Source organism: Enhydra lutris, unplaced genomic scaffold (assembly GCF_002288905.1).
Source record: "Enhydra lutris kenyoni isolate GAN:26980312 unplaced genomic scaffold, ASM228890v2 scaffoldscaffold18, whole genome shotgun sequence".
In the NCBI taxonomy this organism is placed as follows: domain Eukaryota; kingdom Metazoa; phylum Chordata; class Mammalia; order Carnivora; family Mustelidae; genus Enhydra; species Enhydra lutris.
Window position 1 is genome coordinate 1239948 of NW_019154102.1, and position 144179 is coordinate 1384126.

The 144179-nt window shown below is 41.2% G+C and overlaps 3 protein-coding genes across 6 annotated transcripts in view; all 3 read left to right on the top strand.

Moving 5' to 3' along the window:
* The first annotated feature begins 9613 nt into the window (after window positions 1-9613).
* On the top strand, window positions 9614-70764 carry LOC111148028 (protein phosphatase 1 regulatory subunit 21). Of its 3 annotated transcripts, XM_022504382.1 has the most exons (22): window positions 9614-9724; window positions 17474-17542; window positions 20246-20392; window positions 23704-23805; window positions 25358-25522; window positions 25699-25757; window positions 26713-26807; window positions 30663-30715; window positions 31207-31356; window positions 34636-34737; window positions 34825-34913; window positions 37971-38107; window positions 42648-42740; window positions 46207-46334; window positions 48975-49127; window positions 53894-53986; window positions 56944-57186; window positions 62959-62991; window positions 64219-64335; window positions 66704-66802; window positions 67841-67969; window positions 70484-70764. In XM_022504382.1, exons 1-22 carry the CDS (start codon window positions 9668-9670, stop codon window positions 70511-70513), a joined length of 2343 nt encoding a protein of 780 aa, XP_022360090.1. In that variant the 5' UTR covers window positions 9614-9667; the 3' UTR covers window positions 70514-70764. The 3 variants fall into 3 exon arrangements, with proteins under 3 accessions (XP_022360090.1, XP_022360091.1, XP_022360092.1); XM_022504383.1 differs by lacking the exon at window positions 62959-62991 and having other exon boundaries at window positions 9617-9724; XM_022504384.1 differs by lacking the exons at window positions 53894-53986; window positions 62959-62991 and having other exon boundaries at window positions 9625-9724.
* A 6341-nt stretch (window positions 70765-77105) lies between these two features.
* LOC111148082 (stonin-1) lies at window positions 77106-120779 on the top strand. Its single transcript, XM_022504475.1, has 4 exons — window positions 77106-77152; window positions 109183-111156; window positions 117233-117435; window positions 119613-120779. Exons 2-4 carry the CDS (start codon window positions 109230-109232, stop codon window positions 119685-119687), a joined length of 2205 nt encoding a protein of 734 aa, XP_022360183.1. The 5' UTR covers window positions 77106-77152; window positions 109183-109229; the 3' UTR covers window positions 119688-120779.
* Window positions 120780-139156: 18377 nt separating this feature from the next.
* LOC111148083 (general transcription factor IIA subunit 1 like) overlaps window positions 139157-144179 on the top strand; it is a 56361-nt gene continuing 51338 nt past the window's right edge. The window contains exons 1-3 of one of the 2 annotated variants that reach the window (XM_022504476.1): window positions 139157-139183; window positions 142163-142264; window positions 142441-142564. In XM_022504476.1, the coding sequence (XP_022360184.1) occupies window positions 139163-139183; window positions 142163-142264; window positions 142441-142564 (247 nt within the window). In that variant the 5' untranslated portion in view covers window positions 139157-139162. The remainder of the gene's footprint in view (window positions 139184-142162; window positions 142265-142440; window positions 142565-144179) is intronic. The other variant, XM_022504477.1, reaches the window with a different exon arrangement.

Sequence of the window (144179 nt, forward strand, 5' to 3'; positions counted from 1 at the left end):
CAAAGATGTGTGCTGAAGGATGATTTGCATTTTCTGAGATTGTAAGGCTTTACTTGTTAATAACCTCAGTTGTTACCAAGAAGGGTTAAGTTATACTGTGCTTTGTCGATTTCCTCTGCCCTTTGTGTTGTTTTACTACAATTCTTAATTTGTTCAATATTCTAGTATTTGTAGGAAGATGTTTTGTATTTTTTTTTTATGTTTTGTATTTTAATTTATCATGATAATAGTACCAGTTTGGCTTGTTGGTTTATAGGCTTAAGTACAAATAAATAAAATGCCCACTTAAAAGATAAAGAAAATAAATACCAATAGTGGTCCAGATTTTTAAAATGCTAACGGTCTTAAAAAAGATAGCTGAGGAAGAGGAAAAAGAGTTAGTGTTGTGAAGTATTTGTCCAGATGGTGGGGAGCAGGGAAGCCATTTAGAGTAAGAGAAGAGGTGCACACACATGGGAGAGTGTTGAGGAGGGTGATTGAAAATCAGAAGCAGTGAAGCAGAGTGTGGGAAAGGAGGGTGGAGCCCAAGGATTCAGGTGTTTTCCTATTTCCACCTAATCTATGAAGCTAGCAATCTGTGGCAACAGAGAGGGTCACCTAGAGTCAGGGAGGACACTTTGGAGGCCATTTTTAGGTAGACCAGTTGTCCTAACAGTCCTGCTGATTTGTAGAGCTACAGAGAAAGGCAGTCCAAACATGTCCCAAAACAGCCACTTATAGAGTCAGAGAAGCTTGTGCCCTTACTCTCTGTCCTTCTGTGTGACACGGGCAAGGAATAAGAGGGTGAAATTTGCTGTAGAGTATGCAAATAAACAATGGGCAAGGGTAAAGCGTCTTTAAAAATTAAGGATTCCGATAAGCACATGAAAGGATGTTCAACATCACCATCATTAGGAAAATGCAAATCGAAACCACATGACATATACTTCATACCCATTAGGGTGGCTATTATTTTAAAAATGTTTATTTATGCATGAATGGATAAGTAAGATGTGGTATATTATTCAGCCTTAAAATAGAATGAAATTCTGACACATGCTACCACATGGATGAAACATGAAGATCATATGCTAAGTAAAGTAAGCCAGACACAAAAGGACAAAGACTGTAGAATTACACTTACATGAGATACTAGAGTAGTCAAATTCATAGAAAAAGAAAATAGACTGATGGTTGCCAGGGGCTGGGGGGAGTGGGGAATGTGCAGTTAGGGTTTAACAATACAGAGTTTCAGTTTGGAAAGATGCTGAAGTTCTGGAGCTGCGTGGTGATGATGGTTGCAGAAAAATATAAGTGTACTTAACGCCACTGAATGTGCACCTGAAAAATGGTTAAAATGGTAAATTTTGCATCATGCATGTTCTACTACTACTACTACTACTACTACTACTACTACTACTACACACACACACACACACACACACACACACACACACAATGAAGATGCCCATACTGCACAATTCAGGAGTGGATTTTCAAAAATGTGAAAGTTAAATCTTTACTCTCCACCTCTTCTACCTCACCTCATCCCTTGCCCAAAAGGCCAAACTTAAAAGCTAGTACATGGGATGCCTGGCTGGCTCATTTGGTAGAGCATGTGACTTTTGATTTCAGGGTCAAGAGTTCAAGCCCCATGTTGGGCATAAACTTAAAAAACAAAACAAAACAAAACAACTCAGTGAATCGTGTCCTCCCATTTCTGGTCTTATCACCCACTGTCCCTCAATATACATCTTTTGTTTTATAGCCATTGTACGGGTGAACGCTCCAGAGAAAGAGCAAAATCAGAATATCAAGGCAGAAGAGTGGAGTAAGAAAAGGCTCCATGTTTAAGCAAATGCAACTCAACACCAAAGACTAATAGATTATCAACATCTAGTAGATTAACAAAATGATCAAGATTAACATGTTGCTCACATTGCCCTTGATGTGATATATGATATGTTAAGAATAGCACTTTACCTCTTTGGTCTGCTTTCCAAAAATCTAACCCCAGTCTAATCGTAAGAAAACATCAGACAAATCCCAATGGAGGCACACTCAACAAAACAATTGACCAATACTCCTCAAGACTATCTAGGTCATCAAGAATAAGGAAACTCGTGGCGCCTGGGTGGCTCAGTGGGTTAAAGCCTCTGCCTTCGGCTCAGGTCATGATCCCAGGGTTCTGGGATAGAGCCCCGCATCGGGCTCTCTGCTCCACGGGGAGCCTGCTTCCACCTCTCTCTCTGCCTGCCTCTCAGCCTACTCGTGATCTCTGTCTGTCAAATAAATAAATAAAATCTTAAAAAAAAAAAAAGAATAAGGAAACTCAGAGAAGCTGTTACAGTCAAGAGGACCAGAAAAAGGACATCAGGAGAGGGTAGCTACATTTGTGGAGAGCAGAGCATGATGGATAGACTTTCTGATCACAATGTCGTACACCTGAAACTAATGTAACATTGTGTCAGCTAGACTTCAATTTAAAAAAGATATGCATTTGAGGGGTGCCTGTGTGGCTCATAGGACTTCTGCCTTCAGCTCAGGTCATGATCCCAGAGTCTTGGGATCAAGCTCCACATTGGGCTCTCTGCTCAGCGGGGAGCCTGCTTCTCCCTCTCCAGGTCCTCTGTGCTTGTGTTCCCTCTTGCTATCTCTCTGTCAAATAAATAAATAAAATCTTAAAAAAAAATAAAAAAGGTATGTATTTGAATTTGAAAACTGTCTTGCTAAAAGAGTAAATAAAAAGTTATAATATGAGGCTCACTAGGGGGCTCAGTCTGTTAACTCTTTGCCTTCAGCTCAGGTCAAGATCTCTGGGTCCTGGAATTGAGGGATCCAGCCCCGTGTTGGGTTCCCTGCTTCCCCCTCTCCTTTCAATTTCAGCTCAGTTCCTATTTCAGGGTCTTGAGATAGAGCCCTGCTTTGGGCTCTGTGCTCAGCATGGAGTCTGCCTAAGAATGTCTCTCTCCCTCTGCCCCTCCTGCTTGTGCACTCTCTCTCTCTCTCAAGTAAATAAATATATCTTTAAAAAAATAATAATATAACATATGGGATTTGTTTCAAATTAATCAAGTGGGGTGGGAGAACATGGATGGGGTTGTAGGCCAGAGTGTATCATTGCCAAAACTAGGTTATGGGTACCTGGGGACTCATTATATTATTCCCTCTTCTTTTGTATGTGTTTTAAAAATTGTCCATAATAACAAACTACAAACTTAAAAAGTATGTACTAGGTTAATTTATAGAAATCTGGTGCTGTTCATGACTATTTCCTCCTATAAGATAGGGAGGCAGAGAAAACCAGTCTTAAGGGAAAAAAACAATAATGAAGTCAAGACACAGGGGAGCAGAGGTAAATTAAGGCATGAGCAGTAAAATATTTCTGTTCCTGCTTCCCCCTTGCACCTCCTTGACCCTAGACTTTGCCCTTGGATTATGTAAAAAACCCCTGAATTCTTAGCCCAGCCCCTGCCTCTTCCCTTTACACAACTCCAGTGGTATCTATTTCATGAAGTCACAAGTCCAAACAAATACCGAGTTGTATAAGGCACCCTTTGGCATCCTCACCCCTAATCTAGGACTCATTCACCTTCTGATTCTTTTTATTTTTTATTTTTTAATTAGTTTAAACATTTTTAATTTAAATTCAGTTGATTAATATATAATGTATTATTGGTTTCAGAGGTAGAGGTCAGTGATTCATCAGTCTTTCATAATTACAGTGGTCATTACATAACCTGTCCTCCTTAATGTCTATCACCCAGTTAATCCCATCCCCCTCACCCTCTTCCCCTCCAGCAGCCCTCAGTTTGTTTTCTAAGATTAAGAACTTCTTATGGTTTGTCTCCCTCTCTGGTTTTGTCTTGTTTTATTTTTTCCTCTCTTCCCCGATGATCCTCTGTTTAGTTTCTTAAATTCCACGTATGAGTGAGATAATATAATGGTCTTTCTCTGATTGACTTATTTTGCTTAGCATAATACCCTCTAATTCCATCCATGTTGTTGCAAATGGCAAGATTTCATTTTTTTTTGATTGCTGAGTAATATTCCATTGCATGTGTGTGCTTGTGTGTGTGTGTGTATCACATCTTCTTTCATTCATTTGCTAATGGACATTTGGGCTCTTTCCATAGGTTGGCTATTGTGGACATTGCTGCTATAAACATTGGGATGCAGGTGCCCTTTTGTTCACTGCATTTGTATCTTTGGGGTAAATACCAATATATATTTATTTATTATTTGGGATAAATACCAATACCAAGTGCAATTGCTGGGTTGTAGGGTAGTTCTATTTTCAACTTTCTGAGGAACCTCTGTGCTGTTTTCCACAGTGGCTGCACCAGCTTGCATTCCCACCAAGAGTGTAGGAGGGTTCCCCTTTCCACATCCTCACCAACATCTGTTGTTTCCTGACTTGTTAATTTTAGCCATTCTGACTGGTGTGAAGTGGTACTTATTGTTCACCCTTCTGATTCTTTAAGCTATAGCAAAGGGTTTCTTATATGCGGGCACTTAGCCTGATTTACAGAAAATACAGCCTACCGTAGAGACGAAGGACTTGGGTTCTAGTTAAGATTCTGCCAGTGTTTACCACGTGACTTCGGACTAGCTATGTCAGGGCTCTGTGTTTATTCTGTCATTCTTCTGTCTTGTTGTGACTGAGGGAGGCGAAGCATTAGACAGCCAAAGAAAGGAGTTGCAAAACTTCAAAGTCCAGAATTCCTATTTTTAGTAGAGCAAATCATCAGATTCTGCCTCACTGAGCACTCATTACAAAACCTGAACTTTGGAGCTAACTGCTCAAAAGAAAATCAAGTAGAGGAAAGTTCTTTTCTTTCTCTACCTTCCCCCACCCCTCCTTTAATTTTTCTGTAGAGTGAGATGCATTTTCCCACTAGATTAAAAATATAAATAACACTAGGACAAATATACCATTAACAAAAGACCCAAAGGTTGACTTCTTTAGTCCTTTCCTTATATCCACCCACACAAATGTTTGTTGTCCATTATCTCAGTAGTCAGGCATTCTTCTGACCAGCCATGGGTATTGTGAAACTAGACCAGAGAAAATTGTCACTTCGCTATCTTAAGGCCTGTGTGGGGAGATGCAGGTGGGGCTAGCTGGTCTTCCAATGCCACTGTAGGAGCTGCTACATGCAGCAGGTTATTATGAAGTAAAATGTATGATTTCAAAAGAAGTTCTTGATTTTCAGGTATACACTAAGATGGGAAACATATGACTCTATTGCACCCAGAAATAATGCGCACCCAGAGATTGACAATATCTTCTAAGCAACCCCATGTCATAATTGGTCACTGTATGACCAAGAGAAATTCCACATTGTTCTCACTCTATATACATTACATTTGATTCCCCTTATTTGGCAATAGTTATGTTCTCAAATTGCCATAAACAATGAATTAGCAATTAATGGAAATACAGGGTTAGGTTTCTGCAAACCTCTGGTCACAACATTTTCATCAATGAATCAATAACTTTATTTTAGGTGTGTTTCTTTAAAGACCACTGTTTTAATATATAAATTTTTATCGTCCACATTGAACTAAGGGCCAGCATCTCTGTTCTCCATTATTATCCTTTCATGATGTTTAAGGAAGTCCCAAGTCTTGTTTTAAGCCAGATCTTTTATTGTTCAGGATGGAGTTTGAATAGCACAAACCAAAACTTTTTCTTGCTTATGCTATGTGACCATTGACTCATGGTATGTTTAGAGGTGCAGAGAAAATGGAGCCTTTCCTTTCTCTATGGCAGATCTGGTCTTCTCACAATCTCTTCTCCACTGGAAGGGTAAAGACTATTTCATCAGTAATTTCCCAGGCTCTTCAGTCAAAACGGCTGTCTCGTTTTGTTTTATTTATTTATTTATTTATTTATTTAGGTTTACAATAATCCCTCCTTTCAGGAAATAATCATTTATTCTAAGTTTTGGCCCCTTTGTCTCACCTCCCAAGATGGCTTCTGGGTGTGCTCAGAGCACACTATGGCATTAAGGTTGGGGCAGGGGACCGTGGATCTGCATCAGGAGGTCCTCAGTGTTGCTTTCTGGCCTTTACTGGTCTCTGTAGTCCTGTGTCCCTTGCTTACCCTGGTGACATCTGCCATAGAAGTCTTCATGTGGGGAAAGAGTGATCTAGTCTCTAGGTTTGGTCAGGGCCTAGGGGGTTTCCCACCTGACCTGTCTGTTTAGGTCAGAACTTATGGACCCAAGGATGGGCATCTCACCCAAGCTGTCAGAGATCTTCCCTAGGATTTTTCAAACTGGAGCTAAGCAGCCTAGTTTCTCTTGGAAGGCAGATTTGTGAGATGGGAGCCTCAGGACCAGTGTGCTGCGTGGTTTTGCTACCTCACAGAAGTAAAGGAAGATAAGGGGAAGGAGCACATGCTGAGTGTGAGAGTTGCAAAAACAGATCCCTGGGGAAAAAAAAAAAAACCAACAACAGATCTGGCCTAAGTTATATTTAAGGGCCTGTGCTCCTCTTTTTCCTGTTGTTCTGTGAACTATTCACATACCTTTCTAGCAAATTCCCCCCTTGGGTCTAGGTTAGTTTGAGTTCAATTTGTCATACCTGCAACTGAAAAAAAAATCTTAAAACACTTACATTTTTAAATGATTTAATGATCATCATAACACTTGCATATTTATAGTAATTCGAAGCAACCTTCATTTACACTATTTCTCATAAGTATGTTATCTTTATAGGCTGGGAACTATTGCTGGTAAGCGTATGAGATAATTGAGTTAAAAAAGAAAAATTTGCTATTGTGAAATGGAACACTCATAGAAAAAGTCCACAAAACAAAAATGTACCTGGTAAGGAGTTAGTTATCACCAAGTTAACACAGAAACAACTCTGCCATCACCCCCAATCCCCATCTTATGTCTCCTTCCAATCAGGTTTCTCACTTTTGTAGTTATCACTTCCTTACTTTTCTTTCTAGTTACATTACCCCAGCACACATCCCGGAACCATATAATTGAATCTGCCATTTTTTGAACATTATGTAAATGAAGTAATACAATATAATTTTGGGGGGATCTGGCTTTCATTCTAGATTATATCTTGATGTTCATCCAGTAGTTAGCTATAGCTATAGTTCAGCTTTTTAAATTGCTGTTTAATATTCTATAATATGAATGTACAATCATTTATCTAGTCTGTTGACGGATTGTTTTGGCTCTTATGAATAATAGTGTATGAACATTCTTGGTGAATACATGTACACTGTCTTTTTTTTTTGAGTGTATACCTCAGAGTAGAATTGCTAGATCATGAATATGTACGTTTTCAGGTAAGTAAATAATACCAAAATCTTTTCCCAAGTGATTTTTCCAGTTTATATTCCTACCAGCATTTTATAAGTTTCTCCTGTTACATATCCTCACTAACACTTCACAGTCTTTTTAACTTTAGCTAGTTGTGTGGGTGTGCATGTTATCTCACTGTGGTTTTAATTTCACTTCCTTCTAATTGCTAATGAAACTGAACACCCTTTTTCATGTTTAATGGATGTTTGTATATCTTCTTTTGTGAAATGTCTGTTGAAGTCTCTTGCCTATTTTTCTTTTTGATTGCTTTTCTCTGTTGATTTGTAAGAGCTCTTTATATATTTGAATAAAAGACTAAGAGAACTTGTTGGATATAAATGTTGTAAGCATCTTCTTCCACTCAATGGTGTTGCCTTTTCACTCACTTAATGGTGCTGAGGGAGAGAATCTTTAATGTATTCAGACTTATCAACCGGAATTTGGAAACAGTGCATCTGACGGAGTAACTAGACCAGGCAGTGCAAAGTAAATTTCTCAATTCAGTAAAATGAACTCACACAGGCTCTCTAGCCAAAGTTGCACATTCTTTCTTTGTAATATTGTTTCTGAGGTGACATTTTATTTTTAAATGATTGAAAATTCCATTACGTTACAAACCCGAAAATGCACTTACAATATTTAATTCCGCCGCTTGGTGGTGTCATGGAAAACTAATAATAATAATTTAAAAGGATTGTTCTGAAAGTTGGCTGGACAGTAGGGCTTGGCTATTAGCAAATTAAAAAAAATAAACATTTTTTAAAGTTTATAATCTTATTATACATTACAATCGCTGAAAAACGCATACAGGTTCAGCTTTTCACTATAAAATAAAATCCAGGCTCACTCATAGCCAAACAAGAAACTAGGATGGCATGATTTTTTTAATCATGGAAAATTTCAAGTATCCTAAAATGCCAATATAACTAAGATCCCTGTACCTACTAGGTAAGTAATGTTAACATCCTGTCACATTTACTTTAAAAAATTAACTCGTTTATGGTCCTTTGTTTTGCCCTTTCTTTCCCTTTGTTTTTCGCACTAGAGGTGACCACTATCCAGAATTTTATGTTTATCTGTCCAGTTCTGGTTTTTCTGTTTTTCCTACATGTTCACGTGGCCATGAACAATGCAAATATTGTTTCCTATTTTTAAATGTATCTTTTCTTTCTATTGTGTGCTGCAATTTGCTAAGCAATTGCTCGTATGTATGTTGATACAGATATACACAGACATACAGATCTAGGTCATTTGTTTTAACTGCTGTGTTGTAATTCACGGTAAACATACACTCTAATTTATTCATTCCTCTATCAATGAACATTTTAATGTTGCAATACAGCAATAATACCTAGAACAATATCGAATATACAACAGAAACCCAACAAATATTTGTTGAATGGAGGCAAGCTTTTAATTCAAGAAAAGCGTATAAAATATCTCAGGCTGACTGTTTTCTGATTCAATTCTCTAGTTATTTGTTGTTATTATCCACCCTATCTGCATGCGTGGCAGGAGACATTTCCTGAAATTTTCTAACGGCTTTTTACTCAATCCACTGAAAAAAATCCAGCGTATGGGGGCTGGGGTGTGTGGATAGAGTGGGTAGAGAATGGACACAAAGAAACTTCAATGTCAAAAAATAACACAGTGGTTTGTATGGTTGAGTAGGGCAGGGTGGCAGTAGCAAGCATTATAAATCCGGGGCAGGTCTGAGACTTTACAATGCAGAGCATGTCCGGTGCTACCATATCCGAATAACGAGATAGAGGAATATAAAGGTCTTTCTTCCCGTGTACGTTCTGAAAGCTATAACCATCAAACGCCAGACGGTTGCCATGGGAACCAGCAGGGGGAGGGGGAGAGAAGATCCGCCTGAATTCTTGATGCGCTTAGAATGTTTCTTCTTCCGGTCCTCTGCTCTTCGCAACCACCGCCTCTCTCCTCGGTTCCCGCCCCCCGCCCCATTCTGTGGGCTCTCATCATTCTCTTCCTTTCTTGATTCTCTCCCTTCCCATTCTAGGTCGCCATCTTGAGCCATGCGTCAAGATGGCGCCCCTGGTCCCAAGGAAGAGCCCTGGAGCTCAACCGAGGCTGCGCACGCACGTGCTCAGGCGCGGGAGGGTAGGGCGGTGACGTCCAGACGCTGCCCCGCCCCCGGTAGTCGCCCCGCCCCTGGTCCCACTCCGCCGTCCTCCCACCAGGCGAACCCGGAAGTGGAGGTGGAGGCGCGGCGGCGGAGGTGGCCGAGTGGGCAGTCGCTGGCGGAGCCCAACCAGGGAGCGCGTCTGGGGTTGGGGGCGGGTGGCGGGGCTGAGCGCCCTGGGCAGCCAGGCCCGGACTGGGCGGGGGAGGCCATGGCCTCCGCAGAGTTGCAGGGGAAGTACCAGAAGCTGGCTCAGGAGTACTCGAAGGTACCCATCGTGGGCGGGGAGTAGGGGGTCCCCGGCCCTGCGGCCTCGGGTTGCCTCGGCAGCTACTCGTCGGGATGGAGGGGAACGGCGAAGGGGGCACGCGAGCGTGCCCCTCCTTTCTGCCTTCTCCGTCCACCATTACCATGCCTCCACCTGCAGCTCCCAGGAGATGGGGCCCGGCCGTGTCTGGGTCGCTGTGCGTGTCTGCGGGAAGGAGTAGGAGTTTGATTCCTCCTTCTCACTAAACTAGCGGGCTTGGTACCGGGGTGTCCGAATGCTGGCTTCTGCCTCTGGTGCTGGTCGGGAGGGGAAGGGAAGGGTAAGGACCAACCCCTCTACTGCTGCTTCCTCAATTTTCCTAGCCCAGTGATGGGAAAGATCAAGCTTTCTTCCTTCTCACAGGGACGAGATGAGGATGAAGAGATCTGTGTGTCCCCAGTCTGTCAGCTCGGGAGGGTAGAGAAAGCCATTCGTGTAAACTGTTTCACTGGGGATGGGTGGTTACGAATGTATTTAGTGCGTTGGCAAGATGTTGTCTGGAGATGATTTTGAAAGCTTGAGTGCTAGGGCTGTGTCCTCCAGGGTGCTGGGCAAGAACACCCAGGTGCTCAATACATGTTGAGTTAAGCAAATAGGGACCTGCCCCTTTGTCGTATTCATGGCATCGTCTTTTGGAACCCTTTTCTTGGAAAAGGGTGGTGCTGCTTCTAAAGTGTTGCTGCCTTAATATTCTAATGAAGTTATAGAAGAATCTCACAACCTGGTAAATTGATTCAACAGTCATTAAGCTTAGTTTTCAGTGATCTGGCATGGGAGTGCTGGGAAGACTTAGCCCCTTTTTGACAACTTGGAAAAACAATTCGGACACATTTTTTTTCCTTTAACACATATTCAGCAAGATAAAATGAACTGTTGTTTGAAAAATAAAACCTTTGCCTAAGCATATACACTTACGTCTTTTCACCATCAGTTGGGAGCCTTTTGAGATACTATACTTATTCCCACGCTGTGACCATTGGCAAAACTTCTGTTTACATTTGGAATTGTCTTAACAGCCTGTAGCACAATGTCCGTGATGGCAAGTTTTCAGCCTTTGAAGAAATATTTTCTTGTTTGAAAGGGTCAGAATTGTTCGGAACAAGTCCATATGATGAAGGAGAGTGGGTGGAGAATGGCAATACTCAAAGGTGGCTCCACTGTTTTGGGTGAAAATGTTTTATGAGTATAGAGTAAGGGGACTGATTTTCTTCTCCAGAGAACAAACAGTCTCAGAAGGCAATTCTAAATGGCAAAAGAAAGTTCTAAAAATGTTTTAAGCATGACTGCATTGCTGGAATAATTGTATAGCCTTCCAAAAGTATTAAAAACTTTGAAAGATTTTATTTATTTCTTTTTTGGGTATATGTGCTTTTTCGTTCAATAGACATTTATTATGTGCCTCCTGTGAATAGTCGGCCAGGGTCTGTTGAGTGAGGCAGAGTTCCAGGTTAAGGAGAATCCTTTCATAGAATGTTCAGATACTGTGCGTAAATATGATACAGTACGACAAGTGTTAGTTCAGTGGGAACATGGAAGAGATGGAGGTTAAGAGTAAAAGTTACTCAGGTTGGGAAATAGGGAAGAGAGAGGGTTGGTAGCATCCCAGGCAAAGGGAACAGGCCATGTTTCTAGTCATGAAAGCATAATAAGGTACATGGCAGAGAGAGGTGAAGTATGGTTGGAGAGTTCATTTTGACCTGATCATCATAAAGTGTTGTGGATGTCAAATAAGTTTGAACTTTATCTTTTGAATAATAGATGTCAGAGGTTCTTGTTTTTTTTTTTTTAAAGATTTTATTTATTTGACAGACCGAGATCACAAGTAGGCAGAGAGGCAGGCAGAGAGAGAGGGGAAAGCAGGCTTCTTGCTGAGCAGAGAGTCCAATGCGGGGCTCCATCCCAGGACCCTGAGATCATGACCTGAGCCGAAGGCAGAGGCTTAACTCACTGAGCCACCCAGGCGCCCCGATGTCAGAAGTTTTTAATCAGGATAATGACATTACTTGTAGGAGGGGAACTGCTAACAACTTGGAGGATGGATTGAAATAGGGAAAGATGGGTGAAAAGAAGACCAGACCATAGGCTGTTGGAATAGTTTTGGGGAGTGTAATACAGGACTAAATAAAATTAGTGACTGTTAAGATGGAGGGGGGGGCGCCTGGGTGGCTCAGTGGGTTAAAGCCTCTGCCTTCGGCTCAGGTCATGATCTCAGGGTCCTGGGATTGAGCCCCGCATCGCATCGGGCTCTCTGCTCATCAGGGAGCCTGCTTCCCTTCCTCTCTCTCTCTGCCTGCCTCTCTGCCTACTTGTGATCTCTGTCTATCAAGTAAATAAATAAAATCTTAACAACAACAACAAAAAGAACTATGGTCATAATATTCTTTCCTCCCAAGAAGGAAAAAAATGGCCTAAGGAGCTCCCATTTAAGAGACTGAAAGTTTAGTTAGATAAAAGATGGGTCATGGGAGTCCAGAGCAGATGAGAATTTCTGAGGCATACATACTGTAAAATGTAAAGCGTTATGGAAAAGCCAGTAAAAACAGAGATTAAGACCCTAGTAGTTTGGGCAATTTGGAGGTCATTGGAGGCTTTTGAAACTTCAGGTTTAATAAAGTTAATAAAGGTGTATGTAGTTGGTTTTCAGAGGTTTATGAAAGTAATTGGTAAGCTATGCAAGCTGCTGCTTTGCGATGTGAGGGCAAGCTAATCGAGACCTCAGTTACTACACCGTAGCTTAAGAATCAAAGATCGCTTCTTACATGCTGTCTCTTTCACGGACTGGTCTGCTTCTGATGCTCTCATATATTTCATAGGGTGGAGAGGCTAAGAGCTCGGAGTCCTGGCTGTATTTGATTTCAGCCTGCTTTCTTTGCAGTAGCTCCTGCACCCCTGCCTGGCATCATGTTATGTGATGTAAGCCTTTTTTGTAAGCAGATTTCAGGTTCTTTTTTCTTAGTGTTTGTGTTACTCTGGGCCAGTGGTTCTCAAAGTGTGGCCCCTGGATCAGCATCATCAGTATCTGGGAACTAGTTAGAAGTATACATTCTCAGGCCAACCTAGGAATCACTGAATCTGAAGCTGGTGGTCAAACCCAGCAATCTGTGTGTAACAAACCTCTGCAGTGATTTGGATGCACACCAGAGTTTGAGAACTGTTGCTGAAGGCATGGTATCAGTACATTAGCTTTTGTTCAGTTAATCTTTTCAAAGCTCTTTTAGAGGCAGTAAAAACAAGTGGGAAAGTCATACATCCAGTGTTTCTCTGAACAGTTTACTTTGCAATTGATTCTTCTTTTAGTGATGATGGAGATTGCCTTTGGGAGCTTTTTAGATCTACACTCTTAGGAAATAGCTATTCATATTGGTGAAGGGTTGGTTTTGACTGTTTGCTTTCTAGATAGTGGAGCTTGGTGGAACCTGGTTAATTGTCCCTTCCTGTAAGAGAAATTGACTAGGGAGCTGGATTAAAAAAGAGTATCATTTGGATTAAAATCTAGTATCAGCCTCCCCCCACCCCGTAATTTGTAGAGTTTAACTAGTAAAGTTTGATTGGAAAACAGTATTGTGTTCAGTGTTATTCAGTGGAACTTCCCATGAGAATGAAAATGTTCTGTATCTGTGCTGTCCAGTAGGACAAACCACTGGCTGTGCAGTACTATTGAGCATTTCCAATGTGGCTAGTGCAACTAGCAGACAGAATGTTAGATTTTATTTAAATTTAAATTTAAATAGGCACATGTGACTTTTGGCTGCCCGGTTAGAAAGTGCTAGCTTAGCCCCTAGATCAGTACATCACAGACACAAAGTGTCTCTGTGACTCGCCTGAAGACCTTGTTGAACGGCAGATTCTGGTTCAGTAGGTCTGGGGTGGGGCCTGAGAGTCTGCTCCCAGGTGATGCTGTTGCAGCTGTCTGCAGACCACACTTTGAATAGTCAGGCCTTAGAAAAGCTAGGGGTGTCTGTCCTACTCTTCTCTTAGGTCATCCAGTTACTGGTGAGGCACATAGACTGCAGGGGCTGGGGTGGGGTGTTGTCCTAATGAATTGCCCTGCATGGGAGCAGGGACAAGAGAAAGGGCTCCATTTGAGGGCAGGTCTGAGAGAAGAAGGTTTGCTTCCTGCCTCCCTGATGGAAAAACTCCAGCCACAACTGAGAGCCTACAGGCATTTCTCCAAATGATTGGAACCATGTGGTCCTACTGGACACCAAGAATCCTCAAAAAACCTGAGCCTAAATCGCTGAAGACCACTCTCTAGACTACTCTATATAAATCTGGTTCCAGAACAGTCAGGCTTATCACAAAGCTGTTGCTCTAGGGACAGAGAGTGGGGGCGAGTCACCTAGGATCTCTCCTGCTGCTTTGACAATCTGTGATGGGATAACAGGTCCAAGATTAGAGATTTATTACCTTCAGTCACAGACTGTTGGAAGAGTTTGTGGGGAAAAAGAGATGAATCACATACACATATTTTCTCATCTAATCCCCAACAGTCTTCTGTGTTAGAACCAGTCTTACATGACTGTTTCCTACAATGGATGTTTTGACATTTTACAGGTTTTACAACCCTATAAAACAAACTATTAAACATAGAAGCTTTTCTTCATTACAAAGTAATGTGTGCATTATACATCCCTAAGCCCATCCTAAACCTCACCCAAAGCCCAATTCGAAGCTTCAAAATAGTGAAATCATCTACAGATCTCTGTTTCAGAATCTCTGACATGAAACTCCTTCCGGTTCTACCATTTTCAGAATTCCGAAGTTCTGGGAATACTGCTTGGCCTTTCTACCTACTTGCTTGTACCTCCCCCTGGACAGGGGTAAACGACCTATAAGCTCTGCAGTACCAGGGAGTAGTGGCTGGAGTTACCCTGTCACTGATGCAGGAAACAAACTTTGGGGAAAGGTCAGAGAGGCACTGTTAGAGTAATGAAGCTTTATAGTTGTGTGATGCATTATCTTCACAAGCCTGTTATATACAGTATTTAATTTGATTAGTTAATGAAGCATTTATTGAGTGCCTTCTCTGTCTGTGGCTTTGATCTTTCACTGTGGGCAGGAAATACAGGGAAGTGGGCTGTAGTCCCTATCATGAGCTCCATTTTTATTGGTAGATGGGAGATGAGCACAGAAGTCAAACATAAGTTAGTAAATGTAAAATTTACTTTTTTTCTGAACCTGTAGAACAGAGGTGCTCCAACCTTTTCTGTAAAGAGACTTTAGTTCATACTTAAGGCTTAGCCATACATTTTCTGTTGCAATTCCTTATCTCTGTCATTGTAGCTTAAAAGCAGCCATAGACAATATGGAAATGAGTGTGGTTTTGTTCCAGTAAAACTTTAAATTAGGTAGGGGTGTCTGGATGGCACAGTCAGGCGACTGACTCTTGGTTTTTGCTCAGGTCAAGTCATGATCTCAGGGTTGTGAGATCAAGCCCTGCGTCAGGCTCCATGCCCAAGCCCAGAGTCTGCTTGAGACTCTGTCCCTCTCTCCCTGCCACCCCCTGCACGCTTCCTCTCAAATAAAGAAATCTTTAAAAAAATTTTTTTAAAATTAGGTAGCAGGCCAGCATGGGCCATGGGCCCGCAGGGAATTTAAATAGTAGTAAGTACTGCTAGTTATCTTGTCCCTTTTAAATTTAAGCTCTTGGCAAACCACTTCTTTCACTTCTTTCTCTCCTCCATATCCTTTAGTACAATGCCTTACCCCAGGCAAGTTATAATGTTTTCTGTTATCCCTTTGATTCTAGTCTAGTAATAAAAGTTGTTTCTATTCCTGGGGCACTTTAAGATTTAGAAAGTGCTTGGACATAGGTTTCTTATCTGGTTCTCACAACAACGTCAGAAGAAGGAAGATAGGTTAGATGTATTCATCCGTGTTATAGACCATATAACTGAGGCTCAGAATGGTTAGTGAATTTTTCAAGTTTAAATTGTCTACTAAATGGCAGAGCAAGATTTGGGTCTTCTTTCTCTTGTGGTAGTGAACTGTATCTTTAACTTCCTAAAAATAGAAGAAGCTCACTTTTTTAATCTGTCTTTCGCTCAAGCTGTTGAATATTCTGCAGTATTTCTCCTTTTCTTAGATTCTTAGCTAAATTTTCTGTTGAGTTACACATACTCAGTTTAAGGTTTAGTATTTAAGTATTCCTATTCTTTTGGCACAGAGGAGGGTCATTTCTGTTCTCAGGAGACAGATCTGAGTTAGAATTAGAAGCAGATTTTTTTTTTTAAGCTCACAGATAAAGTCATTCCCTTTGTTCTTTTTTTTTTTTAAGATTTTATTTATTTGTTTGACAGAAAGAAAGAGACATCACAAGTAGGCAGAGAGAGGCAGGCAGAGAGAGAGAGAGGGAGAGAGAGAGGGAGAAGCAGGCTTCCCGCTGAGCAGAGAGCCTGATGCGGGGCTCCCTCCCAGGACCTTGAGACCATGACCTGAGCTGAAGGCAGAGGCTTAACCCACTGAGCCACCCAGGCACTCCCCAGAACCTGGTCTTTCATGGTCTCTGTACTGAACCTTCAGAATATAAGTCTGTAGTATTGCTTTGGCTACGTAGGACTTATGTATTTCTACTTGCATGCTCAGTGTTATCCTTGCCGAGAACTTTCCTCTTCCTACAGAAATGGATTTTATCTTTGGAAATCCTGCAAGTGGTAGTTGGGTATGTATATACATACATACATTTCATTTAGCTGTAAAATTCTTGATTTGTATGCTTTATTTAAAATAAAGTTATACCTCAATTAAAAAAAAAAACCTACATCCTACCTCTTCAAAGACTTTCCAAACCTCTCCAGCCTATTTCTTTTCTCATTTATACATAGCTTTAGAAAATAGTAACCAATATTGTCTAATGGCGTTATGACTTTGGAGTCAAATCTGCTGGGGTCTGAATCTCAGCATTGCCACTTAACTTCTCTGTACCTCAGTTTGTTCTTCTGTAAAGTGGACACAATTACAGTACCTACTACCTAGCGTTGTGAAAATTAATGATGTAATACATGGAAAGCACTTAGGACAGTGTCTGGTATATGATGAGCTTTCAAATGTTAACTGCTATTACCAACTTCTGGATTGAGTCTTCTTAGTTGCTTTCATACACCGCCTTAGCTGATGCTTCATTACAAGTCTACCATTTCTGAGGCTATTGTGGGGGATGATACTTGCATGACTAATATTAGGTGCAGTGTCCTGCTGGGTATGTTTAATGCCCTACACTTTGATTCCGTATAGAGTTCTTATTTTATAATTAGTCTGATTGTATGTATTTTACAAATAAATGTGTGCCAGAGTTTCAAGGAAAATGGCACACATGGTACCGTATTATTTATTATATTAGTTTTATTAGTTTACTGTGTTAATACTCAGTATTAGTTTATTGTACTAGTTTTTATTTAAGGAGGAGACTTGGTTTTACAGAAAGAACCATGTTCTGGTTGGAAGTCAAGAGATACAAGAGATCTGTATTTCAGTATTGATTTGGCCACTGATTATTATTATGTCATTGGGCAGCTCAACCTCTGTGCTAATCTGGAAAATGGCAGAATGATGATATCTACTATCCTCTTCCATGCTAATATTTTTATTCTCATACATATGTGAGGACATAGTTACTCAGTGTAATCATTCCTGTGAAGTAACGATAAGTGATTTTCTTGCTACAGGTGATTGCTTTATATTAAAATTAACTATTGCTTCTTCTGTTTTCAGCTTCGGGCTCAGAATCAGGTCCTGAAAAAAGGTGTTGTGGATGAACAAGCGAATTCAGCTGCTTTAAAGGTATGAAGCAGGATATTTTTATTGTGAGGGTTAAGTTAGTGTTTGGTGATACTCAAAGCAAGGAAGTCAGCTAGTTTTGTGTTAAAAAGTCCCAACCATGACATGATTCACTAGGGTTAGGAGAAGGTAATAAAGTTTTTTGTGTTTAACTTTTTTACTTCCTTAGGTATGAATGTGATGCACTTTGATTTCCTTAGCTAAAAATCACAAAAAAGAATTATATGACTTTATCTCCTGTGTTTCCTCACAGCCTCTCTTTAGCTAAATTCATGGGGATTAATGGAGTTTCTTATCTGTCTTCATCACTAGATAGCACTCTGAGGGGGCCTATGTCATATTCATATTTATATGCTCAGCATTCAGCAGATGGTTGTCTCCTAATGAATGAATTTGAAAGTGGGAATCATTTAGTGCATTAATCTTGCTTTTGGATTGAGCTATTTAATAGTAATAACCTGTGTAAATCAGTTTACTCTGAGTGATACATTTTATCATCAACATTTACTAACTGAGAGGAGAAATACGATAGGAATTGAAGAAATTTGTTTCTACCTTATACTGGTAGGCATGTCATAAATACTGCTTGTGATATTTTTAAATTAACTCTGGGATATACATTTCGTCTTGGCCTGTTTCCATTAAATACACTATTTATGTCATTCTTCACCCTCTGCCTTGCTCCCTGTTGAGACAAAAGGGATTAGGATTCCCTTTAATCATATCTCTTTCTGGAATAGCCCCTAACCAGTGACCTATCTAGGGTGATTCCACTCAGGTAACCCAGAAATATGTCCTTTTACTTAGCCAGTTTTGCACCCCCACCCCCCAGAGAACTGTGTCTTGAAAGTGCCCCCCACTCAGGTGCTGTTGCACAGACTTGGGACTGAGGCAGCTCAGAACACCATGCCCATACTTCCAAAGCTCCTATTGCCCAAACCAAGATTATTAAAAATAAGCTTATTTAGAGTCAGGATTTGTTAGTTAAGTTATTATTTAGCCTAAATCATTGAAGAAATAACCATTATCTCTTAACGATGTTTAAAACCTATAACTGGGAAAGGTATTTCCTAGTGTGTCTTAGTAGCCCACTCTGGGCATGTTATAGCATCCCATTGCTGGTTGTGTTTCATTAACTCTGCGTTGGTGGCAATGGTGGTAACATTGGTGACGGCAGGTTCTATTTATTGAACTCCCACTCTGTCAGGTATTGTGCCAAGCACAATTATATCCACTCTTGTCAGTTGGTCTTCACACGAGTCTGTGAGGGCAGATAACATTATTATTGTCCCTACTGCAGAAACTAGGTTTTACAGAGAGGTTGAGATAGTTGTCTTCTGGAAACGGTGATTGGTTAACGGACTTGGAGCATAAGTCAGCTGGGATGAATTATAAGGATGTAAAGAAATTACTCTTTGTTTTATTATTCATTAAGTGGTCATTACAGTTTTAGTAAGAGTGGCAATTAGCTGGTTTGGTCAATGGGAAGGTTGGGATATCTTCTGTTACAACAGGCTTTTGATAGATTGGGTTTGTCTCTTCAGTGAGTTGTTGGACATAATAAGCATTCATTGATTTGGATTTCTTTAATTTGAAATACATGATGATTTGGATATAGACTGGGTCTATATTCACTGTTCAGCTCCAAGCAAAAATTAAGGGCTTACTAAAAAACAATAGAAAAGAAAACTGTTTCTCTACTTAATGGAAACATTTTTCTATCCTTCCTGCTGCTCTCAATGTGTGGATAATGTCAGTGGCTTGCTGACACCAGTCTTTGCCTTTTAGGTTGCTTTTCAATATACTTCTATCACTTTGTCATTAAAGCTTGACCTCATCTTAGCTTTGCAGTGGTTTTTCAGTGAAAGTAATATAACTACACTTCTTTAAATATACAGCAGTATTAGTCATCTGGTTTGATTATCAGTGAATACAAAGTTCTCACTATATCATAAGTAAAATATAGTAAGAATAATATATTTTTTTAAAATAGAGCAAAACTAAGTTTTGCTACTAATTTTCCACTTTTCTTACCTCATTATAGGTAAACGGTACAAAATGGGCAATAGAAGATACATTGTTTAGATTTTAGATCTTGTTTCTATTTTTACTTAAAACTTTTAGGTGAATTGATATACATCTAAAAATATTTGATAGGATAATACTGATTTTTGTCTTTGATAAATCAGAATAGTTTAAATTAAAATTAAGTGTGGTGCAAGGATTTCATTTGACTGACTTAAATTGAGGGAGGATTTATTGAAAAAAATGAATGCAAATAAATTGTTTCCCATTCTTACTGAAGGGCATCATCAATAAGTAGTAGTTTCTCTTTCATAATAGAAGTTTATAAAATTATCGCCTCAAGGATTGTGCCTCCTCATTGCCAGACATCTATATAACAACATTATGGAACAATGCAGAGTTGTAGATATTTTACTTTAAGTTGGTGACTCTCTGTTGCTTCAATGTATATGCTTTTTAAATTTTATTTTTAAATTTACTTGGTTTGGCCAAAAAAAAAAAATATGCTTTTGTCACAAAACAGAGCTAAAAACATGGGAACTGGTATGATAAACATACAATGTGAATTCCCTAAAGCAAGAGGTTTTATCCTATTTTAGTGAAACAAAAATAATTTCTTTCCATTTTTTTGAAACCTTAAGGCTAAATTATAAGGAGTGGTCTGTTTTCACTTTGATGTAGGAACAACTGAAAATGAAAGATCAATCATTGAGAAAACTGCAGCAGGAAATGGATAGTTTGACATTTCGAAATCTGCAGCTTGCCAAGAGGGTAGAACTACTTCAAGATGAATTGGCTCTAAGTGAACCCCGAGGCAAGAAAAACAAGGTAGGTCAAATAAAGGCAAGTTAGGGAGGCCTTGTCTGCTAGGAGCAGACATCTATAAGCCATCTGGGTTTTTTTTTTTTTTTAAGATTTTATTTATTTATTTGACAGACAGAGATCACAAGTAGGCAGAAAGGCAGGCAGAGAGAGAGGAGGAAGCAGGCTCCCCGCTGAGCAGAGAACCCGATGCGGGGCTCCATGCAGGGCTCGATGAGGGGCTCTATCCCAGGACCCTGGGATCATGACCTGAGCCGAAGGCAGAGGCTTTAACCCAACGAGCCACCCAAGCGCCCCAGCCATCTGGGTTTTAACAGAACACTTCCCCTGCACATTTCCTACTATTCCATAACTATGCCTGGATATTGGGTTAAGGAAGAAGACACTATTATCATATGTAGTAATATTAGGGCATTTTTATACATGAGTGACTTTTGAATAATTTGTTAGGAGCAAACATGCAAGTATTAGATTTAGTGTCTGAGAAAAGTGAAAGGACTATTTCATACTGGTCAAAATTACTGGTATCTTTCAGTTATACTGAGTTGCCCTTAACTCAAGGTAGGGCAAATAAAATGAGAAACAGTTTTGAAGTGTAACAGCTCATGTGAAATAAGCAATTGAAATATTCATTCCTTAGGCTTTGTAAGTTTTCTGCAAATATTTCTTAGTATTTATTTCTATGAGGCTGATTTAGTATTCTTATCAGGTCATGTAAAAATAACTTTTACCATTATGGTTGATATAGAGAGACATGATTCTCACTCAATAAGACGGATGGTTTGGTACTTTAGAACATTCTGTGATTAAGAAGTTGTGTTTTTTTTTTTAAGTGTGGGGGTAGTGATTGAATCTTTAAGTCTCATGTGTATATAGAACAGAACCCGGCAAATGTGTGGATTGAAGCAGTAAAAGTAGAAGGTAGGAGGGAAGAAGAAGGCACGTAGTAACTCTGAAGTAGCACGGTATGGAGGGAAGAGCACAGGCCTTGGGGTTAAGCCCAGGCTTGAATTCTTTGTCTGCCATTTTAGCCTTGCAACCTCAGTTTCTTCATCAGCAACATGGGGATGATACTCTCAGTTTGTTGAGTATTAAATGGGATCCTGTAAAGGTGGCTAGGACAATATTTGCCATATAATAGGCAATCAATGTTATTCTGTGTTAGTTAGCACCTTTTCATATACATGTCCCTTATATGAAAGAGTTCTTTCTAGAGTGGTAATTTTCAAAGAAGTGGGGAACAGAGAGGGCAAAAACAGGTATGTATTAGAATCAGTTGGGGAATTTTGTCAAAATACATGTGCTCTGGAAATTCTGAGAACCTGAGGAATGAATAGCCATACATACTTCAAACATGCTCCCCAGGTTAGTGAGATCCTCCCCCACTGCTGTTTTCACAGAGGCTTGGGTATATCACTTCTGAATTAATGGTAATTAAAGTTTTCCAAATTTGGAAGCTTTAATGACCCAAAATGCCCAGAATATGCTGTTCGGCTGTCTTCCTTGTGCAGCTCTCTTGTCCCAAAGTTTATGTTGGAGATTTAATGTTTTTATTTATTTATTTACTTATTTTAAATATTTTATTTATTTATTTGATAGAGAGATCACAAGTAGGCAGAGCAGCAGGTGGGGGGCGGGGAGCAGGCTCCCTGCTGAGCAGAGAGCCCGATGCGGGGCTCGTTCCCAGTACCCTGAGACCATGATCTGAGCCGAAGGCAGAGGCCCAACCCACTGAGTCACCCAGGTTCCCCTATTTTTTATTTTTTAAAGATTTATTTGAGAGAGAGAACACTCATACAACCCGGGGAAGGGGGAAGGGGCAAAGGGAGAGGGTGAGAGAGAATCTTAAGCAGACTCTGCTGAGCACAGTGCCCGATGTGGGCGTTGATCTCATGACCTGATATCATGGCCTGAACTGAAGTCAAGAGTCGGCTGCTTAACTGATTGAGCCACCCAGGCACCCCTGTTTTGTTTCATTTTTAATATAGCTACTCCATTTTCAGAGGGTTTTCTAATCATTGGTTCATACTGTATCAGTAAGTAACTTCATTTTAAGTGAGGAGTGAGGGCACAGGAAAGGCAGAGAAGGGTGGTAACTGATGTCTGAACACAGTTTCATTGTTAGTCCATCCTTGGAATAGTCTCAGCTCTTGTATTCTATGAAAACAAATGTTCATTATTGGCTCTCTTAAATAGTGCTATTCTTCTGTGTAGAAAAAATTAATATTGGTAAAAAAGTAAAAGGAGGGTTCTTTTTATTATTTTTGAGCTTTTTCCTTCTGTTTATTTATAGTATCTTTTTTTAATATGGTTACTTTTTTTAAAAATTAGAAATTTATGTCAACTTTTATATGAATTTATCATTGTGAATTCTAATTAATTTGTTACAATTTCTTAAAGGAGTTTAACAACTCAGACTCATGGAATTGCTAAAACTGATTTCCCAAACCAAAAGATCAACTTGAAACAATATATTTTTTTTATTTTTCTAAATTTAAATTCAATTGATTAACATATAATGTATTTTTATTTTTTTAAATTAAATTAAATTTTTTTTCATTGTTCCAAAATTCATTGTTTATGCACCACACCCAGTGTTCCATGCAATCCATGCCCTTCTTATTACCCACCACCAGGCTCACCCAACCCCCTACACCCCTCACCTCCAAAACCCTCAGTTTGTTTCTCAGAGTCCACAGTCTCTCATGGTTTGTCTCCCCCTCCGATTTCCCCCAACTCACTTCTCCTCTCCTTCTCCCAATGTAACATATAATGTATTATTAGTTTCAGTGGTAGAGGTCAGTGATTTATCAGTATTATGTAATACCCAGTGCTCATTATATCACATGTCCTTCTTAATTTCCATCTCCCAGTTATCCCATCCTCCAGCCCCCTCCTCTCCTGCAACCCTCAGTTTGTTCCCTATGATTAAGAGTGTCTTATGGTTTATCTCCCTCTCTGATTGAAATGATATTTTTTAGCATATTTTCATGGCTAGCTTTCTGGGCCTGCTGTGTCTTCCAATAGAACTACTCCTGACTTCATCTGCAAAGATTAATGAGGCTTATTGGTTTATTCTCTTTCTTTTTTAAGCTTTTCTGCCCATTCCAATATTTGCAGTTCTTACTTGTGTCAAATAGGAGAAGTTAAATGATGGATTGTATACCTTTTGCAGGATTGTTTGAGAATGTGCACACGTAGAAGAGACAAGCTATTAAGGTGATATTAAGCTATTAAGGTGATAGAGAATCTGTGTACCTTAAGATGTTTCTCTAAAGGATGAAAGTTATGTGGACATAACTTATTCTTTCCATCAGAAAAGTGGAGAATCTTCTTCTCAGTTGAGTCAAGAGCAGAAGAGTGTCTTTGATGAAGATCTGCAAAAGAAGATAGAAGAGAATGAGCGGTTGCATATACAAGTGAGAACATCTTTCTGTTTTCCCCATGAATTAAAAATGGGTCGTATGATCTAGAATGTGGAAAAACCAATGCAGGATAGAATGTTTTGTGTATGTGTTGCAGGGTCTCCTGCGGTTGTTAGGTATATATATCACTGTTGTTATTGATTCATTTCTTAAATCTCATTCATATCTGAATCTGGATGTGTATTTTGAAGTATGCATTTGTTTAGAGGACTACAGAATAACTCAGCTAACAGTACAGAAAAATAGTAGGCACTGTTCATTTTATCTAGAAAATGATTAGTTGGATCATTTAGATAGGGGCTTATCAATAAGTAGTGTTTGTTTTTAAAATTCTTACTGTTTAGTTGGTTTGTATTTGTTCACCTATGCGTTCGGGTGCACACTGTGTTGGTTTGTATGCCTTCCCCCAGGACAGGTTCTTACTCATGGCGGGAGCTCAAATATTTATGAAATGTTGAATAATCAGTGTTTGCCTCCCAACATCTAGCATATTTAAGAGTCATAGTGTAATATCTTGGACTGTGCCTCCTAAATTTTTTGTGAAATGGTGAGCATGGTCAAATGGTAGAATATAAATACACATTAATTCTCAGTTTAACACTTTACAAATGTTAAAAAAAATGAAAAAAAAAACCTTTTGAGCTGCATTTTCTGTTACGTATTCATAATTCTTTTTTTTTTTTTAAGATTTTATTTACTTATTTGACAGAGACAGAGATCACAAGTAGGCAGAGAGGCAGGCAGAGAGAGAGGGGGGAAACAGGCTCCCTGCTGAGCAGAGAGCCCAATGCGGGGTTTGATCCCAGGATCCTGGAATCATGACCTGAGCTGAAGGCAGAGGCTTAACCCACTGAGCCACCCAGGTGCCCCAAGCATTCATAATTCTTAATTAGCACTAGATTCTTATTTTTTTTTAAATTTTTAAAAAATAGTTTATTTATTTATTTGACAGACAGAGATCACAAGTAGGCAGAGAGGCAGGCAGAGAGAGAGGAATGGAAGCAGGTTCCCTGCTGAGCAGAGAGCCCGACGCGAGCCTGATCCCAGGACCCTGAAATCATGACCTGAGCTAAAGGCAGAGGCTTTAACCCACTGAGCCACCCAGCACTGGATTCTTATTAAGGAAAAGAGTTTTACCTGTTTTAGGGATAACATCTATTTGAATTTTGATTATTTAAGTTAGCATATCAGAAGAGTTATGCCCTGGTCAGTTGAATTCTCTGTGTGCCAGAAGTTGTTTGAAAGAAATCCTTGAGCCTGAGAGGAAGGAAGTGTAGGCTTCGGCATCGATCTCCTGTGTTCATATCTCATTTCTACAACGGGCAGGTTGAAGCTTTGGTTTCCCATGTGGAAAGGAGGATAACAATAACACCGCCTCTGACATACTGTGAGGATTCTGTGAGATCATGCCTGGGCAGTGGGTGTTGAGTAGTGAACATATGGAACCATGTCAGAATTGCTCAATGAGCGGTCACTGCTGTTGTTTTTCTCTCCATTTGTGTATATTTGGATATTGTGAGCAGAGGAGATGATATTTTCATTTCAGTTTTTTGAAGCCGACGAGCAGCACAAGCATGTGGAAGCAGAGCTGAGGAGTCGGCTGGCTACCCTGGAGATGGAGGCGGCCCAGCACCAAGCTGTGGTCGATGGCCTGACGCGGAAGTACATGGAAACTATCGAGAAACTGCAGAATGACAAGGCCAAACTAGAAGTAAGCCCCACTGTTGGAGAGAGCACGTTAGGAGATAGGGTTCTTGTGAATCTTCTGTGTACTTTATGGAATGCTCAGTCAGTCATTCAGGGGGAGGCTGTTGCCTGTGGTGTCTCCTAAGTGTGCCCTCATCTATCGCCTGAGCCATCTGCTTTTCTTTTTCTTCTAAAATTCAGGTAAAATCTCAGACTCTAGAAAAGGAGGCCAAGGAATGTCGGCTTCGAACAGAAGAATGGTATGTGGAAACATGAATTCCAAGGGGCCCCAAAGTAAGAATTGGAAGACCTGAGTTTTGGTCTAGTGGCTTCTCCCTCTGAATCTCACACTTGAAGTGAGCAAGGAGCATGTCATCTCCAGGGTCCTCCTCCGTTCTGTTATCTCTAAGGCCTGACACACTCTTGGTCAGATGGCTTGTGTGTGAGTCCTCAGCCTGCAGATGGTGTCCTGGAGCTCCCATACGGAGAACTGGTGCTTTCTGTTTCAGGCTACCCTGAAGAAAGCTTTCTGAGAGTTCCAGGCAGGAAAACTGACTCCTTTTCACTGTGCCAGACTTTTAGTGGTATATTTTGAATAAAATGGAGGCTATGGGATCTAATTTGGAGATACCTAAATCTTAAAATTCAAATATGATGAATTGATGGGTGGTAAAAGCATACTCCAGCATTTAGTTGATAAATGACATCATATGTTTGGTTTCAGTAGAATCAGTCACGTGAATTTCTTCAGTTTAGTAGAATTGGTAGAATTACATGGCATGGTTTAGATGTATACCCATGCTCATAATTGAATTAAAACAGAAAAATTACCAGATTTCATCTTATATAATACTTAAAAAAGAACTTTGCTATGATACTTGAGCAAACACTTATGTTGGGCACATAAGAAAGATAAAATTTGAAATGGCTTTAAGATTACTTTGTACTTGGGGAAATAAACTGACAGGATTGTATTAGATACTGGGACTGTGATAAATTCTAACAGTCTTAACCGAAGTCTCAGGGGCTTCAGAATTGAGGATTACTATTTTCCTTATCTTCATCTTTTAATAACTATCCACCACCAAGAGTATCCCGGTGTTAGGCAGGAGTCTCTGGAAGCTTAATACCAGGTGTTGTGGTAACAAGGAAGTGAGGATCCCCTGTCTGACTGGTGATCATGTGGTTTGTGTTTTGTGTTTTTTTTTCTTTCAGTCAATTACAGTTAAAGAATCTTCATGACGATTTGTCAGGTAGATTAGAGGAATCCTTATCAATCATCTCGGAAAAAGTACCTTTTAATGATACAAGTAGGTATTCCATTATTTGCAACTTTGAGCCTCTCTCTGTGGTAATGAACTAATTAAAAAAGTTTTTAATCTATTTGGCAAAAAACTTAATTGGTTCAACAGAAGGTTGCTTTCTTTCTTTTTTTTTTTTTTTTGATTGGCTATGGCCCTCATATTTCATAGGGAGGCTGAGTCCAAAGTCAGCCTTCTTAGAAAAAGCTCAAATCCACATTTTTTTTTAATTGCACATATTGAGCATATCCCTAGGTTAAAAACCAACCTGCACATATAGTGCCTGAAAATTTGTATAAGAAAAGCTGTTCATGGGCGCCTGGGTGGCTCAGTGGGTTAAGCCGCTGCCTTCGGCTCGGGTCATGATCTCAGGGTCCTGGGATCGAGTCCCGCGTCGGGCTCTCTGCTCAGCGGGGAGCCTGCTTCCCTCTCTCTCTCTCTCTCTCTGCCTGCCTCTCCGTCTACTTGTGATCTCTCTCTGTCAAAAAAAAAAAAAAAAAGAAAAGAAAAGCTGTTCATGGTGGGGAGAGTGGGAAAAGGGTGGTGGGAGATGGATCTTCTCAGCCTGGTATCTCCCTCATGGTTGGTGGTCCCCACTGATAGTTAGGGAGCTGACTTGGGTAAGTCCGGCTTCCTATTCATCCTGAGAATGGTCTGGTAATCTGTGTACCCAAGAGCAAGAAAAAGAACTTAAAAAAAAATCAACTTACATGTATAATAGATGCCAGTTTTGTAAATTTAGAGAAAAATAAATCTTGAACGTTGAAAACAAAGAATATGTTTTATTTTATTGGTTGGAATTTCGAAGCTTATATTCAGATAAGTACAGATTTCCTTTTTTACATTCAGATGATTAAAATTTTTTACTTCCTCTAAATTTTTCTTCCGGAAGACCTAAGAAAAGAGGAAAGAAAAGACACCAAAGAAAAACAGTTTGATCTAACACTGAAATCAGCATATGTCATTGTTATATTAAAGCTTAAGTTCCTCTGAAAATAACACCTAGATTAATGTAATTAAGTTTCTAGATTAATGTAAATAGAGCTAACATACTTTGATCCATTAGACTTGAAATCTTGGCATTTCGTTTTCCCTTTAATCCTTTTATCAATTAATCATCAGGTTCTAATAATTTCCTTCTGGATCTCTTTTGGATTTATCTTTCCTTTTCCAGTACTAGTTGTCACCCTGCCTTAGATTCTTATCACGTTAGCGTGGGTTACTTTTAGTTCTGCAAAATTTAGAGATCATGGGCTGAGTGCCTAGATGGATAGGGAGCACAAGGGATATAGAAATTTCTAAGACAAAAAGCTCTACCCTAAAGGAATTTCTAGTCCAGGAGTGGAGAGATAATGTATAGAAATGTCTAAAATGTAAGCTAACCCGTTCAATAAAGAGACTCTTGAAGTTTCAGAGGAAGGACAGTTTACTGCTGGAGGGGTTGTCTGGGGCAGTCTTTTGGAAGTGTGCTTTGAGCAGGGCCTGGATATGCGAGTAGGTTTTATTGGGCAGAGATTCAGGAAAACAAACCAGGGAATTAAGTGGAGTGTGGTACATGGGACACAAGGTACTGTTGTGGTCTGAAGAGCAGTAATTAGCTAAGTGTGACAGGAGGCTAGAATGGGTGGAGGTAGGCAAGTTCTCAAAGGGTGAGTGGGGCTAGACCCTAGAGTTGTGGGCCAAGGAGTTGGCTCACAGGATGGTGGAAGGATTGAAGCCTTTGATCCACGGAATGTCACGATGAGATCTGTGCACTCACAGAATTAGCCTGACAAGAGTGTAGACTGTGCTAGAATGGGGAAAGGGGACCAAGACTGTTGTGATGCTAGTCCTGGTGTGCTGTTACGAAAGCTGGAGACTGAGCTGTCAAGGAGATAGATGTAAGCAGGCAAGGGAGCGGAGGAGGCAGTGTTGGGGGGGGGAAGATGTGGTGCCATTGACAGAAATCAGAGAGGCAGATGAGGGGCAGGTTTATGGGAAAGATGATGAGGTTAACTTTGTTGTTTAATATTCTGACAGATACATCAGTGTACATCTGTCTTTCTATTGGGGTACACATTTCTAAGTAAAAGCCTAGACCGCGGAGGGAGATTGGAGTTGGCCCCACTGGGATGGATGGGCGTTGAGAGTGGTGGGAATGAGGTACAAATTGCAGAGAGGCCCGCACAGCGTCCTTGGGGAGTTCTCCCTCACAGGCGTCAGGAAGGAGAGGACTGAGGTGGAGGGGCTGGTGAGGAGCTGGGGAGATGAGGTGACGTGGAAGCTGGGGAAGGTAGTGTTCAGCCTGGGTGGGGCTGGGCAGTTCTAGCAGTGCTGTGGGGAGCTCAGAGAGGGTGAGGTGACAGTAAAGGCAGCTGCTTTGGTGACTCCATGCATGGTAGAGGTGGATGGCAGATGGCTAGCACGAGGGTTAGAGATGGATGGGTGCTGAGAAACAGGCAGAGACATGCTGGTCTTTGAGCATGTGGGAAAGGATGGGAGCTCAGCGGAGGATTCAGTGTGAAAAGGAGAAGAAGTTACTGTAGACATAGAATTTTAAAAGCTGTAACAAATGCTTTTTTTGAAGATAATTTTGAAGGTATAGGGAGAAGGAGCGGTGGTTGATGGATTAGGGCCTGAGAGACCAGAAGGGGCTATTGCTAGGGACCCAGGGGGAAGGTTAGCTGAGGACAGGATATGGGAAACCATGGACTCTGAGGTGGAGGGTAGGAAATTTAAGAAGCCCTTGTGCTTTGGCTCTGGTCTTCCTGGCATTGTAGGATGATGCCACCCTAACCGTGGGGCAGGGGAGGAGAGGAACAATGGTATTGGGGCTCAAAATGGAAAAGGTTTGGAGCTGATGCCTTCGGAAGGGACAGCAATGAAGTCATGGATTGTGGAGTAGCCTTGAAGCCTCCTTAAGTTTGGTAAATTAGGTTGTCATGGACCTTGCTCTCCTTTTATGTTAGCAAGAACATTCTTGGAAAAGATGGACCGGTCTGGGAACAATAACAAGTAAAGCCCAGAGAAGACTGATAGGCAAGTAGTAGACTGATTGTGAGTAGGAGACCAAGCCCTTGGTAGAAATGGGGCCATAAGAGAGAACTGGCTGAGAGCAGCATAGGGACTTTCAGAGTTGGATTTTGGCACCAGTTTCTTTCTGACTTAGGACCAGGCAGAGGAAGGGAGGTTTGAGTGGTTGAAGTGGTGTGTAGACATTGGTAGAGATGGAGGAGCAGACTGAAGTTTGAGGCCAGGTGTTGGGAATCTATCAGAGGTTGGGGACAGAGTCTGGGGTAGAGAGGAGGACTGTGATAAAACAAGGAAGCCAACCCCGAAGAGTTAGAATTGAGTCATTGTGATCAGCAGTAGCAGGCCGTGGTAGACTGTCAAATATGGTAGTGTCATGAAAACCGTGGTATTTTTGGACGATGGTTATGGCAGCTGTGTGCAGGGATATTTTAGAAGGGAGCATGACTGAACATTTTAAGAACGTCATGGGCCTTTCTAAGTAATCCTGATAGGCCTTAAGTTTTCGAAATGATTTCTTAGAAATAGAAACTCAGGGTTTGTTTGTTTATCCTAAAAATTTGGGGGCCCCTGGCTAGCTCAGTGTGTAGAGCATGTGATTTGCTCTCTGCGTCATGAGTTCAAGCCCCACACTGGGCATGGAGCCTACTGAAAAAAAAATTGTAAGTATTACTTTATCTGAGAAACAACTGGTTCTATATAAATTCCATTATTCTCTCACACTATGATTGTGGCTTTAATCATTTCAAATTCTTATGTAAAGCTGATTTTGCTTCAGGGCATTCATTATTTTTCAGTTATGCTATTTTCTTGTAAACGCAAATGACTTAATGTGGATCCATTTTTGTTTTGTAGAATATAGTCAGTATAACGCTCTGAATGTTCCACTCCACAATAGGAGACATCAGGTAATGATGATGTTTTTATTTTCAGCGATGTGTAGGTCAGATTTCTCAGATACAAGAATTTATTTTTTGGGCTTGTGTTTAATGCACTAAACCATTGTGTTTAACTTTGGCTTTACTTTCTCATACATTTTTTAAAAAAATTATGTAACTTGCTATTTATTGAATTCATAAGTAATACAGTTTTTTGCTTTCATCTGATACCATTAGAACTGAATTACGGGATGCACTTAACTTTGTGAGCCATATCTTTCTTATAGGTTGGTGGGCCTTGCACTGACATGGTCTAGGTTAAGTGGAAGAAGTCTGCTTGCCCAAACTGGTGGTTTTCTCATTTCCTTAGATGGGAATATTAAAATCCAAGTGGGAGCAAATGAATTTAAAGTCAGGATTAATTGTACTAGAATTTAAATGTTTTCTCTAAAACCAGACTTATGAAAGTTGCTTGAGAAGAGTAATTGGATAGTTGACTTGATATACTTTTCACTTAAAAGCTGAAGATGCGGGACATTGTTGGGCAGGCCCTGGCTTTTGTTCAAGATCTGGTGACGGCTCTTCTGAACTTTCACACCTATACAGAACAGAGGATTCAGATTTTTCCTATTGATTCTGCCATTGAGCCTATATCTCCTTTGAATCAGAAGGTAAATTTAACTCAGTATACCTATTATCTGCCCTGAACAAGTAGGAAGACATGTTCTTTCTTTTCAGACCACTGCTGTGCATCAGCCAAGTTTTGTGGGGGACATGGAAGAAAACCAGAATTCACGATTCTTTGACCTTAAGATAAAATGTGGCAAACATGGAGGTTTTTAAGAAATTAAATACTGGGGAAGTGTGGGTGGTAAGGCCAGTAGGGATATGAGGTTGTCAAGGAGGGGAGATTGCTGTTGGTGGTAGTGTCTGGGAAAGAGTCTTTGGGGATTTGAATGGGCTTTGACAAATGAGCAAGATTTGAAGAGGAGAGAAATAGCATAGGTGTTTTTTCCTTCAGAAGAGGGCAAGACATGAGTAAAGTCACAGAGTAGGAAGGTGTAACAAAGTGGGTTGGGGTGGGGAGGGAATGGGAAGCAAACTGTTTCGGCAAGAGTGTGAAGTCTTTGAAGTGGAGCAATGAGAGGTCATGTTGCAAAGGAAAAAACATGGCTCCAGACTCTGGAAGCCCCCTAAGGTCGGTCCAAGGCGCAGACTCGCTTTGTATGTAAGAGGGGGACTATTGCAGTTTTTTGACCAGGGTGTGACATAATGGGAAGTGCCATTTTATTGTTGGAAAAGCTAATTTGCTGGCATTTTCTCCCTCCCTGTTTGTACTCACTGTATAACTTTTGTCATTGGGTATGCTTAAAAGCAAAAAAAAAAAAAAAAAATTATGTGTGTGTGGGGTGGGGGGTATAATTGACCTTTCCTGCTGGGGTATGGAGTGGGAGTGAAACTGCTTCTCTGGTTGAGCTTTGGGGCATTTTCAGGGTGTGTGAAGTTTAAATAAGGAATAAGAAGAGGGTTGACTGTCATTCCCTTCAGTCCATGTGCTTTTTTGGGGCCTGGCAAATTTTGCTCCTTTCTTTCCTTTTTTCTCCCCAGCTAGTTCTACAAAAGAATTTAAAGTAGCTTGCAAGACCACATTTAACTGAAAAGGCAAAAATAAATAGTGTATTAGTTCTGTATTGCTGTGTAATAGATTACACTAAAACTTAGTCATTTAAAACAACAGATATTTATTATCTCACATAGTTTCTGTGGATCAAGAATTCAGGAGAAAAGTATCTGCGTATCTGGGGGACTTCTGGCTCATGATCTTTCATAAGCTTTCAGTCAGTCTGACTGAGGCTGTATTCATCTCAAGACTTGACTAGGGTGGGGCATCTGCTTCCCAGGTGGCTCACTTACACAGCTGGTGAGTTAGTGTTGGTTGTTGGCTGGGAGCCTTGGTTTCTCATTGAGTACACTTCTCCATAGGACTGCTGGAGTGTCCTCAAGGCAGCGGTTAATTTCCCCTAGAATAAGTGATCTAAGAGAGTAAAGCCACAATGCCTGTTATGACTTAGTACTGAATACCATCCCTGCTACCATGTCGTCTTGGTCACAGAGACCAGCCCTGAAAGAGTGTGCAAGGGTACTACACAAAGCCAAGAACAGCCAAGGCAGGGATCATTGGGGCCATCTTGAAGGCTGGATCCCACAGGGAAGAAATTGAGGATCTTGCCATCAATTTATGCTCTAAGTGTCCCATAATGTGGCATTCTGAAATGAATATGCCACTTTTCCTACTTAGCTGATCGCTTGTTTTTTGCATTATTATGCAGTGTTTTCAAGGTTTGAATAGTGTTTATGTCCATGTATCCAGTAAGTACCTAGTAGTAGAGCAAAAGCTATGCTCTGGAGTCAGACTACTGGGGTCCAGCCACTTTCTGTGTCCCCTTGGGCAATTTATTTAACCTTTCTGTGCTTCAGCTTCCTGATATTTAGAATGGAGGATAGAGTACATACCTCACAGGTATGTGTGTTTAAGGATTAAGTAGATAATACATGTGAAGTACTAAGAATAGTGCCTGGCACATAGTAAGCACTCAATAAAGGTTAGTTCTTATTATCATTATACCTTACCCATAGGAAGCCCTCAGGAAGTGCTTGGTTTTCATCAGTTTTAATTGGACTCTCTGACTCTATTGAAATTCTTAAACAAACTTTGGGCCTTTGAAGTGCTTTTTAATTTCACTGTGGGGAAAGTTTTCAGATGACTTGGGTAGGGAAAACAGTACTGCAGTGTTTTAATATAAAAGTTATATTTTCTTTTATACTTCCTATAATATCAAAAAATATATTTTACCCAATACTGGTTCTTTATCCCTTTCTGGAGTTTTATTTTAGCTTTTTGCCACATTATGCCCACACAGTGAGAATCAAATATGTTAATCTTGCCTGAACCACTTCATCACTTTGAAAAATTCATGTATTTCTCAATACTTTACCTTTGGCCTATGAAAGGTTCTGTGTGGTTTTTCTAATAAGTCTTATTATTGAATAGGTCTCTATTATTCTGAAATTCAGAAACCACTTGTTAAAAGATGACCAGAGCGTTTAGACTTGTTCATAGAATCACAAAGTAGACATCTATGATGGCCAGAGAGATCAAGTGAGTTGCCCAGGGCCAGATACCTATAGTTTGTAGTATGCCAGTGGAATCACATTTCTGCATAATGAGATCTTATATTTCTATACTGAGAAATCAAAATTTGAGCCATTATACAGTACTTTGATAACTGAGATATTTCACAAGTGGAAAATAACTTTTTGCTTTTAAATTGTCTAAATCCCTGTAGGATTTTTTTTTCTGAATTTATTCTTCATACTGAATTAGTTCTTTATAAATACTAAGGTATTGGTGATAGTTATAAAAGTTTTTTACATCCTCGTTTTGGTGGTAATTATATTCCTAGAATTTGTTAACCCTGAACATTGTACACAGTAAAAATAAGAAGCTGTCCTCAGTAGATTTGTGTTGGTTTTTTTTTAAATGAGGCACATAACATAAAAATCTTTCATACAGTTTTGACTTTTCTTTTCTTTTCTCTTCTTTTCTTTTCTGAGACCTCTCTAGAGAAGCAGGTGTTTGGGGAAAGGCCTGTTGGTGCGGGTTGTAATGCAGTGTCCCCTTGGTGTGTCCTCCCACATTTGGTTGTTAATGATGTCACCCCTCTTCAAGTTACTTCTTTTGGAATGAGATGGGGACTTTGGGAATTGTATTTGGGACTGTTAGAGGTGAGCATCTCTATTTTGTAAAGGCCAAAACTTTTCCTAGAAAAACTTTTTAGAAAAAGTTTCCAAGAGAATTTATGTTTATAACTCAGTGAGTCCATTTATAAATCTGTGGATACTTGTTGTTTTTCAGTGATGTAACTCACAGTTCTTTCCCTTCTGTGTAGTTCTCACAATACCTTCATGAAAATGCGTCCTATGTCCGCCCTCTTGAGGAAGGAATGCTTCATTTATTTGAAAGTATTACTGAGGATACTGTGACTGTCCTGGTAATTTTCTTCTGTTTTACTTCTGGAAGTGGAAGCTCCTCTTTGTCAAATAACACTATTAACCATGAAATTATTTTTCTTTTCCAGGAGACAACTGTGAAATTGAAAACTTTTTCAGAGCATCTAACCTCTTACATATGTTTTCTTAAGAAGATTCTTCCTTATCAGTTGAAGAGGTACTTACCCTTGAGGCCAGGAAGCTTGGGGAGTTGTGGGGTGTCCCCTGACCTGTGCTGGCGTTGAAAGAGCGACATGTGCCCCTTGTGAGCTGCCTGATCGTTCTGTACCCCAACCAATTTGGACTTCTGTGAGAAAGGGTCATTTAATGGCTTGAGCAGCATAAACTTAAATTTAAGAAAATGGAATTGTAGTGCACCAGTTAGGATTTTTTGAGTAGTTCTATAGCATGGTTACTGCTCTAACCACATAATGCCGTGAATCAGTATTTTCAGTGATTGTCAATAACACATTTACTGAAAGAAATCTTTCAGTTTTATCCTTTTTGCCGTAAATACCTAGATGGGGGTTATAGTAATTAGCTTCTACAATTGGATCAATGATCATTAGGTTTCTTTGAAGTGGTATTTTCTTGTTTTTATTATTGGTGATTTTTTTTAAAAAAGATTTTATTTATTTATTTATTTGACAGAGAGAGAGAGAGAGAGAGAGAGAGAGAGATCACAAGTAGGCAGAGAGGCAGGCAGAGAGAGGGGGGAAGCAGGCTCCCTGCTGAGCAGAGAGCCCGATGTCAGACTCGATCCCAGGACCCTGAGCTCATGACCTGAGCCGAAGGCAGAGGCTTAACCCACTGAGCCACCCAGGCGCCCCTATTATTGGTGATTTATTTAAATAAGTTATAAGCTAAAAACTTTATCTGCTCCAGCCCTCATAGAAGATATCGTTTGGTAACGTAAATATTCTTTGTTAAGTATTTCTGGAAGGAAAAGAGAAAATAATCCATATAACTGGAAATTTGATAATATTGCTTGTATGTTTTGATACTTTTGGTCTAAAATTATCAAGACCCCTAATTCATCTGAGTCTTTTCATCCTAAGATTTAGCCTTTAAAAAAAATTTAAAAATAATACAACTGGAATGTAAGAGAAGTAAGAACATATGTGTATTATAATATATTGTAAGATAAGGCTTAGAAAATATGTAGATGAGTAACTTATAGATATTGAAAATGTACAAGTAATTATGGTTCATAAATCTTGATAAAGCTAAAGTAATAGGTTTTACCTTTTCAAAAATGTAAACTTTCATTATTTAAAAAATTTATTATGTGTTAAAAGCCATTTTATTTCCTAATTCTAACCCGACAAGGTATTTTGTTAACCAAATTTTATGATTTGTGGATATGACAGAATTTTAGGAATCAGAGAATTAGGACTTAAACTAATAATTATGAATTATAATTTCATTCAGATTAATATAGTTTATAGTTTAATGTAAAGTTTTTGAAAATTGACTTTAAAAGTTTAACCACTAAATTGAATATATCTTATTGATTTGGCTTATGTTTAAGAAGAATCTATTTGAGAACCATTGCAAAGGTAGTTTTTGCTACTTGAAACAGTTATGCATTTTTATTTTACCTTAATTTGTTTTTTTTTCACTGTTACATTTTTAGAAACATTGGATAAGTCCTTTCTTAATTTTAGATTCCTATTCTTGGGATGTTTTGTCCTCTGCCTCATCACGTATTTATGTTTTTAGGCAACTTTTCATCCTTGGTTTAAAAACCACTTTAATTGACAAGGTGACATGTTCTTTTTAGTAGTAAGTGGGCTTAGTATTGAATGAATAACTGTCTGCTCTAAAGTAGAGAAAGAGAAGGAAGAGGATATGATTATCATTCCTGTGTTAATAATGTTCCTAGCTTTATATAAAAAGCATTTTGCTTGATTTCCGGCACATTTTTAATAAACACTATTAAGAGTTCACGTGTTTTTTTGACCTTATAATTGTTTTCCCAAGTAACCCTTTAAAATAGAAAGTGAAACAATGTATTGTATTATATGACTATTAGCCATTGATTTTTTTTTAAAGATTTTATTTATTTATAATATAAATATTTTATTTATTTATAAATAAAATGTGATGGAGATCACAAGTAGGCAGAGAAGCAGGCAGAGAGAGAGGAGGAAGCAGGCTCCCCACTGAGCAGAGAGCCCAATGTGGGGCTCTATCCCAGGATTGTGGGATCATGACCTGAGTCAAAGGCAGAGGCTTTAACCCATTGAGCCACCCAGCCAACCCATTGATTTTTAGATTTGAGTGTATAGATTGTTTTTTTCCATCTGTTTGGCTTTTACAAATATATATACTAAAAAGGTTTCTTTAGGAATTCAATGTATGAAACATTTTTCTCGGCAAGTTTTTTCTTCTTTCTTTTTATTTTTTTATTTTTTATTTTTTATTTTTTTTAAAGATTTTATTTATTTATTTGACAGACAGAGATCACAAGCAGGCAGAGAGGCAGGCAGAGAGAGAGGAGGAAGCAGGCTCCCTGCTGAGCAGAGAGCCTGATGTGGGGCTCGATCCCAGGACCCTGGGATCACGACCTGAGCCAAAGGCAGATGTTTAATGACTGAGCCACCCAGGCGCCCCTCTTCTTTCTTTTTAAAAGATTTTATTTATTTGAGAGAGAGAGCACAAGTAGGCAGAGAGGCAGGCAGATGGAGAAGGGGAAGCAGACTCCCCACTGAGCAGAGAGCCCGATGCGGGGCTTGATCCCAGGACCCTGAGATCATGACCTGAGCTGAAGGCAGAGGCCTAACCCACTGAGCCACCCAGGCGTCCCTTTTTCTTTCTTTCTTTTTTAATAAAGTAAGTTCTATGTCTAGTGTGGGGTTTGAGCTCATGATCCTGAGATCAAGAGCCCCATGCTGTATTTACTAAGCCACCTAGGACCGTTCCTCAAAAAAAAATTTATTTCCCTCAAAGTATTTTCAAGGGAAATAGTTTTGTGCTGCTCTAAGGATGGAAAGACAATGGGCACCTGCCTTTGTTTGTTTGCTTTTTTTCTGTTTGGATCTCTGTTAGTCATTTGCAGCAAACAGGTATATCTATTGTGGTCTAGAAAATGGAACCTTATAAATTAGATCAGTTTTATTTTTTTCTTGGAAAGTTTCTCTTTGGATATAGTTGTTTGAGAATTCAGGTGATTTAGTACAGCTGTTTGAAAATCATTAGGATGCTCACTTTTGAAAAATCTGCTCATTCCTAGTTTAGAAGAAGAATGTGAATCTTCTCTTTGCACATCTGCATTGAGAGCCAGGAACCTAGAGCTATCTCAGGACATGAAAAAGATGACAGCTGTGTTTGAGAAGCTGCAGACTTATATCCATCTTCTTGCCTTGCCAAGTAAGTTTTTGGTTGTTCATGGTTCAACTTGAAGAGCTTAGAGTAAAAGAAGCTGGAGAAGGGAGTTGTTTAGTTTCTTTGAATAGAAGAGTATAGGATCTGGAGTCAGAAAAACTTGAATTCAAATCTTCCAGCCCCTTTCACATTTATGATCTTCGGCAAATCACTTTACTTCTCTGTACCTGTTTTCCCCCATTTTTAAAATGGAGGTAAAATAATTATTAAGTTAAATTAAGAATATACAATATTAGGCATTGAAGACATGCATTAAATATTAATTCCCTTTCTCTCCATCTTTTTTTTTTAAATGGAGAGGAGCAAAGCACAAGAATTGTAGCAACTTTCCAACAAGTAGCATAGGGTAAGGAGGTTTGGAAGTAAAAATATCTTTTGTTTCGTTTTGCTGTAACTTGGAGAGAGTATTTTCAGGTAATAGAATGGATCTTGGTTTAAGAATGCTGTGATTTTTCTGGTACTGTCATTTGTTTTCTTGTAACAGCTTTAATGTGGTATAATTTATATACCATTTAATCTACATTTAAAGTATAATGTTTGGTGGTTTTTAGTATATTCACAGATATGTGCACCATCACACATCAATGTTAATTTTAAAATATTTTCATCACCTTAAGAAGAAATCCTATATAGTTTAGCTATTACCTCATTCCACTATTCGTTCCCTCCCTGGCACAAAGCAACTTCTGATGTACTTTCTGTCTGTAGATTTGCCTAATCTGAACATTTTGTATAAATGGAATCATATAATATGTGGTCTTTTATGACTGCTTTTTTTCACTCAGCCCAGTGTTCTCAAGATTCATCCATTTCTTTTTATTGCAGAATAATACTCCATTATATATATCCCACCACATTTTATTTACCCGTCAGTTGATGGATAGTTTGTGTAGTTTCAGCCTTTTGGCTGTTATGAATAATGATGCTATAGATAATTGTGAACAAGTGTTTGAGTGAGCATAGCCTTCATTTCTCTTGGGTATATACCTAGGGGTGGAATTGCTGGCTTATATGACAACTGTGTTTAACTATTGGTAGAACTGCCATACTGTTTTCCAAGGTGGCTTCCCACTAGCAGAGTATGAGTGTTCTGATTCTCCACATCCTCACCAGCATTTATTATTATCTCACTTTTTGGTTTTACCCACCCTAGTGTTATCTGACTTTCTGAAGTGGTTTCTCATTGCAGTTTTGATTTGTATTTCCCTGCTGTCTAATGATGTCAAGCATCTTTTCATGTCTTTATTGGCTTTTTGTATATCTTCTTTGGAAATAGGTTTATTCAGATCCTTTCTCTATTTCTCAGTTGGGTTATCTCTTTATTATTGAGTTTTAAGTGTTCTTTATACATTCTAGATCAAATCCCTTTTTGGGTACACGATTGACAATATTTTCTTCCATTTTGTGGATTATCTTTTCACTTTTTTGATGGTGTCCATTCCATAATGAAAGTTTGTTATTTTGGTGAAGTCCAATTTGTCTTTATTTTATTGCTCATGCTTTTGGTATCATATCTAAGAATATATTGTCAAATGTGGGGTCATAAAAACTATCCCCTATGTTTTCTTCTAAGAGTTGTATAGTTTTAACCCTATGTTTAGGCCTTTGATCCATTCTGAGTTAATTTTTGTATCTGGTGTGAGGTGTCTTTTGCATGCGTTTATCCAGTTTTCTCAGCACCATTTATTGAAAAGACTATTCTTTCCCTATTGAATGGCCTTGGCACACTTGTTAAGAATCAGTTGATCATAGATGTATGGATATATTTCTAGACTCTTAGATTTATTCCAGTGATCTATGTATCCTCTGCCAATACTATACTGTCTTGATGACTTTTGCTCTATAGTTAGTTTTGAGATCAAGAAGCGAAAGTTCTTCTACTTTGTTCTTCATTTTCAAGATTATTTGGCTGTTATTGTTCTCTTAACAATTCCTTATGAATTTTAGAATCAGCTGGTTAGTTTCTATGAAAAAAATCAGCTGGGATTCTGATACTTTATTGAATCTGTAGATCATTCTGGGGAGTTTCTGTGTCTCCCTAAAAGATACATGAAATTCCACCCCAGTATCTCTGTATGTAATTTTATTTGGAAATAGGATCTCTGTAGATGTAATCAAAATAAGGTGGGGTTCTACTAGTTTAGGGAGAGCCTTATTAGTCCAGTGACTGCCATCCTTCCATCATTGTAAGGAGAGATTTGGAGACAGATGGAGTCACAGGAGAGACTCAGGGAGGCCATATGAAGATAGAGGCAAGAATTGGAATAATTCTGCCACAAGCCAGGGAATGTGTGGGGCCAACGGAACCTGGGAGAGGCAAGGAATTCTCATTATTTATTATTTTCCTTATTAATTATAATTATTATTATATAATAATTATTATTATTACTCCTTATTAATTATTATTCTCCTCTGGAGTCTTTGGAGGAAGTGTGGCCCTGTCAGCACTTTGATTTCAGACTTTTGGCTTCCAGAACTGTGAGAAAAGTATCTTCTGTTGTTTTAAACCACCACCTTTGTGGTCCTATGTTGTAGCAGCCCTGGCAATGTGGGAGCATTGCCGTCTTAACGATGTTAAATTTTCTAGTTCATGAACATGGTATATTTTTCCATCTAGGTAGACCTTCTTTAATTTTATTTTATAGTTTTTCAGAGTAAGCACGCTGATGTTGTTTCTCAGGGCTGTTAAGTATTCAGCATGCACATAGTCGCCCTGGGGTGACAATGGTTTTGCCAGGGACCTTTCCCTGTTTTGTTTCTTGATCTCACCAGGGATAAGCTCCACTGATTGCTGGCCGACTGATGTCTTGTTTTTAACAATGCCTTGGGGACGTAAATTGCTCCACTGTTGATCCAGTTGAATTTGGGCTTCTTTATGGCTATGTTTTTTGAGATCAGTGTTTGAGGTTTGTTATGACCTCAGGAGGGCTCTTCTTAGCTGTTTTCTTCCCCCCTGGTAAACCAGCCACCCTGTAGTTTAACTTACATCTTTAATGAATCTACCAGTTTCCCGTTAACTGCTTTCCCCGCAAGCTCCGTTATTTTTGAGAACACGTTTAGACTTGAACTTCTCCATACTCTATTGAGAATGAAATCAATTCCTTTGGGAACAGATTCAGAATTTTCTGTTTTAAGGCCTGTACCTCCCTTGGGCTAAATCTCTGAGCCATGGTTGTGGTGATGGAGATGGGGACAATGCTGTACTTCTGAGTAACACTCTTGATTTAGTGGCTGAGCGCTGCTGGACAAGGGTTTGGAGAACCTCAGTTTTTCAGCAGTGCTGGGCTCATGGTAGAGCCTCCATCCCATGAGTTGGGGCTGCGTGGAAGAACTCCCACCTCTCTGTCATACTCAGCCCGAACTTAGCTTTAACAGGTAGGTGGGGGACAAGAGGAGAAATGCAGCCCTCCAGTTATGGGAGAGTTATATTCTTGGCCTCACCATTCTGGAGTGGGATTTCCAGCTCACTGAGCTGATGAGGGGATTGGGGGAATGGGTCTTTGTTCAAATACCACAGATTCTGGCTGTTCTTAGAGTTGTTAAAGATTTTTTTCTTTTTTTTTCCTTTGTTTTTAAAAGATTCTCTTGATAAAAATGTTTCTTCATTTGCTGTATCTACTTAGGGTCATTTCCAGAGTCTTAAATGGTTATTCTTAAAATAATTTTCAGGGACACCTGGTGGCCCAGTCAGTTAAGCATCTGCCTTCTGCTCAGGTCATGATCTCAGGCTGGGATCGAGCCCCACATCGGCTTCTCTGATCAGCAGGGAGTCGTCTTCTCCCTACCCACCTCCCCCACTCCTCCACCCCTCTCATGCTCTTTCTCTCTCTCAAATAAATAAAATCTTTTAAAATAATATAATTTTCACCAGTTTTTGGGGGAGCATTGGCCTGTGGAGCTGCTCATGCAGTCATATCAGAAGTAGAAGTCTGAATAATGATGTTTTTAGTGAGATTCAACAAATAACATGTAGGGAATGAAGAAATCGGGAAATGTGCTCTGTAACAAGGTTGAAATTCACTAACTTTTTTTTTTAAGATTATTTATTTATTTATTTGACAGAGAGAGAGAGAGATCACAAATAGGCAGAGAGGCAGGCAGAGAGAGAGGGGGAAGCAGGCTCCCCGCTGAGCAGAGAGCCTGATGTGGGGCTCTATCCCAGGACCCCAAGATCATGACCTGAGCTGAAGGCAGAGGCTTAACCCACTGAGCCACCCAGGCACCTCACAAACTTTTATTTCAAAAAGAATCATAAAATATGTAATCCTACTTAACAATTTAATTTTGATTCTTAACTATTAAAAATATTTGTAGATGTGGATAATGCAAATCAGTCAGTGGTGGCTGTATTTATCACCGTTATATCTGAATGTGTCTGCAAGGATTTCAGGACCCATTATTTCCAGCACATCACAGGCAGTCTTTATTCTCTCTGTTCCGAAAAGTGGAAGAGGGTGGGCTGTCAGTTTTGCAGGCGAAGAAGTCTTCTAGGGAAATGCTTAGGCTTGTGATTTTGGTTTCCTAGGTACAGAGCCAGACGGACTCCTTCGGACAAACTACGGTTCTGTCTTAACAAACGTTGGTGCTGCTCTGCATGGATTTCATGATGTCGTGAAAGGTGAGGCTTGAAAAGTACATCAGTGAGTTGAAAACCTGCATCTTATTTTCTCAGCTCCGCCCAAGTGAGATTTAAACAAATACTGCCAAGGCTAATAGACCCCAGAAAAAGGCTTAGTAGCATTTGGCTTCTGTTGAAGTGCACAGCTCACTGCCGTCTGCTTTTTCCATCTGCTTCATTTCTGAAGGTAAACAAAGCGCTGAAGAGAAATCCTTGTGCACAGTACTTTAGCCAAAAATGCATTGCACTGATTGCAGGCAGGTGTGTGAATTTTATCAAGCCAGACATGCTTATTGAGAGGCGTTTAGCAAAATACTTTGCATTCGTTAGAGCCCAAGCATGAAGGAATTGAGGAAATCGGGGTTTAAAGTTCCAAGAAAGAATGTACTAACTTTTCACCATCTTGTGCATTTTTATGTTTAAAGTGCCCATTTTAAGCCCTGTTTTGGTCAGGGGAACCTTGAGAAGTGAAGGTCTGGTTTTAAGCTTTGGCTGGTATTTAATTGCTATAGACTAAGAATAAGTCGGCTGAAGGACATTTCATATGCTTCTTAGCTAACTGATTCTGAGTTGACTTTTTAATCTATAGGTCTGCGTGGCTTCTCGGTTTTTTCTTTCTTTTCCTTTTGAAGACAGTTGGTGCAGGGGAAGGAGGAAAGGACAGAAGCAGTTATCAGAAATAGCCCAGATTAATAATAGCCTAGATTATTCATTGTGGTGTGGAGGTAACAATTGCGGACCTATTACTAGTTTCACAGAAAATAATTTTAAAAACTTACGAGTGTTGGAAAGCATGTACAAGTTGGGTATATTCAGGCCCTTCTGTAGATTGGCATGTAACCTCTGGCACTGGGAATCATTCATTCTTAGTGCCAACAGTCTCACCTAGCACCACCTTACCATTCAGTAAGGTGAATTTCACCACCCCCTTAGTGCCTCTGCTTGTTTCTGTCCTTGCAGACATAATGTAAAGAGAGAATACTGGGAAATAGGAAGGGTGGTTGGCAAGATTATGGGGTCCTGTTCCTAGGTTTACAGTTCAAATTTGTCTTCTTACCTAGCTTGGAAGACAGCTGTGTATCTCTCAGGGAGACTCAGAGTGAACATCAACTGGCATTAACAGAAGAAGCTTTGTGATTTCAAGAACTCTCAAACCTCTTCCCTTCCTGCTTTGCCCTGAATAATTGTTTGATCTGAGGTAGGAGGCAGGCAGGCAAGTGTCAGTATAAAAAGAGAGCTAGAGATTTATAAACATGCCTATCCTACATGGATTTAAAATAGGTATGAATTAATCTTTTAACAAGGGAGTTATAAGTGAGAACTGTTGATTTTTAGTCTCAGGTCTAAAGCAGGTAGACTCCTAGGAATCATAAAAAGAAACCCCAGGGTGCCTGGGTGGCTCAGTTGGTTAAGTGTCAGCCTTCAACTTGGGTCGTGATGGGATGGAGTCCCACATCAGGCTTCTTGCTCAGCGGGGAGGCTGCTTCTCCCTCTGCCTGCTCCTCCCCTTGCTTGTGCTCTCTTTGTCAAATGAATAAATAATCTTAAATCTTAAAAAAAAGGGGAAAAAATCTGGCCTAGGTCACATGGTTTCTTTGTTCTTTTGGATTTAAAAATTAATGCTAAGGAACACCCTAAATAATTGAAATATTTGGACTCAGTAAAGAGTTGGTTCAGGAGAATTATTGCTGTCAAACTACAGTGGCCCTGTTTCAGTGGAAACCACGTCAGTGTTCATAGTACTATATGACTTTCATAAGTATCTCAGTCATCTACCAATCACCTAAAAGTACCTGCCAGCTGAATTGTATTAAGCTTTGTGTACTTCCAGTAAAATAGTGACTACAACTTTCTGTGGTGTGTAGCAAGAGATGTCTGTGTTAGGGGCTAGCAAATTCAGTATATAAAAATGTTCAGTGGGGCGCCTGGGTGTCTCAGTTGGTTAAGCAGATGACTCTTGATTTCGACTCAGGACTGATCTCAGGGTCCTGGGATCAAGCCTCTTGTCGGTCTCTGTGCTCAGTGGGTAGTCTGTTTGAGTATTCTCTCTGTCCCTCTTCTGTGCTCTCCCGCTCTCTCTCTAAAGTAAATAATTAAAAAAAAAAAGTTGTGTTCCACTTGAACTTTTATTCACTTTTTTATATTTTTATGTAGAATTTTTATATAGAGGATAATCATTTATTTTTTAAAAATATAAACATAATAGTAATATGCCAATATTGGTTTCTGTGCTGTGAGAACTGTACCATAGTAATGTAAGATGTTAATAGTAAGGAAAACTGGCTGAAGGGTATACAGAAAGTCTCTGTAACTTTTCTGTGAATCTAAAACTGTCTTAAATTACAGTTTACATATATATGTATATATCTATATTAAATAAAACAATTCACCAGTTTTAAAATTTTAGTAAAAATACTTTTATTCATAAGAGTGATTTTGTGTTAAAATATCATGATCATATCAGGTTAAATCTGAAATGCCATTTCTTTCTAACTAGTCTTATTTCTTTTTAGTTATCCATAGTCTAAAATCAACTAGATTCCTTGATTCTGAATAAGTGCAATTCTCTGCATACACACCTGTAATAAAAATTAATTTTTGTATTTTGTGATTTATTTTTAGCTTTGTTGGTAATGATAGTTCACACTGTTGTACCTGAAGTATTCTAAAAAAGGCGGAGGAGAATGAATTGCGAACACTTTATTATTTAAAAATATCATTACTTTCCCTCATAAATCAGTGTTGTCTTAAGAATTCTCCCATTATCCCTTATTTCCGGGACAAAATCATTTTTTCTCGGAGACCCAGAAAACCCCAAGCTTAGTAGTTTAGCCAGTTTCACCTACTGCAATTTCTTTTAACTTTTTTTATATCTAAGTCTCTCTCCTGTGCTTTCCTGACTACAGGCTTTGTTGTAATATTCTGGGACGGGGGGCAGTGGCCTGTGAAGCCAGACATGGGAGTGTTCAATCCTGGTCCTTGTCAGCTAGGGTATGTACTAACACACTAGCTATGGTCCAGTGAGGATTGTGGGACATTGTGCCTCTGTTGGTCATTCTGTTCCAACCTCATGGTTAGCCTATAGGAGTGCGAGATAAATTCTCATTTGTGCCTGCCCAGACTATCAAAACAGCGTTTTTAACTGGTAAGTACTGATCAGGGTCATTTACCGAGCACTAGAAGAAGGGCAAACTCTCCAATGAGGAGGGATCATCAGTCACAAGCTGGTGGTGGGAATAGAGACACCAGGATGGTATTAAGAGACTCTCACTTGTCTCTATTCTTTCCACGTGATTTTGTGACCTAAGTAATATTCAGGACAATCCTGATAGAGTTGGGATCATTTTTTTTGTTATTATTCAGATTTACTGCATAAGTCTCTAAGAGTAGATATGAAAAGTTAACGGGCTGGTTGTGTGCAACTTGTGTATGGATAGTAAGATTTTTCATTTGATTGCTTTTATAGATATTTCTAAACATTACAGTCAGAAAGCTACAATAGAGCATGAACTTCCAACAGCAACACAGAAGCTCATTACAACTAATGACTGTATTCTGTCATCATTAGTAGCATTAACAAATGGAGCAGGAAAGGTAAGTTTATAATTTATAGTTTATCTGGTTTATAGTGTCATTAAATTTAATTTAAGTCTTGTGTAAGCTCTTTTTTTTTTTCTCCTTGAATGACATAGGAAAATTAATCTGTAAAAGGATTTTGGAATATCAGACTTTTTTGTAAAATAAAGTTGTCTTCCTTCTCCTTCTCCCTACCCAGTATTTAAAACAATATGGGAGTTCAGCCTCTGTGATGAGTAAGTGGATCACTCACAGTTTTTTTTTTAGGGAGATATTGATGATCAGTATACATCTTTGTGTATATCAAATGTCTCCTTTATAGAAATTGGGAGCATATATAAAAAGAAAAAAGAACCAGTAAAACCTTCGTTAAGACTTTTTCGCTCCTAGTTTTTTGTCACATTGCTAATTCTGTGATTTGATTTTTTTTTAAGATTTTATTTATTTATTTGACAGATAGAGATCACAAGTAGGCAGAGAGGCAGGCAGAGAGACAGAGAGGAGGAAGCAGGCTCCCTGCTGAGCAGAGAGCCCGATGTGGGGCTCCATTCCAGAATCCTGGGATCATGACCTGAGCTGAAGGCAGAGGCTTTAACCCACTGAGCCACCAGGCGCTCCTGTGATTTGATTTCTTAACAAGTACTTTTAAGGTGACTTCAACACGTGTCTTTTCATAGAACCATTAATATTAGATAATGATTATTTGGATCATTAGACACTTAATTATTATCATAAACTGACCAAAATGCATTTTTTCTAAAAATTCTATCTTGGATGTTCTGATTTCAGCAGTTGTTATATTCTCAATACTGATTCAGATTTCCTTGAGAACTACCCATATATGTGTAACTGGAAGGACTGTATTCAGACCTATCTTAGCCCATTTATTTCAGTGGATGCATCCTAATTTCTCAAGGAAATTTCTCTGGGTTTATATGCCAATATTTTTCTGACTGGTTGCGTTTTTGTTTTGTTTTGTTTTGTTTTGTTTATTAACATGTAATGTATTATTAGCCCCAGGGGTATAGGTCTGTGCATTGTCAGGCTTACATACTTCTGACTGGTTGCGTTTTATAGAAACATTTTTTTTCAGGTAATTAAGTGAATCAGGAATGATCACAGATCACATTATATATTCAGTGTCATCTTTCCCAGGCTCAGACTGGTCTTTGTGACACTTTGCTAGAGCTTGGGGCCATCATTAAAAGGTGTTACATTTAGGTTCTGTCAGCTCACGGATCTGTGCCTACAGAGTTCCTTGGCCAGAAGACCATCCCTGCGGCCCCTTCTTGAACACTTGTATCTACAGGCATGCCATAGCTTCTGAAGATAATTCTAGCTTTGATTTAAGTACGGAAAATTTTGGAAAAAAACTTTGGCATTTTAGAGGAGTCTCCACATTTTTCAACTTTTATGAAAACTCTGAAATATTTAATACCTGGGTCCTTCACAGCTAATTTTAGATTGGCTTTACCTGAAACCTTAAAATGTCCCAAGGACAGGTCTACAATCTTCATTCTGAGATTTTGGTAAATGGTTTTTAACCGAAATAAGTATCTGAACTAATGTTAGTTGGTGAGAGCTTAATACTTAGCTAATGTGATTCGATTAAACAAAATTTTTAGTTTATAATTTTTAAAAGCCCAGTAAGAAAATGTAATGATATATGCATACTGAAGAACATCTAGAAAATGTAGAAGTGTTAGGAAGAGGAAAGAAAATAAACCTCACCGTATACTGCAATGACCTAAAATGCAAACCCTGGGTATGTCATTTTCCATGTCCTTTACAGGTGATATAAGACTTAAGACCTTTAGAATCCTTTATTTTCTTGAATACTACCTAGAATAGAATTTCATTTGATATAGTAAAATGATGAGAAATAAAACCTTTCAGACCATTAGTGATTCACTGCTTACTTTTTGGTTAGTTTCTGCTGAGGCTTAGGATGTTTTGTTCTATAAGTCACTTCTTATTTATCAAAATAGGATATGCTTTAATGTAACCAACACTTTAATTTTTCTGGCTAATAACCTTCTCAGACATTTTTATTTATATCACCATTTCATACAGCACTGTAGATTCAAAGTCATGGCTCAGTCATGGATCTTCATGGCTGCTTACACAGATTTAACACAAGTTAAATCTATTAATAACAGGGTCTACTAAATTGCTAGTCTTTATTATATGTGTAAATCACAAATTGAGATTTACAGAATTAAGTTTAAGTAAAGTGAACATATTCCAAGATGCTGTGTCATGTCTCTTGTTGGAATTTGAAAAATTCAAAGTTAAAATATGAATAGAATGTATAAATCCAAATGGATATTTTGAGAATAGTAGCAGGAATTAATGAGGTAAATAGCTCATAGACATGTACAGAATAAACCAGACTTAGTCTTGGTTTTCAGGAAGAATAGAAGTTGTTTACATTAACACCTGTCAGTAGTCTGGTCTCAATCTTTTTACCGATACTGTCTTTTTATTACAAGTCATCGCCCTAGGTATTCTCAAATAAATAAATGTGGGCCTTGGGGCAGGTGTTGAAATTTCATTTCCATTCTCAGCATCTTTAACTCTGCTCTAAACACTATGAGATATATATGTTAGATATATTATTGGAAAACAAAATCTGTCTTCTCGTCACTCTTGATTTAGATCACATCTTTCTTCAGCAACAACGTGGACTGCTTCATTGCATCTCTGAGCTATGGGCCCAAGGCAGCAAGTGGCTTCATTAGTCCTCTTTCAGCTGAATGCATGCTGCAGTACAAGAGAAAAGCTGCGGCCTACATGAAGGCTCTGAGAAAGGTTTGTGAGCTGCTGTTGAATTTGCATCAGAGGAAAAATCAGGAATCATTCTAGAGAATGGCAAGAGTCTTTGCACAGTTCATGTTGTTTAGATTTTACACAAGTTGGGGCACAGGTGGTTGGTGGGTACTGGGGGGGAGGTCTTTGGGAAGGAGAAGGTGACAGAGACCCAAACTTCAATTAACATGTGATCTCTGCATAGCCCATGTTGGACTCATGTCCCCAGGTGCCTGCTAGGAGTATCTAGAATGAGGCAGCCAGGCAGCTAGTAAGTATCCAACCTCAGAAATCTCAAAACTTATAGAAACATAAAAAAAATGGAAGCACATTTATAATTGTTTCCTGAATATAAAAATACAAGGTCACTGCAAAAAGAAATCAGAAGGCACCTGATGTGATGAACACTGCATGTTATATGTAGCTGATAAATTATTGAACGCTACATCTAAAACTAATGATATACTATGTGTTGGCTAATTGAATTTAAATAACTTAAGAACATTGGGGAGGTTATGTGCTATGGTGAGTGCTGTGAAGTGTGTAAGCCTGACTATTCACAGACCTGTACCCCTGGGGCAAATAATACATTATATGTTAATTTAAAAAAATTAAAAAAAAATAAATAACTTAAGAAAAAAAAGAAATCAGATGATATAGTAGTACATGAAGAAGAAAATTATAGTTGCATCAAATCCCACCACCCATCTGGGTGTAGATGTAGAGGTAGATGTAGCTACCATTAACTTTGTTAGAGTATCTCCATATCCAAAAAAATTTTAGTGCATGTGTGCATACACACAGGAAACACACATGTATATGCTATAGAAAGCAAAGTGTATCTGAATATATACAGTTTTATTTATTTATTTATTTATTTGAGTGGGAAGAGAGAGTGCATGAGCATGGGGGAGACCCAGAGAGGGAGAGGGAATGGGAGAAGCAGACTCCCTGCTGGGCAGGGAGCCCGACTCCAGGCTCAATCCCAGGACCCTGAAATCATGATCTGAGCCAGAGCCACACACTTAACCTACTAAGCCACCTGGGTGCCCCATATACACTGTTTTAGAATCTGTTTTTTTCCTCATAGTGAATTATAGATATAAAAATTGTGATTTTTTTTTTGTTAAAGATTTTATTTATTTATTTGAGAGACAGAGATCACAAGTAGGCAGAGAAGCAGGCAGAGAGAGAGGAGGAAGCAGGTTCCTTGCTGAGCAGAGAGCCCGATGCCGGGCTCGATCCCAGGACCCTGGGATCACGACCCGAGCCAAAGGCAGAGGCTTTAACCCACTGAGCCACCCAGGCGCCCCCCAAAATTGTGATTTTTATATATTAAATAATATATGTCTATAACTATAAATTGTTATAGTATTTCATTCTGTAAATGTGTCATAATTTAATTAGTCAGTGCATTGCTTGTGGTTATTTAGGTTGTTTTCTATTTTTCACCATTACATGTGGAGTTACAGTAGATATTCTTGCTCCTGCAACTTTGTAATTTGGTTTTTACCTTTTCCCCTTGTTTTTTATTTTAGTTACACATAATGCATAATAAACACATTCTTATATTACATTAGAACATTACAGATTAAGTACAGTCCCTAATTTTTCTTTCCAGAGGTGACTGTAGTATTTAGTTTGGTGTATAACCTTCCAAAATCTTGGAGCATTTACATACATCTATATAAACTTAAAGACAATATACAATAAATAGAGTTTTCTTTCTTTTTTAAACCTAAATGCATGTTTCATTGTGTAATTGTGCAACTTGATTTTTTCATTTAAAATATTTTAGGGGTGCTTGGCTGGCTCAGTTGGAAGAGCATTCAATTCTAAATCACAGTGTCATGGGTTTGAGCCCCACATTGTGTGTAGAGATTACTAAAAAAATAAACTTAAAAAAAATTAAGGGGCACATTGGTGACTCAGTGGGTTAAGCCTCTGCCTTCGGCTCAGGTCATGATCTCAGAGTCCTGGGATGGAGCCACGCATGGAGCTCTCTGCTCAGCAGGGAGCCTGCTACCCACCCCCCTTTTCTGCCTGCCTCTCTGCCTACTTGTAATCTCTCTCTCTGTCGAATAAATAAATAAAATCTTTTTAAAAAATTAAAATGTTTTAGATATACAGAATTGGTAGATCACTATGTTGTACACCTGGAACTAATGTAAGATTGTTCTTCAGTTATACTTTTAAAGAAATGAAAAAAAAGGGAAAAAAAAGTATGTTTTAGAGATGTATATCATTACATATGGTGGCTGCTATATTCCTTTAAAATACAGCATAGAAGTCTATAATATGGTTGTTCTGTGGCTGATTTAGGTATTCCCTATTGGTGGGCATTTAGGTTCATTCCAGTTTTTTACTGTTATGGTAATACTGCAGTGGGTAACTTTGTAAATGCCTCGGGCATATGTATGGAATATTGAGTAGTAGAATGTTCTAGATCATGTGGTTTGCACATTTTGGATTTTAATATTTATTGCAAATTGCCCTTAAGAGTAGCTGTACTGTTTTATATTTCTAGCAATGTATAAGACTACCTATCTCCCTATATTTGTCGAATTAATTATGTCTTTAAGATTAATTTTCTGGGGCTGCCTGGGTGGCTCAGTGGGTTAAGCCTCTGCCTTCGGCTCGGGTCATGATCTCGGGGTCCTGGGATCGAGTCCCACATCGGGCTCTCTGCTGGGCGGGGAGCCTGCTTCCTCCTCTCTCTCTCTCTCTCTCTCTCCACTTGTGATCTCTCTCTGTCAAATAAATAAAATATTAAAAAAAAAAAGATTAATTTTCCAATGGAATTGCTTAATCAAAGTCTGTGAATCTTTCAAATTTTGGCACATTTCTTCCAGACTACACTTCAGAAGGTTACCTATTTATAGTTTACCAGCAGTAGAAGTATAAATTTAACCCATGAATTTAATATTTATCCATCTCAGAGACAAGAGCTTTCTTACTGTTATTTTAATTTGCATTTCTTTGCTTATTGAAGTGGAATGTCCTTTCATAAAGTTAATCGTTTGTATTCATTCTGCTAGTTCTCTGTTCATTGTTGACCTATTTTTAGATAGGTGTTCCTAATTAGGGTTGAAAGAGTTCCCTATTATACTAAGAATTTTATTTTATTTTTTATAGTAAAATTGTTAATCTTGTGTCTTTGTTGGAAATATTTTCCTCCCAGTTTGCTGTTGTATTTTTTTTAATAGAAGTTTTAATTTTTATATCAGTGAACCAGTCTTTTTCTTTATGGTGGTGATTCTCAGCTAGAGGAACTTTTCTTTCTTTCTTTCTTTCTTTTTTTTAAAGATTTTATTTATTTATTTGACAGAGAGAGACAGGGAGAGAGGGAACACAAGCAAGTGGAGTGGGAAAGGGAGAAGCAGGCTTCCTGCTGAGCGAGAAGCTCAATGCTATGCGGGGCTCCATTCCATGATCCTGGGATCCTGATCTGAGCCAGAGGCAGATGCTTAACAACTGAGTCGCCCAGGCGCCCCTAGGGGTACTTATCAGGATTATGGAAATGTTCACTTATATTTTCTTCCATTATTTTCATGGCCCAAATTTTTAAATTCAAATCTTTAATCTATCTTGGATTCATTCTGATATAAGTGTAAAACGGGGAATCTAAGTAGTTATTTTTCTAATTTATTGACTGGTTGTCCTTACAGCATTTATCCAGTCTGTCCTTTCTCCACTGACTTAGAAAAAATGCACCATTTATCACATAATATATTTTTGTCTATGCTTTTGTCTGTTTCTAGATTTTTTATCATCTTTCTTTATCTGTTTTGTTTGTTTTGCAAAGTTTTATTGGGGATTTAATTGGCATACAAAAACTGTATATTTGAAATATATAGTTTGATAGGTTTTGGCATATGTCTCCACCCTTGAAATCATGGTCAAGACAATGCCCCTTAGTAATCTTTACTCCTGCCTCTCTGCCCCATCTCCTGACAGTCTGCTTTCAGGAAAAAAAAAAAAAAAATTGAGATTTAAGTGACAATGCAATATTATATAATTTCAGGTGTACAACATAGTTATTCAACATTTATATACATTACAATGTGATCACCAAAATATGTCAAGCTACTATTTGTAACCATACAATGTTGTTACTTACTATTTATATTCCTTACTGTGTGTTTGTATCCCTGTATCTTATTTATTTTCTAACTGGAAGTTTGTACCTTTTAATCCCCTTTCCCTATTTTGCCCATCCTCCCCCACTGCCCTTCTACCTGGCAACCATCTGATTTTTCTCTATGTCTCAGTCTGTTTCTGTTTTTTGTTTTTGTTTTTTAATTTGTTTTGTTGTTTAGATTTCACATGTAAGTGAAATCATATGGTATTCAGTACAAGTCCTTACAGTGTTAGTGTAGATTATAACTGGAATGACAGGCCCCTCTTCTTTATTTTTCTTAAAAAAGTTCCTTGTCGGGGCGCCTGGGTGGCTCAGTGGGTTAAAGCCTCTGCCTTCGGCTCAGGTCATGATCCTGAGGTCCTGGAATCGAGCCCCGCATCGGGCTCTCTGCTCAGTGGGGAGCCTGCTTCCCTTCCTCTCTCTCTGCCTGCCTCTCTGCCTACTTGTGATCTCTGTCAAATAAATAAAATCTTTAAAAAAAAATAAAGTTCCTTGTCATATTAGTAATGGAAATTATGTTGGCATATATCTGAATTTATTACTGAACCCCATTTAGCGTTCTCATTTGTGTAGGTAGGATCAGGGAATGATATGATCTTTTTCTTGAATTCTTATGCTTTTTCCATAGCCGCTCTTGGAGTCTGTGCCTTACGAAGAAGCACTGGCCAACCGCCGGGTCCTACTTAGCTCTACAGAAAGTCGAGAAGGCCTTGCACAACAGGTATGGTGCCTGGCAAATCATGCTGCTTGTTAAAAGAGGATAAATGTTGAATCCCCTGGAGAAGGCTTTCAACACAGAACAATTTAAAAGGCTGTATAACTAAACATGTAAAATTAATGGTTTAACACATGCTAAAAAGCACTATAAACATAATTCACTGGAGAATGTTTCTTGATACTCTAAATAAGTCATCTTGATTCAGTTGGTGGTGTAATTGCCACTAAAGTAATACCAACACACTTGGGATACGGTGATTATTTTTCTCTAGGCACTAGATTTAAATGTCGGGAATAATAAGGCAAAAAAAGGGGGAGGAGCTAGAGACTCAGTGAATTATTTTTATTTCCTAAATGATCAGTAATGAAAAATTTCCCATATTCAGTCAGTTGGTCAGTCGAATTTGGGGGCGAGGTGGCGGTGGGAGGAACTAACTTTTCCAGAAGTTGGTGCACACTGACACTGGTTTAGCTTTTGCCAGAGACTTATTCCCCTCAACAACAGGCTTGCTTTAAGTTTTGGAGGTATTTATCTTAAAAGAGAGTGCAAATAAAGTCACCTGAGACTTTTTTTTATCTGTGCTGACTCGTGTCACTTATCTTTTCGACATTAGTATGCCAGGATGTTGAAACTGGAAATTTAATTTAGAGAGTAATTCCTGAAAAACAAAATTCCTGGAATAAACAATAAAATGGAGAATACTTTAAAAATTGATTTTCAGTTTTCTTCTCATTTTATTTAAGGAAAGTAAAGGCTCAAAGAAATTAGGCAGCTTTTACCCAGAGTAGCTAGTAAGTGGGGAGAGCTGTCTATTTTCCTACTCTGCCATTGACCAGCTGCAGGCTAGTCTGATAAGCTCTCTGGGCGTCACTTCCTGCCTCTCTGCAGTGAGGATAATATCTGCCTTTCAGGGTCATGTAAGGATTAATTGAGCCAAAGGGAGGCAGTGTGATACAGTGAAAAGAATCAGATTTATGAGCCAGACAGATGGAGTCCCAAATCCTTGCTCTGCTGTTTGCTAGATTAGCAGGTGGTTCAGCTGCTGGGAGCTTTAGTTCTGCTCTGTGAGAAATGAGAATTGAAGGACTGTGAGGCTTCAGTGGAATAATGGCAGGAAAGTACTGTGAACAGTGTCTGCTACATGGTAATTGCTCAACCATGATAGTTGGTAAAGCATTTGGAATTCACTGTAAGCTTGCTTTTATTTTCATATAATTCTCAAGCTTTTATTTGTCCTGAGAATTAGTTTTTTAAACTTCTTGTTAAATGGAGTATAACATAGTTTAAAAAAGTAAACAAATAATTAATGTATAGTTGATCCTTGAACAATGTGGGGGTTAGGGGCATTGACACCCCATGCCCATGCAGTCAAAAATCCGTGTATAACTTCTTACTCTCCAAAAACTGAACTACTAATAGACTACTGTTGACTAGAAGCCTTAAGGGCATAAACAGCTGATTAACACATGTTTTGTATATTATGTATATTATATACCACATTCTTACAATAAAGTAAGCTAGAAAAAAGGTGTTATTAAGAAAATCATAAGGAAGGGGCTCCTGGGTGGCTCAGTCAGTTGAGCGTCTGCCTTTGGCTCGGGTCATGGTCCCAAGGTCCTGGGATCGAGCCCTGAATTGGGATCCCTGTTGGGGGGGAGTCTGCTTTTCCCTCTCCTTCTGCCTGCTGCTCTGCCTACTTGTGCTCTCTATCTGTCAAATAAATAAATGAAATCTTAAAAAAAATCATAAGGATGAGAATATAGATTAATAGTACTATATTATATATGTTGAAACAAATCCTTGTGTAAGTGGATCCACGTAATTCAAACCTGGGTTGTTCAAGGGTCAACTGTATAGCCCAATGAATTTTCGCTAGTTACTGATGTAACTAGCACCTAGATAAAATTTTTTAAAAAGATTTCTTTATGTAAGGTATACCTTTAAAAAAAATTGCCAGAAGCCTTCCTCATGCCCCTTTCCAGTTATTATTCTCCTTGCCCCCAAAGAGAACCATCATCCTGTGTTATAATACAGTAGATTAGTGAAAGTTTCAATAAATGGACTTTTCATTAAATGAGGTTTTATAATATATATTCTTTCAGGTCTGACTTCTTTAGTCCAACATATCTGTAATGCTCATCATGTTATATGTAATTGTAATCTGTTCATTTTCACTGTTGTTTAGTACTCTACTGTGTGAATAGGCATCATTCTTTTTTACAGTCTAGGAGTATTTGGGTAGTTTCAGGTGTTTGGCTATCCTGGTGCTGCTGTGAGCATCCTTACACGTGTCTTCTGGTAAACATGCACACTGTTCTATTGCGGATACACCTGGAAGTAGATTTGCTGGGGCAGAGGATAAGATGTTGTCAGCTTTAAAGATCCAGCCAAACAGTTTTTCAAAGTGTCTGTCCCAAATTCTAGTCCTCCCAGCATTAGATGGTAGTTCCAGCTGCTCCACGAACATGCCCACCTTTGTATTTTCTCTCTTTTTAATTGTAGTCATGCGGGTGGTTTTAAATTGCTTTTACTTGATAGTGACATTGAGTACCTTTTTTTATGTTTTTAGTCTTGTTCAATGTCCAAGTCTTTTTTTTTTTTTTTCCTCTTTTTCTACTGGGTTGTCTATCTTTTTCTTACTAATTTGTAGAAGTTCTTTATTCTAGATACTAGTCCTCTGTTAGATACATGCTTTGCAGATGCCTTCCATGTTATGGCTTTTCTCACCCTCTTAATATCTTCTGAAGAACAGAGATTTTTAATTTTACTCTCCACTCTCTCAGTTTCTGGTTGTGCTTTTTGTGTCTTGTTCAGTATTTCTTTTTCCCTGTTTAACAATCAGGCTTTTTTGTTTTTACTTCTGGGAGGTAGTTCGGGTTGAAGTTCTGTGAAGCCTTTCTTGAGCCACTGAGTTTTATCTGCATTGTCCTCTAAGGTGCAGAACTCTATTGCTTTTCAAGGTTCAGCAGAGTTTGGAAAAGATCTCTAAACTGGAGCAGGAAAAAGAACATTGGATGTTAGAAGCACAGTTAGCCAAAATCAAGCTGGAGAAAGAAAACCAGCGGATTGCAGATAAGCTGAGGAGTACGAGCAGTGGGCAGGGGCTCGGGTTGGCCCAGGAAAATGCCACTGGGGTGAATGCAGCAGGCCGGGAAGATGTCTCAGCCAAGGCTATGCTGGATCCTGCTCACAGCACTAGTCTGGTAAGTATCTTCTTCTTTTTTAATGCCAAGCAGTAAGGGCTTAACGTAGTGTTTGGTGTTAACCATCTAAATTATATGTCAGTGACGGTCCCTTCAGTGGCTCAGTTGGTGAAGCATCCAAATCTTGATTTTGACTCAGGCCATGATCTCAGGGTTGTGGGATTGAGCCTCGCATCAGGCTCTGTGCTCAGTGGGGAGCCTGCTTGAGATTCTCTCTCTCCTCTCTGTCTGTCCCTCACTACCCCCACCTCTTAAATAAATAAATAAATGAATGAATAAATAAATAAATAACATGTCAATATAAAACAGGTATAATCCACATGTCCTAGGAAGAGCAAGTGGTGAGCAGGATGCCTCCTTCAAAAAGCTATTAGCTTTTGCATGAGACTTGCCCATGGTGAGGACTGTATTCCTGGAAAAGGTCTAACAAGTAAAATTTTAAGGTGATTCTGTTTTCCATAGAAATATTTGTAATATGGGGTTATGTTCCTGACCAAGGGCTTGAATGTCTTCCTTTTCATAGAAATGGCCACAAATACCATTTTAAACCAATTACATAGTTCCTAGAAAGTATACAGCTTTACAATGTATATATAAAATACATAAACCCATCAGGTTATCTTACAACCTTTTCTTTCTTTCTTTTTCTTTCTTTCTCTCTTAATATTTTATTTTTAATTTATTTGACAGAGAGAGAGAGAGCACTAGCACACGAGCAGGGGAGGAGAGGGAGAAGCAGACTTCCTGCTGAGCAGAAGCCAATCCCAGGACCCTGGGATCATGATCTGAGCCAAAGGCAGACACTTAAACAACTGAGCCACCTAGGTGCCCCTACAATCTTATATTTCTTGCCTTATTTTTAACTGCAGTGATTTAGAAGGTGAAGAAACATCAATATTGGAGCTACTGATTACTTCAAGTAACTTCAAAAGTTACTTTAAGAAAAGTTTTCTAATTGTAATACTCTGCCTACAGTAAAAAAAATTAGAAAATCGAGGAAAGAAGAAATCAGAGGGGAAAAACCCCTCATAATCAGAAATATGCCTTATTAGGTACATTTTTACAAGTCTTTCTTGAAGATCTTGGGGTGACCCATGGTACTTCTTGAAAGTCCTGTCCTAAGGCTTTTGACATTACCACCCCCCACCCACGCCGTAGCTCACTGATGCAGTGAAAGGTCAAGTTATGGTCCTTTTCAGATTTACTTTGCATCCTATTCAGGGCACTCCTGATAATGAAACATACAAACCAGCTTTTATTTCAAGATGTATATAGACCCTATTGCATCTTAATAGTGTCAGAAACTCAGTTTATTAATAATTTTCCTGGATGTGGTACTAGTATTATGATTATTTAGGAGAATATCCTAATTTTGGGAGATAAATGCCAAAGTACTTAGGTCAGGTATCCTAATACATGCAATTTACTTTCCAACTATTCAGGGAAAAAATATAGATACAGATATAGATATAGATATAGATAGATAAACCAAATATAGCAAAATGTTAGTTATTAAGTATTGGTAGTAGATATATAGATGTTTCTTAAACTTTTTCCTCAACTTTCTGTATATTTGAAACTTTTCTTAATAAAATATGGGGGGGAAATTAAAATTTTTAGAAAAGCAAAAATACATAAACCAAACTTCTCTGGGTTTTGATTGGTGTAGACACTATGCTCACAGGATGATCCTATGGTGACCCCCTGATCCCAGGTCTCAGTCCCAGACACGGGTCCTGCACGTTGCCTCTGGCAAAGGCAAACAAACTATCTAGAGGCACATTCAACACACAGCAGGATGTTGACATCTGTTCAGGTACCATTTGGGAAAGTGCAACCCCACCACCACTCATCTTTGGATTTCCCTTCAGAGACTGTCTCATTGATCAGGTCAGACTTTTTTCCCTTTGGTTGGATTTCTTCTTTCTACCCCCTCTCTTTCTGCTTCCTTGCATTGGTTCCTTCCCTCAGCTTTCACTTGCACTAGCAGTAGAGTTGCTGGTGGCCAGGAGTAAGTAACTGTTGGACCCGACTAGACCTGGAAGAGTGCTCATACAACAGTGATGACTGTAGTGATTGTTGGCCAGCCATGGTGCTGTGGACTTTGAGTACATTAACTTAGGCAGTCCTCACACAGATCCTGTAAGATTGTAGGTACTATCATATCTCTATTTTGTAGATGAGACTGGGGGACAGAGGTGAAATAACTCACCTGAAGTCACACACCTGGTAAGTAATGGAACTAGGATGGAATCCAAGGTATCTGGGTATCCATATCAGCCCCCCCTCCCCCACAGCCATGGCCTTGTGTTCCTGTTGTTTCAGAAAACATATCAGCTGACATAAACTCATTTATTTACTGGTTGCCTTTCTTGAAGTGCTGGGAGTTGGCAACATTGTGTGTTTGAGTCATTAATGTCATTTGCTCAAAGTTGAGGACTGTATTTATTTGAACATCTTCAATGGCAAGCATGGTTCTTAGGTATGTAAGTGAGAAGGATTTCCAAAGACATGGGGAACCTATAGTGTGGAGCAGTATTGGACTGTGAGTGATGATGACGTTATTTGTGTTTGATGAGTTTGGAAGTCACTGTTACCTTAACTAGTCTGTTCAGTTAGCATGTGTATACATGGCCTTGATTTTTCTTCTGTTTGCATCTCTTAAGGGTCTTTTTCCTCCCACCCACCTCATAAGGTGCTATCAGAGTAATTTTCCTGGAGTATATTACTGATTATGTACTCTCTTGTTTCTAGACTTCTGGTAGCTCCCTGTTATCTATAGAATATAATCCACTCATTTGTTTGGCATTTGAGGTCTGTGGATACCTTTTCCAGAGTACCTTTCTTTCCCTGTCTTCCACATTTTCTTGTAAAAAGCCAAACTGAGCTCTTCACTGATAACATTCTTTGCATTTTTGCTTCCCTGTCTTTGTTCAAGGTGTTTCTTTTGATATCTGTTCATCCAAAACCCCTATCACCTGTATACTCACATGTTTTTGTCATCCACCTCCTCTTTCCTTCTCCTTGATTTTCTTGAATTCAGAATTCTACCCATGATTTCCAGTACAGTTGAGGTGCCATAGTTTCCATGAACCCCAGTTTTGGGTATTGTCTATGATGGTCAGGATTAGAGAACCAAGACACAATGAGCCTCCTTTCCTTTTTCACAGTTGGTCTTTGTTGCTTTCAATCTAAGGGAGCACAGGCATGGGTAGACATCTGTGGAGTGCTGTGGATTCACAGAGGAGGCCGCTGGAGGGCTTGGGGGAGAGGGGGAGGCACAGAAGAGGTAACATGAATGGGTTTCAAAAGTCAATAGGAGTTTAAGGCAAGAGAAGAGTATTTCAGGCTAGGAGACAGGTATCACAACATAACCCTCCTTCTGTCCTGTATGAGGCAGATTCCTGTCAAAAACAGCCTGAGACCATTGAGATGAAAAAGTGATGGTGTTTTCTGCCTTCTTGATATTGCTCCTTTTCAACCTTTTTTTCTTTCTTTTTTAATTTTTATTTTATGCCCTTGTTTTCACCCGCCCCTAGTGAACTTCACTGAATGAAGTATGTAGCTCTGTGTGTCACTCCTTTCTCTCATCTTCCTTTCAGGTGTCAGGAACAAGTCCATGCCCATTTTAAAATTAACTGACTAAAGAAGCTCATCTTACAGGCCCCCAGAAGATTAGTTTGGTTCCAGCATCTTGGGACAGAAAAGTTATATCAGATAGATACATTATTTCTAACCCTATGGCACTGCAATGGTTGAATAGTATTTGTCATTAAAATATCTAATGGTATAATTTGAGCTTTCAGCCACCTGCCAGTTTATCATGATAAAATATGGCAGTAATCTCAAGAAAGGAAAAGCACAGAATAATACAAATTTCTGGTTCTTGCTGGAATTAAAAAGCATTAGTAGAATTTGAAATATATGTTTTCTTTTTTTTAAAAGACTTTATTTATTTATTTGACAGAGAGAAATCACAAGTAGAGAGGCAGGCAGAGAGGAGGAAGCAGGCTTCCCACTGAGCAGAGAGCCCGATGTAGGGCTCGATCCCAGGACCCTGAGATCATGACCTGAGCCGAAGGCAGAGGCTTTAACCCACTGAGCCACCCAGGCGCCCCTGAAATATATGTTTTATGTATAAAGAGAGTACATGCACACTGTAGATAATTAAAAACTACAGAAGGGTAAAAGAAGAGAAAAGTTGACGTGCTGCTGAATACCCAAGCGACTACCGTTAACATTTTCCTACAAAATTTCCCACATGGTTGATATTTTGGTATATAAAATTTCAAACCTTTTAGGGTAATGTGAATACACAAACATTTATGCTATTATTAGAAATCTGTATAAACTTAGTGGTTGATTGCATAGTATTCTACATAAAATATACCTTAGTTTACCTATAAGTGGACATTGTTTATAATTTTTACAGTTTTAAATAGCATCTGCCCGGATGCATAAGGTGCTTTCTGCATCTCAGGTGATGTCTTTGAGATGTATTCTCAGGGTTGGAACTTACTAGGTCATAAGGTACAAATGTTTTAGAGTTTCTTGACCTTTCAATGCCAAATTGTTTTCTAAAAAGGCTGTATTAGTTTACACTCCCATTAACATCATATGAGAAAATGTTGAAATTATGAACATTAAGTTTTCCTTCCATTTATATGATCCCATTCATTGGTGGGTCCATGTGCTATAACACATTCTCAAACCGTAACCCGGGAGTCAGGGGATAAGGGGGAGGAGGCAGAATATAGATGCGCGCTCAGAGTTCCTGTTGCCAAATGTAGTCATATTTGAATATATAAAATTAAATGATTGGCATGTTACCATAAACAGTTTTTAACTAAAAGAGAAAGACTAATTGCTACTTCTGCTTCAGTGAGTAGAAAATTATGGTTCTTTAAAAAAAAAAATAAGTCTTATAAATGATCCTTTTTACAGCTAGGTGGGCATGACATTCATTAGCGTGTACTCAGTTGATACACAGTTCAGTGTTCAGAGTAATACTCTTGAGGAGATGATTTAGAATCTGTGAAAACTGTTTATCAGGTGTCCTCTATGAATGTATCAGAATCCACTGAAACTGAGTTTCCATGGTTCCTTAAGTTACTGTGCCCAAGCACATGCCTTTCCATTTTGGACAATAACCTGAAATCATTATTCATGACTATCTGTTATTGAAATCATAATCCGTAAAAGCAATCTTTAAAAAACTTGGCAGAACCCTAACATGTCTGAAATTACATTTTCTTTTTCCTTAATTTAAATCTGAAATGAATACTTACTAATGTCAAAACATTACATCAAAAGTCTATTTCTTCTTTCTCCTTTTGAACTTTCAGCAGAGTATTATTTGTGTTTTCTGTTTGGAATGTTCAGTTGTTATGGTCACCATAAAACTGTCTTAACCCCTCCTTGGCTACTGCTTTGGAAATAGGCATAGAAATGAGAAGATGAGTCAGAGCTATTCTTCCTCTTTCTCTTCCCAGTCAATTTGTTGGGTTTCAGTGAAAAGGGCTACAGCATTTCAAAAGGAAATAGTGATCATTATCCATTACTGACTCATGATGGAAATAGGGAACGCAGTTAGCTTTCTGTAGGTACAGCCTCCTGGTAATAGAAGACCATACAGGTCATCTTCTAGGTCTGCACTCCCAGTGCACTTAAAAACAGTGTGAACTGAGAAGAGAAAATATTACAAGTGTTGGAGCTATTGTGTTGGAAGTCAAAACAGTCTGTTCTAAAGCTTTTTTTCCTCTTATGTTCTAGATTGGGATTTTAACCAGGACATCTGACAATGAGGTAATGTGTGCTTGGCGTCACGTTTGTTTGTAAATATTTGGCTGTGTGTTTGTTCACAAAATCCTGCAGACGTCAGCTTTGTCAAATTGTGTTCTGACAGTTCTAGCAAATGTGGAGTCAGTGTTTTTCTCCTCCATCCACGGGTCCATGTTGCTTTTCTTGCTGGTTCTATTTTAACTGTCACCAACAAATTATAGCCTGTTTTTGTAATTGCCTCGTTGAATGACTTGGCTTGGCAGTTTGACAAGGTGTGGTGGGAGCCTGGCCATCAGCTTGGCTGGCATCCTGTGTGAGGCGTCAGGCCTCCCAGTGGGCAGGCTGGGGAGCAGGGCTTTTCAGGGCCTTGACCAACAGTGTGCTTGCGAGTTCTTTCCAGCTGTCAAGTGAGTGAATCCAGGTCAGATTTGGCTTTTGAGTTTGGAAATATTGTAGAATTTTATAATATATAATATAATATAATATAATATAATATAATATAATATAAAATGTAACTTTATAAATAACCTCTCAAGGAACACTGAAGTTCTTCAGCATTCCACTCTATGTGGCAAGCTGATAAATATAGTTCCAATAGGTTGGTAAGTTATTTGATTTCCTTATTGCCTTTTAGTTTAGGTAATCTTGAATTTCTGTATATATTTTTAAACTAAACTCCATAGTGCACCATTGCTAGAGTAATAAACTAGAAGAAACATTGGTCTGGGACAAGGCTGTCAACTGTTCATTATAGAAATAGTTTAATTGGTTAATGTGTTTAAGAATATTAGAGCTGTCTTAACATAATTTGGGGGAAGAAAAAAATGTTTGGCTTTTAGGGGTTCCAGTAAATGCTCCCTTTCCCCTACTTCTTCCAGTGAGAGGAGGACATAGGTGTCAGAAGGATGGAGATTTTGAAAGCCAGCTTTGTGGCTCATCACAGTGGGATGGAGGGACATGGCCACAGAGGTAGTGGGCCTCCTAGTACTTCACTGCTGCTCTGTTCTTTTGAAGCCATAGCCTTGTTCTGATATGAGCAGGATGCTGAATAAAAGAAATTTGGAATATACATTTACCTGGTTTGTCTGAAGTTTCTTTGAGGGGTAGGGAAACTATGACTTCCTATCAGATTTAACATGAAAATGTACAAAATGTTGCCTTTTTTTTTTTTTCCTAGAATGATGTTCGTCTTTTCTAGATGTGCTTCATTTCACTGGCATTTACTTACTTAGCTCTGTGTGCTCTGTTTAGGTTCCAGATGTGGAATCTCGTGAAGACTTAATTAAAAATCACTACATGGCCAGGATAGTGGAACTGACTTCTCAACTGCAGCTGGCTGACAGTAAGTCAGTGCACTTTTACGCTGAGGTGAGTGGAGAGTGGATTAGATTTGGTGGCTTTTCCCAATCCTGGCAGGAATTAGGGCACTGCCCAGGTCTCCTGCTGTTCACTGGAAGAGAGATGTCTGTGTCTGTGCATCCATGTGAATTTGGTTGGAATTCATATTGATTGGCCTATATCCAAACAAAAATCTTCATTTCAACAAATACAGGACTGATTTGTCCTTTCCAGGTTACTGAAAGATAATTGAGAGACTTCTAGGTCGCCTTTCCTATGGTCACATCACAGATATTTGGAGCATTATTATTAGTGATTATTTGTTTTAGAGAATTATAGGCAGGTACACATTCACAGGTCAAGGAAAATTCATGCAGAGAAATTAAAAAGCAAAATACGCCTTGTTCTTCTTTTTTAAATACTCTTTAATTTCTAAGTGGTAGAAATGAATTCCTTTGAATGATGAAATAAAAAAATGTAACCTTTTAAAACCTTTGTTACATAATCTTTTTTTTTTTTTTAAGATTTTATTTATTTATTTATTTGACACAGAGAGAGAGATCACAAGGAGACAGAGAGGCAGGCAGAGGGAGAGGGGGAAGCAGGCTCCCTGCTGAGCAGAGAGCCTGATGGGACCTGGACCCTGAGACCACGACCTGAGCTGAAGGCAGAGGCCTAATCCACTGAGCCACCCAGGCGCCCCTAATCTTACTTTTTGTTATATTTTCTTCTTAACCAAATAACTCATTTTCTTAGGAGAATGAGAAAAACACTATGTAAGACACTCAATAAAATCATACACAGTTTGTTAATTACAAAGGAGAAAATGAAGGAGAAAGTACAGAAATCAGAGTATGAGACAAATGGTAAGACAGAATGGCTGTCGCTCAACATGTTAGAATACCCATAAGGTATCTGATTTAAAACTTTAAAAGATCAGTTACAGATGGCAGACGGAGAATTATATTGCCTTAAATTGTTAAAGAAATTGAGAAAGAAAAGGCAGCACCCTTTATTGGGACTAGCTTTGTGATTTTCTCCTGCACTGCAGACACAGAGAGGTTGATAGGAGCCCAGTTGCTTGGAAGTGGAGAGGGGCCTTGCTACATTTTCCCTGAAATAAATGATGTGTCTGGCTCCATGTTGCTCACAAGCCGCCATTACCTACCTGTTTGGTAACAGCTGGTTGGGCTGTAGAGAATGGGCAGTACAGCAAGCTGACTGACCTACAGTGGAGCCGCCATAGTGCTGAGCTCCTGAGCCTGGGAATTGTGTTCTTGTCTGGGTCCCTAACTGCCTTCTCAGTTAGTGTCTTAGACTTGATTGCCACCGCGGTGAAGACCCATATCTTGCAAAACTCTCTCCCTCTTTTTCAGGTGTGGTGCTGAGCACATGGTAGATGTTTGGTTAATAGATGGTGGTTGATTTGACTGGCAGAACTTTCCTGAAATTCTCTTATGAGGAATGAAATGAGTAGTTGGGGAATATCTGAGGCTCTTTTATTTCAAGAGATTTGCTTATCTTGGTAAATGTGCTGCAAGAATTTCTACATTGTCCTAGTTTTTCCTTGTTTATAAACAGGAAGTGGTGACCCCTCCGTGTGACTTTATGGGAATAGTTAGTCTGAGCGTCTGAATGTCCACACAGCATTTAGATGTGTCTCAACAGATCCTCCTTGTCAGTTGCTATGCATGGCCTTATCAGAAGTTTAGTGAGCCTTTTAATGACACACCGTCTTTGAACAATAGTGAGAAACAGAATTTTTCTTTTTTCTTCTTGATCAGGTCTGTCTCTGGAGAGCATAGCTTTGGTAGAACCCCAAAGAAAGCAGCTGGGATCTTTGCATTCCTGCCCTTACTTTGTTCTCCCCTAGAGCCTAATCTGTAGCCTGGGGCTGTAAAGCTTTTATTGTTCTGTAACCCTGTCTCTAATGGAGGACTAAAACATAAGAAAAGTGCGTTAGGATTCATCTTGCATGGTCAGATGCCACTGACAACTTTTGAAATAACCAATTCTGTTCACATCCAATGTGAGGATAAATGAATCCTGGGTAAATGTATAAAAACCTTTAAGGGGCGCCTGGCTGGCTCAGTCAGTAGAATGTGTGACTCTCGATCTTGGGGTTGTGAGTTCAAGCCCCACATTGGTTGTAGAGAGTACTTAGTAATTAAATCTTTTAAAAAAAAAAACCCCAAACTTAAGTTTTTTGTAACCACTGGTCATCAGGCTAGAGCTAGGAGAAACCTTGATAGGCTTGAGTTAGTAGACATTTTTCCTTATTAAAGTGGTGAGAGGGGGACCATATCTTATGCGTACTCCAGTGTGTGGTACAGGCCTGAAGTGAATTTGGTTTGGAGAAATGCCCCCTGAGGTAACAGGGTGTTTTCCGATTTAACAGTGCCGAGCACTCTCGAAGAGACTGGCCTTGGCTGAAAAGTCCAAAGATGCACTGACAGAAGAGATGAAAGTAGCCGGTCAGAACATCAGCAGACTTCAGGTGGGTTCAGAAGTGTTTCCTACACGGGGTTAATACCGTTTTCACTGGAAGTTCTGGGGCCGCAGAGTCAGCATTTCCTTTCCAAAGTAGTGGTGTTCACCCTCTAGACATACATTTTTCTAACTACTTTATTTCTAACTCATTTTAAAGTAATATCTTACTTCTGTCAGGCAAAAAGTTGTATATTGCTTATTTCTCCAACTTGATTTTATTTTAAATAGCTTTGTAGTCAGCATTTCCTAAAATGATACTTATGTACCCACCCCTGGCCTCCCTCCCACCCTTAATCCCGGTCATGGTGGGCTGTATTCTTGTTCTGTTCACGTGACTCTGTTCCTTCTCTTTACTATTTCATAAAACGGACCTCAGCTCAAAGCTTGGGCTGTAAAATATTCTTCCTTACTCACTGCTTTGTTTTAAAGCTGTGTTTCCAGAAAGCCTCTATTAAATATAAACATGATATAGGCGGAGAAAAAACACATTAGCACAGTAACACCTGCTTCCTCCTAGTTTCAGATTAGTTTATCAGATTAGCTAGGGGCACAGGATTAGATTTTAAGGGGCTGGAGAGAGCAGATAGATGGGAAGACAGATGAAGGTGCTTTTCCCAGGGAGGGTTCTGGCCTAAGGGCTGAGGGCCGTGAGCCAGCAGGTACTGGGCTGGTGGGAATGTGCCCCAAGACAGACTTGCCTACCTTACCCCAAGGCTCTGGAAAACCCGAAGGGATTTGGAAAGATAATGTAGCCCTCTTGTTTTTTTTTGTGACGGTTTTATACCTGATGTAGAAGGACAGTCTTTTTGCACAGAGATTCAGAGCATATTTTGAAGGCTGAAAAGAAGAAAATCTTTCCCCCCATTTGTTTTAATTTTGTGTTCTTATTAGGCCAGTGGCTTGTTCTTCATGTTAATTGATCAGACAGGCCATCTTGATAGGTTGCTTTTCTCAAATTCCTTCTATAAATTAAAAAAGCTTTAGAGTGATGTGATTAGTGGGCTTTTGATTTTTCTTTTTTTCTCTCTGCTCCTTTGCCATTTAGGACGAGCTGACAACTACCAAGAGGAGTTACGAAGATCAGTTAAGTATGATGAGTGACCACCTGTGCAGCATGAACGAGACATTGTCTAAACAGAGAGAAGAGATTGACACACTGAAGATGTCCAGTAAGGTAGGGGAGGAGCAGGGAGGGGGGAGTCTCTCTGCAATATAATATTTAATATGTAATGTATTTAATATAAGGTATTTCATTGCTGTGCATTTCAGGAGCAAAGGTGAAGAGATTCAAAGTGTTTTTAAATGGTTTTTCTTCATATCATTTGTCCTCTTATTTAAAAGTGAAATTCAGTTTCTTTGACTGGGTTATAAGTTGAGAGAAGGCCTAATACTATGTCCTTTGATTTTTGGCACCTTTGGCATTTCTGCTACTGTTTTATCATTTAGGGCGACTTTTAGGAAGGTTTTGATGGGGATTCTTCTTCTTCTTCTTTTTTTTATATAGGAGTCTAAAATGGTGCTGTTGAAGAATCATCTTGTTTAGCAGATTTATTTTCATATACATCCATATAACCTAGGAATGTCTTTTTCTTTTCCAGAAATTTCTTTTGATTTCATTTCCCATAAAGCCACAGCTCATCGAGGCTGGGGTCAGTAGGTAATGGTAGTTACCTGTATGTTGAAGTGCGTATCTGCATAGCCTATGTCTCTTGTTGTAGCGTAGTATATGTGCTCTTTTACCAGGACAGGTAGGCTTCAGGAAGCCAGGGACTAGGTTCCATGCATCATCTCAGATGCTTTGCACATTTTGTAACTCAGACAGTATGTACCAGTGGCAGTGGGGATTTATTGTCTCTAACCTGTGCTCTTTGAACTCTGCTGTTGCCTTTCATTGACTTAGCAGCCACATATTGAGTTCCTTCTAGGTGCTGGGACTGGGACGGAAATAGAGCTAAATACACTATAGCTTGATTTTAGCATCGGCTAGTGGTGGTGAGGGCAGCATTCTGCTTAGTTGGTGTCTCCTGGAAGATCTGTCTTGCGAGTGCATTGGAATTGCATTGTGTAATACTGTTGTTCCCTATAGTTTCATGACCTTCATTGGCCTTCCGCTACTTTGGAGAGAGCAAGAGAGTGTCTGTTATAACATTCCTGGGGCATCTTGTGGTGATTGTAGCCAGACAGTGTGGTTTTGATGATGGTTCTCCAGTTATTTGTGCTTCAGGAAATGAGATTGGAGGTGATGAGTGGGGGAGTCGGTCCTCTTGAATCTTGCCTCCTGCAACTGCTGTGGCCTTTTTCTCGATGTCCCAGCAGGGCAAAAGCTAGTTCACAGGTTATATTCCTCGTCATGGTAGAAAGCACATTATATTAGTTTGAGTATTAGGAGAAAGCCTGTTTTAGCATCTAATGTTTGGAAAGAAGGAACAGTGCTTATGGGGAAGCTTTTCAGACCAGAGCTGCAGAAGCCCATTTGTTCTGAATTGAGAAGGTTTTGGTATCCAGTCCAACAAAGTTCATTGTCCCAAAGGAATTTGTATTGCAGCTACTTTAGAAGTTAGAGAATTTTCAAGTCCTCTCAGAACTTTGTAATTGAGTCCTTAAAATATCTGTCATTAATGAAACACAGAGCTCGTTTATTCTGTTAACTTTTTAATGATCATTCCGTGATCGCTGTATTTTGCGCTCTCCCTTGCCCAGTTTGTTAGTAATTTAGATTGTTGGGGACATCATCTTATGGCAGAGTTGACCTGGTCTCCATTGGAGGTCACGTGCATCTTGGAACCATTCTTTGGCCATCATCTTGTTTATTAAAGCTTGTGTTCTGGGACGCCTGGGTGGCTCAGTTGGTTAAGCAGCTGCCTTCGGCTCAGGTCATGATCCCAGTGTCCTGGGATCGAGTCCCACATCGGGCTCCTTGCTCAGCAGGGAGCCTGCTTCTCCCTCTGCCTCTGCCTGCCATTCTTGCTCTGTCTGCCTGTGCTTGCTCTCTCTCCCTCTCTCTCTCTCTCTGACAAATAAATAAATAAAATCTTTAAAAAAAAAAAAAAAAGCTTGTGTTCTGCAAGCATTAAGCACATGCATGACAAAAATGTATTTGTACCTAATAGTTAAGTATAGGAGTCGAGTTAACAATGTTTTTTAAAAAATGAACTTCTCCAGAAAGAAGAGAGTTACTATATAAAGCTGGAAAGTCCAACTCTCAACATGGATGGGGGCCTGGGAATGAGTGAAGACATCTGCCCTTAGCTCATTTTCAGCCAAGGATCTGAGCTTCCTTTTTTAGATCACTGCCACTGGGTGTTAGTTGGCATGTACTCAAAATTAGTATCTATTAAGACCTATTTAGAAGGTATTTATTAAGCAGTAAAGAAACCTGTTCAGGCTAAACATTTTTATTCAGGGTCTGAAATCAGTTAACTCCCTGTCTTTGGAACAAAATGAATATTTGAGGTTTGTTTTCTTCCTTTGTTGGCAATCCTCAGCCTCAGGGGGATAGGGTCCATGGAAATAGTGGGGGAGTTGAAAGTAACAGACTGCTTTTTGATTAAAAGTTAGCAATGCAGGGTTATCAGCTGTTCTTAGAAGCTAAAGTTTTCCAAAGTGAAGGATGGCCTTCCAGACCATAAACGAGGAGTTATGTTTCTAGACGTCTGTGTTCTTATTGTTGATCTTTTTCTTTGCACAGGGAAATTCTAAAAAGAACAAGAGTCGATAGTTTACACATAGATGGTTGGCGACTTCTTTCCCCAAAGCTGCTACTGTTGCACGGAGCTACAGGACCCAGACCCCTCGTCCAGTGTCCAGTGCGGGCCGCCTTCAGGAAGCTGGGGTGTTTTTGGACCTAGTAAACTAGTCAGTGTTGTAAATGGCCTTGAAACATTTAAAATATATTTGTAACCAGTAAGGCAAATACAGAATGTAATGTTGACAGTAAAATGGAGAACAATACATGTACCATGGATATTGTAGGTTTCCTTATGCTGTTTTTACTGTGCACTTTTTAAAATTAGGTTTTAATTTCAGTATGTAAGAACAACAAATATTTTGTATATTTTCAAACTCAATTATATGGTAATGGATTTGGTATCTATGGAATAGATCTATGTTTCTGGATAAAATGCTTAAATTGTCCAACTGTCATTACTTCTTGCTATAATTGGGAGCAATCTCTGGATTCTTTTTGAAGACTTATTCAGATTTTCTCTCTCTCTCTCAGAGGGGGTGGGACTTGCAGACTTAACTTCAGATCTTGTAGGTTTATTATCATTGTCTTCAGCTCTTCAGTACCTTCTCTGTGTTGGAATAATAGCTTAAAGAAATTGATGTCAATAAATTCGTACTTCTATCAAACTTCCAGGCTATGAAAATTTGATAAGGGAAACTGAAACCTATTAAAGTATCTTTTATAAAAGTTACAAAATCCCCATGGACTTAGATATAACCTTTCTAATACCCCAGATTGTCACAGTTGTCTGGTCAATCCTTTATTAAGGCTTTGAGATTTGCCTTAACAAGTACCTGCAACCATACTTCAGGATCCCCTTGGTTTAGTTTGTCGACATTGTATGATTTCAGTGTCAATCTCAGGGGCGTTTCTCCCAGCATTCCCTAAATAAATTGCTCCTTTCTTCTCAGCTGCTTATACCAGCCCATTCCACCCCATGTTCAAGTCCCCAGATTTGCTCAGGTGTTCCTAAATCCCTTCTCCCCACCTCTCTACCTGCTGCATCTCCTTTGAACCTCCTCGCTAGCCAGTTGCTGGTTACCCTCCAAAATGCTTTATTCCGCTCTGAGAGCTCATCACCAGCTTCCCTCTGTGCTCAGCACAAAGGCCAACTCTTTGGCCTCTGCCCCATGACCTCTGCTGCCTGCTGAGAGAGACCCAGTCCTCATAGTAATGAGTGTTGGGATCCTGCCTTAGGGACTCTGAGTGAATCAACTCGGTCCCATTCTGCTCTGCCTTTCCAGGCTCGGCCCCTTAGCCCTTTCTGTTCTTGTGACCTGCTCATTTCCAGTCCTTTAACAGTTGAACCAGCTGTTTTCACTATAGCTGAGCCTGGGCCCCCAAGCACTATGAGGAAAAGATAAATGACCATCTGATTAGCTCCTTATAAACTTAGGCTTTCCAGCTCCTACCAGGCCTTCAGTGTTCTGTGACAGTCCTTGTGGCATTTCTAGTCTGTTTCTATGCCTCCTTTGGAGGGTTTGAGCCACAGAAGTCCTTCCAGTGACTGCCTTATCCCTCTCCTTGCCACTGCAGCCCACCTCTCAAGACATGTCTCTTCTCTCTAGGCCTTTTAGGGCATGGAAAGTGCAAAGTGAGAGGTGATTCTAGTCTAGAACAGAATTGGGACTTAGAGATAATTGCCTGAAGTCCATGTAGGAGTGAAACAAAAAAGGAAAAAAAGTCTTTAATCATGCACTGCTTCCTGGGGAAGATGGAGTTTTCATAACTTACTGAAATGACACATCCTACTTCTTCCTCATGATGTACTACTGCCTGCTCATTGTTGAAAATTTGGAAAATGAAGAAAAGTATCAAGAGCATACATTTCAGTAGAGATTCAGCTATTAACATTTTTGTTTATCCCTGCTTTTTTCATGCATGTGAAAAGATGCATGTTTTTAATCAAAACTGGGATTATATGAAATTCCAAGTGAAGAAAAAAATGTTCTTTAATAGAAAGGGGATAGTGGTTGGTTAGCCGGCTGCACAACTCAAGGGGGCACTGTTCACCTAAGCAGCCCTAGCTAAGACCCTCCAGGCACAGCTTGGGAAACTGATGCACAGCATGTGCTTGTTCTTTCATTTTAAACACCATCCCTCATTATGTTGTATCATTATAAGCAATACTGTTCACCTTTCAGGCTGATAAAACTGGATTCTCCAGTGCTTTTGGTAAGAAACTAAGTCTACCATAAGTTAAACTAACAGATACTTTTAATAACATGACCACTTTTCAAATTCATTATCTGTTAAAACAAAACAAAACAAAACAAAAACAGCATTAAACCTGGAAGTTGCTTCCAGCTTTTATAAGCCTTCAAACTCCTCTGTAATTTTAACATATGAAGAGAGCAACTTAGTTGGTGATGGCTAAGAAACCATCTGGCAGAGCCACCCTGACGAGAAGGTATCTGTTCTGTGCTCAGCTAAGGGTCATGTCCTCGGACACCATGGTGATAAATGGAAAGCTTGTCAGTAGATGGTTGTCTGTGCCTTAAATTTTTAAGCAGTTTAGTAATTAGCTCCAAATTAGGAAATTAACTGGCAATGAAAGCATTAGAGCAGGAAAACCCATTATAGCTCTCCCAGATCTTTGAAAGAAAAGGCTATTGAGCTTCAGAATAACTGTTTTCCTAAGGAGAGGATTAGAAGAATTGACTCCTGGTGGAAACAGGCTGGGGCTGTTGTCTTGTTTGTGGGCACAGGGGTCTCAAAGGCACCTCCCCAACTTTGAACCTTTGTTTTACCAGAAGCTTTAACCTGAACTCAACCCCACTGCTCCCTAAACACTAGTGGAATAGCTGAGTGGTGACATACAGTAGGTCCGGGAATAGAAACCAAACAGTTCAGTTAACTAACAAAGAACAAAATGTCACTCAGGGCTTGCTCAGATGCTAAGGAAGATTCACCCTCTCTTCAGCTTTCTTTTATTTCTTCAGAGCACCTGTTCTGTTAAACTCTCAACATACCTCATGCAGTCATCATACTGCGTGTGGTCTCCCTGAGCAGCTACAGATGCCGTGAGGCACAAGCCATGCTTTTATCCGTACTTTCTCACAGTGCCTAGCAGCATGTTTTGTAGCAGGTGGCCCATAAATACTAATTGGATACATTTCAGGAAGCAGGCCGAGGGACTGGCCAACTTTATAGCTCAAGCCACAGCTAAGAGTGTCCCATCCCCAGAATGAAGGATAGCCAGCTTTGGGGCATTCATTCTGACGTAAGTGATTATTCCTGTGACTATCATTGACTTTGATTGACATTCTCAGTGAAGATGTGTTTATCTCTGGAAATTTCTATTCAAAGAGTATTCAGGTTTCCTCATGGAAAAAGTTGTTTAAAAATCTTGTGTTCTTCAAACCAGGTCACAATGCATGATGTATGTAAAATGGTGATTCCCACCCCCACCATTTCATTTTCACTTTTGTTGAAGCCATCCACAGAGTAATATTTTTTTGAATACAATTTTCCAAAAGCCCTCCCTCTCTCTTGAATGAATGTTGTAATATAAAGAGATTTGTAAAGTTTTTTAGAGAGGAATGTTTTTATCAAGCTTTTAGGGCTAAGCTTGTCCTAAATCTGAAATCCTGACTTTTCCCAACCATGCCCCTGCTGGCAATTCTGCAAACTGGTTTGAATTTATATTAATGAATCCTGACTGTTTCAGCTGATTTGAGTTTTGTGGAATTCCAAGTTAATCTACTAGGTCATATCTGCAGACACTTTGGGGACTCTTTGTTAAACAGCATGGAAGTTTTCAATGATTTCTGTGAAAAGGCTGCCAGGAAAAGAAAAACTGTTGATAAAAAGGAGAATGGGGGGAGGTGCGCCTGGGTAGCTCAGTGGGTTAAAGCCTCTGCCTTCCGCTCAGGTCATGGTCCTGGGGTCCTGAGATCAACCCCACATCTCATCGGGCTCCCTGCTCAGCGGGGTGCCTGCTTCCTCCTCTCTCTATCTGCCTGTCTCTGCCTACTTGTGATCTCTCTGTCAAATAAATAAATTTTTTAAAAAAATCTTAAAAAAAAAAAAAAAGGAGAATGAGTTAGTCTGAGAATCTACTTGTTACAGAGCCAGGAAAAGAACAGGAAGTGGAGTAAAATGGGCTAACAGCTGGTGATGGAGGGCTGTGGTGGCTTAGCTAGTGAGGCCAGGATGAGCTGTTTACCACCAGATTTGGATACAAAGGGGTAATACCAGAAAGGAGTCTTTGGAAACAAGTGGTGGAGTTATAAGAAAAATCTGCATGTGTGAAAGTGGCCCCCCTTGGGGCAACAGCTGAGTCACACAGAAAGGGGAGGAATAGTCCCTTGTGAAAAGATAAGCAGTTTCAACAAACTATATTTGGTCTTTAGAAAATTATGGGCCTGTAACACGTCAAAGTTTCCAAAGAGATTTCTTTCGCCAGGTGGGCAACCCACTAATCAAAGCCATACTACACTTACTCACAGGTGGTTGAATTAAAAAGGTGCACTCAGAACTCTATTTAAATACAGTGACGACTGCCATTTGTCAAGTGTCTTGTTTCCTGTATGAGTCCTTTCTCAAGCTGTTACCTGGGCATTTCCTGAGATGGGCTGGCCTCTGCAGAGGGCCTCTTGGCTCGCTCACAGGACAGGAGGTTCAATGTGGAGACAGCCAGAATGCTTAGGGTCAAGGCACCTTTTTCTTCCCTTCCTCTGCTTCCCTCTCCCTTTGTTCTTGCTCTGCACCTCTCTCAGCTCCTTACCAGAAGGCTGACTTGGGGTCATTACCTGTCTGGTCCACAGAAGACTCTGAAAAGCTGCCCATCAGTTGACTTCCTGTTCTCTCTTTTGCCCTTCTTCAACCGTTGACCATCACTGAGACAGTAGCTGGAGGACTAGGGAAAAGAGGAGGACCCAGTCCCTTTTTCTGTTCGTTTTAAGCCTAAACACAACTAGAAATTTTATCTGAGGATAAAAGTATCCTAAATAGAACCCAGTGGTGTGACTTCAGGCACCCTTGTGCCCTGTCTGAATGTGGCTTCAGGCTGGTGGTTGAATAAGACACTGAATATCTTTTTGGTCTGACCAAGGAACTCCACCCAAGGTCAAAAACAAGCCTAAATGAGTACTTACAAGAGAATCCCTTGCAAAGGCAAGCAGGTGTCATCGGGGTTCCCTCACTCCATCCCTACCACCCAGGTGTGGCACTTCAGGTTCACATGTTCACCTGGACCTTTTAACTCCTCCCCTCCGGTTCTTTCTTCCCAGATACTTCAGTCACTATGCTTCAGTCGCCATTTTGAGTTCACAGGATTTATTGCTACCCACTCTATTCCAGGCTCTGGGAATAAAAAAGCGAATAGGACACCACCTGAATCAAAATATTCCTTTGCTTTAAAATGTTCACAGGTTTCCTATTTTCTGCTGGTTCCACCTTCCCATCCGAACAGTTCCCACCTCCTCTAAGCTTTCCAGTCTTGCCAGTCTCTTAAGCACTAGGCCCAGGGCCTGGAATGGCCTCTTTTCTCTCCACTGAGTCTGTTCAAACCCAGTCCAAGCCTCCCATCCTGGGCTTGGACATCCCTCCAGGATAAAAGGCACAGGCAGATCTCCTGTCATTCTGACTGGCTCCCAGTGAGTCAGCCCCACTTAATGCAAGAGGCTGAGATGCCAAAGGACTTGCTTTGGAGTCAACTCCTAGCAGGTGATGGAGTAGGGACTAGAAGTCACTCTCCAACATCTCCTGGGAGGACAGCTCCCCTTCTCTTCTGTACTCTGCAGGCAGCACACAGGAAGCATCTGTCAGTAGTCACCTCTTGCCCCATCCACACAGCCTGGCCCTTCAAAGGCCATCCAGTGGCCTCCTCCTAGGTACTGACTCACCCAGGAAGCTGAGGTTCTGTCTGTGCCTTTCATCTTACCTTGACCAGGGCTGGTCCCATCTGAAGGGAAAAGAGGAGACACTCAGTAGAGGCTTCAAAAGTGATTCTTTGGTTCTCCTAATTACAAGAGAAAAACCAAACAAAATAAAAAACCTCTCAACAAAGCAATGAGGAAAGCATGACCACAGAGATTCCCCTACTGCACCCCCCCCCATCATCCCACCATACCACCACCCAGAGATGATGACAAAGGCCCAGAAGGTGCAGGTTGGCTTCAGATCTGCCAAGGGTCCCAGACATCTACTTCAAGGGGGGTGTCCTATACTCATATACTGTATGTAGCTCAAATAAATTCCTCCCCACCAACTTCTGCGGTAGGGAGCATGCTCTCCCTGTCCTGTGGGCCCGAGACTCAAGAGAAGGAAGACGCGCCAGAGGGAAGAGAATGTTGAATCAGACACCAGAAGGACTTTGGGGGGAATCCAGGGCAGGAAAGAGGGAGTGAGGAGAGAAGGGGGACCGGCAGAGAACGGGGCGGGGGTGGGGCAGCGACCGGAGTATCTGCGGAGTGGCTGCCCCCTCCCGGCTCGGCCACTCCTGCAGGCTCCAGGCCCTCCCCCCCCCTCCCCGCTTCTCCGCCTCCCCCTCCTCCTCCCCCTCCTCCTCTCTCTTCACCTCTCCCCCCTCCTCCTCCCCCTCCTCCTTCTCCCCCTCCTCCTCCTCCTTCTCCTCCTCTGGTGCGGATGGCGGCGGCCAGAGTCGGAGCCCCAGCGGCGCTGCCCGTGAGTGACCAGCCCCAGGGGACAGTCGGGGAGGCATGGGGATCCCCCTTTCTAGGCTGGGGCCACCCCCACTTGGCTGGGAAAGTTTGCGGGCGGGAAGCTCAGGGGCCCCGGGTCGCGGGCATCTCCCGGGCTCGCTGGGCGCCCTCAGCTGGCGCCCCATCTCCCTCCCTCCGCCCCTATCGCCTCCAGAGGTGTCCCACGCGGGCCCGGGCCGGGCTTCCCCTCCGCACCGCTGCCCTGCGGCCGCTGGGACCTGGGTCCGGCTCTAAAGAGATAGAAAACTCAAACAGCAAAGAAAAGAACCCAGACAGGCTTCCGAGGGCGGGGGCCGGGGGCTCGCACAAACCCGCGCGCGGTCCGGGCCTCCCCGACCTGAGTCACCCTCCCTCGGGGGCTCTGGATCCCCCCACCTCGGGACTCTCACCTGCCTCGTTCCTGGCTTGGTTCTTCGCGCTGCTGCCCCTCCCCCGCCCCTTCCCTGCGAGGCTCTGGTCCCCCAGCCTCCGGCCACAGCTGGTGTCTCCATCGCGGCTGCACCCGGTAGCTCCAGTAGGCGATGACCCCAGACGAGGGGCCGCAGCCGCGGGAGCCCCCCACACTTGCCCCAACATTTCCTGCAGGAATTACGTTCACTGGAATTTGGTGTTGGGTCCCCGGGACTTACAAACTCTACCTTGTGGGTCCAAGAGGAAATTAAAATATATCCCTCCTTAGGATTTTACTATTTCTGTCGGTTGGACAGTTTCGGGCTTTTTGTTTGTTTGTTTTTTAGCCTTTCCAACTCTCCTTTCTTCCAATAATGTCACTTTATGTACTTAGCCTTTCTAATTCCGAAAAAAAAAAAAAAAACCCCAGGAAAAAATTAAAAGAGGAGATTTTTAGAAAAGGAGTGCTGGCTAAAAATAGTGAGCAGAACCTGATCTTTGGAAAATAAGGACTTCATTCCACACTTAAGTGTTGTGGGAGATGGGAGTTCAGTTCGGCTTGTTTTCAGACTGCCCCAAACAGACTGTTGGCCTCCCCCAGGCCAGAAGTTATAATTTGCCTGACAGAAACCTCCGTGTTTGTTGGCATTCCCCAGCCTGGCGTGGGCGCTCTGCGTGTCTCTCCCGCTCTCCAGCAGGCTCTCCATTTCTCTCTCACCTCCCCCACTCCCACTTTCCCATAAACAGTTGCAAAGTCAAGGCAGTGGAAGAGGCTAAAATGAGCAGGACCACAAAGAAAAAAACAACCTCCTTTATTTCATTACTGAGGCTGTTGCTTTAGCTTGCTTATGATTGGGTGGAAGAATGTTTAGTTCATTTGTGTGGTTTTAGGTCGGTTCTCATTATGGCTGAATCAGTGTTTCCATGACAGGCTTAGTTCTCTGGGTGTTTAGAAGGAGCTTGTTAATTCTCAGATGGGTCTGGACAGATCAAGTCTGGAATGTGGAGGTTTTTTGTTTGGTTCTGTTTTAGGAATAGAACTGGGTTGATATGGCAAGCCTCCGCCCACTCCCTCAGAACTGGAGGGACATGCGAGGGAGCCCAGTTGAGGTTTGTATCCATATGACTAAGAAGTAAGAGTTTTCCTGAGAAGTGAGATGTGTGAGCAGGATCACAAGGGGTATTGAACTTTTATTGTTTTTAGGGAGAAAGCTCTCCTCCACAACTTTAGCCATTCCTGTTTCCTGTATGAGCACTAAATGTGCTTGTAACAAATGTGTTGGATCAGGCGCTGAGCAACCTGTCAAAACAGGGCAAGGTATTAAACTATTTGAAAATAAAATTCTTTATTTTCTTTATATAAAATTTTATATATTTTTATAAATTATATATATAAATTTTATATTTTTATAAAATATATAAATTTTATATATTTTCTTTATATAAAATTCTTTATATTCTTTATTTATAAAGAAAAAAATTCTTTCTCTCTCTTTCTTTTCTTTTTCTTTCTTTCTTTCTTTCTTTCTTTCTTTCTTTCTTTCTTTTTTAGATTTTTATTTATTTACTTGAAAGAGAGAACTCTGGCATGGGTGGCAGGGGAGGGGGGAGCAGAAGGAGAGTGAAAGGGACAAGCAGACTCCCCACTGAGCATGGAACCTGACTGTGGGGTGGTCCATCCCAGGACCTGAGATCCTGACCTGAACTGAAGTTAGCTGCTTCCTGAGTCACCCTGAACCCTGGAAATAAAGTTTTCTTTTAAAAGAATTTTTATTTTAATTGGAAATAAAGGAGTTTAGTTTAAAAAGGATGTAATTCATTTTTCTCCACTGATTCAGTTTGACAGTTCTCCATTATTTTGAGTTAGTAAGGTTTTGTGATGGTCTCAAAACGTCATTGATAAGGAACTGTTGTTGACTTTCATTCCAGTAGAAAGCCTGTATGTTTTGAACTGGTTTGGCCCTTTTGCTTAGAAAAACAATGCACTCAGATAAACATCTTTTGTCTCTTCCTCTTCCTGAGATTTTTTAAATAGAGTATTTAATGCTCTAGAAGTCGGCCTTATGCTGTGGGGAAAGAAATTGCCTTTCAGCCTCGTTTAGCTTTTGCGCCGCTTCAGGGAATCTTGTGGAACTGGGTGGTTTGCCATGTAGCTCAGTAGGCTAATCTGCGTGAGGGCTGCGATGCAGGCCAGTTAAGGGAAGGCCTAGGAGCAGGTCATCTGCGTGGTAAGAAGAAGCTGCATCCCCAGTTAGCCAATAGGAAACAGCCACTTGTCATCTGGAGAGGTAGAGAGGTTGCAAATACATGAAGTGTAAGGTCTGCAGAGTGGAAGGGAGGGCAGGGATTGTTAAGAAGTAAAATAACCCAAACGATGTGGCCTTTCAAAATCATGTTATATGAGAATACTGAATTACATAGAACATGCTTCGGGTATGGTGTTAAGTTTTGAAAGCAGGTTATGAAATAGAAAGCACTGTAATCTCACTCTTTGCAAATACATCCAGAAAATACTGGAATTAGACACATCCAAGTGGATGGTAGGATTAGAGGTGCTTTTGAGTTTTTTTTGTGCTTGCCAGTATTTGTCAGATTTTTTGCAGTAGGAATAGCTAACATTTATTGAGTATAAAGCACTTGCCTATGGTGTTTCATTTTAAAACTCTGTGAGGTAATGCTGTTCTTACTCTCATGAAACAATTATTCTTATGCAACTAAAATAAGAGATGTAACTCGCCAGGGTCGTATAGCCACTACATGCTAGAATCCGATCTTGAATTCAGGTCGGAGCCCAAAGTCTATACATCTCAATCACTACTGTCTACCGTCTCCCAGCCATGTACTCTTCATAGGGTTTTAATTATAAGGAAAAAAAAACATATAGAAAAGGGAAGGCAAAGTATTTGTGCTTTAGTAAAAACTGATATTTTGGTTAATTGTAAAATGTCTCTGTCTTCCCTTTTTTCTGTCCTTCATTATCACTTCTCTTTGGAAGTCCTTGGGAATTGCTCCAGACTTAGCCAGCAGTAGCTCACCTGCCCTTGGGAGCCAACTGTACCCACAAAAGCTATCCCAAATTCACTGGAAGCTTCCCAGGCAGCCTGGAGTTCTAGGAACCCCATGGGATTCAGGGCAGTCCTGGTAGAAGGCAGAATTTTTAAAGTAGATCAGGCAAATTATGTCTTCAGAGCTCTGCCAGTATGGGGTTTCATTGTTCTTGGCATTGTCAGGGGAGTGTGATGGGTGGGAAGACCCAGGGGAATTTCCCAGGCTCCCGTTTGCCTATGTGTTACATGAATGTGTCAGGGTGGACAGGTTGAGGATTTACCGTGGAACAGGAAAGAAAGAGCACAACTATTACCTCTTGGTGCTTATTATTATAAAGCACAATAAGCTTTTTTTTTTTTTTTTTTTAAGATTTCATATATTTATTTGACAGAGAGAGAGAGAGATAGCGAGCACACAAGCAGGGGGAGCAGCACAGGGAGAGGGAGAAGCAGGCTCTCCACTGAGCAGGGAGCCTGACTGAGCCTGGGATCAAGACCTGAGCCAAAGGCAGGTGGGTCATGAGCCCCACAATAAACTACTTTGTGGAAGCTTGGCTATGTGGGTGATCTAATGCATTGGCAAAATGAATTGATTTAGTGGAGGTGGAAATATTTAGTGTAAATGATTCTAGGGGTAGTCTGGGAAAAAATGCCCATATCCTGTAACAGCATGTACCCTCACAGCAGCCAGGCCCCCAGAGTTCATCTTATCCATCCTCCTCCTGGAAAATACCTAAAGATCCCCAGAAGCTTAGACCTTCTTTTTTTTTTTTTTTTTTTTTTTTAAACACATGGTCATTCAAAGAACACACCTTAAGTAGGAGGCTTTATCTCTTCTCTTCTTCATGGAAGAGATTCTAGAAGGCTGATGCTTCTAAATAATTGTTGGGAAAAAAATGGAAGAGTCAAGGACTTCTTTGTCAGATTATCATACTTGGACCGATGTCCCAGATCTTGGATCCACTTCACTACGTGGGGAAGGTCTTTCTGGTCTCATGATCAGGAATGGCTCTTGCGAGCAACTTGGCTGTTTTGTCTTATGGATGCTGTGACTCCTTTAATAGACCGTTTCTCGTTTCTTTTTGGCCCATAGGAAGCACAGAGCCAACTTAGTGGCCTGCTTTTAGCATGTCTATAGGGTATTATTAGACACCTTGTATTTTCTGCCTGTACTCTTCCTGCAGTCCCACTTTTCTCACCTACTTTATAGGCACCCCTCAGAGATACTGCAGATTTGGTCCTGGACCACTGCAGCAAAGTGAATATTGCAGGGGCTTCTGGGTGGCTCAGCTGGTTAAGCATCTGACTTTTGGTTTCAGCTCAGGTCATGATCCCAGCTCAGGTCCTGGGATCAAGCCCTGCATTGGGCTCTGCACTCCGAGTGGAGTCTGCTTAAGATTCTCTTCTCCCTCTGCCTCTCCCTCCATGCTCTCTCTTTCTCTCTCAAAATAACTAAATATAATCTTAAAAAAAAAGTGGATATGGCAGTAAAGGGAGTCAGATGAATTTTTTGGCTTTCCCGTGCATAAAAATGTTATGTTTACACTATACTGTACTTTATTAAGATACAATACCATTACTTCTAAAAAAACAATGTACAAACCTTAATTAAGAAAATTCTTTATTGCTAAAAAATGCTAACCATCATCTGAGCTTTCAATGTGTAAATGTGTAGTAATCATTAATCACAGATCTCCATAACAAATGTAATTATAACAAAAAAGTTTTGGGGCACCTGGGTGGCTCAGTGGTTGGGGCCTCTGCCTTCAGCTCAGGTCATGATCTCAGGGTCCTGGGATCGAGTGCCGCATCGGGCTCTCTGCTCTGCAGGGAGCCTGCCTCCTCCTCCTCTCTCTCTCTGCCTGCCTCTCTTCCTACTTGTGATCTGTCTGTCAAATAAATTAAAAAAAAAATCTTAAAAAAAAAAAAAAGTTTGAGGGGCACCTGGGTGGCTCAGTTGGTTGAGCATCCAACTCGATTTTGGATCAGGTCATGATCTCATGGGTTGTGGGACTGAGTCCCACATCTAGTCCCCTGCTTAGCAGGGAGTCTGCTTGAAAATTCTCTCCCTCTGCTCCTCCCCTCACTTTCTCTGTCTGTCAAATAAATGAATAAATCTTAAAAAAATAATAATGAAAAAGTTTGAAATATTGTGAGAATTACCAAAATGTGACACAAGGACATGTGAGCAAATGCCGTTGCAAAAATGGTGCCGACAGACTTGTTTTATGCAGGGTTGCTGCCAACCTTCAATCTGTAAAAATACAGTATTTGCAAGGTGCAATAAAATGAGGAACGCCGGTGCATTGTTTTGTTTTATTTATTCAGTGCAGTTCGGAGACTTCTACTTTGGACATCCCACTTCTTCCTTCTGAGTTCATTTTTCTTCATGTGAATTTTGAAGTTCTTTCTTGAAAGGGCTTTGGTAAACTTGAAAGTATTGATATTCCTGAAGATGCCTTTATTTTGCTCTTACAAAGGAGAGTTTGAGTGTAGAATTTTTTAGACTCACGATGATTTCCCCTGAGTACTTGGAAGATATTACACCATTGTCTTCTTGCATCTGTTGCTACTCCTACAAGTACCAAATAACCTTGGGCAAGTTACCTAATTTCTCTTAGTCTCCTTGTCTATTAAATAGATAACAGTATCCACTTCAAGGATAATTCGGAAGAGATAATGTATGAAAATGTTAGAATAGTGCCTGGCATACAAGGAATCACACGGTAATTGCTAGCACTGACAATTACTTTTATATTTTTTTCAAAAATTTCTTGGCTTCCTTGGAAGCCAAGTTCACATAAACGTTAGTTTGTCTAGTTGGACACAAAGACAAAATCATGTTGGGATTTTTTAAATTGAAATTGCATTCACATTATATTCCAGGGAACTGATACCTTTACAATATTAGGTCTTCCCATTTTCTCCTTTTATTCAGGTGGATGGTGACTTGTGATTTTCCCCTATAAATGTCTTGAACAACTTCCTGTAGGTTTTGTTGATATATATATTTTTTAAAGATTTTATTTATTTATTTGACAGAGATCACAAGTAGGCAGAGAGGCAGCAGAGAGAGAGGGGGAAGCAGGCTTCCTGCTGAGCAGAGAGCCCAACACAGGACTTGATCCCAGGACCCTGGGATCATGACCAGAGTTGAAGGCAGAGGCTCAACCCACTGAGCCACCCAGGTGCCCAGGTTTTGTTGATACTTTAGATGGTATCTTTTTTCTTACTATATTTTCAAATTGGCTATTTGCTGGCTCACAGAAACCTTTCTGATTTGGGGATTCTGGTCTTATATCTAGCATCCCATCTGACTTCTCTCATTAGTTCTAAGAGTCTCTTTCTAGATATTACGGAGTTTTCTCGGTAGACAGTCACAAAATGATACTAATTTGTCTTTTCCTTTTCATTCCTTATGATACCTTATGATCTTCTTCTTGTCTTAGTGTGTTGGGTAGACCCTCCAGTACAATGTTCAATAGTAACATTGATAGCTGACCAGCCAGCATTCTAATTCATATCCGTGTTGAAAGAAAGACTTTGTAGAGAGGTTTCTGTTCGCTTTGATCATGGAGATGGTATTCTCCCTCTGTTGGGCATGTGTGTTTACTTGTGTCTCTAACAGTGCAGACAGATTTATACTGTATGATTCTTTCTATGTGGCTAGCAGCATTTCCTGGAATGTTGTTTGATATCAGCAGAGCCTATTTATAGGAAATGTTTAAGGAAATCTATATAAGCATATCTTTCCCATACCCTCCCAACAAGACCTATTCATTTAAAGAAGCTAAATCAGGGGTGCCCGGGTGGCTCAGTGGGTTAAAGAAACTAAATCAACAAACATCCTTGGCCTTGCCCCCTGGTCCTCTCATCAGCCCTTTGTGATAATGGAAAAGAAGTGGACTCTGGAGTCCAGCAGATCTGGGTTTGAGTTTAAGCTTTGCCACTAACTGGATGTGTGGCTATCTTAGTGTGTTTGGGCTGCTATAACAAAAGTTGATTTCTCGGTTCTGGAGATTAGCAGTCCAAGGTGAGGAGGCCAACGTGGTTCTGGTGAAGACCCTTTTCTGGGTGGCAGACAGCCTTCTTCTTACTATGTGCTCACCTGGTAGGAGGGATGAGAGAGCCCTCTGCAGCCTCTTCTTCTGAGGGCACTGATACCATTCAAGAGAACTCTATCCTCTTGACCCAGTTACCTCCCAAAGGCCTCATCTTTTGATCCTATCACCTTGGGATCAGGATTTCAACATTTGAATTTTGGGAGGGAACACAAACTTTCAGACCACAGCAGTGGCCTTAGGCAGTTCCTTAACATCTCTGAGGCTGTTACCTTCTCTATAGAACAGTGATAACAGGAACCGCCTTAAAAAGTTGTTCTGAAAAATAAATGAGATAACAGGAAATAATAGGGACCAAGTGGTTCCTCTAAGTTGAAGCTCACAGGTGGTGGTCTCCTGTCATCGCCCATCGGCTGCTCTATTTCTTTGAAATCAGGATTGTCCTTCAGACTAATCAGAAAATCTTCTGGGGAGAGGCCATCCGTGTACCTCCTAATAACTTGTGTTTGCTTGGTAATCAGTGTAGATTTCTCTTCGGTAAATTTCCTTAATACCTTGAATCACCAGTTTGATTTTGCTTCTGTACCAACAGTTGCCCTCCCAGCCTGCTGATGGACCTTACTATTATTGACTATCCATGTTGTTCCTTTTGAGCCATGCCCTCCTAACCACAAATATCTCTCTTTGCTTTATTACTGGTGTTCCTGTCCTTCTGAAGATAAAAACTCTTTATTTCCTTATTGAAGATAACATTGTATTTTATTAAAGATTTTTATTTATTTATTTGACAGAGAGAAGATCACAATTAGGCAGAGAGGCAGGCACAGAGAGAGATGGAGGGAAGCAGGCTCCTTGCTGAGCAGAGAGCCGGATGCAGGGCTCGATCCCAGAACCCTGGGATCATGACCTGAGGTGAAGGCAGAGGCTTCACCCACTGAGCCACCCAGGTGTCCAGAAGATAACATTTTAAACGCAGAAACCCCAGAGAGAGTATATAAGAAGTGAATAACAAAATGCCTTCTGGGACTATGTTTTCCCAGGACGGATCATGAAGTTCCTGAGCAATTAAAGTGTCATTGGGGGTGGGGGAATTGATAAGGAAGAGGCAGCCACAGTGGGCAGAACAGAAATACCCTTCAGAGTTTCACAAGACCTAAAGTCTGCCTATTTTACAGCGGCATTTATCTGGGCCCTGTGGAGTCTGTACTTGGCCCAGAGCTTTTCTGCAAGTGTCTTATCAGGAATAATAATGATAGCAATGACTGTTCTTAAGTACAGGAAAAGAGCATCATGAAAACAAAACATAACTGGAATTATGGGGATGTGCTTCCATAGAACTATTTGGAGCACAAAAATAACTTTTCCATTGCAGACCTAAGCCAAGAGTTTCATGGAAGCAACATTGAGCATCTAATTTAAAACAGCATGTCCCAGAAACTCAGACAGGACTGTCACACTGGCCTCTGTGCATCCTTTGGAGAGTGTTTTTCCCTAGCTCAAGGTGACTCCTATTCAGGGCCAATTTGGAGGCGCTAGAAGATGGTAATTGATGCTACAAACCTTGCTTTTCTTGGCCTTGGTTTCCCATTAATACCAACACAGAGAAATGTTTTCAGTCTCACATCTTTCCAGCTGAAAACCCCTTGTGCAGCTCCTGGCCTGTTGCTTGTTTGTGGCCTGAAGCAAAGCCTCATAAATTTCATGAACATACCCCTGGTGGCTGTGGGTTCCTTCAGTGGAAGGTGCCTGGTCATGGTCATTGTAAGTAGCACAGGGGCTACTTCCCAGGTGCTCCTGATTTTCAGAAAATTCTCTTCAGGAACAACAACAACAACAACAACAACAACAAAATAGGGGTTCAGGCGTTCCTGGGAACTGGGCAATAATGTCAGAATCCTCCAGTTCCAAGAAGGCTCAGACTTGCCTAGATGAGCGTTTTTCCTCCCATAAGGAAAGAACTTGTTATTTTAGGCTTCCAATCTCATCCTCTTTATCATTCTTTTGACTCTAAACTCCCAGCGGCAATGGCTCTGTAGCGCACGTGATGGGGTTTACCCGGTTTTAAACAACCCCAGCTTGTCAGGATCTGCCTGCTTCCACCCACACAGCCCCTTCTCCTGCCAGATGTTCTCCGTAACTGCTCACACGTGCCCATCGGCAGGCACACGTGGGCTTCAGCCAGCCTCGGGAGAGTCGCCCTGCGGTACACAGCACCGGTGTGGCCTGCGTGTTGCCGGTCTGGCCAGCGGGGGCGCCTTCCCAGAGACCCAGGAGAGAGCACTTTAGGGGCTACCCCAAGGGCTCTCAGCCTCCTGGAGAATCTCACAGCCTGAGACAGGTGCCGGCTCCTTTACGGGCTTCCTAGCTTGTCTGAGCTCTTTGCCTTCCATTCTTGTGAAGACCTGTTTGGGTTTTTTTGTTGTGTGTTTTTTTCTCTTTTTTTAAAAGATTTTCTTTATTTGACACAGAGAGAGAGAGAGAGAGAAAGAGAGAGAGCATGAGCGCGCGCATGAGCACAGGGAGCTGCAGAGGGAGAGGGAGAAATAGGCTCCCTCCCCTCGCCCCAGCAGGGAGCCCGATGCAGGGCTCAATCTCAGGACCCTGGGATCATGACCTGAGCTGAAGTCAGACCCTTAACTGACTGAGCCGGGAGGTGCCCCTGTATTGTTGTTGTTTTTAATACCATCCCTCTTAGAGCTTTTCTGCTTGTTCTCTTTCCGACCTGTTGCTTGCTTGGACTTGACTCATGTGTGCTTCTGAGCCCCCACCCCCTGCTGATGTACGTGGGGCATGCCGGCAGCCACCACTTACTGTTTGAGGCACCTGCACATCAAGACTGGTCACGGAGCTACAGCTCACATCGCTTTTCCGCCAGGCTGCAGTGGAGAATGGTGACGATGATGTCATTCTGCAAAGCTTTGGGCAACTGGCCCTTGTGCCATGAGAGACGGACATGAAAGGCAATCTCTTCTCTCCTCTCATATTTCGGACTTTAAAACTAAGTGTGTGCAGGCAGGATCCATCACGTTCAACCCTGGTTTCTTTCCTGCATTCTGACTATCACTTCCTGTCTGGTTCCCTGCTTCGGATCTCCCTGCCTTCCAGTCTGTCCTCCATGGTCAGAGCTTTCTTTCTAAAATTCTGATCTAAACCTTTTTCCTTCCTCTAAAGTCTTTCATGGAATCCTATTGCCTGTAGGCTAAAATCAACCCCCTTAGCATATACAGCAGGCCTGTGGCTTCCTCACCTGTCTGCCTCTCTCACGGAGACTTCCGTGGTAAGTCCTGCCTCCAGCCGGGCCCAGCCACCTGCAGGATCAGGCTCTCTCTGCTCCTCTGTTTTTTGTTTTTGTTTTGTTTTGTTTTGTTTTTAGATTTTATTGATTTATTCAACAGAGAGAGAGAGAGAGAGAGAGAGATCACAAGTAGGCAGAGAAGCAGGCAGAGAGAGAGGGGGAAGCAGGCTCCCCGCTGTGCAGAGAGCCTGATGTGGGCCTCGATCCCAGGACCCTGAGATCATGACCTGAGCTGAAGGCAGAGGCTTAACCCACTGAGCCACCCAGGCGCCCCTGCTCCTCTGTTTTTGAGCACACACTCACTCACCTCTCTCCGGTCTGTTCCACCTGATTAATTCTTATCAGCCTTCATGATTCAACTGAGAAGCCCCTCTTCCTGAAGGCTTTTCAAGCTACCAGGCCTGGTGGTTCATTCCCTCGCCATGTGGACGTACGAATACCATTACTCGCACTTACTACCATCACTCTCCCCTGTCTTAAATAAGCATCAGGCTGTGGGTCCCCATAGTACCCTGCATTAGCAAGATGTGGGAATTGTCTGTGCTGGGGTAAGGGACTGTGGCTGTTTTCACTTGTACCAATGTGGTGCGTGGTGTTAGGGATGCTCACTGTGGAGGAGCATGAAGGGATTAATTAATCCATACACACACTGAGTGTTCACACACATCGAGAGGTCGGTCCCTAAGAGAAGCTTAATCCAAATCTCACTGAGAGCATTTGCAAGGCACATAGTAGGTGCTTAGTGAATGTCTGTTGAGTCAAAGAAAGAATGAATGCACATACACGCATTCATTCAATTTACCCCAAAATGTACTGAGAAGAGAGCCACAAGAGAACTTCACTTCCTCTTGACTGCAGTGGAAGGAATGTGGGACTAAACAATCAACGATTAGAGCTTCTCTTTCTGGCTGTGTTACCTGAGTGAATCCTTTTACCCCTTTGGCCCTCTGTTTCCTCCCCTGTCAACTGAGTTGTTAGAATGTTTATTTATTTATTTATTTAAAGATTTTATTTATTTATTTATTTGACAGAGAACAACAGCAAGAGAGGGAACACAAGCAGGGGGAGAAGGTGAGGGAAAAGCAGGCTTCCCGCTGAGCAGGAAGCCTGATGCAAGGCTCCATCCCAGGACCCTGGGACCACGACCTGAACTGAAGGCAAATACTTAATGACTGCGCCACCCAGGCGCCCCTAGAATGAATATTTAATGCCTATGAACATTCTAGATCCCGTCTTCTTAAGAAGGCCTAAAGTCAAATGACCAACTGCTCTCTATGAAGTGGCATGAATTTGGGACTCATTTTTTGGTCTCATTGTGGTCCCCCTTAGCAGTGGGCAGAGGGGCAGAGCCAAGACCCTCTTAGACCAGAGTTTCCCCAAATTGGGTAGGAGGAGGCCAAGACCTTGTTGGAAAGCAACCATAGCTAGGGAGTCATGGCCAGGACGAGATGCTCTGAGCAAGGCAGGGGCAGCAGTCATATCCCATGGTAGTCGGAGGTCAAAGCTGGCCAGAGATCACCAGGAATGAAGCCTTGAAGGGGCTCGAGCATATGCTTTCAGGGGTGTATTGAAAATGCATTCTCCTCTTAGACAAGCCTGTGGGAAGAGCTCGGGCAGGTCATTAAGACCAGCTGTCTCCAGTTGTCTGAGGATGGGTCCGCGAAAAAGTCTTTAGACTTAGCCTGTGTCCCTGCAGAGCATAAGATGGAAGCTAGGAGGAGGTTAATTTGGGGTTAATAGGAGGGAGAAGAGTTTAATATTGTCCAAATGATAACGAGATGAACTCACTTAGAAAGTGATGTGGTCTCCGTTACTGAAGGAGGTCAACGCCAGCTGGGTAATTCCTCTGCAGAGATGTTGTGTTAGAGATTCTTTACTTGTGAAGGTTGGACCAGACGACATTCAGAGTATTTTTTGATTCTGAGAGAGCCTTTGCTTCTCATGTCCTCCCTGAATCTTGTTTGGGGACACACTTTCAGATTTCATAGACCATCCTGCTGTTATGTGGTCTCAGCACACCCCACTGTCCCGGTGACCAGCCTCTGGGAACTCTGCAATCTTTGAATGTCCCCCTCAAAGTGGAGCGCTCTGGATTGGTCGTCATGGGCCAGGATGTGGCCTGACCAGAGCCTCTGGGACATTACACAGTTTTTGAGGGTAGTGGGCGTATGAATTGCTCATCTCTCTCCTCACTCGGAGCTAAGCTGTGGAAGCAAACTGCAGTGAGCCTCGGCTTCTGGTAGGTCTCGTGCCACTGCAGGTGGTAAACAGACCTCACTTCCTTCTGTCCACTCTTCTCTGCCAGAGTTGACTTCACATGTCTCTGTGATGGATCTTCTCATCCGGACACGGACTCTTAGGCTTGGGGGTTACTTTCTGTACTGGGAATTCCTGTGGCCTTCCATCCGGGCCTTCTCAAGTGCCACCCATCTCACCCCAAATATCTTCTTGCTTTGTTTTTTGTTCCTGGTCCCCCTTCCTGTTCCTTTCCCCTCTCTCCCCTCTCAGCTCTCCATGCTCTCTGAATACTACAACATTTCAACTTGTGCAGTGTTTTTTTCTTTTCAGATTCTTTGCCTTCTTGGCATCCTGGTGAAAAGGAATGCGGATGGCTTGTCAGTTCCATTGTGCATAGGAAGACAAATGCCCAGCGAGGTTAAGTGATGCGCTTAATTTCCTGGCAGGGCCAGAGGGGCAGGAACCTGGTCCCCAACCCCCACCCCCCTCGTCCTGGAGCTCCTGCTGCATTTGCTCATGGCGTTAGAGTCCCAAAGAGCATCATGCTATGCTCTGTGTGAGGTCATTGTACCAAAGGAGTTTACCCGGGGTACAATCCCAGGCCTCTAGAGAGTCATAATCAGAGACCACACCGAAGTCAACAAACAAGAGTAAAAAGAATAAAAGAATTTACAGAGTGCTTCATAGTTTTCAAAGACACTTCTGAGTCCTTCCCCTTATGTGATGCTCCCCAAAGCCGTTTGAGGTGGAAGAGCTCTGGTGAGCCTCCTTGTGCAGGGGAGAGTCTTGGGTGGAGTCCAGGCCTGAGGTAGGGGGAGGAGGCCCTGGGCAGACACTGGCTCCTGGTGCACAAATTTTCCCTGTTGTCTTGCTCCACGAAAACCAGGAAAAGGGAGTGATTTGTTTCCCTCTGGTGTCAAAGGCAGTGGAGACCTAGGCTGCAGGACTAGGGTTCTGGGCTTGGCGGCTGGCCCAAGAAGCAGCCTCAGGCCATGACTGGAGGTGGGAGCTGGGCCATGTGGCTGGGGTAGGGGCAGTGGGGCAGACTCTGACCCTGGCAATCAGGCTGGCTCTGGAAATCCCGCAGACTGGAATATAAGGCCGGTGGGAAGGGAGCGTGCAGGCTGGGAGGGTTGTTTGGTAAGAAAGGGGTGAGGCGGGCTGCGGAGAGAGACGGCCTTCTCAGATCTGGTAGATACATCAGTGGGGATTCTGCCATGCAGACAGGCCCTGCTCTCACCAAATGTGAGTCTTCTTATAATCTTGGGGATATGTGGCCATTTCTTCAGCCCGTACCAGCAAGCACCTACTGAACGTGAGAAAATCCCTAACATATTTATAGTTTAGTTCTTCTTACGAGGACTTCCTTTGTATAAGTGTGGACTTATATATCTGCGTATCGATAGCTCTATCATCGCACATAAGTTATTCTTGTGAAGCGCATAACCAAACCATGGGAGTACCAAGTATTTCCCTTCATTTATCATTATGAAACTGAGACCCGAAGAGGTTAATTAGTTTGCTTAAAGCCCCACAATTACTTAGAAGCTGAGCCAAGTTTAAAATCCATGTTTCTTGAACTCTTTTATGGGTGCTTATAACTGTTTTCCCCATGGTAAGCAGTTTCTGACCTTCAAGGTGTAAGCTTTGAAGAGAAATAGAGAACAACACCTTTGTAATTAATGCTCGGGGTTTTGCTTTATCTTTAAAGGCTGGTAAACCTAAATGCAGAGTCGAACCATAATGTGAGCCCATTTGGTTTCAATCCCGGGGGGCATGGGTATGGTTGTTATTCACTCTTTACGTCAACCAGAAACAAGTCATCTTCCTAGATTTGGAATTAACGTCCGTGCTCTGGTGCATCCTGACCTGTGTTCCAGTGGAGCAGTCCAGCAGGAAGGGAGCATTGGGCTTCTTTGGCAGAGTGTCTGTGGGTGAGAGGGAAAGGGTCCTGGTTCAGCCAGCCTGGCCTCTCCTGTAGTGAAGGAAGGTTGCTGTCCTAAAGCTTCCAGGGCTCCTATCTGTGACTCAGCCCCCCTCCCAGTCCCCCACAGCCTGTTAGGGTATAGATCTGAGTTCCTCCAACCCATCCTGCTCCTACAGTGGGCACACGAGGCTCTACTGCCCTGGGCCCTGGGCTCTACTGCCCTGGGCCCTGGGAACCGAGCTTGAGGAGCTGAGCAGGGTGGATCCCTGAGATACCTCGTCCTATTGGCTCAGCCTGATACCCAACACGCCCTTCCAAAGGCCCGCCTTCCCTCAGGTGGAAGTCCAGGGCTGCCTGGGTCAGGGTGGGGCTTTGATGGAGATCCTGTACTTCCCGGGAAGCCCGGCCCTGGCTGTGGAATTTTCCCTGTCAGATCATCCTGCTGCTGCTGCCTCCCCCTTCCCATTCCAGCCAGGAGCAGCCTTTCTGCATTTTCTCTGGCCCAGTTCTTGGCCTGCAGGGAGCCGGTCAGAAACTCTGATATGGCCCAGAACCTGGCTTCAGTGTCAGGAACATTTTTCACTTATCCACCAAATGTTTATTGGCCTATCAGCCTGTGTCAGGGCATGGTGGGGGGCGGGGCGTGCCCAGCCTAGAATGGAGATCCCAGGAGACACCCAGCCTGCTGTGGTGAGTGCTACTGGGAATTGCAGCCTGGATTCCTGGCTGGTCACCTACTCTGGAGGTTAGTGCCCTGTGCTGTGTGTTTGTTTCCGACTTTCCAGCTCCTGACGTCTGCCTTCAGAGGCTTGCTCTGCTGGGCCATGGCTGCTTGTCCACTGCCCCACGTATGTATTGCTGTAGAAGCACCACTTCAGATCCATGCATTGATGGATGCATGGATACACAGCCTGGGGTATACAGTTTTCAGCCTTAAGGAGGAAGGAAATTCTGGCATATATTTCAACATGGATGAACCTTGAAGACATTGTGTGAAGTAAAATAAACCAGTCACAAACAGGACAAATATTGTACAATTCCCCTTACATGAGGTCCTTAGAGTAGTCAGATTCACAGAGACAGAAGGTCGAATGGTGGCTGCCAGGGGCTGGGGTGGGGCATGCACAGGTCATGTTTAATGGGGACAGACTCTCAATCTGGGAAGATGGAATGTTCTGGAGATGGATGGTCATGATGGTTGCACAACCATGAGGTTGACTGTACTTGATACCACAGAACTGCGCTCTTTTAAAGTGGTTAGAAGGGTAGCTTTTATGTGAATGTACGTTTTACCACACAAAAAAGTGTAGAGGCTTAGAATCGCAATTTCATGTTCTCTCTCCTGGTTCTGTGGGTTGACTGGGCTCAGCTGGGTGCTTCTTGCTTAGAGCTTCTCATGTAGTTGTAGTCAGATGGCGACCGAGGCCGGAGTCACTGAAAACTCAAGCGGCTGGGTGTCCAACATGGCATCTCAGTGTGGCTCCCCTACCTAGCCTGGGCTTCATTTGTGGGGGCTCAGGGCTCCCACAAAGGAGGAAGGGCAGTTTCTGGGTCATTTCAGGCCATGGCCAGAATTGTCACGGCGTCACTTCTACCATACTGTATTGGTCTGAGCAGTGACAGACCCACCCAGATCCAAGGGAAGGGGAAATAGAGCTTCCCTGGTTCCATGGCATTCCAGAAAAGCATTAGATGGGGGGTATTGTTGTGGCCATCTTTGGAAAGCTTCTATCCTGAAGCATGGTTGCAGGAGTCCTAAAGAGTTTGGATAGGAAGGGGTCTTTAGGGAGGCCCATACTTCTCTGTAGACCTCTTTTGTTGGAGAATTCATCTGGTTAGATTGTTAGAGTTTGAATCTTCATAAATGGTTAGGACTTTTAGAAACCACTTGCCAGCAATGACTTGTTTTAACTTACCGAGATGGAATGAAGTGGAACGGGCACAAAACCTCCCAAGCACCAGCCTCCTGGCTTCCAGGCTGGGCAAACGGCTGTAGGGACCTCACCCAGAGGGACGTCTCTTGCTGTAAGCAGTAGTAGGAGGGGCCGGTGGAGAGATGGTATGGAGAGAGAGGCCCTGGGGGTATCCAGTGGAGTCCTGCCTGCATCTTGGAGCTGGGTGAGCCCCCTGTGCTGGGCTGGACCTGTCAGGAGCTTGTGGACCTTGCTGGGCAGCAATATACAGAGGCACCTGGGGGGCTCTGTGAGGACACCGGGTGGTGGTCATTTTAATGGAGACCCAGAGTCGAGATGAAGGAGGCCATTCTGCTACATGCTCAAGCACCCAGGCTGATATGTAGACGTAGTTAAGTTTTTTTTTTTTTTAAGTTTATTTATTAAGTAATCTCTACACCCAACATAGGGCTTGAACTCAGGACCCTGAGATCAAGAGTCTCATGCTCTTCTCACTGAGCCAGCCAGGTGCCCCATGATCTAAGTTTAAATATAATAAGTTTAGGGATGCCTGGGTGGCTCAGTTGGTTAAGCGGCTGCCTTCGGCTCAGGTCATGATCCCAGCATCCTGGGATCGAGTCCCACATCGGGCTCCTTGCTCAGCGGGGAGCCTGCTTCTCCCTCTGCCTCTGCCTACCACTCTGTCTGCCTGTGCTCATGCTCTCTCTCTCTCTCTCTAACAAATAAATAAAAAAAAATATATAATAAGTTTAATATATAATTAAGTAAGTTTAAATATAATCTACTGCCCCTCGTTGAGAATGTCAGTGGACAGATCTGTTCATTCCCATCTACTTACATGTTTCTAATTAGACTTTGCTGTAAGTGCAGAATTCTTTGTGAAAGCATCTAGTGGCCTCTGAAATGCAATAAAGTTCACAAATATTTTGCACGCACTCCCCGCAGACTGAGAGACACAAATATTATTTTTGAGAGAGATGTCTGCATTTGAGACTAAGAGCCCAAGTAAATGTTGACCTTCTGTACTTGTTATATACATAAGACTCTCATAAGTGATTTTTAAAATCTTAGAATTGCTCCAGGGCGCCTGTGGCTCTGTCAGTTTAAGTCTTTGCATTTGGCTCAAGTCATGATCCCAGGGTCCTAGGATAAGTCTGGTGTCCAACTCTCTGCTCAGCAGGGAGCCTGCTTCTCCCTCTGCCCCTCCCCCTTGGTCGTGTTCTCTCTTTCTCAAATAAATAAAATCTTGAAAAAAAAAAAAAAAAGAATTGCTTTGGCTTTTACATATGTATACACATGTACATTCGTGGAATTCCTGGGAGTGTGAGGGTTGAGCAGACGTGCTTTGGTTCCGTGTAAGTCAGTGGTTCCTGCCTGTGTATTTGCAGTGATGTGGACGTTTCCAGGTGAGCTTGCTGGTCAGCAACAGGCCAGGGCAGGCCATCGATAAACCAAAATGTGTTTGATCTGAGGCTTGCACACAGCCCGGATCACCACTGACGTCACCTCTGGCTTATGACGTCTCTGCTGACGTCACCCCTGCCTTATGGTCCAGTTTGGGGAGACCTGTGCCTAACTGGGTTTCTGTCTGGTCAGTGGGGTGGATGAGGCCAGGCAGGAGGCTGTCCCTTAGCTGGTGTTAACTGCACATGACCAGAATGCACAGAAACATGGGCAGCGGGTTTGGTCCCCCGTGCCTCATCTGCTGCCCAGTGGCTCTGTCCTAGCAGATGTCCCCTCCCCAGGGAGTCTCCCTGCCCCTGAGCCAGGGCTGTCCTCTCCCAAAGCCCCAGGGCTCTTTAGTTCAGGAGGGTGAGCACTTTTGTCTTTCATTTGTTGTTTCCTCTGGTCTTTACTATCCCATTACAAGCACCTTAGGAGCAGGAATCTAGTGATAACGGCCTCTGTTTAGGCACCTGCCATCCTACAGACGTGACTTTATTTAGTGTCGCTAGAGGCCTGGCTTAGTTTGCTCCAGCAGCCCTGACAGGAAACCCCAGCCCCTGGGGCTTAAGCAGCAGAAATGTATTTGTCGCAGGTCTGGAGGCTGGAAATCCAAGAGCAAGGTGTTGGCAGGTTTGGTTGCTTCTGAGTCCTTTCTCCTTTCCTGTGTCCTTACGTGGCCTTTTCTCTGTGTCTGCCTCTCTGGTGTCTGTCTGTGTCCTGACTTCTTTCGAGGACAGTGGTCTAGTGGTCAGGCTGTCTCAGGGCCTCCCCTAGTGGCCTCATTTCCACAGAATCAACTCTTCAGAGGCCCTCCCTCTAACTACAGTCACATTCTGAAGTATGGGGGATTAGGACTGAATTTGGGGGAGGGCACATGTCAGCCCAAAGCAAACACTAAAAGTTAACTCATATTATTCCTTTATTCACACCCGAAGAAACAGAAGCTCAGGGAATTCACACCACCTACCCCCTGTCGCACACTGGTCAGTGGTGGGGCTAGGAGTCACACACCATCTCTCTAACTTCCAGAGCCTTCTTTCCCCACCACACAAGTCAGGTCTTCCTGGTTTCTGCTGTCTGCCTGGTGTTTCACCTAGGACCCAGGCCTCAGAAGACAAGGTAACTATTTGTTGAGTGAATGTGCAGGGGGCTGGCGCCCACACGTTTGGCAGAAGGGCCCCAGAGCCCAGCAGCCAAGGATCAAGGTCCTGGGTCTCTCCCAGCAGGTGATGGTCCTTAACATGTCAGACCATTCCAGTCATGGGGCATGATGGACGTGTTGGAGGGACTCACATTCTAAAGCATTAAATATCCTTTCTGGACCATTTAGCTACAGCTTCTTCTGAAAACACTAAAAGTAATTACATGGTAATTAAGATAAATTACTTGACCAATTTTCATAGCAGAGTAGTTGCTATTGGTCCCTCCTCCCCCTTTAAATATTTAAGTCCAAGAGAGATTCTCTTTAGAGTCCTTTAAACTTCCAGGGCTTTCTGCTTATCTTCAGGAGGGCCCCTGGGCCTGCAGAGAAGAGGGGAAGGAGGAGATTTGCATGTTTAAGATGTGCGATCAGAGTCAGGTCCCCCTCTGCTGACTTTATCCCACATCTTTTTCATGGTTCCCTTTGAGAATGCAGAATCAAAATCTGGGAGCCACCCCTTGCAGTCACCACAGCGCCATGCACCCCCGCCCAGCCCTGGGGGCCCCTCGGGAGATAATGCCCTTTCTCATCTCCTACTCTTCAGTGCCTTGCTCTTCCCACTGGAGAGCCCACAGGAATATAAATACCAGAAGGCAGCCCTGAAAGCAGGCCTTGTTTGCCGGCCCTCGCCTGCACGAAGGCTGGCTTGTCTGCCTCCTTCCCCTGGCCCGAGGCAGGCTGGATATTTTGGAGAGTGGGAAGTCCTAGGGCCCTTTAGCGGAGATAGGGTTCAAAGAGGGGGGCTGTTACTAGGGCTGACAGGAACCAGTCCACCTGGGAGACAACACTACCCCACAGCTGCAGAAACCCAGGAACTGGGGGCTGGGGGTCTGGGTGGCCAAGACAGGGACCCCTGAGCCCAGCCTCTCCCTGTGGGCCCCAGCATCCATGTTCTCTTTGCTTCCATACGGTCAGCCTGGCCTCACCCCCACCCACTGCTGAAATTGCACCCACCCCGCCACTGCTGACCTGGTCACTAAACCCAGAGGCCTCTCATCTCGGCTATCCCTGCCCTCTGTTGGGAGGACCTTCTTTCCTGCCTTGGGGGTTTCGGTACCTCCGGGTTTTGCCTTGGCCTCTTGGATGTGTCTCACTTTCTCCCTTTTTTTTTAACGCCTCCTAGAAAGTGACCAGTCCTCAGCTTTGGACGCCTTCTGGCCTCCCCTGTTCTCTCCTGCCTTCGGCTCTCACCTAGCCTAGGAAGACACCCAACTTTTCATGGGTAGCCCCTGGTTTTCTCTTCAAGTGCTGTCTTGTGTTTCTAGCTCCTTGCTAGATATTTCCACTTGGATGCCCCTCAGACTGGACTGATGTGTGTGGCCCTGCCTTCTTCCTGCTTCTCCGGTGGCCCCTTGTTTCTCAGTGCCAGACTCCCCCCTTTTCCTGTGTTTTCTAGATCATGTCCAAGTCCTGTCAAGAAGACTTCTCCCCTGTTGTGATTCCTGCCCTGGTATCAGTGTGATGCAGTGGAAAGAGCATGAGATTTGGGGCCCAAACAGGGTTCAATTCTGATAGCACCTTTTTCTGGTGCCACCTTAGGCATGTTGCCCAACTTAAGCATCCAAGTCATTGTCTACAAAGTAGACACACACAGAAGGGTGGGATGCCTTCTGTGGCATACTCCGCTCTCTGACCTTCTCAACAAGGAGCGGAGTTTCTCAACCCTGGTGCTACTGATCTTTGGGGCCGGATCACTCTTCATTGTTGGGGCTCTGCTGTACATGGAGGGGTGTTTAGCAGCACCCCCGCCCCCTCCCCCACTGGGTGCCAGGAGTACCCCCTACCGCCCCATGTGACAACTGAGTGTGTCTGCAGACACTGCCAAGTGTTCCCCTGGGGAGTACAGTCATTCCCTGTGGGGAGCCAGCTGGACAGAGCCAGGCCCAGTCTTGGGTGTGGGTGACACACGTGGTCCCAGGTTTTCACCGTCCAGTGGTCAGCCCCACGGAAAGAAGGACCACGTCATTTTTGAGCAGTCTTTTCCCTGATTACTTTCAACATCTCCAGGTGCTGTGCCGACTTGCTTAAGCAGTACGTTTCGTTTCACAGCTCAGTGTAGCACCTTGGGTTTCTCTTGCCGGACAAGGGGAGATTGTCCAGGTTAGACAGGAAGCCTGGGGCCCTCGCCGGTGTACCCTGCAGGCCTGACACGGCCTGCTTTTCAGCAGGGGGCTGCTAGCAACGGTCAGTGCTGAGTCAAGAACCCCGCACTTGTAAGCACTGTGGTACCATCTTTTTGAGTGCCTATGAAGTAGCATTTTACTTACTAACTTAGCATTAACTTATTTGGACCTTAGGAAGTAAGTGTCCTTCATTTTCACTTTACAGATGAGGACATTGAGGATGTTAAGTAACACACCTTGGGGCCAATAAGCAGAGGAAGCAAGCTAAGAGGCCAGGTGACTTGTACCTGAGAGGCTATGAGCTAGACCTCTGTGCTCTCCTGCCTTTGTGGTTGGGCTTTTGCTGTGATTAAAGGACAGGAGCCCATGAAGGAGGAGCGTCTTTTAACTGGGGCTCAAGAGGTCCCTGTCGCACCATCTGCAGGTCATCAGGACCGAGAGCAGCCATTTAGGCCAGGCAGAAGGCTGGTTGAGACCAAGTCCCAGCTCTGTGTCTGGCACCTGGAAAACTCTCATTCAGGTGGTTTCCTTCCTTCACACCTTGGACAAGACTCGGCTATGGAATGTGCTGGGTGCTCACTCTTCCCTAAGAGAACAGCCCAAGAATTCAGCGCCACTCGCTAAGGTGGCAGATGAGAGGCTGAGCCCAGCCCTGTAGCCCCATACAGTGTCCTCCATGACCCTCTGTAGTGGGAGAGCAGGGTAGGTGGAGGCACAGTCATGTGCTAGACAGAATGGACACCCAGTTCTAGAAAAGGGTTTGTAGCAGGTCTACCTATGCTAAAGCAAACTGCAGAGTCTGAGCATTTTCCTTTCTTCCTGACTAGAGAAAGGAAGGTTGGAATGGGGAGACAAAGGAAAGCAAAGGAGGGAGAGAAAGAGAGTAGATACACCGAGTACTCGTTATGTGGCAATTTATATATGAGGCAAATATTACCATTTTACAGATGAAGAAACTGAGGCTCAGAGACTCGGCTTAGCAGGTTCCCATAGCATTTGTAACATGGACATGAACATGGTGTGCCGACTCCATAACCATGTTACGGTGAGAGGCATAACATTCGGAAATGAGCATGGCCCACCCAGGCCCAAATCTTTGGGTTCATTCCTGGGACGAGTCCGTTTGGGTTGGTGTCCGTTTATACAACTCTCTACATTTAGAAAATTGAGCAGATTATTAAAAGAAGGTTAACAAAAGAGCTGGGACCCAAATTTGTCCTGGAGAAGCGGAGGTTAAATCCATAGGGGGGCCGTGGCACAAGGGCACTGAGCTAGAACCAGTGCAAGATAGCATTTGAAGGCACGGATAGGTTGGGCTGCGGTTCAGTATTTTACAAATGGTATTTCCTGTCACAGAGCTGAACTAAACAGCACACATGGTTGTGATTAAATAGGACGGGCTGCGGACCGTCTGTGGTAACCACGCAGGCACTCCACGTAGCGGGGGCTTCTGTGACCTACGGTGAGGGTGCATGCTGCAAGGGTTTTCACCACACCGGAGGCTTTCTGTTGCCTTCGGATCCTTTCGGTTTCAAAAGTTTGGATGCCCCTTTAAAGGGAAAAATTATATAGGAAAGATATTTTAAACCCTCACGTAGCAAACCTTCACTGATGCATTCTGCACGCAGGGCCGTCCCTGACTTTGGCTTTGTTTTCCTGACGTATGTCCCAGAATGGCAAGGAGGGTAACTAGATCGCAGACCTCCAACCAAACACGAACCACAGGGAGGCTTTGCAAACACAGCCCCCGTCTGGCTCCAGTGGTGCGGTGGAGGAGTCCAGCCCTGGGAGAGTCAGAGAATTCCTTCTCTGGGGGACAGCCAATGGAACCACACAGATACTGGCACGAAGACATTCTTTCTCTAGATTATGCAGCATTGTTGTGTGGCGCAAAAAAGGCACAGGCATAAAAGGACTAAGTCCAGCCCTTTGCAAAGGCAGGAGCATTGCTGAGGGTCCAGATGTGATCATGAGGCTCGAGTAGGAGTCAGCCTGACGGTGAGAGTTGGGTGGAACTAACAGCAGGAGGTGACTGCTAGGTGCCTATGATGCTTTCCTGAGCAGGACACCCCTTCCACATCCGTCCTCCCCCAGCATCTGGCAGCTACAGAGAAGCCAGAGCCGACTCTGGGACCATCTGAGACCATCTGAGAGGGTGTTGTTCTCCACAAGTGGGAATGGTCTTCAGCTGCAGATGAGCAGGAATGCTGATTCGACCACCAGATGCATCTAATTTGATTTGGATCATCTGCAGGAAAAGGTAGAGCTTCACATCTACGCTCTGACTGGTTTCTGAAGAGAAGCGAAGGAGATCTGCAAAGAACAGCAGGAGTAGACCCTGGAGAGTAGAGCGGGTAGGGTGGCATGGGAGCACGATGCGGGGTGTTGCATGAAGTTTGGGGAATTCAGCAGAATACACCAAGACAGGCCGAGTACTGGAAGAGAGGGTGGCACCTGAGGGTGTGTGTTGGGCTGCAAGGCTGGAAAACCCTTCATCGCTCAGGGTGACGCAGGCGAGAAGGGACAGGAACTAGGACAGGCTGAGTTATGAAAGCAGCTCTCAGAATTGACCCAAATTGCTGCTGAGCTGTTGTTCTTGAGCAATCATGGGGAAAACTGTCTCCGAGTTTGTCCTTCCCTCAGCCTCATGTCCCAGCGGCAGATATGTGTGGCGGGCTTTGTGAAGAACTCACCTCTTTTCAGGTGAGAACAGCACCTTGGCATCTTAGAGAGTTCCTGGCTCCAGGAGCCCTGTATAGTGAAAGGGAGAATGGTGGGAAGTGTTCGGAAATGAGAATTAGGACACCAACACCAGCAGGTCGCTGGATCTCTTTGGACCTCTTGGGTGGTGGGTGGAATGGAGCATGGGCTCTGGGATCAGACAGATCTGCCTCTGTTAGGCTGGGTGACTTTAGGCAAGTAGCTTAACTTCTCTGAGCCTTATTTTCCCTCTTCTACAAAATGATATTATTACCTAACGGGGTTGTGAGGATGAAATGCACACACAGCCCTTAGCATACCGACCGCACATAGCAACTATTTGATGTTTGTTGGTGTGGTTAATTGAGCAGAATACCTCCAATTTCTGCCCAACTCTGAAATGCAGTGGTTCTTTGAACTGAGGAGGGCACTATAGAGATTTCCTTTATGGGAAACTGAAAAGACTATTTAAAATTACTCAATCAAACATGCATTGAACTGCCTGGTGATGTCAGACATTTGTACACAATGTGGAAAATGCCCTAACGAATGAGACATAGTCCCTCTCTGAAAAAGCTTCACTCAGACTCTCAAAAAATATATGAATTTTTCCTACAACAACTTGATGATTTTCATCCCCAGTTCTTTTTGGTGAGATAATTATTCCATCTAGTGCTGCCTTTTCATAAGGCTTATTGCAAGCAATTTGCAATATTTCTAATAATATTTAAGGTGTTGCTATTTTTGAAAGATTTACTTTTTATTTTTTTTTAATATTTTTTATTTATTTATTTGACAGACAGAGACCACAAGTAGGCAGAGAGGCAGGCAGAGAGAGAGGAAGAGAAGCAGGCTCCCCGCTGAGCAGAGAGCCCGATGTGGGGCTCGACCCGAGCCGAAGGCAGAGACTTTAACCCACTGAGCCACCCAGGCGCCCCGGAAAGATTTACTTTTTAAAACAATTTAGAAAAGTTCATAATCTCCATGATATTCTTTTAAGAGAGTTCCAGGATGAGCTCTTCAGTGAAAGAAAGAGGAGGAATTCTATGATTGTGTGTAAATGCAGACTTTCTTGTGTTTGCTGTGGCCCACAGCCTGCCTTTGCTGATCCATCATTTTGAAAAGTGGGGTTAATTATTTCAGGGCTTCCCTCAGTATTGTGGGGGCTGTTAAACTCTGGGTACATCCAAGACAATGTGCCAGGCCCTGAATGCCACCTGTCGCATGTGTTGAGGTAAAAGGTTGAAAACAACTGTTGACCTATATCCCCCTTATTCCCAGTGTGAGTAGGTATGTGGGCTTCCTTTTAATTTGTTCTTGAGTTCAGTGTACTCTGATGCTATGAAAACGGGCAGCTCAAAAAGATGTCTAATAGTTTAAAAAGAAGCAAACACTCCTCTAGAAACCTTCAAAACCTAGAGATTGATTTCTAGCAGCTTCCACCATAATACATTTTTCTATTCTGTCTGTGCCTCCTCGTTGGGTCTCTGTGTCTTGCCCTGTCTCTGAATTTTGTCTGGCATTGTCTTCCGGGAGTTAGCAGGATAATGCAGACTGACTGAAAACAGACCTCTGTCTGGAAGGATTAGGGCATGTGGGATGGGATACAATACACAGCGGAGGAAAGAGCCACAAAATCCAACCAGAGGCACCTCTACTTTGGGGGAAGGCCCCTGGAGACGTCGTGTCAGGGACCCTGGATTTCCAGCTCTGCGCTAAGTGGAACCTGGACTTTGGACAGGGGGCCTGGGTACTGGGTCTACTCTGGATTGTCATGAATTTAAATGAGATGTTCCCTGTGACAGGGCTCTGTAAATGGTAGGACTTCGGGACCTCGGGAGGCACAGACACATATTGAGATCCCGCCCCATTTGCATTGCCGAAAAAATCCTGAGGCTAAGTAGGTGATGCTGCTTGAAGACTTTGGATTCGCATGTCTTGAAGGAGGTGGGGTGAAGTTGCAGATGACCAAGGCAGGACACGTTCTTGACCTTGCTCTGGGTTTTCGTATCCCTCCCTGAGACCCAGGGGGCCTCGGACGGACCGAGAGGCTCTGGAAAGGATGTGGCTTTCTTTCCCTGCTGAAGGAGGGGGTGAATTAGGAGGGAAGGGAGTGGAGGGAAAGCCTTAGATGGAATCGATTCTAGTTGTTGACTTTGGGAAAAGTGATGGTGGGGGCTTTGAGACTAGAATAGAAAGATGAGGTCATATAGAAGGAAGAGGCAGCAGAGGTCAGAGAGAAATGAAATGAGTGTGAAAAGGATTGATAAGGAAGGGCAGCAAGAAGGATACAGGGAAACACACCAGCCCTTGACCTCGGGGAGCCAGACTCTTAGCCTCTCATTCCAGGAGCCGCCTTATAAACACGGACAAAGATTTGGGCTCCTCTTGGGCATGATACAGAATCCTGTTTGGTTGTATTAAACTCGCATTACATGTGCTGAGTGCCTCCAGTGGAAGAGCCCTGCAGAAGGGGGCAGAGTACACTCTGCATAGATTTTGTGTTTAACATAGGGGATTTTTTGCAAGGTGTGCTTTTTAAAGTTCAAGGGTCGCTTAACAAGTCATGAAATTGATTTATCTGGTTTATGGAAATTACTTTTGTTTTTTCATAAGAAGCAAAAACTCTGAAGAAGCCAGTATCTGTGCTCGAAATTCTGAAGCTACCAGTGAAAAAGAAATGAAGGAAAATGTTTGGTATAGGCCAGAATAGGATTCCATCTAAAGCGGGCTGATTCCTTCTCTTGGTTTCTTTTAAATAAAGCTGCCTAATATGTAAATATTTACATGCATCTCTCACCCCATATGAAGAGTGATTTTGGCTGGATTCCTTTGGAAGAGGGTAGGATAGGACGGTTAAGAAATCCTGCGTCTGATTTCCTGCCTCAGAGCCTGCAGGCCGTGTCCCCTGGAAACATGGCTCTACCTGCTTTGAAGGGAAAGTGCTCTGTGGCAGATCTGGCCCAAGGGCAGTGACAGTAAAATGCCCTCCAGAGAGAGCCAGCTGGCCTGGACTGCCGCTCCCTGTGTTTGGTGCCCTCAGGAATGTGCGGATTTAGCAAATGACAACGCTGAGCGTGCCCTGTCCCCAGTGGAGCCCCAGGCTTGCTCTCTCTATAGAGGCTGGCTCTTTTCCAAGCTTGAAGGATAGCACTGGTTGAGCCCTTATTATCCACGAGGGGAAACGAGCAGGCCGGCTGGAGGGAGACAGATATGCCTTTCTCACGGGCTTTATTCCAGCAGGGTTTGAGTTTTCATATCATGGGGTTTTACTCTGTTAGTTTGAAAGTTTGGTCAAAAATCCCAGTGGTAACACAATTACTGCTTTTGAAAAAAAATGTCAGTTGGATGTCAGCCACCACAGAAGTATTTCTGAGTGGGAAACGACCCCTAGATGATTCTGCTCTCATCACTGCATGTCCGGAGGGGCTTTGCGCACAGCTAGTGGGTGACAGACCAGCACCCAGCATCCTGGGTGCCCAATTCCCAGCTCCGTGCTGTGGCCTGTACAGCTCATTGCCTCCCCTGTCATTAGAATCATCTCAAGAATTCAGGTTGTAGTATTACAGGATGAAGTGACCTGTGCTCAAATTCTGGTTCTTTCGAAACTCAGGTCTATATCTGAGAAAAATGATCACGCAGAAACTTATATAAAAACTTATTATTCATAATAGCCAAAAATTAGAAATAAACCAGATGTCCATTGCCTGATGAATGATGGATAAACAAAATGTGGCTGTCTTCACAGTGAAATATTATTCAGCCACCCAAGGGAATGAAGTACTGATACATGCTATAGAGTGAATGAATGTCCAGACCAGGCCAATTAAAAAAAAAGTAGATCAGTAGTTGTCAGGGGCTTGGATGTGGTGGTGAGGAGAATGAGAAATAACTGCTAGTAGCTTTGGACAATGACTCTAAACCCAAGTAATCTCAGTTATGGGGGTACCTGGGTGGCTCAGTCAGTTAAGCCGCTGCCTTTAGCTCAGGTCATGATCCCAGGGTCCTGGGACCGAGTCCTGCATGGGGCTCCTTGCTCAGCGGGGAGCCTGCTTCTCTCTCTGCCTCTGCCTGCCAATTTGCCTGCTTGTGCTCTCTCTCTCTCTGACAAATAAATAAATAAAATCTTTCAAAAAAAAGCAACAAATTTTTAACAATTTTTTTACACTCAACAAATTTTTAAGTGTACAGTACAGTGTTGTCAAGTATATGCATACTGTTTTACAACAGCTTTCTAGAACTCTCATCTTGCACAGCTAAAATTCTTTACCCACCAACAGTCACAACCTTTTCCCCTCCTCTCCCTCCTGCCGCCGCTCCCCAGCTCCATCATTCTCCTTTCTGCTTCTGTGCATTTGACTACTGTAGATACCTCGTGTAAATGGAATTATATAATACTTGTTTTGGTGACTGGCTTATTTCACTTAGCATAATGCTTTTAAGATTCACTTATGTTGTAGCCTGTGCCAGAATGTCCTTCCTTTTTAAAGGCTGAATAAGATTCCCCATATGCCCATATATCACATTTTCTTCAGCCGTTCATCAGACGATGCACATTTGGATTGTTTCTACCTTTTGTCTACTGCGAATAATGCTGAAAGGAAGATGAGAGTGCAGATACGTCTTTGAGATCCTGTTTCAATTTTGAGGGGTCCAATTCCTTAAGTGGGATTGCTAGATCATCTACATGGTAGTTCTATTTAATTTGAGGAAACTCTATGCTGTTTTTCATTTTACATTCCCACTTCATTTTACATTACATTGCATAAGGATTCTGATTTCTCCATATCCTTGTCGACACTTGTTATTTTGTGTTTTTTGCTTTTCTTTCATTTTGGGTGGTTTTTTGTTTTTTGTTTTTGTTTTTATTTTTTGTTATGACTGTCCTAGGTATAAAATGATACTGTGGTTTTGATTTGCACTTCCGTGCTAATTAGTGATGTTGAACATCGTTTCATATACCTGTTGTCCATGTATATATATGTCTTCTTTGGAGAAATGTCTATTCAAATCTGTTGCCCATTTTTAAATTGTTTTTTTTGGGGGGGTGTTCTGTTTTTTTGCTATCAAGCAGGCATTCCTTATGTATTTTGAATATTAAACCCTTATCCGATATATGGTTTGCAAATATTTTCTCCCATTCGATGGGTTGCCCCATCACTATTATTTCCTTTGCTGTGTAGATTTTGAGTCTGCTGTAGTCCGATTTGTCTGTTTTTGCTTTTGCTGCTTGTGCTTTGGTGTTCTATCCAGGAATTCATTGCCAAGACCAATGTCATTGAGCTTTTCCCCTATGTTTTCTTACAGGAGTTTTATAGTTTCAGGTTTTATGTTTAAGTCTTTAATCCATTTATAGTTTATTTTTGTGTGTGGTCTAAGATAAGGTTCCATTGTCTTTTTTTTTTTTTTTTTTTTTTTTTTGGGCATATGGATATCCAGCTTTCCCAACACAGCTTGTTGAAGACACTGTACTTTTCCCATTGTATAATCTTGGCATCCGTGTTGAGGGTCATTTGACCGTGTGTATGGGTTTATTTCTAGGCTTAATACTCTGTTCCTCTGGTCTGTATGTCTGCCTTTATGCCAATACCATACTGTTTTGAGTATCAGAGCTTTGTAATATGTTTTAAAGTCAGAAAGTATGAGGCCTTCACCTTTGCTTATCTTTCTCAAGATTATTTTGACTGTTCAAAGACCTTTGAGATTTCATGTGACTTTTTGGATAGTTTTTTCCATTTCTGCAAAAAATGTCATTGGGACTTTGGTAGGAATTGCATTGAATCTGTAGATTGCTTTGGATAGTACGGACATTTAAATGATATTATTTCTTCCAATCTGTGAATGTGGGATATCTTTATTTGTGTCTTTTTAAATTTCTTCCAGCAATTACTTTGCAGTGTAAAAGTCTTTGCCCCTTTTGTTAAATTTATTTCTAAGTATTTTATTCTTTTTGATGCTATTGTACATGAGATTGTTTTCTTAATTTCCTTTTTGGATTGCTAATTGTTTATGTATAGAAATGTAATTGATTTTTGTTGATTTTGTATCCTGAGACTTTGCTGAATTTGTGTATTACTTCTAACTCTGTGTGTGTGCGTGTAATTTTCAGGGTTTTCTATAGATAAGATTATATCACTTGTAAATAGACAAAATATAACTTCTTCCTTTCTGATTTGATGCCTTTTATTTCTTTTTCTTGCCTAATTGCTCATGTTAGAACTTGTAGGACCGTGTTGAGTAGAAGTGGTAAGAATGAACATCCTTACCTTGTTTCTGATATTAGAGGATAAGCTTTTAGTTTTTCACCATTGTGTATGATGTTAATTATGGGCTTTTCATAGATGGCCTTTGTTATTATTTTGAGGTAATTTTCTTCTTCCTAGTTGGTTGGCTGGCTTCTTATTATGAAAAGGTGTTGAGTTTTGTCAGATGCTCTATCTGGGCCTATTGAGATGATCATGTGATATTTATCCTTTGTTCTGTGGATGTGGTATATCACTTTGATTTTCATCTGTTGAACTGTCCTTGCATCCCAGGGATAAATGCCACTTGATAATGGTGTATGATCCTTTTAATCTGCTGTTGAAGTTGATGTACTAGTATTTTATTGAGTATTTTTGCATTTGTATTCATCAGGGGTATAGTATTTTTCTTTGCTTGTACTATATTTGGCTTAGGTATCAGAGTAAAGTTGGGCTCATAAAATGAGTTTGGAAGTGTTCCCTCCTCTTTAGTTTTTTTGGATGAGCTTGAGAAGGATTGGTGTTAATTTTTCTTTAAGTGTTTGGTGGTATTCTCCAGTGAAACCATCTGGGCCTGAGCTTTTATTTTTTGGGAGGTTTTGACAACCAATTCAATTTCCTTACTAATTATAGGTCTGTTCAGATTTCCTACTTCTTCATGATTCAGTCATGGTAGGTTATATGTTTCTAGGAATTTGTCCATTTCTTGTAGGTTATCCAACTTGCTGGCACGTAATTGTTCATAGTGGTCCCTTATAGTCACTATTTTATTTCTGTGATATAAGTTTAATGTCACATCTTGCATTTCTGGTTTTGAGTATTTTCTCTTTTTTTCTCAGTCTAGCTAAAGGCTTGTCTGTTTTGCCAATCTTTTACAACAAACCAACTCTTAGTTTCCTTTTTTTTCTACTTTCTTTCATTTATTCTGCCCTAATGTTTATTCTTACTTTTCTTCTCCTAACTTTGGGCTTAGTTTGTATTTCTTTTTCTAGTTTGTTGAGCTGTAAGTTTAGCTTGTTTATTTGAGACCTTTCTTCTTTTTTAATGTAGGTGTTTACCACTTTAAGAAAACATTTAATCATCAGAAGTGTTACAGTTCTTAAGCATTTCTTTGAACTCAGTTAATCTGTAAATCTGATTGCTTTTATTTTAATTTTTTTTTTATTTCGAACTTCTGTTTGTGACAGCACTTTCTTTTATTTTTATTTTTTCAAGTAAGCTCTATGCCCAACATGGGGCTTGAATTCACGACTCTAAGATCAAGGGTTGCATGCTATACCAGCTGAGCCAACCAGGCACCTCCCCGCCCCCAATTTCTCTTAAATCTAACTATTTCTCGGAACTAAAGTAACTTGGATTTCCTCCCCATTCTCATTTAATATTCTTCTTGTCTCTTTCTCCTTTAACAGACACAGCATATCTGATTCATAGACAGGACCACAGTCTGATTCCAAACATGTGTTCCACAAACCCAGGCAACTGGGTCACATTTGATGATGATTCTGCCTTTCAGTCTTCTCAAAAGTCAAAGAATTTACCTCTGGAGAATCAAAGCATCTGTAGGCCCAATGGACTTAAGCTGAACCTTTCTGGTGCTAAGGAATTTCCCAGCGGACCTTCCTCTGCCAACAGTACCCCCCTCTCCTCTCCCATCATAGACTTTTACTTTAGTCCAGGACCTCCAAGTAATTCTCCTCTTTCTACACCTACCAAGGACTTCCCCGGTTTTCCTGGCATCCCCAAAGGAGGGACTCATATGCTTTATCCTATCCCAGAATCATCCTCAAACAGTCCATTTACAGCATCAGGAGCAGGCTCTTCCGTATTGTCCAAACCGACCTGTTTATCCCATACTTCCTTACCCAGTGACCACTCATGTACACATCCAGCTCCCAAAGTGGGTCTTCCAGATGAAGTTGGCCCTCCCCAGGCTGAAAGCCTAGGGTTCCAAAATGATGCCCCCCAGTTTCAGTATTTTCGGGAGGACTGTGCTTTTTCAAGTCCATTTTGGAAAGATGAAGGCAGTGCTTCCCAGTTCGCCTTTGACCATTCAGGAAGCAGAAAGATGTACCCATCAAGAGACAAAGAGATGCCTCTCGATCAAAAAAGCTTAAATCAGGGTTCATTTAACTACATCTGTGAGAAACTTGAACATCTCCAATCAGCTGAGGACCAAGACTCATATGGAAATTTGTCTATGCAATGTCTGTATGCTGAAGACACCGCCTCTTCCTTTGTCCCCCACACACTTTTCAGGAGTCAGCCAAAACCTGGATGGTCTTTCATGTTGAGAATTCCTGAGAAGAAGAACATGATGTCTTCCCGTCAGTGGGGACCAATTTTTCTAAAAGTCTTACCTGGGGGAATTTTGCAAATGTATTATGAGAAGGGGTTAGAAAAACCATTTAAGGAGTTACAGCTCGATCCACATTGCCGGCTTTCTGAACCCAAAGTTGAGAACTTTAGTGTAGCAGGAAAAATCCATACTGTGAAGATTGAACACGTGTCTTACACAGAAAAAAGGAAATACCACTCTAAGACAGAAGTAGTTCATGAACCAGACATCGACCAGATGCTGAAGTTAGGGTCCACAGAGTACCACGATTTCCTCGACTTCCTGACTACCGTGGAGGAGGAGCTAACAAAGCTGCCACCTGTTTCAAAACCAAAAAAGAACTACGAGGAACAAGAAATTTCCCTGGAAATTGTGGACAACTTTTGGGGGAAAATCACTAAAGAAGAAGGAAAATTGGTTGAAAGTGCTGTCATAACTCAAATCTGTTGCCTCTGCTTTGTGAATGGGAACACAGAATGCTTTTTGACCTTGAATGACCTTGAGCTGCAAAAGCGAAATGAACGCTATTTTGAAAAAGACCCAGAAAAGAAGGGGATTGATATTCTTGACCATCATTTTCATAAGTGTGTGAAAGCACAAGAATTTGAGCAATCAAGAATCATTAAGTTTGTACCGCTGGATGCCTGCCGGTTTGAGCTGATGCGTTTTAAGACTTTGTATAATGGGGAAGATCTTCCCTTTTCCCTCAAGTCCATGGTGGTTGTCCAGGGGGCCTATGTGGAGCTTCAGGCCTTTGTCAACATGGCCTCATTGGCTCAGAGACCATCCTGTGCCAGTGCCTTGAGGTCCTGTGACAATATCATGATACACTTTCCTGTCCCGTCACAGTGGATCAAGGCCCTCTGGACCATGAACCTCCAGAGGCAGAAGTCCCTGAAGGCCAAAATGAATCGCCGGGCATGTCTGGGGAATTTACACGAACCCGAATCTGAACCTGTTATACAGGTCACTGTGGGGTCAGCAAAATATGAGAGTGCCTACCGGGCCATCATATGGAAGATAGATCGGCTTCCTGATAAAAATTCAAGTAAATATTCAACAGCCTGAGTTGACTTTCTTGTGAAGTAGCTTCAGTGTTTTCAACCTCCTCCTTGGGTTGAAACCAGGCTGAGAGAAATGATAACTTCAGTCCCCTGGGGCCATGCTCGCGTTCCCTGCTGGGAGGTGCAACATTTAGTCGGGCAGTGGATTTAGTGTGTCCTCTGTGCCTATTTCTAGCAGATAAGTTTAACTTAAGAAAAAATTTTTTTAATACCATAAAAAAATACTCTGAGCTCAGATTTTCTTGTGGATGGTGGCACTGAGGGAGGATTCCTTGCTGGACTTTTTGACATTAGCCACCAACCTCAAATGTTAAAACTATTGCTCACAGAGCTTTGATTCCCTAATTAACCTTTAAAGATCTCTCATGCATGAATATACCTGAACGTTTTTGTATTCTCAGCCAGTACCACGTTCTCCTTCGGTTTTGCTCCCTGCTCTTTGAAATAAGACTGCCTTTCGTTTTTACCCAAATTGATTTCTTTAGCTGGTTTAATTTGGCCATCATGACTAGCTGTTTCAGAATTAAGTAGACACAACCCAAGTATTAAAAATTCAGTTCATTTGCAAAATGTTTGCAAAGAAAACAATGAATCTAGAAGTTCAGAACTTTATTTTTATTAATTTTTTAGAGGACTTTATTTATTGATTTGACAGGGAGCGAGAGCACAAGTAAGGGCAGTGGCAGGCAGAGGGAGAGGGGGAAGCAGCATCCCCACTGAGCAGGGAGCCCGATGCGGGGCTCAATCCCAGGACTCTGGGATCATCACCTGAGCTGAAGGCTGATGCTTAACCGACTTGAGCCCTAGAAGTCCAGAACTTTAAAAAGACAGTCCTGGCACCACATTTATTTTAGGATAGTAACTTAGTCGTGGGTGTCTATAATAAAGCAAAAAAGGAAATTTTGAAATTAAGGCTGCTCCCTGTTTTAGTTCAGTTATTTCTAGTAGAACACTGGGTTATGGGGGGCAGATTTGGGGATCTGAGTTGATGCAGTCACTCATTCAGTCAAACATTTATTGAGCATTTACTATAACCAAGTACCACATCAGGGGCTGGGGCTAAAGATGAATAAGGTTCCATTCCTCCTAAATAGTTCACAGCTGGTCCACAAACAGCACTGAATTTCGTGTAGGTACAGGCTCTGGGCTTGGTGCATGGGAGACACAGATGCACACCTGCTCCCCACCCTTCAGGAACCTAGCATCCCAGCAGGGGAGGCAGATCTGACAGCAGGCACGTGAATGTGCTGTGGTAGTGTGCTGCGTTATAGGCAGGAACAAACACACAGAGCGGGGATTCCAGAGAAAGGAGGGATAAACCGTGGGGGGCATTTGGAAGTCTTTGTGGAAGAGGGGATGGTTCAGCTTGGTGTGGAAGAATAGGTAGGATTCTACCGGGTGTAGAAACAGCAGAAATAGGCCTGTGGGTCAGAGGATCCTAGTTAAGTGTTGGGACTGAGGGAGTGGAAGGGAAATAAACCAGCTCATGAAGGACCATGTGAGCCATGCTTTGGGGTATGGAGTTCACCAGGCTTCTGGAGTGTTTTCAGGCACCACTGTGACAGAATTATCCCTTGTTTTCGGAAGTTAGGCATACATTGCGGAAAGATTCAGGAGTGCAGACATGGGGAAGCTTGACAGAGAAGCAAGACTAGTGGCAGTGGGAGCACTAAGAAGGGAGTGAAGGATGGTGAGGAAACTCAGAGGAGGTGCCCTCCAGACAAGAACAGATTATCTGTGGGCACAGGGGACGGGAGGGATGCAAGGAGGTGAGGGGCTCTGGCTTTGCTGACTTGGTGGGCCATAGTGTCATGAGCTGAGATAGCTTGGGATCCTCTCACTACTGGTTTTGAAATCTGTTTCCCTGCTTAGGCAGCACGTTGGAGTCCTTAGAATCCTTAGAACTTTAAAAACATCCCAATGTTTAGGGCCCATCCTGACCATTTAGACTCTGTGGGGTGAGGCCTGTGTATTGGTGCTTGTAAGAGGCCCTCCCACGCAGCCTGGGTTGAGAACTGCTGGCCTGGGAGCTGTGCTGTGAAACCTGTTATGGTACCCTAGGCACAGGTCATTCCTCCCCGCTCTGTGTATCCTGTGTCTCCTAGAGCTCTTACTGCCTCCCACCCGTATTTACTAGCAGCTGAGCTCACCAAGAACAATTACAAGAGTGGATATTCCAGAGAGGCTGGCCTTCAGGAATTCTTCTGGAAGACAGTCATAGGACCAGGCCTGCACAGAACAATGTTTTACAAGCAGTCCAGTCAATTATACGGTGATACTGCATGGAATAATGCCTTTGGGATCCAAGTTGCTTTGTTTGGAGCAGATCTATGGGCCAAAAGGTCGAGGCAGAAGGCAGAGGGCTGTGTCAGGTGGAGTCTGGGGGCCAGGGAGGGGCTGGGCTAGGGCACCTGGGTTCCTGTGGCGTGTCTTGTGGTTTCCCCATTGTGGGTGGGGAGAGTAATGCAAAGAGGGAGAGGGTGCCTAGCAGTTTGCCCCTGGGGGAGAATGTAGAAAGAGTAAGGTCAGGGCAGAGAGGACATCTTTATCCTAAGACAGTGCTTCTTGGGAGTGCACTCTTGGGAGTGCACTTGAACCGCCTTTAAAAATGTAGACTGATTCAGCAGGTGAGGCCCCCAAACGGCTTCCTATGCTGCTCAGATGTTGCCAGTGCTTGCGGCCCACAGACCACGTGTGGCGGAGCCGTTTCTTTGAATATATCTGTTTTTCTATACGGTTCTTCAATCGATTGGGTGTGTAAAGAACAGGATTTTTTTTTTTTTTTTTTTAAAGTCTTGAAGACATTACCTTTTCTTGGGGCGCCAGGTTGGGTCAGTCAGCTCAGTGTGCAACTCTTGGTTTTGGCTCAGGTCATGGTCTCAGGGTCTTGATATTGAGCGTGGAGTGGGGCTTTGCCCTCAGTGTGGAATCTGCTGGAGATTCTCTTTTTCCCTCTCCTTCTACACCCCACCCTCTAAATAAATGAACAAACAAATAAATAAATGAATAAAATCTTTAAAAAAAATTACCCGTTTCATGCAAGTTTCTGAAAAACCAGTACCGTTAGAAAAAAATATTTAAAAAATAGAAACTGAAAGAGAATATATGAAATACTCTACTATGCACATCATTTTTTAAAAAAGTTACGCCTTTCCTCCTGTGGATTTTTTTTTTTTTTTTAACTCATGACCTGACAACAACACCTGAGCTCCAGAGTTGGTTGCTTAGCTGACTGAGCCACCCATGCACCCCCCTCCTGTGGATTTTTGAGATCAGGATTCACTTTTTTTTTTTTTTTCCACTTCCATGTGATTGTGAAGGAAGTGGGAAGGGCTGTTGGCCCCTTATATGTCTCTTTTACCAGCATGCCAATGCTTAATATTCCCTTAACAGCATGGGCAAGTTTTTTATTTTACAGCAAAGGTTGGCCTTGGTCAGGTAGCTCAGATAGCAAATTCACACTAAAGTGTGAATGACAACAGAGAAATAGAGGAAACTTTCTCCAGGGCTGGAGTAAGGAGGAGAACAGATGAGAACACTGGTAAGCCACAGGAGGTGCAGACACAGCCTAGAATTAGAAAGGGGAGTGGGAGTTGTGTAGGGCCAATTAATAAATATATCTCTACCTACCTACCCATGTTAACAATTTTTAGATAAAGCTTGCTTTTCCCCATTGCTGTCATCAGTGCATTGGTGCCTCTCTCCCCACTTGTGTCATCCTCCTTCCATTCATTCCCTCCAACTCTCAACAATTCACTTTGAGATGTGAAATATTTTGGTTCAAGAGGGACTAGATGTCAACTCCACCAAAGAATTTGTGACTTGCTTTCGCAGTCCCAAGAAAGTTGTGAGAGTGGCAATTTCCAAAGCCCAAGAGTGCCCCCTGCTGGAAGGCACTGAGATTGAATAACGTGATTGACAAATATCCATTGAGCCTTGCACGTGCCAGGCATTGTGCTTGGGACAGACTCAAGACCTCTTTGCAAGGAAGTAAAAATCTAAAGGGGAGTATGTGTTTAGACATTGTAGAGTACTTCGAGTTTCTAAAAGCCAGGAAAAATAGGCAAGAAACTTGAAGGTTTTTACCAATCTTTTAGAGAAGCAGATAGAAAAAGTTTTGTTTCTAACAATATTGTTTCTAACAACAATTTGTTTCTAACAATATTCTGGAATATTGCTACCTCTTTACCTTGAGTAAATTAGGTTGCAAAAGTTCCAAAAGAATTCTTTCCTTTAAAATGGGAATATCAACTTAGAACGTCTCCGATACCATTTTCAGCTCTGAAAGTGTAGATTTCACAGTTCATCATCAAAATTGTAGTAATTAAATAATAATAGTGGATTTATAATCGAATAGCACTTTGCCCAGTTGTCCTATATAGTCTAGCATACCGTGGTCTAGTGCTCTCTGTGGGCCAGCTGGTTTGATCGGGCCTCACGACGATCCTGTAAGGTTCATGTTAGCATCACCAATATCATCACTCCCATTTTCAGATGAGGAAACAGAGGCTCAGAGACATCAAGGAGCTTGCCTAGGATCACACAGCCATTATGGAGCAGAGTTGGGATTGGTCTCTGGGCCATGTGGGTCCTGTGTCTATGTTCTTAGCCATTGTGCCATAAAGGATGTAAGTAAGAGGGCCTGAGTTTAGTTTAAATAAATTTACTGCCTCCTTGCTGCAGACAGAAGACTAAGAAAGGGTAATAGATTTTGGAATCCGCCCCCCCCAGCCCTGTGTGTGTGTGTGTGTGTGTCTGTATGAATAAAGTTATCACTTGCCTGCAGTGATCTGGGTAGCTTAGAGCACCTCAGAGGCCATGGCCATCCTGCCCTCCCTGTAAGTGGTGGAGATGTCTAATAAGCATCTGTTGGTTAATTGATTGATGACTTCTCAAGGCTTTTTACAGCCTTAGAATTCTATTAGTCTCTCTACAAGGAACAGGTTGTAAGGAGTGAAAGGCAATTTATCTTTTAAGAATTAAGTGAAATCCTTTAAACTCTTGCTTTTTGTGCCTCAAGCTGTTCTGATGGAAATATTCTTTCTCAAGGTGTGGCAGTGGTAAAGTAATTTAATCTGGCTTTTCAAATAGTTGTCATCTCATACATTTATTTAAATAAAGATAGCTGCATTAGATATGTAGATGCTGTGGACAACACAAGAGAATCAGGGAACTTTGTAGACTTACAACAGTGATTGCATTGGAAACATTTTTTACTCCATTGTAACATAGGCACGTGTGCACACACAGGTTACAAGACCCTACTTAAAATCTTTGGGTATCTCCAGTATCCCTGGGTCTGGCACCAAGCCCACCCTAGCATAGAGTAGATGCTCAAAGCCTGGCAAATTGAATTAAGTGGAAGCAAATATTAGATTAAAACACTGGAAGCAATACGCCCATCTCTCAGTGTGCATTTGTTCTAGGCAAAGCTTTTGAGGGGTGGTGAGCAAGAATTATAGCAGTAAAAAATCATCTGTTCTACTGAAGAAAGAGTTCTTGGCCTAGAGTAGTTTCTAAAATATAATAAAACTTGAATTAGTTTCACTTAAAAAAATTAGAATTTTTAATAATGTGACCCAGTTTGGGCTGAAGTTTACCTTTGCATTACCTCTTAAGAAACAGAGTGGTAAGGAAATTAATAAGGTAAGACTTATTGTAAGAGCTTTTTAATTTACTTAAGGGAAAAGGTTTTTTTTTTTGCCAACATATCCTGTGTACATTATAGCCAATTAATGATGCTTAATACCAGTATTAGTCATTTAATTAAAGAAACTTAACATACTCTTAATTAAAAACACTTTAGGAGTTAATGTATATATAGTAACGAACTTGTACTTATTTTAAAGCTGGTACTTTAAAAATGCAGATAGATTTCCACTAGTTGGTGCAAAAACTCACTAGTTGGTGAGTTTTGGTAGTATGTTATCTAAACAAAACTTACACTGCCGTAGTGCTAATGGAATTGTATATTAAAGAGAGGGACAAGTGCTTCTTATGTTTAAGAGAAATGTTCAATGGCCATTGACGTACTTTGACCATTTGATTTTTTTCTTCAAGGTCCTGATCATCCCCATTGCTTGTCATACAAACTAGAACTTGGATCAGACCAAGAAATTCCCTCTGATTGGTATCCATTTGCGACTGTTCAATTTGGAATGCTGGACACCTGTGCCTCGAGGACAGAGGTCAGGTCTCTGGGGGTGGAGAGTGATGTCCAGCCACAGAAGCATGTTCATCAGCGAGCTTGCTACAACATTCAGGTATATCCTCGTACTTTGGTTCAAATTGAGGCTTCTGGAGCTATGACCTGATTGGCTTGAGATGTCTGTTTTGCCCTTGTCAATGATTATGTATGTGTATATGTTTGTGTGTTTATTTGACCTAGAAAAGAGCCCAGTCATGGAAACTTGTTGGTAACCAGTGAGCCAAATTTCTCTCAGTTCTAGAAATCAGGAGCCTCAGTACATGGTGCTACTTAATTCTGTTCTCAAAGAATAGGGCATTAAAAGCAAATTCACATTTCAAAAGCATCTGTGTAATAGAATTATGTTAGAATAGCATTTCTCAAGGTGTGTTCTTTGGAATACATATAATGATCCAAGAAAAAAATAAGTTGGGGAATGCCGTACACTAAGTTAATGCTAAATAAAAACTGAAAAGTTCTGCAATAAAGAAACTTGTTAGACTTAATTTCTCCCAACTCATTGATTATAGAATCTTGTCCTTATGGGCATGTATATGTAGAACACCCATCAGTGTCTTCCAGAATAGTCCTCTGTGGTGCACCCTTTGGGAAATGCTGAGTTACTCTATTACAACAGTTTTAAATGTTCACCATTGGCTCTTTTGCATTTTTATGCCAGATAAGTTAAAGAGTGACATACACTTGCACCTATTTCTAACCTTGCTTTTCCTTCTCATCTTTGAAGTTAGTAGATACAGAGATAACCTCTGCCACAGATTTCCCACACTATCTTGAAGTGGTGTGATTATGTATGACATCATTAACACCAACTGGTGGTTTTATAATACAGTAATATAAGTCAGGGTTTTCTTTTTCTTTTTTTATTTTGGACCATCTGTTTATATGCCTATGTGTTTGGGTCTGGTGATTTTTTTTTTTTTTAACTATTGATAAAATTATTGATGGGTGAGTGCCCTTGTATGGAGCCCCTTTGGGACCTAGGACTTAACTCTTCCAGCAGCTGGAAATTGCCCTGCTGAAGAAAACTGCCTTGCCTCAGGTCACACACTCTTTCTGTGGATACAGGTGTATCAAGACCCTCTTGCCTCAGCTTGGGGTAATTCCACACTCCTCCTAGCTCCAGCTCACCCTGGGGGATTGGCTGAAGCCTTTATGGTGATTGCATTGCAGCCCAACTTCTGTCTGCTTCCTTCCATTCCCTTCCTTCCCCCACAGGTGCCAACCCTGACAGCACTCCCCAGTATGCTTTCTACACACCAGTCTCCATCTCAGAGTCTGCTTCTTGGAGACCCTGACTGGTCACCCTAGATACATAAGTATTATGTGTGACTGAAATATGGGTCAAGTACAATGGAGAATTCATTTATACCTCTTTTCCTATGCATGGGCTGTTCCAGTTTCCTATTGTTTTAGAGGACAGCCCAAAACTACAGAACAAAGTCTGCTGCTTTAACAGCATTTACTAACGCTTGTCACTTGGTGACAGTTTCAAAATGTTACCTTCCATTTCATAAGGATTTATTGAGCAATTTCAAAGTGCCAGGTACCACTCTGGATGTTAGAGACACAAACATGAGCAAGAGACAAGTCCCTGTCCTCGCAACACACATCTCCTAGCAGGGAAACAAAACATTATTTGTAAACAGATAAAGAGTTTCCAAGAGGGACAGATTCTAAGAAGAGAATAAAATAGGGGACTAAGAGAGAGAATGGTGGAGAGCGTCCTTATGTCATGTGGTCCAGGGGGGCCTCTGTGATGAGGTAACATTTGAGATGCGATGAAGAAGATGAGGGGCAGGTAGATGGTTCTGTCTAGCTGGTTTACTAGCTTGTAAAGTAGTTCATATTAATGAGACGATTTGGGGTGGGTTATAAATCTCAAGTGGGCCAAAGGCTACAGATGTGATACTTGGGGGTATAATTGATTGCATGTCTGGCCAGGATTCTAAAGGTCTTATCAATATGTGTATTCTGTGTCTATTTTCTAAACCCTCTGTCTGACTTTGAAGGGGAGGAGAGTTTCAGTCCTCTTCCCTGGAGGGAAGGGTTTGGGGGGCTTTTTTGCCCAAGAAGAGAGAAGGCTGGCTCCCTACGAGCTAGCATGAGACAGTGGGAGCACCGTCTGTGTCCAGAGGAGGCGGTGGCTTCAGTTCCCGTGTCAGGCGCGAAGTAGAAGCCAGCAGGGTTAGTATTGTGTTGGTTACTGCCGCCATGTTTTGCTTTTGCATACAGGTTGAAATAGAAAAGAAGAGGATTAAAATCGATGGAGAAGACCCAGACAGAGCTGGTGACTGCGTAACTCAGTAGGAGTAGCAAGAGGAAATGACGACCTGCTTTTCAAATATGTCATTCACAGAAACCACATGCAGATCTGCTTCTGTGTACTGGGAGTGATTTTAGAATAGTGGGCCTGGGACAGGTCCAGTGGCCATGTTTCGAGAAGTGAAGACCTGAAACCGAACAATATTTTATGCTTTTGATAATGTTTGTGTTCTAGGGGTTTCATCTAAAATATCTATCATTTGTATGATGTTTTTGCTTCCCATTAAAACTCTAAGTTTTAATGTGTTACCAGACAGCCAGCTTGGCGAAAGGGTTTTGGATTTTTAATTACTCAGTGGCTAAGTGTTTTGCACTCTGGGTCACCTGGGGGCCATATTTATCATCTTCCAGTCCCCATCTCTTCTTGCTCTGTTAGCCCCTCTACTGGAGGGTGAGGCCGTCAAAGGAGACGTAGTGGAAATACTCCATCTTTCCTCTTGCTTGTCTCTGGAATGTGGCTAGGTGTGGGGTGATGCCAAAACCACAGGTTAAAGTGGTGATGTGGAAGTACTGTGATTTTGAGTAATTTATCTTCCTGTGCCCGTACTACATTGATCAGTAATCATCGACTGTATTTGGTACCTGTCTTTCCCCCATGGTGTTAGCATTTTCAAAATATATTTGTATTCTGGTGTGTTGTTGCAAAGAAGTTATTTCTGGGGATATACATATTTTAGTACAAGTCAGTAAGACATATTGCCTTTTGCTTGGAGAGATTCCTTTCAGAATAGAATGGTATTGGACACTAGTTAAAATATTTATGTATATTAGAGATGAATTTTTAAAGCTCATGAATATTGTCTCCCAAAAGTACAGACTCTAAGAATGTATTTTTGATAAAAGTATTATTTGTAATTAACACAAAGCCTCTCTTGAGTAGAATTCTAAATCACGTTATGATTATTTTATGCTGGTTCTGCTATTCTGCTCTGTATGCTAATTCTGCTTACTTTAGAGTATTTCTCTTTAAAAGGTAAAGAAAATGAGACACTAGATTATTTTACCTGGATTTTTAAGAGGTGACGTTTCTATTCTTCAAAGTCAGGTAAATGCTTGGGGTTTCTTTTTCTTTTTTTTGCTTCGGGTTTCTAATAAAAAGCCAATGGCATTAGCAGTTATAATTCTGTTTATAATTTTCTTACAGTATTTACAGTGAAAGGTAAGGCTTAGATTTATGAATTTTATAGTCTACATATTTTTTAGTCTGGAAAAACAAAGTAATCCTTGGGGTATTATTACACCTTCAATTTGTATTAAATCTTAAATATGATTAGGAGGCATGTTTCTCTATTTACCAGATTTGTTTTGAGTCAAAGCTGATGATATAATAATGTTCTTCCAAACAGCATTTATTTGTTGGTGCACAGACTCGATGTCACATGTTTTATTTAATGTTGTATTTACATTCATTTTAATCTGTTCAGGAACAGATTAAAACAAACACTTACGATGGTCTGTATCAATCAGTGGATTTTATTGCTCTTCATTATTATACCTTAAAGACAAAAGATGCAAAGGTTGGCTGTTAAAATTTTCTTGTTCTTCTTAACTTCACTTGATGCATTGGTCGTAATGTCACATGTTTCAGACTCACTGTGGATGCGTAGGATCCTGAATCTGTGTGTGTGTCATTTAAAAAAAAAAAAATCCACTGTCTTTCCCCATCAGCTGGTGTGGCACATTCTGGAGTGACTTCAGTCAGCTCAGAACAAATATGGAGGCGGCTAGACCGGATGCTGCTCCATGATCCTAAGGAAGTCAGCTGGGTTAACTACTGCCTTTCCTTTTAAATCTGTTCTATGGCATCCTGCCCATAAAGAACTCAAGGTCTGATTCAGATGAACTTAATGAATATTTACACCTCCAAATAATTTCAGCAAAGGGTTCATTGAATCACCCCTCATGTTCCACAGGTTGCCCAGTATTGATGGGTACCCCACTGCTGGGGTCATTTACCCAGCAGCCATCCAAACTTCAGGAGCATCTCAAGATTCCGTGTTGAAAATATTAGTAACAAAAGGCTGACTGAAGACCAAATTGAGTTTCTGCAGCAATGCAAAGGTTGATAGCATGAACAGCGGGGTGCTACAGCATAATTGTTAATTTGCACATCTATTAGGATCCTTAAATATTCATTACTTAGCATTAAATTAACATTCTGTGAAGGAAGGAGAGACTTTTTAATACAATTCTTCTGACCTCAGAAATGGCAGAAGGTCAAATGTGACCATGGTGCTCTAAGTGAAAAATCTGGTAAAATTCATTTAGACTTACAAATTAAGAAGTGAAATTGCCTTCGTCAGAACAATCACAAAACCCCTGCTTTTAAGATTGGGAAGGGAGGAAGGATGTGAGTGAAGGAGGAGCTACTCCTTTTTAACATTTTAATTTAAGTACTTTGGATCCACTCTTTATGAGTTGGACTGTTTGGGGATCAGTTGTTTGATGGACACACTGGTGGAGTTCCAAGGAGTTGACCAGTCTGAAACGAGTTGCTCTGCCCTCATTTTTCTCATCTGGTTGCCTTACTAGTCAAAGGATCATATTAACCACGTAAATGAATTCATGGCTTGATGGTTACCTGATCAATTGTATAGGTCTGAATTTAAGTACATTTCCTTTTTCTATGGGAAGAAAAATAGTTGATCCATTAAAAATGTATAAAAATAATTACTTCCCAGCACATAAATAAAGGTTGGAATTTTTGACCTGATTTATACATTAGACAGTTTAAGGGTTTTAGTTTCCTTCATTCTGGAGCTGTACTTATGATATAGCCCTTTTTCTTACAAATTCAGTTAGAAGGCCTTCCTCAATAATAACTCAGCATTATTATGTCTTACTCAAAATATGATTTTTATGTCATAGCAATACAAATAGAGAACAGATTGAGCCTTAATAATCATGTAACAAAGTATTTTGTAGATTGCATATTGATTTTTTAAAATTAAAGATGTATTTCAAATGCTTCTTGCTGTGCGGTGGACTTATATCTTTTTAGCAAGGTCTGGGGCTATTTTTTTTTTTTTTTAATTTTTCTTTTTAAGGCATGAATTCCATTTCAAGGATCTTAAATAATTGAGTCTCTGTCAGGCAAATGTATACTGCTTCATTATGAAGGAGTTCAGTGAACGTGACATCTTGGCACATCCTGGAAAAACAGCACCATCAACTACAATCTGTGATGTTAAAGGATGATTTTTAAAAGAGGGTCTAGTTGTTACCTCGTAAAGAAATAATATGAGTATGTGTCCAAGGTTTTAGTTAACTCATTAGCTAATGAGGGAACTGGTAAGATGTTATAGCTGGTTTCGAGGACGATTCAAAGAGCAGCGATGCTTAGAAGCAGTAAGGATTCTGAAATCAATTTACAAATAGATGCAGAATGGATCTATCCATAAGGCAATAATCAATAATCAATTTGCCCTACCCCCACACAATTTATTTGCATTTGTATGGACAAAGACCATGTGCATTAATATCCGTTCTCTAAAATTTACAGAGTTGGAAAATAACTCAAAGAAAACGAAAGGTGTTGATAACCTGAATAAATGAGCTAATAGGGTACCTGCTGTCAAAAGTCTTCGCCAGTTTTTCCTGACAACCGTATGCACTTTGTCCACAGGAGAATCCTAAGGAATTTTGAAACGTTGGCAACTAGTATTATAGAAATCATGTTTATTTAATGCAATTTTTTTCAGTTTAGAAAGTGTTTTTTATGAGATTGTACAGAATATGTTTCAGATAAGTTATGTGTTGGGGCGGGTGAGGGTGGTAGGCCATAGAAGTTGGGAAGATGTATCAGCTAAAACCAACTTAACAATTTCTCTACCTGCCCTTTTTGTAAGAAAGCTGCCTTGTGTTGAAATTCAATTTTTATCTAGCTAGAGAAGTTAAATCTCCAAACTGCATCAGGAAATAAACTTTATGGTGTCCAGATCATTGAGCGCTGTGTTAGCCATTACTGGAATGAACAGGGTTTGGCTCTAGTTCTGCAGGAACAACTAAAGAATCAAATGGCGTAAACTGATTATATTTGTAACCAAATTCCTCAAATTCCCATCAATCAATTCTCCATCCCTTTGTCTCAACTCCACCTAGACTACCTTGCCTGTTGTGTGTGTAGACACACCCTGAGTCTACTAGGTCGTGCTGTGTCTCTCTCAGACCCTCTGAGTACTCTTTCTTACCCAGGCTTCCAAAGCACAGGGGCTGGGTATATTTGATGAAACCATTATAAGTGGCCAATATTTAACCATTCTTGATGGCAATTTCATGGGGCTCAACCTCATTCCCTGCGTATTTTCCCAGTTTACAAGAAACAAAAGATTTTTCTGGTTATAATTGTATTAACACTTTCCTGCTTAGAACTGGCATCTAAATATGAATTTGGCTGTATATTATTAATTTTTAAAGCAAGACAGGATTGCTAATCAGAAAGCAAATAGTTGAGTTAAAAAGAGTACCTTACATAAAAGCCACAGGTAGTATTCTGCCTTTAAGATCATGTCTGTAAGGAAAAGGAAAACAGATTAGACTAGTTAGTTGCTCCATCTTTTGGAAGATTAAAGTTCATTTCTCAGAGACTTTCCTGGGGATGAAAAGCAAATCACCATTAACATCTGGGATTGCAACTTTCCCCTCGTCTTCCCCTCCTACCTGCTCCAGAACAGCCTGACAAACCTCAGCGGGGAGGACAGCATATTTAAATAATACGGTTGTGTGTGTTGACATTTTCCTGAAAAGCCTATGTTACACTACCCAGAATTGCTGTGGATTCTGAGATGAAACTTGCGGTATACTTTTGAGACAGAAGAGGGCACTCGCAGGCAAGCTGCTGCTACCCAGAGTTAGGAAAAAAACAGCATTTGAGTTTGATGGTGCTTGTATTATGATTAATAAAAGATCTTGGGGGCATTTTGTAAAGCATTTCAAAGCATTGTGAGTCCAGTGGAGTATAATTAAAATTAATGCAGTAGACAAACACTTTAAGTATTCTTAATGCCCTGTCTAAAAATGCTGTTGAATACAATTTTACACATCCCAGAGATTTAAATATCATGCTTCTCTCTAAACATTTCTAAGTACTAAAAAGACAGGAAAATGATGCCTTCCTTCTCAACAGATTTCAAACAACTTTTGTTTAATGAGAGTTAATAAACTTTAAATCTGCTTACTTTAAAATATTTATAAAATATTACAATTAATATATCCTGTTTGACTTCTGAGTTTTTAGTTGCTGTGTATCAACTGGCACGTGGTCTGTAAAAAGCTTTAGCCCAGGATTGTACTTTTAGTCTGAGGTAAGCAAATATGTGCTTTTGGGAGAATATTCCATACTGCCTTGCCTCAGGGGCAAGCCTTCACCCTGTGTAGTCCTCAGAAACCAGTAATGAGCGTTGTCCTTTCAAGATGGGCTCTTTCATAATAATCTTTCTGGATGGATGTTGTCAGTGTCTTATAAAGCCTGTTAGAACAATATATTTCCAAAAATCCTACAGGATGAGTAGGTGTATGAATATAGCTAAACACTTCACGCTTCCCAAAGGTACCTTCCACACTCTGAGGTACAGAAGGCTTGTTTGGCATTGGCTGCCTTAAGTGGTCACATTGAATCACCTCAAAATGCTGTGTGACCATTGTTCCAACTCACTGTCTTGCTGGCTTTAATGTTTATTGGGTGCGTACTATGTGCTTGCCTTTTTCTAGATACTGGGGTTAAGCAATCGCAAAACAGTGAATTCCTGTTCCTGTAGAGGATATTTAATAGTAGGGGAATTTGGACAATAAACATATTGTGCTGTGATCATTGCTGTGCAGGGAGGGGGGTGGGGGGAGCAACAGAGTGGTGAAAAATTGAAACCCATTTTGGTTTTCAGAAGTCCTCTGAGGAGATGATATTCTAGCAGAGACCTGAAAGAAGTGAGGAAGCTAGTCACCAAGATCTCCCAGAGGAGGGTGTGTCCAGCAGAGGGAAATGCTAGGGCAGAGGCACTGAAATCCGAGGAGGGCAGACGGCTTCTGGGTGGCAGTAGCAGATGAACAGAGGGCTGGTTGGGGGAGAGATCAGAGAGGTTGTGGATGGGTGAGGGAAGCAGATCACACAGGGCTCTGTGGTCTTGGGGAAGGATCTGGATTTTGTTCTGAGGGAGACAGGAGCCACTAGAAGGTTTGTGCCGGTGAGTGACAGGAACTGAATTACACATTAAAGATGATTGCATGGACGTAGAAGGTGGGTAGGGAAAGAAGCCACGTGTGGTTGGAAGGCTGTTGAAGTAACTCTGGTGAGAGGTGATGGCGGCTAGGAGTGGTGAAGGGGGATAACATGATTGGACATGTCTGAAATTAGAGCTAGGAGTGTGGGCTGACTGATTGGATTGGGCTCTCAGTGCGGAGGGGAAAGGGAAACAAAACGGACTCCCAGACTTTGGGCCTGAGCAGCTTAAAAAAGGGAGCTGTCTTTTATGGAGAAGGGGAAGAATGTTAAGGGAGAAAGTTTGGGGAGAAAGATCAGAAATAAATGCTGGTTTGGTTGTGTTGACTTTGAGATGACTTATCAGACAGACAGCCAAATGGATACACCAGGCAGGAAAGAGGGTCAAGCCAGAGATGGGACGTTTAGAGACACTAGTATTTAAAACTGCGAGACTGGGTGAGACCAGTTAGGAGTGAGCCATGGAGAGCAGCAGCGGTCTGAGCAGTGGGCTTTCAGACTCCAACATTTAGAGGTCAGGAAAGCAAGGATGATCCAGGAAAGGAGATGGAGAAAGAGGAGCTAGCTAGACTACGTGTAATCAGCTGCCTCAGATGCTACTGATCTTATAAGCTGAGGAGTAAGAATGGGCCATTGAATTTAGTAACGTGGAAATCATCGGTGATGTTGACAGACAACTCAAGTAGGAGTGGAGACGATGAGTAGATGACTTTTTTGAGGAGGTTTGCTGTAAATAGGAACAACGGGACAGTAGCTGGTGAGGATGAGATCTTTTCAACATCCCTCCCCCCTAAAGACCAAAGTCTTGGTCTTGTTCTTAGTAGGGTCTATAGTTTCCATCTTTTTCATCATTGTTTTCTTAAATCTGATTGATGTTGACTTTTGCTAAAATTTCCCTTCTCTTCCTCATTGCCAGTACTTCTCGAGAATAATTCCTTGTCCGCTCTCAGTCCCGTGTCATCTGAATCAGACTGTTTCAACCAGGCGTTCTGGATGCACTTGCATTCTTCAGAGTTTCCATTAGCTGTGCATGTGGTGTTGAAGGCATTACATATTTAAAAATAAATTCAGCCATTGCTTTAATCATCTCTTGTTTTGCCTTAGGACTTTTCTTGGTTAGTTTCCACCAGCCAATGTTATTTCACGTTGGTATGGAGATCTCAACTTCAGATTTTTTAATGGAATTTAGAACAATTATGAACGAGTTGCTGGTTTCACAATCTTGTGAACACCCACCAAATTCCTCCAAGTCCCTGCAGGACGAAAACAACACAACTATTTATTCAGTAGTTTTTATATTTACCCAACAGTTCGTACTTGGGCTCTGTGTTATAGTCTGTTGTAATAAAATTATATGTAAATTGTTGTCCAGTAACTAATACATGAATTTTAATAATACAGAAATATCTGCAGTAGGTACAATCTAGGCAACTGCTAATTTAATGTTTTATTTGCTTAATTCCTTCTTCAATTTTAAAATAATTAATGATTAAGATAGAAGAGTAAACTTCAATTCTAAAGGTTCTATTACTCAAATACAATAAATATTTCATGTGTGAAGTAACCAAACAAAAATTTCCTCAGCAAAAATATGACATCTTGCCATACTCACTCTGTTTCACTCCTGTATTTTTACTTATTCATTTTGTAAATTTATTTCTTTATTTTTAAGTAATCTCCACACCCCACGTGGGGATCAAACTGACAACCCTGAGATCAAGAGTCACATTCTCTTCTGATGGTGGGCTGGGGGGGTGGTGCGGCGTCTCACTGTTTTACTCTTTTAAATTTAAAGACACAAATAGCAATTCCGAATGGTCACACAGGATGACAAAAAATGAAGTCACTCAAGTTTTATTTCTTCTTCTTTATGATCATTTTGACTGTGAATTGATGGTTTACACCCAGGAATCTGTAATACCAAGGGGAATGAGGACAGGAACTGCACACGAAGCAAGTTTGAATGACTCTGCACTGTTATGAATTCACAAAATGAACATGGGCATCTGAGTCCGTGAGTGTCTTGGGTCCAACTGTGTAACTGGAGGGTTTTCAAATTAACTTCTATGTAGACTACAATGTTACATTAAATGCTAAAAAGCTAATATGAGCTGATTTGATGTTTACATATATATTATTAAAACAACAGTAATTGCAGGAATTGTTTAGAACACTATACCAATACGGGGCTGGGGAGGGGGGTGAGTTGTGGGAGTTGTCTTATTTTAGACATGGCTTAGGATTGCCAGCGTGTGGTGATAAGAGCAAGCCGACCGCCTTTTAGTCGTTTTCATTCTTGTTTGTAAATTTTCTACGGACAATGCACATGCCATTACCCACATCCAGGACTGACTGCCCCCTCTCCCACCTTTGGTCTGCTCCTGGGTGGTGGATGTCTGCATGTTGGCAGTGATCCAGAAGCAAAAGGAAAATGGATGATGCCGAAGACAGAGAGAGAGAGAAAAATTGCTAAGATCATATCCCTGAGTAGACAGTAGGGATGAGCTCTTAGGTGCTAATGAGGGAGGGGCTGGTTTGGATAAGGGCATGCGCAGTTCACCCATTGCAACAGGAGGGAAGGCAGAGTTTATGGGTGCAGAGATGCAAGCAGACCTCTTATTTTTTAGTTTCTTTTCCAGAAATGGAATTGCATTCAGAAGCTTTTCACCCTTCCATGGAAGGTGGGTGTCTGTGACTCCCTTTAAGGGCCCTTTAGGAATGACTTTAATCTCATTTTCTTGAAGAACTGGGTTGGATATTTTAATTTATGTGTTCTTTACTGGTAATAATGTTTGGATAGCAACTATACTGTCCCAGATGGGGAAATTCATGTGATTTTGGGATTGAAGATTATTAATCCGCCTAAAGGAACAGATGTTCTGACTGGGGAAACCCAGTATTGTGAATACTGTAGAATGTATTCTTTTTCTGCTCTCTGTCTCTGAGAAAGATGTGGGAGGTCTGTGAGTGGCTGCCTGGGGGGGTGGGAGCAGCCATGCTTGGCCTTTTGTGGGGCTTTATTTTGATATTTTCACACTGTTCAGAGAGAATTCCACCCGAAGGTCCTCAAGTGCCATGAAAAGGACAAGGAAAGAGCATCTTTGAACAGTGGCATTGTTAAATGCCAAGAGCCTGCCTCTCCAGTGGATAATTTTGAGACCTTCTGAAACACTTTTCAAAGGCTTTGCTAAGTACTCATTGTGGAAAAGGACAAATTCTATATTAAACTCACACTGGGACCAGAAGTAGCCTTGGATAAAATTGTAAACGAGATGATGTTTGTCGCCCTCTTTTTACTGCTCTTTTCCTGCCAGTGGATCTCCACCCCCTTCCGGTAAAGTTGCTCAAGTCACTTGGGGTCTTCCTCCTCTCTTCCTCTTTGCCTTCTGTGATTGAGCACCAGGAAAGGATACACATCAATAACTTCGATCTCGTTCTTCCCGTGGACATGGCCTCTGCTGCAGGCTTTCCTTCCTTCCTTCCTTCCTTTCTCTCTTTCCTTTTTTGTTTTTTTTTTTTAATTTATTTTTTTTTAATTTTATTTTTTATAAACATATAATATATTTTTATCCCTAGTGTTTCAGTTTTGTGAATCGCCAGGTTTACACACTTCACAGCACTCACCATAGCACATACCCTCTCCAATGTCCATACTCCCACCCCCCCCAACTCCCCTCCCCCCTCCTTTTTTGTTTTTTAAAGATTTTATTTATTTATTTGACAGAGAGTGCGGGAGAGAGTGAGAGTGAGCACAAGCAGGGGGAGCCGCAGAGGGAAAGGAAGAAGCAGGTCCCCACTGAGCAGGGAGTCTGAAGCAGGGCTCAGTCCCAGGACTCCAGGATCATGTCCTGAGCCAAACGCAGATGCTTAACTGACTGAGCCACACAGGTGCCCCAATTCTTCCTTCCTCCAGATTTGTAACTGGTCCTCTGATTTTTGTGGCTGTCCTCCGGTCCAGGCTCCACGCTGCAGTCAGTGGGAAGCACCTGACCTGACACCGACCAGCCAGCCTTAGCCTTGCCTAAACTTGTCTTGTTCTCTGTCGTCTGACCAAACCAATCTGCTCTCATTTCCTCAAACCTAACCTCCCTTGCGGCCCAAACTTTGGCTTGTACGGCACCCTCTCCCTGGGACACACTTCCTTTATTCCTTCCTTTATCCCTGACTCATTCCACAATCTAAGTTGAGGGGTCCTACTCCAGGAAGTCTTCTTGATTCTCCCTGTTGAAATTAGGTGCTCCTCATACGTAATTTTAAGTACTAATCTCATTACATTGTAATTGCTTGCGTATTTTTCTTTCCTCTCTCCCCATTTGTGATTTTCATTGGGTTGACTCTGCCTACAGTAATTTCCCATTCTCTGGGAAGAAGCCTCAGGAATGGTGGGTCGGTTATTTCTTGTCAATGTCAATGCTATGGTGTTGATCCCTTAGCTAGTTTATCACCTACATGTCGAATAAAAAATATTGAATGAATGAACGGCGATATCATTACTTCTCCTATGGATAGTTTCATTTTTGGTCCCTGTTCTCCCCCACCCCCTCAGTAGGATAGAAATTCTGTTTTATAGCAGTTTAATGATAATATCAAATCAATAACATTTAATGAATGCTTTCTGCAGAGGAGGTATTATGCTAGGAGCTCAGGGGGCATATAAGGATAATAACATGCAGCCTCAGTCCTCAAGAAATTTAAAATCTATCACACTAAGAAATATATTTTTTCATAATAAACACACATATATCTTCAAGGGATTGAAAAAAGTAAAGTGTTTGTTTTAAAATTTGATTTAATCTTATTTTTGAAAGCTGCTGGAAATGAAGAGGAAGCACCTTTAGGCTTTTAGCACCTCTTCTGTGCCAGGGGTCATGTTTTCTCATTTAGTACCCAACATCCAATAAAGTGGTATTTTGGGTTGTGAAATGAGTGTATCTGTCTTTTGTTAAACATATTTTGGAACCATTTGGTAGCTTCAGAAGGTTTTTGTCTTGCATTTGAAATAACACCAGGCACTTAATTTCCTAGGCCTGCCCCATAAGGATAAAATGCAATTCTAAGTTAAAATGAAGAGTTAACTGTTTAGTGGGTACAGAGTTTCAGTTTTGGATGAAAAGACTTACAGACATGGATGGTGGTGATAGTTGCACAACAGTGGGGAGGGGCTTAATGCTACTGAGCTGTGTACTTAAGAATGGTTGGGGCGGGGGTTGTGCCTGGTTGGCCCAGTGTCCCACTCTTGGTTTCAACTGAGGTCATGATCTCAGGGTTGTGTGATAGAGCCCCACGCCTGGGCTCTGTGCTCAGTGGGGAGTCTGCTGCTTGAGATTATCTCCTTCTGCACCACCCCAACTCATTCACCCACACTCTCTCCTTCTCTAAAGTAAATAAAATCTTTGAAAAAATGGTTAAGATGGCACATTTTATGGTGTGTTTTACCATAATTAAAAAATAAATTAGGTCCACCCTAGAGAAGAGAGCCTCCCTGATTCCTTGATCCTTTTTAACAGCTTTTTGATGACTGGGTCTCACAATATTCACCTGTTTTAACTGTACAATTCAAAGATTTTTAGTGCATTCACAGCATTGTGTAACTATTACCCACAATCAATTTTACAACACTTCCAAATTCCCCCAAACTTCCTTGAGTCCATTTTCAGTCACTTCTTTTTATTCTTTTAAAAATATTTTATTTATTTATTTGAAAGAGAGAGAGAGAGAGAGTGCACGAGTGCACAAGTGGGGGGTGCAATGAGAGGCAGAAGCAGACTCCCAGCTGAGCTCAGAGCCCAACTCGGGGCGCCATCCCAGGACCACGAGATCATGACCTGAACTGAAGGCAGACCCTTAACCAACTGAGCCACATAAGTGTCCCTTCAGACACTTCCTATTTTCATCCCAGTCCCAGGCAACCATTAGTCTAATTTCTGTCTCTATATATTTGCCTTTTCTGAACCTTTCACATAAATAAATAGTATAAGTTTTTTGTCTCTGGCTTTTTTAACTTAGTATCGCATTTCGGAGGCTCATCAATATTGTGTATCTGTGTTCATCTAGATTCATGTACATATCAGTGCTTCATTCCTTTTTATTGTCAAATAGTATTTCATTGTATGGCTATACTACATTTTATTTACTCGTTTCTCATTTGATGGTCATTTGGGTTTTCCCCAGTTTTTTTGCTATTATCAACAATGCTGCAATGAACATTCATGTATCAGTGTTTGTGTAGACATGTTTTCCTTTCTCTCGGGTATGAGTGGGATGGCTGGGTCATATGGTAAATTTATTTTTTCCCCAGAAACTGCTGAACTGTTTTCCAAAGTAGCTGCACCATTTACATGTGTAGTTCTTGCTAACGCTGGTCTGTGCCTTTCTTTTTCTGTTTCTTCCCTCTGTTCTTTATTTCTCTTTTATTTTCCTGTTAGTTACTTGTGCACTTTTTTTTTTTTTTAGAATTCCATTTTGATTTATCTGTAGTATTTTCGAGTGTATTTCTTTGTGTAGCTTTTGCTAGTGGTTGCTCTGGGTATTACATTATACATACATGACTTATCCGTCAATGTTTTTCCAGTTCTAGTGGTATTTTGAATTGAAGAAACCTTATCTTCCTCTATCTTTCTCCATTGATAATAGAATTTGAGAACTATATAAGGCAATGTTACAATTTTCGCCTCAACTGTGAAACACACTCAGAAAGGCAAGAAAAGGAAGTCTACTACATTTAATCATTTTTTCTTTTCTTTTTTCTCTTCTTTCACTCCTTCCTTCCTTCCTTCATTATATTGTTCCTTTTGTTCTTTTCTTTTCTTTTTTTAAAAAAATATGTTATTTATTTATTTGACAGAGAGAGAGAGACAGGGAGAGAGGCAACACAAGCAGGGGAAGTGGGAGAGGGAAAAACAGGCTCCCTGATGACCTGAGCGGAAGGCAGATGCTTAAGGACTGAGACACCCAGGCGCCCTATATTCTTCCTTTTATCATTTCCTTTCTATTTCAAGAACTTCCTTTAGCCAGTCTTTTAGGTTAGTTTTGCTGGTGATAAATAATCTTAGGTTTTTTTTTTTTTCCATTTGAGAATATTTTTATTTTCTTTTTTTCCCTGAATGGTATTACCACTGCCTTTCGGATAGTGAGTTGAACATTCTTTCAGCCCAATTTCTTCTAGCCTTTATGTTTCCTGACTAGAAAGACACTTATATTTCAATTGTCTATTTTTGTCTTCATTGCTCAAGTTGGGCTGTTGTTCTATTTTCAAGTTCATGGATTCTTTCTTTTTTCTCTCCATTCTGCTACTGAGTCTTGTATTAGTTCCCTAGGACTGCCATAACAGACTACTATGACCTGAGAAACATATTTCATTCCTGAAATAACAGGAATGAATTGTCTCAATTTGACATTTTGTTGGAAGTTTGAAATAAGGGTGTTGACATAGCCAAACTCCCTCTGAAACCTGAAGGGGGGAATTTCTTCCTTGCTTTTTCCAGCTTCCCAGTGTTTGCCCACAGTCTTTGGTGTTCCTAGTTTGTAGGTACATCTCTCCACTATCTGCCTCTGTTGTCACATGACTGCTTTCTTTCTGTGTGTCTTTGTCCTTCTCTTAAAAGGATCTTAACTAATTCCATCTGCAACGACTCTATTTCCAGATAAGGTCACGTGCTGAGGTACTGGGGTTTGGACTTCCACATACCTTTTTGAGAGATACAATTAACCCATAATAAACCCATCCATAGAATTTTTTATTTTGGTTATTCTATTTTTTGGTCTTAAAATTTCCATTTGATTCTCTTTGTATCTTTGATTTCTTTGTGGAGACCTTCTATGCTTTCATTTTGTGAAACTCATTTCATTTCAAAGTGGTCATTAAATTGCTTGCCTAATTGCTCATCAAAGCAGTTTTAGGAAGACTGCTTTAAAATCCTTGTCAGAAAATTCCAACACCTTAGTCATCTTTATATTGGTGTCTACTGATGGTCTTTTCTCATTCAAGTTGAGATTTCCCCATTCTTGTTTTGACAGGTGATTTTCAGTTGTTTGCTGGGCATTTTGGTTACTATGAAACTGGATCTTCTTTAAATCTGTTTTGGCAGGTCTTCTGTGACCCCAGGTCAGTGGGGGAAGGTACGAGTTCCATCTTGCTATTGCCAGGTAGAGGTGAAGGGCCTGTTCTCCACTCAGCCTCTGCTGACACTCCAGGAGGGAGGAGCTCTCATTACTGTTGGGTCAGGTAGAAGTTCAAGCTCCCCACCAGGCTTCCACTGACATCACCCTGGCTGAGACAGGGAATGGTGCCTTGTCTCTCCTTCTCACATGGCCTCCATTGGCACTGCATGGGACAGGTCCCACTCTTGGCAGCAGGGCCTTCTCTGACACAGCCCCAGTGGGTGGTAGGGATGACTCGTTATAGCTGGGTGGAGTGCAAGTCCCCACATCCCATGGGGTCTCTAGTGACATTGTGGGAATGGCTGTACCTTGTTACATGTGAGCAAGAGTAGAAGTCTAAACTCCCTGCTTTGCCTTCTCTGACAAGTATGGGATGGAGCCAATCTTCTCTATGTGTTTGACTGCAGTGGAGCAGTGTTGTTTAAGAATTTTCTGTCTTACTGCCCCTTTCCTGGTCCTTTGGCTAGAAAGAGAAGGCTTTTGTGCTTTTTTTGGTCTGTGACAGTTGGTTTTTCCGGGTTGCCCACTTCACCAGCACCCAGTTTGGGATATATGAGGCAAAAAGAAAACCGGGGAATTCCCTGCTGTGCCATTCTCTGGGTTATAAAGTCGCTAACTGGTCTGTGCTCTTCTCTCTACCATTCAGGGTCTTCTTATGTTTGTTTTATATATAATATCCAGAGGTGGTTTTTTTTTTTTTTTTTGAGCTCTATTTAGGAGGAGGAATAGGAAGAAGTGTGTCTACTCCATGTCTTCCCTGCCTCTCCTGATATTTGAAGCACCTAAGGAAACAATATAGAATATTAAGGTGCTGCCATTTACTTCTTACAAAATGAGACAAATTAGATAAGAAGAAAAGTACAGTTATTGTGGGAACAAAGCTAGTTTGTTCTCTCCAAATCGTAGCCTTAAGTTCAGTTTTATTTGTCTTTACTTCTATCTTCTCTAGGTAGAAATTTATGTTGGAAAGTTAACTGGACAATGGACATTTTCCTCGCTAACATTTCATGTTCGTATATGATTACACACGTTGTGATTTTAAGAATGAAAATGGAATCATTTGTTAGCTAGGAAATTACTGAATCCTTATCAGACCCTGATGAAACTATAGAAAAAGTAGCCGTGGGGAAAATTGTGTTTGAAGTTATCCTCCGCACTCACTGTGAGTTAATTATAATCACTAATTTTCATATGTACACAATGTATACATCTTTTTAATATTAAAATGTTTTGAAAGAGGCAACAATGTGATCATTAAGAGTTCCACTGTGTGTTAAGGTTACCAGTTGGCCATAGCCTAATGGCACAGTCATTTTAACTGAAATCATGTTGGGGTGGGGAGAGGAGTTCATCATGGTGAAGCAATATCTGATGTTCACATAATATAAGGTGATTTTGGACTACAAAATGGAAAATGTTACAATAGTACAGAATGTAAATAAATCAGAACTACCAACATTGTAACCATTTCAAAGTTACAAGGTGAGATAGAGATTATCTGCATTTTCATTTCCTGGAAGATGTGAAGGATGAGACAGTCAGAGGAACACAATACTGCTGGTTTAGTGCAGTGGTTGCAAAATGTGCAGAAACTAATTATGAATATTTGCTGTCTTAAGCCATATGCTCATAGACTAACTTGTATTTTTCATTACAGATTAAAAATATTATTTAGACTCTATACAGTTACTGAAGTGCCCTATATTTGGCTGTAGAATTTAATATGTAAAAGATAATGATCTTTTTCTAAAATACCTTTTGTAAAAAAATACTCATTCAGAGAAAGGACTTCACAGATCTGGTTTTTTCTCACAATAAGCATAGTGAAATTGTTTCTTTACTCTTGAAGTAATATCACTGAGACCTCCAGGCAAAAATAATGAGAATATACAGAATACAAAGAAATTAATCTGATTATTAGATTTGTTTAAATGTTGTAAAACTGGTGTGTGTTATAGATGAAATATTATATATTATAGTCTGTAAAGAAAGCAGGGGAAAATGAAAATCTGTTGCTCTGAATTGTGATGAGCTGCTAGGGAAAATCTTTGTGCTTTGCCGTAGGTGTAATTTCAAAGAACTGAGCGCTCAAAGAAGGACCACAGCTCAGCATTCTTTTTTTATCTTCTATTTACTAACATAAAAAATCGTCACTGAAGATTGGCCTCGCTGAAGCTTGAAGATCTAGAAATTTCAATTTTAGCATCAAAAGTGTTTTTGTGTGCAACGCACTTCCCTGATGGGTTTGAAAAATTGACAAAAGAAATACGACCATCACATAACTATAAGAGTTTGCTTGTTTGATGATAACCTGGGGTCAATGCCACCAAATATCAGTCTATAAAGTTTACTTTACATACATTTCAAATGCTTTTATGATTGACAAGAGTATTCAAAAAACTTTAAATGCTGAGATTACAGTGAGGGAAAACTAAACCTTTGGTAGTCACAATCCAATCAGACAATGGGTTCTGTATTAGTTATCTCATGCTGTGTAACAAATTTATCCCCAAATTTAACTGCTTAAAATGGCATGTATTTATTATCTCACACAGTCTCTCAGGATTAGGAATCATGAAATGCCTCGAGGGTGTTTCTAGTTCAAGGACTCTTGAAGGAATGCAGCCAAGCTGTCAGTCGGGGCTACAGTAAATAATCTGACCACCCAAATGGGGAAGGATTGATTTCCAAGCTTACTCATGTGGTTGTCTACAGGCTTCTGCTCTTTGCTGGCTACGGGTTGGAGTCTTAGTTCCTTGTCACCCAGGCTTCTCCATAGGCTACCTGAGTGCCTGAATGTCCTCACAACATGACTGCTGTTGTCTCCCAAAGTGAGAAATCTGAAGGAATTTCAAGGAGGGGAGCCACAATCATTTTTTAAAAAGATTTTATTTATTTATTTGACAAAGAAAACAAGCAGGCAGAGAGGCAAGCAGAGAGAGGAAGCAGGCTCCCTGCTGAGAGCCCGATGTGGGGCTTAATGCCAGGACCTTGAGATCATGACCTGAGCCAAAGGCAGAGGCTTAACCCACTGAGCCACCCAGGTGCCCCGCCACAGTCATCTTTAACCTCATTTCAGAAGTGATACAACACCACCTCTGCTTTATTCTATTGGCCATCCAGACAAACCATAGTACAGTGTGGGAGGGGACAACACAAGGCTGTGAATGCCAGGAGGTGAGAATCATTGTGGGCCATCATGGATGGTGGCGACCACAGGTCCAGAGCAGATTTATGACTTGGATTCACCTAGAATTCACCTAGAGATTAAAATATACCTCCTCTAAAAGCCATTGTTTATTATCAGGGAAAAATTACATCTGAGTCTACTAGTGACTATCCAGACAGACCACAAGGGGCAAATGGAAAGCTGCTGACCTTTCTCTGCCAAAGTCACATAACCTCTCTGTCACCTGAGTTTACTAAGTATACTAAGCATTAACAATTCAACTCTTAGCCACACTTTTTATGGGGATTAACGGCCAAATTTAATTTAAAAAATGAGTATGATCTATAGTATAGCCTTGAGAAGGGTAAAATAAATAAGGGAGTAATATAAAAATATGCTGTAAGATGATTACCAATCATATGCTTGTAAGAATAAACTCTTAAAACTTGATGATGAAAAGTTAGAAAACAAGAGACCTTTCAGGTTGCTTCTCAGTTTGAATAATTTAATTAGATTTTATAATATCAGTAGGAATCAGTGACTGCTTTTAGCTTTTCTATTTTGGGTGGTAGATAAGTCACTCTGAATACTTCTGGTAGTAAATTGACAGGTAGAGATACAATCATTAAAAATTACTATATAAAATTCTCAGCTTTTTTGTAAAACAGATTTCAGATACTTTTTAATTTCAGAAAGTCTTCTAAGAGGCTTCATATAAATCAGCTGCTTAAAACTCACAAATCATAAGGTACCTGACCCAGGCAAAGCAAATACAGAGCAGTAGGGCATAAATAGCTCTACTGAATTTATACATACAAATAAACAGCCAATTTTAAACCTACTATGATTTTTTAAATCATTAAATAACATAGCCATCTGGTTAAGTCAGGACCTATCTGTAAATTAGAAAGGCTATTTAAAAGACAGAGCAGTGGCAATAGATGAATTTTTCTTAAGAGTTCACATTATCTATGCTTGGATTTACTCTCAGTCCTAGTCAAGATATGCTTCTAGATGCTCTACCTTTCAGGGGAGGGAGGGAATTGTTGCAGGTCAAGAGATGGTGATTGCTACCTGAGGAGGAAAAGGAGACTGGGTAGTGCCTGGTGCTGACTTTATTTTAGCAGTGGTTCACCTAAGCTGCTTAATAGAATCAAGAGTCTCTGCCGTGAGACTCAGGTGCCAAATATTTAAACTCTCCAAGTGATTTCATTGGGCAGCCAAAGCTGAGAATTTTTGTCTTGGGACAGTAGATCTCATTTCAGAGACCATCAGAATCATCTGGAGAGCATGCTGAAATTACGGAATGCTGGGCCCCATCTCTAGAATTTCTGGTAGGTAGGTCTGGGGTGGGCTCAATAATTTGTGTTTTTAACAGGTTCCCAGATGATGCTGATTTGCTGTCCTACGCTTTGAGAATCAATCTTAGAAGAGTTTGGCTTTTGTTGTATTTTTACTAGAGTTCAGCTGTGCGCGGGGTGTAGGGGGAGGGGTGAAAATTGGTAGAAGGAGAGGGACAGAAGCCGCTAGTCTCCCCACTTTCCTGGCCCAATCCCCTTCCAAGCTGAAGGGGAACTGGAATCTACCACTGCATCGCATCTCTCCTATTTTCTGAGTCTTTATTTCACAGACTGAGTAAATAAAGGTGCTTCAGGGGTCAGTTGAACGGTCCACAGATGTTTAGATCGCGGTTAACCAGCCCATTTTAGCGGGCTTCTTCGCTCACGCACACGGTCCCTCCAAGGAACCCTGCTCAAAGCAGCCCACTAACCTTTCTCTCCTCCCTGCCCCGCCCCCAGAGTCTCTGCGTAGTTGCGCAGACGACGTGCCCGGCGTTCAAAGCGAGCAGCGAGAGGAGTTCAGGGGGGGCACCGCGTGCCGCGCAGGCGCGAGGGGAGAGGTGCCGGAGCCGCCATCATGGCCTGTGTCAACCCCGTGGTAAGGAGGACCGGCCTGGTCTGTAGGCCCATGGTCTGTGTGGAGGGAGGGATGGTCCAGGGATACGGCAGCCCAGGCCTGTTCACACGCTTTCCCCTCCTGGACCTTCACAGTCTTTCAGAAACCGTCACTCTAAGTGGCCCCTGGCTGTTCGCCTCCGCTTTTGAGGAAGCCGGTGAGGGCCAGTAGTAGCTCAGCCGGAAGTTGGAATCCGCCCGCTGAAGGAACCGCTGCCTCCTCCTCCCCACCGTTCTCGCTGGCACTGAGGCTGTTTGGAAGAGGTGGTTAGAGCTGGAGCTCGCGGTAACCCTCCAGTTTCCTGTGTCCTGAGAAAATTCCCGAGTTCAGTTGTACTCTTATTCTAATTCTTACTTCCAGTGTGGCCATTGTTGATTCTGAGCTCTATTATTTACCTGAAGTAATAAGTGATGCGGTATTTCTTGTTGCCCAGGCGTATTTTTTGAGTTCTCTCCTACCCCGCATTTCCCCATCCCGAATGCTTAAGTACGCCATTGGAATTAAACACAAACCTTAGTCTCCTACTCTTACAGTGAGAATTGACAGGCTGGCCCTTCAGCTCATAACCCTACTGTCATGAGCACTGGCCCTTTTAGCTTAAATGGCGGAAACCTCGATATCCGCGTCACCGTGATGAATTAAGCACGTTATCCCAGATGTTTCATGAAACACTTGGTCCCGAGTCTTAGGAAACCTCTACCCTAAAAGAAAGATAACCAACACAAATCTAGACCCAGTTTACTGGAAAGGCTTCCTTTTTTCCTTCTTTTTGTTCTCATTTCATTCAGCGGTCTGAGAAATTTGGGAGAAAACAAGAAAACAAGGGCACCTGGAATGGCACTTGTGAAACGCTCTATCAGTTTTTAAAGAGCTGAATTAAAGAGAAAAACAAGGATTCACCTTTATTTTCAGTTCACCTGAACAAACTTGGTATTTGGTGAAAGGCAGTGTGCTTGTCCCAGTTTGTTATTTTATGAGTTCCATGTACATATATGCAGCATAAAAGGGTCCTTTTTTAGAGACACATTATTTCATTGTTTATCCATTTTTTGATGCTAATGTATTTTAAGATACGTAAAATACTCAGGCTTGAATATAAGTTTACCATGTGTACCGTTTTATCTGATGGTGAACTCTGCGGAGGGTGTGTGAGTTTTCTTAAATAGAGAAGAGGTTAAGATGGATTTCCTGGACTATACATTGTTCTGATTAAGGTATTAGGGAAAGAATATAAAGGCTAACCTTAGTTCCAGAAGAAAAAGGTATGTTCAATACTTATTTTCCTTTTTAAAAATTGTGTTCTAATGGTTTATTTTTGACAGCTGCTCTTATACTCTGAGGGTGGATCTTTTTTTTTTTTTTTTAAAGATTTTATTTATTTATTTGAGAGAGGAAGCATGAGAGAGGAGAAGGTGGAGGGAGAAACAGACTCCCCCCTGGAGCTGGGGGACCGGTGTGGGACTCAATCCCAGGACTCTGGGATCATGACCTGAGCCAAAGGCAGTTGCTTAACCAACTGAGCAACCCAGGCACCCTCTAAGGGTAGATCTTAAGGAAGTTTTTAACCCTAGAAGTGTTTTCTTCTTGCGGTAAAAGTGATCAAACTAGCTGGGATGAACACCGAAGTATCACTTTAGTATGCCTTTATCGGGGTAAGCTGTTTGAGAAGAAGCAACTAATCTAGGGCACTTAATGGATATGCCTGTGAATAATGTGGTACTGATTGGCCTATTTATAAGCTTACCTGGGATCTTTATGGGGATTAATTTTAAACCTAACTATTCTTGATGTGAGCGGGAGTATTTAGAGAGTATTTACTGGGTAGTGTGAAAAAGCAGTCCTAGAATGCCACAATTTTTATTGCCAAATCTTGTGGAAAGGTATAGTTCATTCATGTCTTGGTTAGGTTCTGTTAGGAATCCATTTTGGTGCACTTGTACTTTTCACTTGACAGTGGTTCAGAATATTTTTTTGGACTACAGGTATTTTGGAAGTGGGATAGTTTTTGGTTACTCTCTTGTAAGTGCTTGTCTCAGTCTTACAGCTTGCAATTTATTCATATATGTGAAAGTAATATAGTGAACTCTAAAAACTCCTTTGTCCGCTTTGAGAAAATAAGTTGAAGACAGTAGGTTCGTTTCCCCCTGCCTTAAATGAATTCATGCTAAGTGAAATAAAACAGAGAATTATCATATGATCTCACTCATGTGGAATTTAAGAAACAAAATAGGATATAGCAGAAGAGAGGAAAAAAATAAAACAAGATGAAGTCAGAAAGGTGACAAATCAGGAGAGACTCGTTTTTTCTTTTTTTTTTTTTTAATTTTTTATAAACATATAATATATTTTTATCCCCAGGGGTACAGGTCTGTGAATCGCCAGGTTTACACACTTTCGGAAGAGACTCTTAATCACAGGAAACAAAATGAGGGTTGCTGGAAGGGAGGGGTGGGGGATGGGGTAACTTGATGATGTACATTAAGGAGGGCATGTGATGTAATGAGCGCTGGGTATTATATAAGACTGATGAATCACTGACCTCTCCCTCTAAAACTAGTAATACATTATATGTTAATTAATTGAATTTAAATAAAAAAAGGGAGAAGGTTAAATTCTGACAAAAACCAAGTGATGTAATTATAACCTACCATCTTGATTAATTATTATCTCATATTTCATTGTGGTTCTTTTATTGTAGATAGCCTGAGACTATGGGTCAGAAGCTAACACAATTTATGGACAGCTAAGACTATACGGTAGATCGCGTTTAGTAAGAATCTTTATGGTGGTTTTTCTTTAAACCATAAGAAAGAATACACTGCATGTATTCTTTCTTACTATTAAACATTTAATAGTTTAAACTATTAAACATTTAATAGTTTAAACTATTAAACATTTAATAGTTTAAATGTTTAAACTATTTAAACATAGTTTAAAATGTTAACAATTGCTTTTTTGTAGCCTAAACTCTACAGATCAATAATTGAAGATGTAATTGAAGGAGTGCGGGATCTATTCGCTGAAGAAGGTATAGAGGAACAAGTTCTAAAAGACTTGAAGCAGGTTTGTAGACAATACAAGTTACCCTTTTTGTTCTTTCTTCTTAAAAAACTTATAAATTTTAGTTTTAACCCCTCAATTATAGTTTAATGCTTACCCATTTATTGTGCCATCAGCTGACATTAAGAAGTTAAATACCTAAATACCTTAACTTTTAAAAAAAATTTTTTTCTCTGCAGCTCTGGGAAACAAAGATTTTGCAGTCTAAAGCAACGGAAGACTTCTTCAGAAATAGTGCCCATTCACCTGTGTTCACCCTTCCATTGCCAAACAGCTTGCACCAAACATTGCAGTCATCAACAGGTTGGATACAGTTAGTAAATTAGTACTATTTTGGTCTTCAGAACACATTCTCATTGGTGGTGGTTTTATATTAGGGTAATGTTCTTAAGGTAAGGGGGCTTGGACCTCAAAACCGTTATTATTAAATGAACACAATAAACCATCATCTTGTAATTATGGGTAACAAAATTAGGTTATTCAAGCCAGCTTTTGAAAATACTGAAGTCCAGAAAGTTGACCAACTGTTACTTCAGAGGAACAAGTTACATCATTTGTGGGCTATTGGGAATACCCTAGTTATTTCAGAGAATTTGATTGGGTTGTGTCAAGGAGTAACTGAGCCACCATTGCTAGAAAACGCAGTGGGAAAGATGGGTGGTTGCATGCTTGTGCATTCTTTATCTTTCTCTTGCTTGTTGTATATATTATAAATCTGCTATTGTACTGGAAGCAAAATAGAGAGTTAACATGAATATGGAGATTATTCAGGCTACTTCGCTGTTTTGGGTATTATATATTATGGCTAGAAATTAACCCTGTGTACTTTTCTTCATTTCTTGGACTTGAAACCTTTGCTTTTGAGGAAATAATTTTCCATATTATGTGTATCAATTTAAACTGGAAAAAAGTGGCTAAGATAAATGATACTGTTTTATCTTTCTAGCCTTTATTCCTTCTTTTCTGATTCTTAAAATTTTTATACTATCCTAATGTATGTGTGTGTTGTCTGTATGTCTGCATGCAACACACACACACACACACACACACACACACACACACACACACAGGTTTTATTTTGTTTAGTTGAATTAGATTGATGTCTGCCAGAAGTGAGGGTAGATTTTGGGTTGGATTGTCAGTAATAACTAGGTTGTTCATTGCACACTTGGGAAAATTCAAAGGAAAATCACGTGGGACAAGGTAAAGAGAAAATAGTAAGGAGGCTAGTATCTTGTTTATTATAAAACAAGAGAATTTAAGTGTGGCAGCAATTATAACTTAAAAATGAAATAAGTTAACAATGAATATTGAATTCCCAGATGTAAATTTTATCTAATGTTATGCTTCTAAAGTATAACTTTACTCTGTTAGCCACAGCAGTTTTAATTACTAAGTTGACACTTTGAAACATTTTACCTCAGTTTCTATAGTTTTGATTATGCTTTTGTTTTTAACGTTTTTTTTTTTTAATTTTTTTTTTTTTAATATTTTATTTAATTATTTGTCAGAGAGAGAGAGGGAGAGAGAGCAAGCACAGGCAGACAGAATGGCAGGCAGAGGCAGAGGGAGAAGCAGGCTCCCTGATGAGCAAGGAGCCCGATGTGGGACTCGATCCCAGGACGCTGGGATCATGACCTGAGCCGAAGGCAGCTGCTTAACCAACTGAGCCACCCAGGCGTCCCTGTTTTTAACGTTTTTATTAGGTCATCCCTTTTCTCTATTTAAATAACATTATTTTCTTTATTGAAGAACTTTAAAGATTTTCTTTCTTTCTTTCTTTCTTCCTTTTTTTTTTTTAACCTAGGAGTGACTTGGAGGGTGGCCAGTGTGGAGGAATGAAAGATTAGACTGTTTTTTTATCAAAAGCAGTTAACACTTTTCAGGTTCTTTGTCATTCAAAATTGCAATACTTGTT

Coding starts and splice junctions, on each gene's coding strand:
- LOC111148028 (XM_022504382.1), top strand. CDS start 9,668: ATGGCCTCCGCAGAGTTGCAGGGGAAGTACCAGAAGCTGGCTCAGGAG. Junction 23,806..25,357: donor ATGAGCGGTTGCATATACAA/GTGAGAACATCT, acceptor TTTTCATTTCAG/TTTTTTGAAGCCGACGAGCA. Junction 62,992..64,218: donor CCAGGACATCTGACAATGAG/GTAATGTGTGCT, acceptor TGCTCTGTTTAG/GTTCCAGATGTGGAATCTCG.
- LOC111148082 (XM_022504475.1), top strand. CDS start 109,230: ATGTGTTCCACAAACCCAGGCAACTGGGTCACATTTGATGATGATTCT. Junction 111,157..117,232: donor GCTTCCTGATAAAAATTCAA/GTAAATATTCAA, acceptor TTTTTCTTCAAG/GTCCTGATCATCCCCATTGC. Junction 117,436..119,612: donor GAGCTTGCTACAACATTCAG/GTATATCCTCGT, acceptor TTTTGCATACAG/GTTGAAATAGAAAAGAAGAG.